This window comes from Brachypodium distachyon, chromosome 2, assembly GCF_000005505.3.
Source record: "Brachypodium distachyon strain Bd21 chromosome 2, Brachypodium_distachyon_v3.0, whole genome shotgun sequence".
NCBI classification, from domain to species: Eukaryota; Viridiplantae; Streptophyta; class Magnoliopsida; order Poales; family Poaceae; genus Brachypodium; species Brachypodium distachyon.
In genome coordinates, this window is record NC_016132.3 from 44274434 (window position 1) to 44401240 (window position 126807).

Sequence of the window (126807 nt, forward strand, 5' to 3'; positions counted from 1 at the left end):
AAGAAAGATGAACCTCGAAAGGACCACTTGTCAACACTGTATTGGTCATATGATGCCCTTAAGAGAGGCTTTCTGACAGGGTGTAGGCCTTTGATTTTCTTAGATGGATGCCACATCAAAACAAAGCACAAAGGACAACTACTTACTGCTATAGGGATTGATCCCAATGACTGCATCTACCCAATAGCATCTAGGTTAGTTGAAGTGGAGTGCACAAGCTCATGGGAATGTTTTTTGCAAACATTGAAAGATGATCTCAACGTTACAAACACATCTCCCTACACCATCATGAGTGATAGACAGAAGGTACAATTTCTTACCTTGTACTACTATTGTCTTTTTTGACTTGCATGGTTATGACTTGCTTTTGATGTGGTTATGATATAGCCTCATCAATGCTGTGGAAAAGATATTTCCAGATGCTCAACACAGACATTGTGTCAGACATTTGTATCAAAATTTCCATAAAATACACAAGGGAGAAACACTGAAGAATGATCTCTGGGCAATTGCCAGATCAACAAATGTACCAACATGGCAAAGAAACATGGACAGACTGAAAGCTGACAATGAAGAAGCTTGGGCATGGGTTGAAGAGATCCAACCCAATACATGGATCAAAGCATTTTTCAGTGAGTTCCCAAAATGTGATATGCTTCTCGATAACCATTCAGAAGTCTTCAACAGGTACATTTGTTTATCTGCTTATCTCCATATCAGCTTGTATGCTTATCTTCATATCAGCTTATCTCCATATCAGCTTATATGCTTATCTCCATATCTCCTTTTATGACAATTATATCTTTCGTGCAAGAGAAATGCCAATACTGTTAATGTTGGAGACCATATTTTACAAGCTTTTGCATAAGATTGTGACTAAGCAGAAGGAGACTGAGAAGTGAACTGGTAGAATCTACCCCAAGATCAGGAAGAAAATGAACAAACTAGAAGATTTTGCAGCTAACTGCACTGTGTTGTGTGCTGGTGGAGGTTTATTCCATGTTACATCAAGGGAGCAGGGAAGAGAGTACGCTGTTGACTTACCTGGAAGGACATGTGACTGCAGAAGATGGCAATTGGATGGGATTCCATGCCACCATGCAATTGCATGCTGCAGATCTGAAAGAATGGATCCAGAAGAGCTAGTGCATAGCTGCTACACTGTAGAGACGTACAAGGAAGTCTATGCCTTCAATATGGTTCCACTTAGAGGAAGAGAACATTGGGAGAAGGTGCAGGGAGTCTTTGTCAATCCCCCATTGTACACCAAAGTCATGGGAAGGCCTAAGAAAAATAGGAAGAAAACACCAGAGGAGAAGAAAGATAAAGGATACAAGTATATGACAAAGGCTGGAGTCACAATGTACTACTCTATATGTGGAAAACCAGATCACAATAAAAGAGGGCATCACAATTATGAAAGGGAGCAAGCCAATGATACAAGTCTCCAAGAAGATGATCAAGAAATAGATATTCCAGAGATATTGCAGGTATGCACCATTTTCATGTTTGGTCAGCACAAACATATTTCTTGATCATCATATTACACAAACTTGAACATTGCCTTCCTATATGCAGAATATCAGGCCACAAGCTACAAACCCAAGGATGGATCCAACTCATCAGGCTGACATGATGGTGTACAAGATGGGCCAGGAGGTTGTATTATTTCCTCTACCATTAACCAATTACTTGTAGTATCTGCATGCTAATCTGCTGTCACTTCTGTGCAGGAGAGAGCTCATGTCACACTTGACAGATCACATGGTCCTTTGCCAGAGGAGAGTGCTTTTGTGGCAGCTCAAAGGGATGCAATGCCATCTGCAAGGGTCACAACAGCAATGACCAGAGGAAATTTGAGAGGAGGATCTACTAGGAGAGGTAGAGGAAAAGGAAAAGGCAAGGAAAAACAATCTGTTGAGGAAGCTAGTTCATCACAAGGAAGGGGTAAGAAAAGACAGGCTACAACTGAAGCTGGGGCCTCAACAGTAACTGAAGATGGGGCTACTACAGGCACTACCACAAGAAGCAAAAGCAGTACAAGAGGAGGTAGAGGTGGAGCTGCTAAACCAAACACTAGAAGAGGAAGAGCTGCAGGCCCACTTTACAAGACAGGTCCAGAATCTTTGTCCTATTTGTTGTTTGGTGATGAAGGACAAGCTGGTCAGTCCTTGCCTGAACTGAATGAGATGGCAGCAAAAGAGTTCCAGAACACACAGAATGCCCCTACTAAAGATGTTTAGTTCTTCATGTTCCTTATGCACTGTCTTAAGCCCTTTTGTGTATTGCACTGTCATGTAATCTTGTTTCATGCACTGGCTATTAGGTGTTTCAGTCCTTTTACTGTGGTGTGACTTGAGTCATTTTAGTACAACATTATCTATGGTACCTGTTATCCTGGGATTATTCAGTGTGTATGTGTTGTGCCTGTGTTTTGCCTATTTAATCTTTAGCTTAAATTCAGTTCAAATCATTCAATCTGCTGGAATTGTGTTTCATTCATTCAAAAACACATTCAACAATCTGCTGGAATTCATTCTTTTCATTCATTCAAACAAACCCTCTAATCAACAGAGCACACAAAGGATAAATCATGCAACATACAACACAACCCAAAATCATACAAACTACAACATTTCTTTCATATCTTCTCATCTCTTCCTTGTGGATCTTCTTCTCAATCTTCCTCTCTCTCTTTAGGCTGCAAATCACCTCCTTAAGTTGTTCGTTTTCCTTTGTCAGCTTCAGATTCTCTGCTGCGAGTTGTCTCATCTGGACTGAACGAACTGAAGATGGGTTCACCTGGACCGAACGAACTGCAGAGGGGTTCACCTGGACTGTAAATTCTGGAGGAGTCGACCAATAAACTTCTGCGGTCACCTTTGCCCAGTCGTCGCCGGCGACGATGCCGCCGCCTCCGTCAGATGCCTGACTCCTCAACCCGGCCTCCTCCATCTCGTCGCCCAAGCCGTCGCAATCGCCGTCGCTCGTGCCCTAACCAGCCCTCGCCGTCTACAACGTCGTCGCCGTCGGCCTTCCCTCCGTGGACGCGGCGAGGTGGGTTAGGGATTTCTGTCAAGAAGGGGAACAGTTAGGGATTGCTGTCGAGAAGAGGAAAAGATGGACATTTGATTCGGGGGCTTTTTTGCAATTACGCGATAGTAAAAGGTTTATTTTCTAAACTTGCCATTTGCCTCAATCCCACATGGCGACTGCCCGTTCGCTGTGACCAAAAATGAATCCGCATACAAGTTAATGGACCACCTGACCCTAATTTTCAAGTTTATGTACTAAACTGCTCGCGCGATACAAGTTATGTATCGCCCGTGTTATTACCTCTTTAATAAACATACATACCGACTTTATCTCCGTGCACGATACCGGGTTGTAAGTTCTAACTATGGAGACCTACCTATACAATAATACAACTCGTATATTCTCAGCACCAGTAAGGCTCATATTCTAACACTAGTATACTCTTAGCACAAGTGCACAAGAAGACAGCTTGCAGGTTAATCAATCAATGATTCGGGAAACGTCCTTGGTCCGGAAAGCAAAATAATATGACCAGGAAGGATCGAGCTTGACCCGCACAAAAGACAGAAAGAAAAAGGTAAAGGGGAAAAATTAGCACACACACAAAAAAGAAGAAGAAGATGGAGAGCTTATCTTTTTTTCTTTGATTCTGAGAATAACGGAGAGCTTGCTATGCACTGCACCTCTGCAAGCCCCCGTTGCCTGCATTGCCCGGCCCTCGGAACACTCTAGAACAGCCCCACGGGCCTTAAAAGGCCGTTTAATCGCAGCCAGCTCAATCCAATCCCTTGGATCCCCCCACCAAATACCGTAGATCGATCTCTATTCTGTAGGTTCTCCAAAGTCGTCGTCTAGTCTTCTCAGACCTCGCCGCAGACGCAAAGTCGACATGGCCGCCGCCGCCGCGTCGGATCTGGAAAGCAAGGCGAAGGAGGCGTTTGTCGACGATGATTTCGAGCTCGCCGCCGAGCTCTACACCCAGGCCATAGAGGCCGGGCCAGCCACCGCCGAGCTGTACGCCGACCGCGCCCAGGCGCACATCAAGCTGGGCAGCTACACTGGTACGGGCTTGCCACCTTCCCCCGGTCCTTTTCTCCCCACCACGGTTCGATTCGATTGCTTGCCCGGCCCTGCGTGGTGATTTGGCGCCTGGATGCGGTTAATCGGTAGGCTTTGAAGGTTCGCCATCAGATGTTAGCACGTGGTTCTTGCTGTAGATGAGGTCGATTCGCGCTTGTTTGGTGCGTTGTCGGCGCGGTGACGTAGGTTAGGATTATAGGGTTCGACCCTCGGTTCATGCCCTAATAAGCTTAGGTTGTTTTCGTTGATATTGTTTTCTCCAATGGGGATTAAGGCTAAAAAAGTTTGATTTGTGAGGGATGACTAGATGTAATACAAGATGTGAGACAGAATAGCTTTACAGCGTTAGGATAGGCAGTACTCGAGCATGTAAACGAATACTGAGATTGTATGAGTAGGTTTTGTTGGGGTAAACCGTGGTTGCTTTCTATTCCTTGTGGCTTTAGTCTCATCTTTTAAAAGGATTGAGATCTAATGTGGTGGTATGTAATAGGTTCTATTTATATCATGCTCGGAGGCACCTAACTGCTAGTGTCAATCAGTATAAAGGGAACGAAAAACCTAGGTAGTATCATCACTGCAGTGTTATTTTGCGTCCTGTAATTCTATTATCAACAAGGATTTGTTTGCCTGCACGTTTTTTTATTCTATTCTCGTGCATTGCAGAAGTGTTGCAAAGTACAGTAAAAGGATATAATATTTTTAGGGCTGTTGTATACTCCTATCAAATCATGGATGTCTCTCTCTCTTTAATCGTTAACACTTCTGGCCAGTTGACGGTGCTGTTCCATGAAAATATATCTTGTTGTTTGTTTTTCTCATTGGAGTGCCTCTGATAAAGTAGTCAAGTTTAAGTGGTTGCAAAAAGATTTACTTTCCTGTCAAGTTGGAGGGATAAAGTAACTACGGAAGCGAACTTATCCTTCTGAAGTTAGATCTGTCAGGTGTTCTGCATAGACTAAGGTTCTGCAGCTAGGCTCATTTTTCATCCTCGCAAAAAGAACAGTCATTGGCACCCTTATTCTGGGAAATCGCAAGCGGTGCACTCTTTTCAAATATCTGGTGAGACGAGCATGGCCACGGAGGCGAGGACCTTCCTCCAGCTGAATGTGGTGAACAACACAGCTATAGCTATAGTTCCGTGTGATGAAACAATTTGGAGCCAACAATGCATTTGATTCTTGTAGCCAAAGATTTCTTACTTTTCCTATGTCAACGTGTCGGATATTCGTAAAATTAAGAACCAACAAAGCTTGTGCAAATTTGGGCTATATTGTTGTGCTATCATATTATTGTTTCCATGAAACGGAGTTATGCTGACTATGACTTGCAACCATTTTCTGCAATTTGGAGAACTTCTTAGCATTTAATTCCTCTGTATCTGTGACCTATACTAGTTTCCTCAAAGTTGCCTATTAATGAAACGCTAGTCTGGTCTTTATAATTCGGATGGAGGGAGTAGTATAAACATGTCAATTGGTGGCGCCAGTCTGTTGCCTTCGCGATGGCCCTTGTTAGGCCTTTCTGTAGGGGGTATAGACTATAGATGGTTTAATTTGATCTGGTACACATGACATTTGTAGTCATGTATTTTTTATGTTTATTTTGAATCAATAGCAATGCACATGCCTTGTGCTATCTCTAACAGCTCGTTTGGCATCCAATTTTTATAGGATTTCATTTGGTTGAATTTGAATTCCGGGTTCAAAAATCATGTTTGTCTACCATGTGGATTTGTGGAGTGAGAGACAATTCCAGAAAAATGATGGCTTTTAGAGAGGAATTGGGGTTATTTATAGTGTGATTCCATGGAATTTCAGATTGAATTCTTGTAGCCAATTCCGTGCTAAACAAGTTGGTTCCTGGAATCCAAAATAAAATTCCAGGATTCTAGGCCCAAATGATGGGTGCCAAACGAGTTGTAAAATGTTTTGAAATGATAGTGCCACAACAGGCACATGACACTATCATTTCAGTTGCATATCATGCTAGATCTTATACGCTTGATTAGTCATCCAATATATCCATAAGTATTGTGTGCTTTATTATCCTGTCAATTCCTGTTATGCCCCCATGATCATTATCATGAAAATGTCACTCTTATTCCCAATGTTCTCCTATGACAGAACACAAAACCATGTTTAGAGCACTTAGGAGCAAGAGAATGGCATGATGGTCATTGAGGCTAAGCACTTAATTTCTTTCCCAATGACTAAATTGACCTACATTTGTGAACAAATGGACTAGTTTAATCATGCTTATTTAGTTATATTATTTGTCATTATGCTCGATGGTAATTGTATGTTTCATAGTGAAACAGTATAGTGCATTGAGTGCATATTTATTTGTTGCAGAGGCTGTAGCTGATGCCAACAAAGCAATCGAACTTGATCCTTCGATGCATAAAGCGTACTATCGGAAAGGGTTAGTGGTGCATTTATCTGCTTCATTTGTTCAATAACATTTTAGAAACAAGTTATGGCCTATTAAATTTTCATTTTTATGTGACAATAAAATATTATTTGCAGAGCCGCATGCATCAAGCTGGAGGAATACCAAACTGCTAAGGCTGCTCTTGAATTGGGTTCTTCCTATGCATCTGGTGACGCGAGGTTTGCTCGTCTGATAAAGGAATGTGATGATCGCATTGCTGGTTAGTGGAACCTAGTAGATAGATCTTTTAGTTTGGGCGTGCCATTATGTGAATATTTCCTTCATTTTTGCATGCTTGTTTGCTTGCGTCTTCTGTGATAATCTTTCATAGCAGCTTTGCATACTGATACTGAACAACTACATATTAATCTTACAATGGTTTCAAACATGCTTGCATTTCTGAGAATGTCTTCCCTTGCTCTTTTAACACTCTTGTATTACTGGTGGTATGAGTTATTAACTAGTAATCTTTTCAGAGGAGGCTAGCCAGGTGCCGGCAAAGAAGGCTACTGCTGTTGTTCCAGCTGCAACTTCTGGGGCTACAACTGTGGCCACTCCTGCTGAGGACAAAGAGGATGGTGCGAACATGGAGAATTCACTGCCAAATGTGGAAGTGCCAAGCAAGCCCAAATACAGGTAATTGTGCAGAATTACTTCAGTAATGTTCCCATCACCCAAAACACATTTCTTTTCTTGTACAAGCCTGTTCCAAATTTCGAATTTAGGGAGCCATCTAGTACATTTAGTAAAATCTATATTTGATTACCACCTAAATCACATGTACATGATTGAAGGAGGAAAATAGTGTATCTGTCTTCAATAAAATGTAAATGCTATGTCCTAAACAGCAGATTGGTGCTAACATTTTCTGGTAATGCATTTTATGTTGTAGGCATGACTTCTACAATAGTACCACAGAAGTGGTACTGACAATATTTGCTAAGGGTGTTCCAGCTGACACTGTGGTTGTTGACTTTGGTGAACAGATGGTGTGTTTCTCTCCCCCTTCCAAATCGGTTGTTATTTTGCTGTGTTGACTAATCTAGTTTCACTTTCTAGTTGAGCGTCTCAATTGAACTTCCTGGTGAGGAACCATACCATTTTCAGCCTCGCCTGTTTGCAAAGGTACGTTCTCGGTTACTACACCTAATATGTGGCTATTTGTGTACAGATTGCAAACCTTGCAGATTATTACTATTCTTTTGCTTCTCTACCGCCTCCTATCTCATATTTGCTAGTGATTAATCAAGAAATACAATTTCGTATGGAATATGTATGGTAGTACATACAACTTTTAGTTTCAGAAACACAATACTTTTCCCCCTTGCGTACATTTTTTTCCCACTCCCACCTATAAGATGAGTGGCACTGTTGCATAAACTACATGCACAATAAATTGTTTCTTGGTATACTGTACAATGATGTTTAAAATGTCTATAAACAACTCTGAAAACACATGATTCTGGACTTCATCACTGCAAAGCCAGGATAAACATTAACTTTTTTGCTTGCACAGTTTTGCCGCAAGATGGCGAAATTTTTAAATGAGAACTTATTTGCAAAATAATTTTGGTTGTATTTTTAAAACAGTCATTGTGGCGCCAAGCTTCTGGCATTCTTTGTGACAAAAGAGTGCCACAAAAGCTAAAAGGCAAGTTCTATAGGACGGCGATTCGACCCGCAATATTGTATGGCGCTGAGTGTTGGCCGACTAAAAGGCGACATGTTCAACAGTTAGGTGTGGCGGAGATGCGCATGTTGAGGTGGATGTGTGGCCACACAAGGAGGGACCGCGTCCGGAATGATGATATTCGAGACAGAGTTGGGGTAGCACCGATTGCAGAGAAGCTTGTTCAGCATCGTTTAAGATGGTTTGGGCATATCCAGCGCAGGCCTCTAGATGCTCCAGTGCATAGCGGACGGCTAAAGCGTGCTGGAAATGTCAAGAGAGGTCAGGGTAGACCAAACTTGACATGGGAGGAGTCCGTAAAGAGAGATCTGAAGGGCTGGAATATCACCAAAGAACTAGCCATGAACAGGGCTGCATGGAAGCTTGCTATCCATGTGCCAGAACCATGAGTTGGTTGCGAGTTTTTATGGGTTTCACCTCTAGCCTACCCCAACTTGTTTGGGACTAAAGGCTTTGTTGTTGTTGTTGTTGTTGTTGTTGTTGTTGTTGTTTTAAAACAGTCATTAGGCACATCCTCAATTATATCATCTTGGAACAATGATCAATCTGCACTACCGTATTAATATGAAATCAGTTAATTGCTAAGAGTGTAAGATTTGATGTGATGTTGCAATAAATATAGCCCATAGTTCTTTGGCAACTGGCGACATACAATCACGCCTGATGAACACATGCATCCTTAGGTCGATTACGTAATGAAGATAATGTTTGGATCCTGGATTTGTTCTCTCCATGGCTTTGCGATTGGTCCCTTCCATGGATGTTCCTGAAATTCAATTGTGATCTGAGAGGGTGACAGTAATTGTTTTTACTTGGCTTAGTTTGTGGTTGCTAAACTATGCTGCGCTGAACTTGTTTTATTATCTGCTGTGAAAAAAAAGTCAAACACAGCCGTTAGTGGTATATTGACTAGTTTGATCTGTTACACATTAACATTAATTTGTTGTTTGTTGACTGTTGACATTCAGATTATCCCAGAGAAGTGCAAATATTTTGTATTATCCACAAAGGTTGAAATACGCCTAGCAAAAGCAGAGCCGCTTACATGGACATCGTTGGATTATAGCGGTAAACCAAAGGTCCCTCAGAAGATAAACTTACCTGGTAAATCCTCAGAAGGTTTCAGCAAGAATTCTTGGCTTGCCTAGTGAGAAAGCTAAAATTGAAATTTATCATTGATAATTTGTACTGTTGACTATCTCATGGTGTTTTTATTTAATGTAAATACTCTCACATTTTCTTCGTTACATATAAAATCTCTTTAAGTGCTTTTAATATGCTCTGATCCAAATTTTGAGCCATGATTTATGGCTACACAGAGAGGCATGTTCCTGACATTGGTTAACAAGAACATATTTATAATGAAAAATAGTCCTGATTGCTGAGTCTATAAATAAAGAAGGAAAGATATTCCTGATTGCTGAGTCTATAAATCTCCCTGACATATTTATTATTCATGTCACAGGCTGTTTTTGTGTTGTTCGAATTTGCAGAATGGTTACTTAGGTAGTTTAAACCCGTGTCAATTTAATAGAACTCTCTCCAAAAACGTCTGTTCACCAGAAGTTTATTTTCTGTCTGTAAAAAAAAGCGGTTTTATGTTTATCTTGAATTCAAGATGCACATCATACAGTCGCCCAATTTTGTACAAAATCTGTGCTCTGGGTTTGTATTGTCTTTACATTTTCGTCTTCATGTTTTGCAGCTGAATCAGCCCATAGGCCATCCTACCCATCATCGAAACCCAAAAAGGACTGGGATAAGCTGGAGGCTGAAGTGAAAAAACAGGTTTCTTTCTACAAACAATTAATCCCAACTTCCACTGCGTACAATGAAGTTTCTCATAATTTTGAGTTTGTATCAGGAGAAAGACGAAAAACTTGATGGGGATGCTGCATTGAACAAATTCTTCCGTGAAATTTACAGTGATGCTGATGAAGATATGCGAAGGGCAATGATGAAGTCTTTTGTATGTGATCTCTAGTCTCATCACTCAGCTTTTTAGTCAATCAACTCGTGTTGGCATAGCTAACAGAAGTTTGTCATGTTTAGTACTGACATATAGCGTGTGGACCTTTCTCTTGTTGCAGGTGGAGTCAAATGGAACCGTTCTCTCAACCAACTGGAAAGATGTTGGTACAAAGAAAGTTGAAGGAAGCCCTCCCGATGGAATGGAACTGAAGAAGTGGGAGTATTAATGAACTCAGATAATCCATGTTGTAAATCCTGGTCGTGTGTCATGCATGACTTAGCTGCAAACTTGCATGTCAATGTTGGTGGAATTATGTGTGTTGCTCTTCATTGTTTCCATATTGTAAGCGGTTTGGTTGACAGGATAGATTTTCAGTACTATCGTAGTTTTTGCAAGACACATCTGGTCAATTAGAGTCTTCTATACCTGTGTTTCTGCGGTATGAAGTGCAGTCTGGTATCTGGTACGGCAAAACTATAATCTGCGAATTCTTTTGCTTTTTCTAATGTAACCATCTCAATTTATTCTAATATGTTATCTTGATGGATTTTTCCGAGAAACTGACCGGTCACTGCTTAGGATAGTGCAAGTAGGCCGCTAAAAAATATTTACATGTTAATTCTTAAAAAAATACTCCAGTGTGCTTGTGTTATCCAAAATGTAACTTCCAACTTTGCGCTCTCTCCGTTCCAAAATATGTGGCGTAAAATATGTGGCGTGGGCGTGGATTTGTATGCACGTTAGTTATCCAAAATGTAACTTCCAAATATCAGTCTGTTTACCTGGTCTCAGTATTTTCTTTAGTTTCTCCTGCCGGCTGTGAGTTTTCTGCTGATCTCAAAAGGAATTGATCTCGGTGAGGTCAAATACTTGAGCTGACTCGGATGCCAGCCTTGGTGCTTCTCCAACTAAGTACACGAGTTCTCTGGTGAGGTGGCAAATAAGTTTCCATCGTCGGGTGGCCTAAGTGTCAGCATCATCAAGCTTAGTTTTTTCCCGTTCTCAAGCAAGTGATGATAAAAATGTAAATTTGGAAGTTTAACGAGGTGACTTGGTTTTCGGGATGTTTTTCCGCGCTTATGACGTGTGTCCACCCTTAGCTTGTGCGCATGCAAACTGTGAGAGAGACGTTGCTTGACACGTGGATTGATGGGGACTGACCTTGGCAGCAAGGCTCTAGATGAATTTTGTTTGTATTGTGATGAGAATGAAAAACCGTATGTGATTCGATAATGTTCTGTCCAATATATAAGCTTACAAAGAGTTGCGTCTCGTCCAGAGGGATGCGAGCAACAGCCGCGTCTGCTCGGGAGAGACACGCACGTGCAAGGCGCGCAGGCCCGACGGTTTGCACAAATGCAACCGTTCGGAGTAATTACAAGGGATGATTAACATTAATCTAACTAATCTTAACACTCCTCCTAATCATGTCTTGTCCTTACTAGTGGTTCATCATCTTGAATAGAGATCTCCTCCAAAAACCCTGTGGGAAAAATATGAGGAGAATGGCGTATGATATGTTGCTAAAACTTCTTAAAACCCAGTGGGAAAATAAAGAGAAAATGATGTAACATATAATGGTTATTGTCTTCATGATTGTCCATACGAGAAAAACCTTTGAAGGAAAAACTCATGGTGAAGTTTAGAGAACAATAAAAATGTCATGTATACATCCTTTTAAAAACCTCGGTGGGAAAAAAATGGGAGGTACGGCATTTGTACTTGTGTTGCTATTACCTCATTAAAAACCTTTGATGAGAACCAAGAGAGTAAACTCATAAAGGGAAAAAGAGTGTAATATGATGTTTGAATAAGTTATATTTCAGGAAGGTACTCCCCCTGACCCATGCAAGTCTCGAAGTCATCTCATACCAATTCCAGAAACGTATTTATCGAATGTTGAACTTGGTAGAGATTTCGTGAATAGATCTGCGAGATTATCGCATGATTTGACTTGCAAAATGTTTATTTCCCCATTCTGCTGAAGTTCACGAGGATAAAACAATTTGGGGGCAATATGCTTAGTAATGTTGCTTTTGATATAACCTGTTTGCATCTGTGCAACACAAGCTGCATTATCTTCATAGATAATGGTTGCTGATCCAATGAGACCAATACCACATGGTTGTTGTATGTGGTTTGTCATTCTGCGTAGTCACACGCATTCGCGTGATGCCTCATATAGAGATATGATTTCAGAATGATTAGTGGATGTAGCCACTAGGGTCTGTTTGGAAGACTTCCATGAGATAGCTGTTCCACCATGAAGGAACACGAAGCCGGTTTGTGATCTGGCATTGTGAGGGTCTGACAAGTATTCAGCATCAACATATCCAATCATATTAGAGTCCAGATTTCTCTGGAATTGAAAAAATAAACCAAGATCTTTGGTGCCTTGGAGATATCGAAAGATATTTTTGACTCCCGTCCAATGACGTTTGGTTGGAGCAGCGCTATGTCTAGCAAGTAGATTCACTACGAATGCGATATCAGGCCTGGTGCAGTTCGCAAGATACATAAGCGCTCCAATGGCACTGAGATAAGGAACCTCGGGTCCCAATATCTCTTCTCCATCTTCCCTTGGTCTAAATGGATCTTTCTCTACGTCTAGAAATCGAACGACCATGGGAGTTTTAGATGGATATGATTTGTCCATATTAAATTTCTCCAATATTTTCTGGATGCAAGCGGCCTGGTGAACCAAAATACCTGAGGGAAGGTGCTCAAGTTGAAGACCCAAGCAAAATTTGGTTTTACCCAAATCCTTCATCTCAAATTCCATTTTTAGGTGATTGCGTGCTTCATCAATATCTTGTGAGTTGCCGATAATGTTGATATCATTGACATACACAGAAATGATGCAAAATCCTGTTGAGGATTTCTTAATAAAAACACATGGACAATCATCATTATTGGAGTAACCCTTTTGTAAAAGGAACTCACTAAGTCGGTTGTACCACATCCGCCCCGACTGTTTTAAGCCATATAATGACTTATTCAGTTTTACACAATACATGTTGCGTTTTGCGTTAGGATTCGAGGCAGCGTTAGCCTTGCTTTGTATCTCACCACCTCATTGTTCTCATTCCGTTTCCGAACGAAAACCCATTTGAATCCCACAGGGAAAACATTGGGAGGTGTAGGTATTGCGTCATTGAATACCTTCTTTTTGTTAAGTGAGGCAATTTCTGCTTGGACTGCATCCTTCCATTGAGGCCAGTCGGAGCGTTTTTCACACTCAGCCATGGTCTTTGGATCATGATCATTTTGAAGGTTTTTTGCAATCGTAGTTGAGAAATATATGTCGACAATTGTAGACTTTCGGTCATATGATTCGCCAGAATCAATGTAGTTGGTGGAAATTTCATTTACCCTTAGTGACTGATCGTTATCTCCCAATACGATTGAGTCTGGGCATTCTGATGTCCCAGTTAATGTGTGCACCACTGAACTGGGTTGTGGAGGTTGCCCTTCCACCAGGCGAATAGTGCCCGTTTGGTGTCTATCAACGTGGACTTGACTTGCATTTACTGATTCGAAGGATTTCTTCCTCTGTTTCCTTTGTTGCTTGCGAGGAGCAGGATCCTGGGTTGCAGCCGTACTTCTCCCCCTCTTATTTTGAACGGGAGATTGAGTGGTTTTAGTTGGTACCTCCACTCTTTCAGGTGCATTTCTCGCACGATTGTAGGATTTTGTAACACCTTTATAGTCAGTAAATGAATCTGGCAGATTATTTGCAATCTGTTGCAAATTGATTATTTTCCGAACTTGGAGTTCAGTCTCTTGAGTACGTGGATCTGAGGAGGAAATGTCTTGGGCATTTCAATTGATTTCCTAGCATTTTTCCTGGTACTTGAAATTTCCTCCTAATGCCGGGAAATGGTCCTCATTAAAGATGCAATCAGCGTGAAGGGCTGTGAATAGATCCCCCGTTAGGGGCTTTAGGTACTTGATAATCGACAGCGATTTGTACCCCACATAGATACCCAATTTCCAGCGTGGGCCCATGGATGTACGCTGCGGTGGTGAGATCGGCACATATGTGGCGCATCCTAACTTACGCAGATGGGAAATATTTGGAGTATTTCCATGTACTAGTTGTAGAGGGGAAGTACTATGATATGCAGTAGGTCGCAATTGAATTAAGTTAGCAGCGTGTAATACTGCATGACCCCAACATGAAGTTGGTAAATTGCAATTCATAAGTAAGGGTCGTGCGATGAGCTTGATTCTTTTAATCAGAGATTCAGCCAAACCATTTTGCGTGTGAACGTATGGGACATAGTGCTGAACTTCAATCCCTAGTGCCATACAATAATCATTGAAGACTCTTGAGGAGAATTCTGCGTCATTGTCCATTCGAATTGATTTAATTCGATGTTCGGGATAATGGGCTTGTAACTTAATAACTTGCCTCATTATTTTAGCAAAAGCATGATTCCGTGTAGATAATAGACACACATTGGACCATCGTGTAGATGCGTCAATTAGAACCATGAAGTACCTGAAAGGTCCTGTTAACGGTTGGATGGGACCACAAATGTCGCCTTGAATGCGTTCAAGGAACTGAAGTGGTTCCGCTTGGATTTTGAGATGTGAAGGTTCCAAAATTAGCTTTCCAGTGGCACATGCAGTGCACATAAAATCTGAAGATTGTGGGAATTTAGCATCAATTAAATCATGACCGATAGAATTGCTGGTGATTTTCCGCATCATCCCTATTCCAGGGTGACCAAGGCGATCATGCCAAGTTTGGAATGTATTGACATTCTGAAAAATTATCTTATACGCAACATGTGTTACAGGTTTGATGTATGTATAGTACAACCCAGACGTTAAAGAAGGAATTTTCTCAAATATTCGTTTGCCATATCCGCTATCTTTGGTAAAGAGGAGATACTCCTCTTTATCGTTATCATTGGTCTCAATATGGAAACCATTTTTTTCGATATCTCTATAGCTTAGTAGGATACGGGTTGAATCCGGATATAATAGAGCATCCTCGATTACCAATGGAGTACCCATAGGGAGGGTAATTATGGCACGTCCAGAGCCAACAATTACCGCATCGCATCCGGCGATTGTTAAAATCTCTCCACTCTTTTTTAGTAAGAGTCTGGAAATATTTAATCTTCCTTAGTATAGAGTTTGTGGTAGCGTTGTCCACAAGACATAATTCCTCTTCCATCAGATTGACTCCCATAGAAATCTATATACCAAAATGTAGAATTAAAATCTTATTGGATATATAGAATACATACAACTTTATTTATATCAGAGTGCTGATACAATATTGTAATATACAATATAAAATGATAACGACAACAACGACTATATGTTCTATTACAATACATCAATATAAGTAATGGACTTGGTATCCACAGAGTGATGAGATAATTCAAAGTCCGCAAACAGGTCGTTTGAGGAATATTCAATCATCATGTTCTCCGTGCCCAAAGGCTGCTGTGACTGCTGGAATGCCTCGTTGTTGCTTGGTTCCGGAGGAACGGCTTGCGAACGATCAGCTTCCTTGATGCTGTCGGACTGAAGATTGAAGTGTGCTTCATATCTTTGACCTTGGGGAGGTTGCTTCTGTCCCAGGGATTGTTGATACAGATTGACCAGATATCGTGGAATTCGGCATTTTTTCGTGGTGTGCTTGTAGCATCCACATTTCTGGCAAAGATTAGTTTTTTCAAACTTAGGCTTTGCGATGCCCTTCCCGCAGTCTGAGTTCTGTGGCTTGCGCTTCTTATTGCATTTGCGATTACCTCTAAAGTTCGTTGGTTGGCTTTGAGATGAGCCATTGAACTTGGTATTCCGAAAATTTGCATGTACTTCAGGGAGAGGAGCAGCACCAATAGGTCGCTGTTGATGATTCTTCAAAAGGAGCTCATCATGTTTCTCAGCTTGGAGAAGTACATGAATTAAATCGGAATAAATTTGGTAATCCCTTGCACGATATTGTTGTTGTAGAATCCTATCAGCCGGGAGCATAGTAGACAGAGTCTTTTCTATTTTTTCCGCATCTGTAGGTTCCTTTTTGCAAAAGCGCAACTTAGAACAAATTTTATGAACTTCATGATTGTACTCTCCAACAGACTTGAAGTCCTGGAGTCGGAGTTGAGTCCATTCATGATTAGCTTCAGGCAAAATGACTGCCTTTTGCTGTTCATATCTTGTTTTAAGTGCTTACCACATGGTACTTGGAGATTCCTCCATTAAGTACTCAGCCTTGAGATCTGGATGAATATGATGCCTTATGATGTATAAGGCAGAATATTTCTGCATTTCAGTTAGTTCAGCAACTCCCTCCTGAGGAGGTTGGAGTGCAGCAGCAATCCCTCGAGATGCGAGGCTGATCCGTTGAGCGCTAGCTCAGTGAATTCTTTTGCGGTCATCTTTGCCTGCATGGAGTTAAACCAGAGATTCGATTAATTTACTTGTGAGTAAATTAAATATCGTCATGGTTATATTGTAATAGTATTTGCAAGATTTGAAAATAATAATTCAAGTGAAGACTTGAATAAAATAGTGTAAACCTCAAATTATTGATATAACACGTTGAAGATAGTCACCAAAAGTGGTGTAGATCTCTCAGTACTACGCAAATAATTCGCTGCTTTCAATAAGGTGTATGTTCCCACGGAACATTCAATGCCATTTTAGCATTTTACCGTTATTGAGAGACTATAGTACCTTGTGTTATATTCAATTTAAATATTTGGGAGCGCACGTTGAAGGTAGTCATTATGTTAATACCTTGTGTTATATTCAATTCGTGCTGATAACGTGTTTGTATTGTGATGAGAATGAAAAACCGTATGTGATTCGATGATGTTCTGCCCAATATATAGGCTTACAAAGAGTTGCGTCTCGTCCAGAGGGAGGCGAGCAACAGCCGCGTCCGCTCGGGAGAGACACGCACGTGCAAGGCGTGCAGGCCCGACGGTTTGCACAAATGCAACCGATTCGGGGTAATTACAAGGGATGATTAACATTAATCTAATTAATCTTAACAAGTTTCTCACCATCTGGGATTGGCTCCATGGTCTTCGGCAGGAGGATGGGGTAGCCGATACCCTAACTTGGCATTGGTCGACGGTGTCTACTCGACGAAGTCGGCTTACTCAAATCCCTTCATTGATCGCGTGTTCAACCTGCTCGCGGCTGTGGTGTGGAATTCGCGGGCCTCGGCAAAATGCATGTTCTTCGCTTGGCTGGTGAGAAACCAATGCTAGACGGCGGACCGACGTGAGGTCTTTCGCACCCCGACAAATGCCCCATTTGCAGACCAAGAGCAGGAGTCCATCTCCCATCTCCTTTTGGGATGTGTCATGCAAAGACAGGTGTGGAAGAACCTGTTGACGATGTGGGATCGGAGAGGGTGGATTCCGAGTGCGGACTCTAGTCTGCGTGATTGATGGTCTTCACTTCCAATTCCACATCGCGTTCGGAAGGATTTCTAGACAACGATAAACCTGGTCTTATGGACCATTTATTGTCATTGGAACGATGTGGTCTTTAACGGGGCGGACCCTTCGGTAAAGCGGATCCTTCTTACTATCGGAGAGGAGTTCACTCAATGGGAGCATGTTGGGCTCATCAGGGGTAGAGTCTCTTTTCCGGCCCTTGCGGCAAGTAGGTCGCCGGTTGGCACATAGTCATCTTTTATTTTATTGCCACTTGTTAGCGTTGTTACGTCGGTATTGGCATTGTACTGGCCTTCCGACACTTTTCTTTAATCGATGATGAACCCATTGGGCTGCATTCTTGAAAAAAAAAGTTTAACAAGGTTCATGCCCTTCCCTTTGCCATAACCAACAATCTTAAGAGAATAATAATCCAAGCACTGACAATTGTCCTTGATTGATTTTTCATTAATTAAGAAGCAAAAGTTCATGATGAAAATTCATGCATGTGATGACTTCAAAGATATAACTAGTGAAACTTGTCCTCGTGAATAATTTTAAAGAAAAATGATCATGCATGTTATTTATCGAAGGTCGAATGAAGAAAAAATGTAGCAATCAAGAGCCTCAAGTAAGTTTAAGCTGACTCAAGATAAAAACAAAATCATAGGCCCTTGACCGAAGGAAGTAGGCCGAAGGAAGTAGGGATTGTCATGCAATTTTTTGTAGAGATTTTCTCCCTTTTTCTGAAAATTGGATTCAGCCTTTGACCGTTATGATTTTGGGTAGTTTGATCAAATTAAGCTACACTAAATATACCTTCTCTTCCCCTTTGATTCCACCAACTTTATTTTCTTCCACGTGGGGTTTTGCCCACATAACGTCCAAGATGTCTTGTCTTTTTGGTGTTTACTTTTTGCAAGCTTTGGGTGGTTAAAATTTGTGCCTACAATATTTTTTAGCATTTGATGGTACCAGCCCAAAGGATAGAGAAGAGATGTATCTACCACAAGATACTCTACTTGATCAATGGAAATATTTCAACTTCGGTGAATTTTACTTGTAATGACGATTACAATTTACTTCGAATGGCATGCGCAAATCCCTGCAGTGCGTTAGAGTGACTTTGGGTCATTGTCACATGGGGCCCACGTCTGAAGGGCCCATGTGTCAATGGCCCAAAGTACCAGATAATCCGTGGCGATAGGTAGGTATGGTAGAGTAAATGTCATAACTGGAAAAAGTCGATTATCTTTTTTTAAAGAATTTGAGACCAAGATAGTTATCTTCCTTTTAAAATATTGAACATTATATCGAACAAAACGTAACAATCACCAAATTTATCGCTTTGGCGGGCTTAGCGGCGCTAATACCGTTTTTTCTAGTTAGCGTAAAAAGCAGCTTAGCTTTCGCAGGAGCCCTCTCGGGACGCTATAGCACCGCTATTTAGAAACGTTGACAAATACACACCAGAAAACCTATACACGGTTCTGTTGTAGAGATGCAAGCGAGATCTTCTTATGTCTCATTAAAAGTTTACTAGAAGAATTATAGATTGGCTAGAACTGAGACATACGCAAGATCCAGCTTGCATCCCGGCCCTATTCTCTTGCCTCCCATGTGTGACCTTCACTCTCAAATAGGTGAGTCAGAAGGGGCACAAAAATAAAAATAAAAAACGCTGGTTCACCTTCAGCTCTAGCTATAGCGAGAGTCGTCTTCCCAGGACGCCCTCCTCCTCGAAGACATGATCCAAGTCACCATCCATGGGCGCCAGTAAATCGTCCAGCGCCATGTCCATGGGCCAGAACTCGTTCTCGTCGTTCGCCATCGCTGAAGCCTCGCTGTTGTCGTCCTCCAGTTTGCACTTTGCTGCCTCGTGGGCGTTGCCGCTGCCGGCTTTATTGTTGTCTCGGCTCTTGGGCGACGCTGTCGGGTGGTCCTCGGTAGGGGTATTGGACTTGTGGCGGGTGGTTCCGGCGAGCGCGTTGATCTGCGTCGGCACGGGATGGCAGTGCTCAGCCATGTACGTGATGACGAGCACCCCGGGCTTGGCCGGGCTGCGCTCCACCATCTTCCGGGCCATGCACCCCTTCATGCTGCTGCACTTGTAGTATCCCCTGTGACACCGATAAGATGACAAAAAAGAATTTGAGTATAGGGGACTTCATGTTAGAGGCTTAATCACATACAGTGCAATCTCCATCGATCGATTGAGAAAACGGATTATGAGTGACTAGTAGACGCACTAGTACAAGTTGTCAACGATTCGCTAGCTAGTGAGTAGTGACGACACGACTGTAACGCGTGGAAATGGGAAGGTAAGGTCAAAGAGGTTCAGCTAATTAAAAAAAATTACCGGGGATAAGGCGAGCCTTTGATGGGCTTTTGGCCGTACTTGCGCCACGCCCAAAGGTCGGAGGAGACGCCGCCGTCGGCCACCGGCACCTCGCACACCACCTTCTTCAGCTGGCTCTTCTTGCTGCTCTCCAGCGAACAAGATCACAGTTAGTACTACTCCGTTTTTCTTCATAAAAAAATCCAAATTGATGGAGTAGCATAACCGAACGATCGCAAATTAATTAACTTTGTAAGTATACGAACCTTCTCTTTGGCCGGGGCGTGCTGCGTATCCCCGGCTTCCGGCCAGGCGGCACCCGCGTCTGCCCACCGGACGTGGAGGTGGAGGTGGATGCAGCCGCGGCGGGGAAAGAGATCATCACCTCACGGCGGCCTTCATCCGGATTCGCCCAAGCCTGCGGCGACGAAGACGACGTTGTGGACAGCAAGAACGGCTTGTGATCCAAATCAAGGTACTCCAGTTCGTACAGCGCCGACGCGTCCTTTGCCGCCGCCCGCGCAGATCCCCGGGCCGCCACCACCTGATCCCTTGGCCCGCACGCAGCCCGCTCCTTGACCTGATCCGCCTCCGCTTCGGCCTCCGATTTCGGCGCCGGGGCGCGGTAGTCGTGGGGGTGGGAGGAGGAGACGCCGCTGCCGCTGCAGCTCCTCACGACGGCCTGAAGGTCCCAGTCGTTGAGGTGTTCCATGCGCAGCAGCAGCAGGGGCCGCGCACACATGAACGGCGACGACTATGACTGGCCTAGCTTGGAGCTCGATGGAGGGCTAAGCTTTGACGAGTTGAGCTGAGCTAGGAGGACACGCGTGGGGTTGACTTTTGCTGCCACGCACTGGCAGGCCGGTACAGGCAAATATATATATATATACACGCGTACGTACGTCTCTGTACATGGCCGACGCGTACACCGGCCGGCCGGGAGGATTAGTTCTGGAGTGGCACGGAGGGGGGGGGGGGGGGGGGCTAATAAGCGAGGCCGACGACTCGATCCCTTTAAAGTCAAAGGCAAGTGGTGGGCACGGCGGCAGCAGAGATAAGAAGATCGCGTCGACGATCCGGATTTGAACCGATCAGCCACAACACATTGGATATATTGGCGGCAGCTCCGTTGCTCTCTGTATACACTTGTCAAAAGGGGCACTTTGGCTTCGCTTCCTAGTTATTGTTTTCCTTTGACTTTGCTCCAAATGTCAAAAGGGAGAGAGGGGCAAAGGGCGAGGAATCTTTTCCATGGAACTCTCTCGCGTCATAAAGCACGCAGCAGCAGCAGCAAAGGAGGAGAGGACCTAGCAAAGCCAGCCGCAGGGGAATTTGAACTTTACAAAACACTTGACTCTTTATACCAATCCTATATATCTACATATATTATTGGTTGCACTACTTGACTGCTTGAGCTCGTCAGGCGTCGGTTATTCTCGATCTGGATTCTGACCTTGCGGAAATGTCAAAGGGCGAGCGCGCGAGCGTATCGCGGAGACAGGCAGGGAGAGTGCGTGCATGAGCCGTGGGCACAAGATCTTGCCCACATGCGCGTCATATCCATCCTCTGAACTCTGAAGCCTTCCGGCCGCCGGTAGCTACCGCGTGGGGGCAGTAGACTAGCCAGAGCCGCGTACGTAAGGCGCCCAATCGGCGCGGAGATAAGTGCCAAAGCGACGGTGGAGAGAGTGCGCAGCCTTTTGGCCACGACAAGGACGCCAGAGAGGGCCGGGGCCGGCCTGCCTGCCTGCCTGCCTGCACGCGCCGATCGATGGGGCAACGACGGTGGACGCCGACGCGCAGATTTTGGCGTCGGGAGAAGCAGGGCTGATGGCTAATATGGCTTGTTTTGCGCGCGTGCCGAGCGGGCCAAGTGATGAGAGCGATGGATAATTTCGAGGATACGGATAAGTTGCAAGTGTGGAATGACAGGTACGGTTCGGTCTGTACACGTTAGCGCTATTATATCGCCTCTGGCTGGCCGATCGCCACTAGCTACCGCGGTTTTGTTAGGTTCGGGTGTGCGGTCGGTATGTATGCTTTCTCGTTGAGAGCCGGCCGGGCCGATCGAGTGACGCGTGAATGTGTTTTTTCTCGGTTGGGTTGCCGGTTGCAATCAGCTGCTGCTAACATTAACGTAGTTGAAGCGGCACATCCATCCGGGTGAGAGCTTTCCGGCTGTGAGGAGGAAGTGAGAGTGAGATGGTCGATCGCGACGGTAACTATCGACAAAAAAAAAGTGTGTCTATTGGCACATGTAGGTAGCAACCTTTAAAACGGATGATTAATTTGTTACGATGTTTACTTTTGCAAATTAAAAAAAAAAGAATTTCCGCGTTTAGTCTCCAGTGAAGACTGGCTAGTACCCATGCGGTGCTACCCACTGAAAAATACATGTCTTAAAAATAAAGTGTACTAGTATTATCTAAGGTCATATAATTCATATTTATTCCCGCTTCAATGATTTGTGTGACCAAATAAAATTAACTGACACAGTCTGTAAGGTGATGGATCGTCGTCACCAATTGGTTTTTTTTATAGGAGTAGAAACAATAAAGCATATTCATGTCTGCATTAATAAACTTTTGCTTTCTCTTAATTTGCGATGAAGTCCTCCACATCTAACATTTGGAGTCTAAGCTAGCCCTACCGAGCTAACAAAGCAAAGGTTGTCGCTTCTGGTCCTTGGCGCCATTGCTCCCAGCACTGACTTCTAGTCACCTCATAGCCATGACAACTAGGGTCCACTGAGACGCCAAGGTAGAGATGAGTTATGGCAGGTACAATGATAGATAAGACTCGTTTCTCTTATGTGTTCTCCACGTCATTTAGAGTGGACAATAAAACTTGACATGCAAATGAGTTATGGCTGGTACAATGCCGATGAGGCATACCGGGGAGAGTACACTATCGACCTTGCCGAAGGGGCGACAAGGGTGGATGGAGACTAGACAGAGTCAGCCGAACACAGCAAATGGGCTGAAGCCCATCGAATACCTTTACGAACTAAAAAGAATAATATTAACTGTTAATTCTTTTAAACAAAATGTCAATACTACCAAGCTGTCAAAAAAAATGTCAATACTACCCCCCAGAAATCAACGGGCAGATGTTAATATACTGCTCTTCCCTCCAAGCAGTGTAAGGGTACCGTAAAAAAACTCTAAAAAATGGTTCGAAGTTTTGAAAAAACAATACATTTTCAAATGCTTTCAAATTTCAGACCGAAGGGTTAAAAAAATCTCCTCGTCTGTCCCATACCAAAGCACAGGTCTAAAGCCGGCTTTGATCTCACGTGGTGCCGCGGTGCCGCTGTATATGGGTGGGGCATGAGGTTCGGTGATTTTTCAGACCTGTGTGAGAAGGTCTTCTTCTTTTAAACGATACCGGGTTTTTTTTTCCCCTCCACGGACCTAGTTTTTAAAAAGGCAAATTATCGGTACGAACCACGCTTGGACAGGTTAACGAAAACTAAGATCGGTGATGTTCCTGAACATACACCATCGGTAGAATTTCGAGAGAATCGCCTAATCGGGCGAGCTAAGGGCCTCGGCCTCTTGTCCGGCTCGTGGTTGCCCGCGGCGACGAGTTTCAACGAGGGACGCTGACTGCAGAGGGCATCTATATATTCCTGACTTGTGAACACATGGCCGGAGCAGAGGGCCCTTTCCCAGGGAATCTGAACGTCATTACCATCATATGGACTTCCGAGAAAGTAAGGAATAACACAAAAGGCCACTCAGAATGCATGGCTACGGAGTGCAGCGACATAATCTGCTGGAACACTATAGGACGCCATGCCCTGCTAGTCACATTGGAAATTAATTGAACAGTAAATTTCATAGTAGGCTATAGATGACAGGTTAAACCAAACGACGATTGATAATAGAGCAGTATATACAAGTCCATAGTGGCAAAATAGGAAGAATCCAGTTTATATTCCAAAAATTATTGCATCCTATACGATGCCAAATGACAAAATGACAACCTTTTGGCGGCATATACTCAACCTAAGAGAGAATATATCTGATGTATGACAGAGCATGAGCATGAAAAACGACAAAAGTGTAAATAAAGTCCGCTCGTAGTATTATGCGTTATGCACTCCGTAATCCGTATGCACTTACCCAGGCTCAATCTCTTGTATAATTAGCAATAATGGTAATGATTCTTTTATACTGCCCATGCTCTGAGTTTAGGCTGGCTCCGCCACTGCGTATACAGAGAACTTATTACGCGTATGGATGATGGATCAATCGTTCCATAATGATGGATCTTCTAATCAAAAGCGACGGTGCTTACGTTAAACTATGCCCTAGCGGCCAAGCGGCAACAAGAGTATTTATTGCCATTTCTAAGGACAGAGGATTGTTTCGATACTTCGTTCTTGAAAAAAATTGCAACTTTGATGCCAATCAATGGTTGAGATTACAAGTTGGGCTGGCCCAGACAGTAACTGCAAGGGCGGTAGTAGATAGCACTTTGGGCTGGCCCAGACAGAACAGAAGGTCGACGGGCGAGCGTGCCTGCCTGGGCACCGGCAGGTGGTAGCAGCGAGCGAGAGAGCGAGCCGCGCCCGAGAGAAAACCGAGTTCGAACTGAGTTCGAAACCGTTCCCTTCGCTTGCACGCAACGCCCTGCCCTCTGCAAGCCGATATAAGCGAGTAAATGGCAGCGCTAATCTCACATCGATCTACTTCTTTGATCCCCGGTAATCTCCCCCGCGCGTGCCGTCGCGCGCCTCCCTGCAAGTTTCGCTTCTCTTTTAGCTTCCGCGCTTCTGTAAACTGAGTTCGAAATTTTTTCCCGTGAAAGAAATGTGTTGCTGCATCGATGCCGTTCGATCTCCAATATTAAGCGTGAGTTATTTGCGTGATTGTCTTCAAATTCAGCAAAGGTTTTTTGCCAAAGGGGAGTAAATGGGCTTTAGGTTGGCAGACTGCGCACTACCTTTTCACTCACTGGGCTGCCATGCCAAACATTGGATCACTGGCAGGCCCAAGCCTATTTGTCTTCCACAAGAGCTTGAGGCTTTAGTTCTAAAAAAAAAACTTGAGGCTTTGACGTGTCTCGTGTCACAGACTCACCGTGTGTTGTGGACACTACGTCCTTTGAGCTCTGTAACGCGTGCAGCGTCGCACACATGGTAACGGGAATCCCCAGACTTTGGATCCCTCCATTTTGCTCGGTTTGTGCACAGCAGAGACAAACCTCAAGAAGCATGTGCGGGAATCGACCATCATATCAGAATCGTGCCCGTCTCCAAGGAGGCAGCCATCATCATAGTATACCACTGCTTATTACAAGGTGCCACGAAGCAAAGCAGAGCCCAGCAGCAACCTGCAAGCAACAGCGCGAACCGGCCAGCAAGTGTCGCTATTCAATCAAACTCCGTATTTCAAATGCAAACTCGGGCCATTCGGCCGTAGTACTAGTACTTGCATGGCACGGGGCACTGACAAATGGTTTGGAATCGCGAAGAGAATCGGGAATTCCTGGACACTGCCGGCGCTCCAGCGCAACGCTTCAAACATTTGGACCTTCTCGCGACAAAGTGCCAAAAACATGGGACGCATGTCTCTGGCAGTGGCAGTGGCATGATAAAATAATTAACAAAGTTCGAACCCCACTAACCTGGAAACTAATTTCGTATTTACGGTTGATGAGTTCAAAATGCAGCGTCCACACACCGGAGCGCCCGCCGAGTGCCAACTGGATGGTGTCCTCACAGGTCGCCAGTACGGATGCTTTGGGTCAAAAGAGTCCGCGGCGCATCTCACGTGTGATGAGTCTGTGACTGAGCGCCCTGGAGGTCGACCGCCACGTGCCCGTTGAGCGGTCTCCACGTATATGGGCTAATGGCTACAGTAATCACAATCATTTTAGCGGTTCCTGTTTACTCATATATTCTGTACACATGTAGTATTTCTGCAAAGTTGCTGGGAAAGATTAGGTCACGGGTCACCTATGGAAAAAAATCTACTTAGGTGAATTTACGTTTTGTTTCTCACGGTTTTTTTTAGACCAGGAACGGTTGTGCGGACGCTTGGCTCCTTAGACAGCTCAAAATTTCAAATAAAAAAAAAGATATTTGAAGTTATAAAGAAAAACCTACACATATGTATGAACACATGCTGTATATGTGTAAAATTTATTCGTTACAATAGATGAATAGCACCCCCCGCCCCCTCCAAAATAAGTGTCTCAGTTTAAACCTAGTTCAAAACTGCCACACTTATTTTAGACGGAGGTAGTACATCTATTATAGATTCACATATTCTGTGTAATCTATATATGACAGTATTTCTCAACGAAGTCTACACATGCATAGTATGTACATTAATATGCATCTCTGTATTTGTTTCAGATTTTTTTAACTTGTAATTTTGTTTCTTCAATTTTTGAAAATTTTGGCCTCTATGTAATCCTAACTCCATTAAATAATAGCTACTTGAGTATCAATCTAACAGGCAATTTCTCGTTGCTTTTCGAACTTCGAGCTCAAGTTCGAGAACTAGAACTAGGACGTTTAAATTTCATTGTATTTATGTCTTAGAGCATCTATAGTAATTGGATGGCTATTATTTGAATGGCGTCGTATCAACTGAATACCTCCATTCAATGAAAACGTGAAAACTTGTAACCCTATCCAGATCTCAAATAAAGAGATGAGATGAAAGATGGAAGCTCATGTGTTTTATGAAAAACCCATTGGACTTTTCCACCTCAGGCATGGCCTGCAACCTTCACCATTGCCATCGTTGTTGAGAGTCGCTACCTGAGTCTACCAAATTAACCATGTATGAAGAAATTGCTAGTTGTTTCGCCCTACTTGAATTTCTAGAAGCATGTAATCAAACATGATTTGTGGTTGATTTCAATCTAATTTCCTCGCACAAACTTTAAGTACTTGCAATTAATTATGATTGCATTTCCAGTCAACAACTTTCATGCTAACAAACAAACTTGAGGTAAAGAGAAGCCGAATTGGGTAAGTGATGTGGATAATATGATCATTCTACTCCACTATTTTGGGTAGTGCAGCATAGGAGTATGCAGAGTCTTCTAAAAGGAGGATTTTGTTTTCAACACTGACCGATGACAATGGTACAATTTTTCAATCTAAATATTGCAAATCCATCTACAACATGTCCTTGAAAAATTATTAACACAGTCAACTGCAGACTGAAGACGACACACACGACTAGTCGAATGTCTCTTACGACCTAACTCTCATTAGTTTCAGGAAATTGCACCCCTAAATTAACAAAGAGGAAAACGAAATGTACACCAACCAGCTTGGTGGGCCCGGTGGCGATAGGCGTTGCCTAACCAGAACCCAAAAGCTGCAAACATGGGAGAAAAAAGATCTTTTCCCTTCCTACCCATTCCCTTGATTTCCACTCCAAATTCAAATTAGAGGGCTAAACCGAAACCTCGTTCGTAGTCGAGGGTGCAAGCCGGAAAACAACCCTCTCTGAATTCTGAAACGAGAGGCCTTTCCTTTACTCCACCCTGCTACGACTCGCTCCGCCTCCCGTTGTCCCCCAGCCCTGCTCTTCTCCGCTCCCCCTTTCCTGCCTTCCTCACTCCCCAGCCCACACAGGGCAGCACCCGCCTCCGAGGCCCACCTCGCCGGCGACGATGAACGGGGGCGGGCGACGGCGCTACTCCTCGGAGCAGCTCCTCTTCGACGTCCCCGCCAATGCCGCTGCTGCTGGCGGTGTCGGCAGGTGGACCCAGGTGCGGCCACCGATTCCTCGAGATCTGCATGGAGTTCGTGATCTCCAGGGTGCTATCCCTCCGAGCTCATGAATTTATATTTGGGATGCTTTTGCGTGCAGCGAGGTGCGGTGCGGCGCGGGGACGGGGAGATCTTCGTGTCGGTGGACCCGGCGACGCCGTCGCGGTTGCGCGGAGGGGACGGGGCAGCCGTGGGGTCTCCGGGGCAGAGGCAGCAGTTCAGCCCCGGGCTGCTTGATCTCCACGCCTTTGACACGGAACTTATACCTGATGTAAGACGACAGCTGCATTTCTAGAAGAAATTGTTTCTGTTTTTTAAACCATACATCACTTCTGTTTTGATGATCTCGTGCGGATATTTTGGGTTTATGTTCTAGATTGTTTCTGATGTTGTTGATCTGACGTTTTGAATCCCAGTGTCAAGGTATGGCCGCATAAGTTGTCAGAAGTATTTACTTCTCTTTGATTGATCAGCTACCGGAAAGCAAACAAGAACTTTGTTGTTTTTTGTTTTGGTACTGATCTTCTTTTAGGCGTGTTAGGACGGGTATGCAATTTCTGAGGGTTAGGATGTTTGAGTCTTAAACAAGTACTCCCTCCAGTCCATAATAACCGTCGGGGATTTAGTACAAAGTTAAATCCCGGACACTTACTATGGATCGGAGGGAGTAATAGTTTGTTGGATTATATGTGGCATTGAGATGTGGCACTGCATCAATATTCAGTACTTGTTGTATGATCAAACATACAGTACTACATATCTGTCCTACTCACAATGAGTATTGATTTATTTAAGTTACACAGACCATTTGATGTTACAGCAAAGGAATACAGATACTATTTTCCACACTGAAGTTCCTGTATTAATGGGTACCTAATTTCTTATACAGTTTCAAGTACAAGGGATGTATGATGGTGCTCAAAAGTTTAGCTCTGCCAATGGAGTGGGCTTTGATGATTCTGATGTAAGCTTCGCTACAAATAAGCAGATAAGCAAGTCCACTGTTTTTGCCGAGAGTAACTACCTCACGGCCTTTCCTGAGAAAGAGAAGGTGGCTCCTGTTGCCAAAATCAAAGTGGTGGTAAGTTTCTTAGTTTTGCTCCATGATTGTTGACATATATTCCTTATGGCTCAGCTGAAATTATGACACCGGTTTAATTCTAATAGCTTTGTTTGTAAATGCAGGTGCGCAAAAGACCATTAAACAAGAAGGAAATATCTAAGAGGGAAGAAGATATCATAGACATTGAACAAAGTTCAAATTCTTTGACTGTCCATGAGACTAAACTTAAGGTTCATCCCAAGCTAATTATTTTCATTTGTCTAACTTTATTTTAAGCCGCTGCCCCATAGGACCTTAGTTTGCTACCGGCACTGGCAGTTTATACTTATATACTCATTGCTCATACCTGGCACATTATGCTGCAGGTTGACCTCACTGAATATGTTGAAAAGCATGGATTTGTATTTGATGCTGTTTTAGATGAGGATGTTTCAAATGACGAGGTGGTTATAAACTAAAACTGCATACTCTATAATTCAGATTATCAAGTAAATTTTATTCTTAACAACTTTGATTCATTCCTATTAACAGGTTTACCGCGAAACAGTGGAACCTGTGGTTCCTGCTATTTTTAACCGTACAAAGGCAACTTGTTTTGCGTATGGACAAACTGGTATATCCCCAGTATCCTCTAGATATATGTGATATGTGTAGCAGACTTGAAGGCAATTTGTAACATATATTTTCTACCCAGGTAGTGGGAAAACGTACACCATGAGGCCACTTCCTTTGAAGGCCTCCCAAGACATTTTGAGACTAATGAACCATACATATCGCAATCAGGGCTTTCAGTTATTTTTTAGTTTCTTTGAGATATATGGTGGGAAATTATTTGATCTTCTAAACGAAAGGAAGTAAGTTTTCCCCAAATCTGGTGTGTTTATAACTTTATATACTGTAGTGTATATTCAGAAAGCCTGTTATGTTTCCTGTTCTGAACACTGATTATCTCATGCAGTAAACTTTGCATGAGAGAGGATGGAAAGCAGAAAGTTTGCATTGTCGGTTTACAAGAGCACAGGGTATCTGATCTTGAAACTATCAAGGAGTTGATCGAAAGAGGGAATGCAACCAGAAGTACCGGTACAACTGGTGCAAACGAGGAGTCCTCTCGATCTCATGCTATTCTTCAACTTGCTATTAAAAGGCGTGTTGATGGAAATGGCTCCAAGCCACCCAGATTGGCTGGCAAGTTGTCGTTTATTGACCTGGCTGGCAGTGAGCGTGGTGCTGATACAACCGACAACGATAAACAAACAAGGTCACTTTACAAAACTATGTTCTTATATCATTGTCATGAGTATGTGAAGAAAAGAGTACATATGTATTTTACTCTACTGAACTTCATTTTTTAAATACAATGCAGAATTGAGGGCGCTGAGATCAATAAAAGTTTGCTCGCCTTAAAGGAATGTATCAGAGCGCTTGATAACGATCAGACTCATATTCCTTTCCGAGGCAGCAAACTGACTGAAGTGTTGCGAGATTCATTCATTGGAGACTCACGCACTGTCATGATATCATGCATTTCCCCCAGTTCTGGTTCTTGTGAGCATACTCTGAACACATTGAGATATGCTGATAGGTGATTGTCTATCATCATTATTTTTTTGCAGTAGCTGCTGCTGCTATGTCCATATAGGGTTTTAATGTAATCAATGCATTCTCATCTTCAGGGTGAAGAGTCTGTCAAAAGGAAGCAACAGCAAGAAAGATGTGCCTTTGGCTTCTGCACCTTTACGAGAGTCAAGTCCTTCCCCATTGCCTTCACTGGTACCCTCTTTCTCTGCAGCTGAGGTAATGAATGATATCACTGAAAGGAATAATTTTGGTTGGCCTAAGCAACAGTACGCCAAAGAACAGCCAGCGCCATCGTTTGTGGATAGAATGCCCAAGGCTAGGGAAAATATGGAGTTTAGTTTGTCAAATGGTGGTTATTTTAATGGACAAGAAACCAAAGGTGCTTCAGCAACAGGTATAGCTGTAGTACCAGACACAATGTACCAGCAGGGAAGGCAGCAGGCACGTAAGGGTAGAGATCCAGCTTCAGAGAATAACATGAGAAATTCTATTGCCTACCCAGTCAGAAGGGCTGCCGTGGATGAAGATGACCATCTGAATGATCTCCTTCAGGTATGGTATTATTGCTTCTTGCTGCATTTTCTTGGTACAATATGACCGGTGTTCATTTTGACTTTGATTAATCGGTGCAGGAAGAGGAGGATTTAGTGAGCGCTCACAGAAAGCAAGTGGAAGAGACCCTGGATATAATTAAAGAGGTTAGTTCACCAAAATGGTAAATTGTCTCCACTCTCATCGGTCGTCCTATCATTTTCCATAACCAGTGAATGACTTTGTTTTCACCAGGAGATGAACTTACTAGTTGAAGCAGATCAGCCTGGCAACCAACTCGACGACTACGTTACACGACTTAGCAGTATACTCTCACAGAAAGCTGCTGGAATCGTGGATTTGCAAGATCGTCTGGCACAGTTCCAGAGGCGCTTAAGTGAGAACAACGTGCTGCTATGTTCCGAGAGCCCTTGATCAAAAGAGTAGCCTATTTTGGTCTCTACTGCGAGGGTAATGTGGAACTTGGGGGACACAGCCAGAGTCAAATCAGCATGTGACTATGTGAGCTATGTGAGGTCTTCTGCACCCCAGCCAACGCAGATGCGCCGTTGCAGTTCTGAACCCATAAGATGTGGCAAATGGAGAACTAGACGGCTAGTTCATTGCTGTTTTCCGTGGCCAACTCCGTAACCTATTTGTACCTGAGTTGCGCCCTTGTGTTCGTGTGCTCCGTACTCCCATTCGATCCATGTGTATGTGTATATCCGTCTCTCATGAGTTGTCCTGCTATTTGTTCATCAGCAAATATGCTTTTTTTGTCCGATGTGTAGATTTCCGAGAGTCATTGTCTTCCATTTTGCAGTCCCGCATATCTCATTTCTGTGGCGACGGTACCTATGTGTATTGTACACTTGAAGCCACCTTAGGAGACAGTACTTTTGCACTCACTAGGCACCGTGCATTTTATGACCCCATATGACCACATTGAACAGGAGTTCAGGCTTCAGACCAAAGAACACAGCAGAAAACACCACATAGCCCAGCAAAAAGCAAGCAAGAAAGAAAACACCAGATAGCTCTACACACACCTGCCCCTGACTCACAAGTAGGCGACAGTTCGCACAAACTACCCAGGTTCAAAAGCAAACATATAGTGCGATTATGTGACGGACTCGACTTTGTTGTTCTGGTCCGGTTGGTGTTGAAGGCCCGCCGTCGACATCGCTTATCATGCAAGGCTGCACTCACGAATATACCAATTGGCCTCCAAGCCGGCATACCAGCTACTACGGTACTACCTGCCGGCCCAGCTGAGCGCTCGTCAACCGCAGTGCAGCGCGACTGCTGCCAGTATCCATCCAAAGTTCCACCTCCTGCACGCAGCACGCCAGGTCGCACCAGGCCGTTCCGCGAACTGTGCGCCAGAATGATCAACCAGAAATTCTGAAGACCAAAACGGTATGGTGGAGGAAGAGTCTTGTCCCAATTCCCGAATCCGATCTGAAAAGTATGCTCCCTAGCTAGGACGGGACATAGATGTGAAGGATGAAGTCCAGGGGAACATCGTGTGACTAGAAATTCCTCGTCTAGTCGTAGCCGGAGACTTCAAATCAAGAGCAAGTGATGTCACTGGAGCTGCGACCTGCAGCTCCTTCTTCTTCTGCCTGCCGCGCATTCCTGCCGCCGCGCATCTGCCTGCCGCGAGGCTGCGCGGCAGAACTCCTTCCTGCCGCGGCAGGACCAAATTAAAGGTTTGGTTAAAGCAATGAGTAGCTAAAAACACAAACATATGTAAAACCCGCCTAACCGAACAAGATTATCATTACCATATAGCACCCCAACCCACACCCTCATCATGGCTGCATAATTTAAGTACTGTCAAATTATTCGCAGCACGCAAATACTTGAATTGACCTAGTGGGTAGTTACTCATTTGCTAGTACGAAACACTAGTACTAGCTTTGATTTAAAATTATCATCTGCTACATAAAATACACATAGACTCCCGTCAGATAAGGCCTGATTGACAACTAGTGATACAAGAGGATATTTTAATTTGGACCCGGCCGATGACAACGCCCTCTACACAAAAACCTGCAAGTTCAAGCATATACTTGTTCATTGTCAGTGCAGGTACAGCTTAGGGCAATCGTCTGATTTGCTTGAGACAGTTAAATTATTACAGAATCGAGGAAATAGAAAACAGCCTCCCAGACGGCCAGACCGGATTGAAAATGTCAGATACGCACCACATTCATCTCCCGGGCAACCTATGCTTATCATGTACTCCGTATATATACAGTGTTGTATACTCGTATTTAAACCAAGACATGATATCTAGCTAGCTAGCGATAAATTAAATTAAAGCCTTGCTTCCTTGCTTGGAGGACTTGCTAAACTGATTAACCATGTATAAACACAAATTAACCATCGCCACTGGATCGATCTAAATTAGGAAACCCAAAGCAGGAGTAGTACCTGACAAATTCTACCCACCAATACCCTATCAGACTGAGCAACCTATACTAGTGTACCGAGTTGTTGCTCTAGTGCTTGTTGATAAGACCACATGGACACAAGGTGACCGGATACAGAAAAGAACATGCCCATTTGGGAAACAGAGTCAGCGAGCGAGCACCAGTTCAGCAATCCGGGGAGAGGGACCAACCAAAACGCGAGCTAGGGGGGCAGAGGCACGGCTGATCCCAATTATTCCCATCCACTCCAAAAGCCTTCAAAGGAGACAAGATATTTTCGAAGAGAGCACACCTACATGATCATAGCGTGCCACTGCTTCGTTTTTTAATCAACCTATCCCTGTAAAACAAACAGAGCAGCAGGAGAAGAGGGGCCCTCTGCCCCCACCGCCCATTTCTTTGCACAAAGCGCCTAGTCCATGTCTGTCGAGTCCTCGTTTGATCCCGCCCACTCGGAGCGCTTATAAAAATTAGCTAGTCCATCGTGTGCACCAATGGCGTCTTGTCACGACCAAACACCCGCGCCTTTCGATCCGGTGGCGTCTCGCCGGCCGCCGGTATGACACGCTCGCACGGACTGAATCCCGTCCATGAGTTCCAGCTTTACGTCACATTATTGTATTTTCTAGTAGTACTCCGTAGTAGTAATAACGAGCTAGTGTTTGAAGTTTCCCAGTGTACAGTCGATCGAGGCGACCGATCACGTTCCCAACACAGTGTTAGCTAAATTAGCACGCACAAGTGGACAACCTACTTTAGTAAATACGACAACTACAAGCTCCTGCTTGCGACCGGCCGGATCAGCCTGGTTTAACTGTAAGCTCGTTCGATTACAAGCTGGATTAGTGCTGATCTTGAGCAAGCTGATGGAGAAATGATTGCTACTACTGCCGGGGGCGGTGGTACTTGTGTTGAGAAGGCTCTCGAGTCAAGCATCATGAGGCAGTTGGGGTTAGCTCAACTTTGATGCGATTAGCACGGCGCGCGTCTCCTCTGTTTGCACTGCTAGCTGGATCACGCTTTGGTCCAAAAGGCGGCAAGGCACGGTATTATATCACCGGAAAATCTCAGGCGACGGCGACGCCTGGATTATAGTAATGTGCGCGTGAAAGATCAGGAATTCGACACTTGTCTTCCCCCCCGTTTTCAGAGCTAGCCTCCCACCAGACACGTCTATATTAACCCCCGAACAGGCAAGCTCACCACATGGGTTTCATTAGTTTAGCCGTGTCCTCCTGTCACGCACCCTGCCATAATTAGTAAGCCATGACCTTTTTCTTAAGTTATTAGTAAGCACAAACTTCATTTTGGCCCATCTGTCCGGACCCCCCCCCCAGTTTTCTACAGGCACCCACGTACGCCTGCCTTTTGAGCGATTTTGACGTCTGGGAGAGTGGGAGCGAGCGCCTAGTTACTTGGGGCGAGCGAAGGAACTCTTGCTCCAGAGTGGCAGAGTGTTGTCCGTGTTGCGGTCCGGAGATCGGGTAGAAATGGACGGCCTCCACACGGAGCTGGCGCTGGGGCTGATCGGGCAGCTCCAGACGGCGCCGTTCGTGGCCAAGACGTACCAGATGGTGTGCGAGCCCAGGACGGACGCGCTCATCCGGTGGGGCGGGGAGAACAACAGCTTCGTGGTGGCCGACGTCGCCGGCTTCTCGCAGCTCCTCCTCCCCTGCTTCTTCAAGCACGGCAACTTCTCCAGCTTCGTCCGCCAGCTCAACACATACGTACGTGAGTCGGCCTGATAAGGCAGGCCTTCCTGGCCCTGCCGCTGTCTTTTCACTTCAACGTTACTTTGGTGTTACTAGTAGAGAAGTTGTTTGGAAGTGGCTACAAACTTTGCCTTGTACGTACACTTGAGTGGAAGAAATGGCTGCTTGGTTTTCGCTGAGTCTCGAGATGTTGAAATTGTGTTGCAGGGCTTCCGGAAGGTGCACCCGGACCGATGGGAGTTCGCGCACGAGTCCTTCCTGCGCGGGCAGACGCACCTTCTGCCGCGCATCGTGCGCCGCAAGAAGCGCGGCGAGGGCGGCGGCAGCGCCTCCTGCTCCTCTGCAACAATCGACAGCGGCCACGAGCCGCAGCACGTGGCGTCGGCCAGTAGTACCGGAGACGAATTGGACTTGGACGATGACGAGGAGGAGGAAGGGAGTGAGGCGGTATTGCTGGAGGAGGTCCAGAGGCTGCGGCGGGAGCAGACGGCCATCGGGGAGCAGCTGGCGCGGATGAGCCGCCGCCTGCAGGCCACGGAGCGGAGGCCCGACCAGCTCATGTCCTTCCTCACCAGGCTCGCCGACGAGGATTCCTCCGTCCAGCTTCTCGAGCAGGCCGCCGCCGAGAAGAAGCGGCAGCGCATGCAGCAGATGCAGATGCAGTTCACCCCCTCCCGTGATTTCGCGGCTCCTTCTTCTCCCAGTCCCATCGCGCTACGTCCTCCTCCTCCGCGGCCACCGGCGGTGATCGACGACGCGGCCATGGTCGACGGGGTCTGGCGATGGGCGGAGGAGCAGAAGCCTGCGCGGAGATCGATCACGACCTCAGAGCAGCCCGCTGCCAGCTCCGGGGCGCAGCAGGTGCCGGAGTTTGAGGGCGGCGGCGGGAGCGGCGTGGGGGTGGGACTGACTGATGATGGTGGGGCCGCCGCGGAGACGCCCTTCCCGTTTTGCCTACTTGGCCAGTGTTTCTTCTAACTAATCGGTAAGACTAGTGTTAGTACTTATTACTAATTTTAGTAACCATTTGTACACATATGCAAAGGAACAATGATTTCGACTATGGACTATGTAGGGAGATGTGGTAGCCAGTATGTATATACTAATACTCTATCGGTATGATTTCATTATTCTTGCGGTACAGATTGTATCAAACTTTTACGGTACTCCTTCAGTCCCACTATAAATGGCGTATTTCATTTGCTTTTAACCAAGCCTTCGACCAAATTATTTTCGGTAACATATGACTTACGTGATCCAAATCATAACCACGAGCATGTACTTTTGCATATGAGATATCAATTTAAGCACATAATTGTATATTAAGAAGTAATTATGGTTAAAGATTTGATCAAATTAAAACAAATGAAATGAGCCCCATAGAGTGGAACGGACAGAGTAAGCATGTACACAACGGCTAACCAGCGGACCGGTCCATTGATCATACGTGCATGCAGGCCATTGGTGTACAACCTCCGTTCTTAATATAAGTACTCCTAACTTCTTAAATTTTACGTACAAAAAGTTTAGAGGAAAATTTGCCAACATCTAGAATATTGAATAATTATATTACAAAATATAAATCTAATTGATATCTCATAGATGTTATATTCATAGATGTTAAATACTCCCTCCGATTCATATTAATTGTCTGAAATTTGCCTAAATATAGATGTATCTATGTCTATAGAGCGTCTAGATACATGTAACATTTTGACAATTAATATGGATCGGAGGAAATACTATAGAGAAGAAAATTGACTCTTCTTGAAGAGTGAGACCAAGAGCCAGCTATGAATCAGTCTTTTTATCATACATTGTGTGCCCCTCACATTTAATGCTAACAAATCATTTTGATCCATTTGAAAAACACAAACTATTGTATGAGTGACTCTACCGTGTACTCTAGGTGAAATGGAGAGTCAACACTGACTCTGCTTATCTTAGCATACTACAAAGAGTAATGGTTACAAAGTCTTTTCGTTTGTTGGTTCGAAGTAGTAGCTGCGCGCGGGGTACGTGATAGGTCCGCTTGTTGTACTCCGTATGTCCTCCAAGCTTGTAAGAGTTACAGAGATTAATTTAAGTTTAGTGCACTTTGATCTAGGGAAAAACTAGCTGCAGGTCCACTTGCCGCAAACATTTTGTCCACTTCGGATTGCTGGATCATGAATTTGCCCTGCAGCTAATAATTTTACCTTAGCTATAGCCGTATATGGGTCGGTAGTTTTGACATGGGGTCATGCCGTCATGGTTATTGGTTAGTGCAAGTGGTTCGTTGCTTTGGATCTTTTACGGCCCCACAGCTCAGCCAGTGGGAACGAATGGGATGCTGAGCATTAATGATCTAGGCGTGTCGCGTAGCTCCGTTACAATACGCGCACAGTATATTTGAGCATGATGTTAATTAAAGTACTGATTTGGACGTCTATGGGAATCGACGGCAGGGAAATTAAAGACTCCTAAGCTGCACCCACGAGAAGGCGCGGTTTGATTTAGACGTGATTATTTTCCCTCCAACGCCGGCCCGCTCCCAAATCTGTTTCATTTTTTAAGTATGCGCTCTCAATTTTATATGCAGTCATCTCTGATGATCACTTAGCTGTCGAGACACATCATGCTGGATGTTTTGCACGGAGAATCACTTGTTGGTGCTACGCGACGAGGTCCACAATGGCCGTCGAGGAGGCATTGCTCATCGCGGCCGACCCTGATGAGCTAGGGTTACGAAGTCCTGGACGGCGGGTTGCATAGAATAAGATTCCTGTGTTTTTCTTCACAAAAAAATGTTGCCATGCGAGCAGACCCTCATGTGGGAGCTGCTTTGTCCACCTCAACACTAACATGCCTGGTTCACCTCGGGCTGGTCTGATTTTTGGACTTCGGGTAGTCAACAACGAAGGGCAAGCTAGATGACAAGGTTTGGAGATGTGCTAGTTTGAGGACTAAGGTGTTTCAGTGATTGTCAATGTAATTTCCTCATGCAGAATCGTTCATAAAGTCCTACACGTACGATGTTTAATTAACAACACTTCACCAATCGCCTGGTACACATTGCCATGCATGCTTTTTCCTTAGGCTTTATACGCTACCGGCTTCAACAATTGAGCCATATCATCATCATCTCTTATTCTTTAATCTTTACCTCAGATGTATGGAGCCGTGTCTAGTTATTGATCAAGTAAGAAATAGAAAAATACTAATATTAAAAGGGTCATTATGATAAAACTGTGAAAACAAGCTAAATTTCAACCAAAATACCGTGTTTGTCTAAAATTAAGGAAAAATTAAGAGTCCAGTCCCATACTTGTTGCATGGACGACATAGCATTGCTTGAAAGAACCCCACACCACATTCCACCAGAGATATTTAGCAACATGACACTAGGACATTTTGTAAAAACAAAAGATAGTATATATATTTTCTCCCATTCAACAAAAACCAAATTCCCCGAGTTGCTTCCGGCGTCTTATGCAGAAAGTTATCTCTAATTATAATATTATTTGTAACGACTAGCTAGCCGCATAAACGTCTCAATTTTGAGAGGTAACTTCAACTTCCAAAAATATTTGAAGTAAGAACCCTTGCTTGTTGTGAAATAAAATGATTTAACTGACAAAATAACCCCTATTTTCATTAAGAAGTCATCTACATCCATCATTATTTAAAAAACTTCTCGGTTTCGTCAAGCCTGATAAAAAGTTGAGTTTATTTGCTTTAGGCTCACACTGGATTAGATACTGATTCTTAAGATACTCCATTCCAATAAAATCCTGCCACAGACCATCTTCATTTTCCAACCTCCATGGCCATTTAGTGGTCAAGCAAATGTTTGACATCGACCACTCTCGAACCACCTGGTCCTTAGGCTGGCAATGGCAAATAGCTTGCCGATTAACCCACCAAATTGCATTTTTAAATGGAGTGTACGTGATTTCATTTCCAGATCACACTATTCCATTTTTAAATGGAGTGTACAAAATTTATACCAACTTAATTAGTACAAAATGAATGACACTCTTTTTATGGATAGGAGGGAGTAGGTAGGGTTGACATATACATGAGCATCGATCATGTTATACTCCACCCGTCCGTCCATGTGACATGAAATGGTGGTTTACGTGCCCTTAATAAATACCCCTACTAGCATAATCAGATCGTAGCATGATATGCTATCAAGACAGTGTCTCGATTACCAGGAGAAACGACGCTGTTCTGCATTCAAATGGAGATGCTGATGGCTGATGCCTGATGCTGATGGTCGTGGGTAAATGCTCGGGCTAATTAATGTCACTGTACGCAACAAAGAAATCAAGAAAGCTGCCTCTCTCGTCGAGGCTGTAGCTAGTCGGCAAAGTTAAACGGATACGTCCAAAACAAGACGGGCCCAGAGCCATTGGCAGGTAGGCCGCCATTCCCATTAGATGACGTATCTGTAGTGTAGTTAGTTAATGTGTCTCCATAGTCCTCGTTATTAATATATAAAAAACGCTCGGTGCATAGGAGATTTGGACCATAACAGCAGTAGGATTTGGACCATAAAAATCTCGTGCAAAATCTCCTTGTGTGTGTATTCGGTGTTGGTGGGCTTTGGTGATCGATGGAGCATGTAAAAGCACAGGGCAGCGTATATGATCAGATGCATGATGACGTGACGTGACTTGACACTGTAGGATTCCCTGCGGTCTCTTGCACGCACGCAGAACCGCAGATCGACCGATACAATGCAAGCGGATCCAACTTGCACTGTCGCGCATTCAATCGCATGTTAGCTGGTCCGGGACCCACATGTCACGTATAGAATACATTATCCCCGTGGATCTCCCTCGATGGTTTTCGTTCCGTGTATCTAGCTCGACACGACTTGATGAGGTATAAAACGACGCGCGGCAGGGCTATCCCGCCGTCAGGGCCGTGCGATGGACGCAGCTGTTCCGTTGTAATTAAGCTGACGGGTTAATTACGCGCTCACGTGGCACAGCTGGTGCATATATATATATGTGGCCCCCGGGCGTGGTTTTGGTCTTTTGGATGCGTCGATCGACAGAGAGCAATGGGAATATCATGGGATTAGATAGAGAATCTAGGGACGATACACTGTGCGCTGGATCTTGAATTCTCGATGTGCTTGCCTTGCAGCTTCGATCTGCTGCGTGAGAAGAGTTGCAGTTGAAGCCAACCAAGCCCTGTATTCTCCCCATGCGCGCCGCAAGTATGTATATGCATGCATGTGCCACCGATCGATCGATTATTCGACTACAAGCTAGGAGTAGTTCATTGGAATATATAGTATTATCCAAACCTGCATTGGACTGTTATCTGCTTTCACACTCCGTTTCTAAATACTTGTCCCTGTTTTAGTGCAAACTTACACTGAAACAGCGACAAGTATTTAGGAATGGAGTGAGCATGTTACACCAGATACACAAACAGATATAGCTGCACTGTATTGGTCGTAAACTCGTGATACCCATTACTTGTCTGTGGAAACGTCCCTTTTCGGATCAGTGATCTTCAGACGTCAGTATATTACATCTAGACAGAAGAGAAAACGACGGTGGAAAAAGGACTAATAAGTTACAGCCATGGAATAATCATCCGTGGGCATGGATGAAACGTTTCTTCTTCATTTCTTTTATGAACCATTCTTTGTAAGTTACTAGTACCGTATTAGTTTCATGCACGGACATACACTTCTGCCCGTAAACACTCTTGCTTCCCGTAAGGCCGTAACTTCTGAAAGAAAAGGAGCCCATGCATTCGTAGACCTTGCTATGGTGGGCCAACTAGACTTATTAGGCTGACCGGCCCATATGCAGCCTAAAGTTTGGTTCTCTTTTTTTTTACAGGGCCTAGAATTTGTTGAACTTGACGTCTTGACTCTTGACCCTCCAGACTTTTGGCCCATGCTAGCTGAATTTCCCCTTTCCTTCCATTTTTCAGTCAGGTTCAACAAATTCCCAACTCCACAGACTTCGTATTTTAAGGCCCACGGCAGATTTTGTTTTCCTAAATGAAAAGGTCCATTTTTCTCTCCTAAGCTTACCTGCTAAACTATCGTTCCTTGTTGACCAAATTGTTCGTAATCTCTCAATGCATGCATGTGCCGACTCAGTTTTTTAGAAGTGCCCATAGAAATAGGATGTGTGTGCGCGCGCGTTCATAGGATGAGTGTACGGGCGTGTTGTGAGCATCTGCGTTTGTACTGTGATTCTCAACAAAAAAAATTGTTCGTAATCAAGCCTAGCTGCAACAAGATTCCGAACAACTTTACTAGAAATGTGCAAACCATCCAAACAACAATATGCCAGCCAACAGTTAGATGGAAAATGAAGTCTGGCTTCTTAATTTGATTGTAGGAGTTAAAAGGAGAGCGAGATTCAGCCTAAACTCAGGAGGACGAACCCCAAACCAACATTGCCCAGTCATCTAGAAAGAGGCCACTGCCTTGCAACTCGCTGCCTTTCAGGATAGAAGTTCTTCGTGGGCACGATCACACATCTTTTGCATTGATATACTCTTAGATTGGAAAACCCTCTGATTTCGTTCAAGCCAAATATGCCACCAAGTAACTTTGTTCTCCTATTTTAAGACATGAAAAGTAGCGCTGCTGCATTTTCATAAAAAAAGAAAGGTTGTAGGATTTTTGCCAAAAAGAATGGAGGATTTGAGTCGAGTCTTTTTTTCATAACTCTTTGGACTATAGGATTGGGGGACAGATTCTCTTATGGTTGAAATAGTTTCTATGGTTATATCATATAGAAATCTACTCGATCCTCATTTTATTTTTCCTTTGAGAACTGAAATGCTGCATCTCTTTGCATGTTGGCTCAATCTTACGTGCTCGCGCGAATGGCCGCCGTGGTTTTCGCGAATACTGCACAAGCATGCCATATGGAATCGCGGAACATGGATCGCGCTATAAGCAATATAGCTACACAATCTGTGCGAAAAGAACACGCCGGCGTCGGCGAGTAACGCGCTACTAGCTGCCGTGCGCGCAAGCCGCGGCTCCGTCGGGAAACGAAGCCACACGTACGGGCAAGTGCAAAATCGAGGCGATGGAAGAAATTTCCCATCGAAGCAGCCTCGCGCTCTTTGCGGCGGTCCGGGCCACGAATCCCAAACCTGCTCGCCGCGTGCGGACAAGCATTGCACGCCGGCGCCATCGTCCCTGTTCGCTGTGCGCTGGGACGGCGAGCTAGGATTCCGTGCGTGCTTAAGAAACTTGTGCTGTTAGGCTGACACGATATGCCAAAACATGTCTGCTGATGATATTACTGTTTGTTACTAGCGATGACTTGTGGTGAAAAAGTTCCGATGGGATTATCGGGGAGGAATTTGATCACTTTGCTAGTCGTCTCGATCTTCTTGTTTGCGCATGGTTGGAAAGCATGTGCCGTGTTCCGTGGATTCGTGCATCGTCTAGTACTCCTACGTCACTATGACGCGAGCGACCACCCCAATCGAGGAATCTCGAGTTCATTTCAAACCGGTCTGTTTTTATATGGCTAGACGGCTAGCTAGTGCTTGTCACGAGCTAGCCGCATACGGAACATGATGATGTCATATATACCAGACGTCGACGGCCAACGAGTAGCAATGGCGGGCATGCACATATTTGGAGCCATTCAAATCGAGCATCGTCGACATTGAAAACTTGCTGACACGAAAACTAACTCGAAAAAATGTTCATAAAATTCAGAGCGCTCAACTAGAGGCAAGCCAAGGCGCAGTATGAGCACCCCAACATTTTGATGGCAGTATGGCACAAGCAGGGCCACCAATTTTGCACTCGCATGCGGAAAGTAGGACGAATTGAAAACCAGAACACAGTACCCAGCGCGCGATCGCTGCATATCTACGTAACAAGTCACAACGAACATTCTATAGCTTGGCGTAAAGCAGACAGGGTCTCCGATCTCACGGCTCGCCGAAGAGGGCCTCCCAGACGTCCTCGAAGGCGGCGAGAATCGACGGGTGGTGCTCCGACGAGTTGAGCGAGAGGTACGACAAGAGGAGCTCCTCCATCTTGCCCACGCTGGCGATGCGCCGCTCCACGACCATCTCCACCATCGAGCTCCGGAAGTCCGCGTACGGGTTGCTCGACCGCTTCACCACCGCCTGACCTCCGTGCCCGAGCCCGTCGCTGGCCTCCTTCTTCCCGCTGTAGTAGTACATTTGGTGCTTCGCCGCCACGGGAACCCCCGGCCGGAAGGCCTCGGGGACCAATGCGCGCGGCGGAGCACGGCGACGCGCGTTCTTGTGACTTCGGCTCTTCCTGGAGACGGTGCTGCTGCTGTTGGTGTGGTAGAACTCGGAGGTGGAGTCGTTGGAGGAGAAGCTGAGGGATGAGAAGAGCGTCCTCGTCTCGGCCTCCTCCTCCTCGCCGCTCTCGTCTTCCCCGCTGAACGGCGCGAGCTCATCGTCGGTCCAAGAGAAGCTGTACCTCCGCGGCAGCCGTGCCCGCGCCCGCGCCCGCTTAAAGGAGGAGGAGCAGGAAGAGCAATAATGGCGCCTCGACGCCGACGGAGAGCGCCGCGACTTGCCTCCGCTCCTGCTCTGTTTCTTGGCATCGTTCCTTGGCCACGGTGATGACAAGAGAGGAGCGTCGGAGTTGACAGAGCGGCGGTCGGAGGAAGCCGCGGCCCCGCCGGTGCATTCGATGGAGACGTGGACGACTGATGCGCGGCTGCGGCGGGAACGGCTGCTGCTGTGTCCCTCCAGCTTGGGACTCTGGTGCTGGTGGTGGTGAGTGCAGGGGACGCAGAAGTCAGGGGAATGTCGTGGTGAGTGCTCTTGGTGATGGGGGTTGGCGTTGGCCTTATCGAGGCTCACGAAGGCCGTGGCCGAGGTGGTTGTGTTAGGCTTGGTTGTGTTGGTGGTGCAAGAGGAACGCACGAGGAGCTGCGTCAGTCTCTGCTTCAGCCGGCCTCCGGCGCCAACGCCGGCGCCGGCGCGGCGGTGGGAGAGTTTGTCCATGAACGGTGTATGCATGGTGTGTGACTGATCTCGGGGACCGGATAGAAATGAAGTCAAGGAGAAGAGTTGGCTGGCCAGAGGAGTGACTAGTTTTCGGGCCCTGGTCCTTTGGTTTATATTCTTGAACCGCAGGTTTGTTTTCCGAGTATCAAGTGAGGGGGTTAAGGGAAGTGACTAGAACGGGCTTATTCTTGAACCTGGGGTGTAGGGAGGGATTGCACAGGCTTAACACATGCATACTCTGCCATATCATTTGTGGGTGGAAAGGCATCATCAAAGTCGGGTAGATTTCTAACTTCAATTTTTACATTTGCTTCAGTACACTCTTTCTAAACAGAGAGTTGAGAGGTGTTTTCTAACCGGTTTTAAAGTTTAGGGTTACGGTGGAATATATACTCAGTCCATAGACGAGGGTTCAGTTGAGAGGCAGCGCCTCGTGGATCTGGGCATGTTTGGCCCGTGATCTACGGGCATGCGTCGACCATCGGGTCAGCGTCCTACAACACCAGAGTGGCAATGTGATCGATGTGCCGCTGACCGGATGCCCATCTTCGTGCAACAGAGGATGGGGCGGTGTGGCGGACTGCTCAGTTTCAGCCGGTAATTCTTTCATGGCCACGGTGGCGATCGTGGTGTGGGATGGAACGGTGGCTTCGCAGAAAGAGGCGAAGGAAGCTACATCGGTGGTGGTGGTACCATCTTCCTTGAAAGGTTTGGTGGTGCCGCCCAGACGATTGTCCAGCAACGAGTTGATTGCGGAGGTCCTCAAACTTGGAGGTGGAACCACGGTTGTCGATACTTCAAGGGACGAGGCGGCAACCGGTGTGGTGGCGCCAAATGTTTCCTACTACTGTGAAGAATGATGATGTAGGTAGCTCAGGCATGCGACCTAAGAAGCATGATGATCCGAAGACTGTCAAAGCTGCTTCAAGGTGTCTCTTCGATGAGCTCCAAGTTGACACCGGGATGGAGTATGTTCTAATTTCTTGACTTGTGGTCTTTTAGTTGCAATAACTATAATCTGATCGCTATTTGCGACTGCAATAATATAATGACTCTGTGCATCAATGGCCGGGGGAACACCCCCCTTTTCAAAATAAATAAATGGAGAGAGCGAATAGAGAAATAGAAACCAAATGAATTATGCTTCTCGAAGAGAAAAAAGAACGAGCTTTTAGACTTGTTAGAATTTGGGAGTGTCTATTAGAACAACAAAATTGTTCTACGAAATTAAGACCAAAGGAATGCATTTGACGGTATTTTGGCGACTCCATTTCTATGATCCAGACTTCTAAGAAAAAATTCCAAGGTTTAAGGATTAAAATCCTTTAAACTAGCATGGTGTCCCACGCAATTGCTCGGAAAACATTTATTAGTATTTTTATTCTGAGAGATATGTATCGATGTATTTATTTTAAAATCACCAAATAAATTATAGGTGTATGTCACTTGTATGTGCTAATAGACCAATATATAATTAAGAAATGAAAACTTGTGTCACGGATCATGAGCATGATTAGTTGCTACAAACACAAAATTAACAAACATCGGTACACATATACATTGAAACAAAGTTTGAAGATTAGTCGGTCGCTATAAAGACAGATTAACTAAAAAGATGCAAATCTAGAAAAGTAGATTTAACTAATATCTAGAAGTAGATTTATGAAAAATATCATAACCCACAACTTTAAGTTTACAATTGCAAGCCCGATTGGTTGACCAATGTTCGTGTCAAACTAATTGATTGTTTGAGATGATATTTAGTTGTGCATCTAGAAAATGTCTAGATCAACCGTGAGATGAAGGTCCCTACCTGAGACGACTGATCACGTATGGTATATAACTCATATATGTACAAAAGTTTAAAGTTGAAGCTGAATTGGTCATTCACTTGTTTGCACTTATAGGTCATGTGCACTCCAAGCTGTATTAGTAGGTAGTATTTTTTTTTAATAATAAATCATCTTGTGAGTTTTCAGTTTTTATGTGATTATTCTACCCATACTTGGCTCAAAGTTTAAATAGCTAGCTAGTCGTTGTTTTTGACTTCGTGGTAATATTTGATTATTATGTGTTTTTATTCGATATCTGGTAAGTCGATTGTATATGATGTTAATTAGTATCCATAGTTTAATTTAGGGTCACATTTTAGCATGTAGATTTATAGTTCTCCAAGTACCCGTTAATAACTCATTTTTGCAAACATATAAAAATATATAAATTATAAAGAGTAGAGGTGAGAATACTTTTAAATATTTCTCGCAATCCATAAAAAACAATGAAAAAGTGGTCATCTCGTAACTATTGGCGGAGCTAACCTAAGGCTATAGCCTGGGCACTCAGGCTTAATTAAGCTTCAGATTTATGTTACATGACGTCATTAGGGCTGTTACTTCCATTTGGATGTGTCGTGAGGAAACCCAAGCACGTGCCCGTTGTGCCCCCATGGCGGACTCGCCCATGGTCGTAATATTTTTACTACGTATCATTAACGTAGTGTATGCTGCTCACGTGTTAATTAGGATGTAGAGTTATAATTCTTTAAATGCATATTAGTAACTAATCTTTGCAAAAAAATATAGATTATGACGAATTGTGATGAGATTACTAAATATTGCATCGTACTGTGTTAGGCAATAAATAATATTTCATAATGGCCTATGTGGGCCTCAATGCCTGTTGATATTTCGTCCCTAACTCATGAGATATACCCACCTAATTAAATCTTAGCAATCAAACATGAGATCTAACAATCTAAATAATTCAGATGATGTGGATCAGCATGGTGCTTCCCTCGGTACCACTCTCATTGTGCTTTTAGTATGTTATTATGATCATGTGTTAGGATGTAGAGTTATAATTTTTTAAATATCTGTTGATAACTAATTCATGCAAAAATATAGATTATGATGGATTGAGGCGTGGCGAGATTATTACGACAAATTAAGGTGAGATTATTACTTAGTGTTGCACCTACTATGTTAGCCCTCAAACTACTTTGATGTTTCGTCCCTGGCCCGGGTATATCCACCTAGTTAAATCTTATCTAGCCATCAAATATGAGATCGAACCGTCTAAATAATTCAGATGATTTGAATCATTGTTTTGTTTCCTGTTGGTACGCATTACTTGTACTGCTTTTAATCTGCAGGAGAATTTACGTTCGTGGTTAATCGACCTATTGTTGAACATGCGTGGATAGCATATAGAGTCATGTTAATCGATATCTGCCGACGAACTTACGTCAGGGTTAATCGATCTGCTGTTGAAGGTGTGTGCACAACGCATATGAAGGCAAGAGTTCGGATTTTTTTCCCTCAATTTTTTATAAATAAATTCCCTCAAAAGAGAGTTCGGATTTTCTTAGGGAAAATTGTATGGGATCCGGTTTTGTGTGAGACTTGAAGTCACACTAATTAACATGACATGTTTAACGTGACATGTCCTTTTTAAGGGAATTTTCATGTTTTCTTTAAGGAAAATCGTGTGGGACTTTAGGATTCGCTAGCGGCCATGTTCTTTTAAGGAAAATCTTGCGGGGCTCGTCAGCGTAACACATGTTTGAAAAAAGTTTTTTTTGACTCTTAGATCTCAGATCCATGGATACCCATCGGTACCATGAAACCTCCCATCGGCCAACGGTTAAAATAATTGGAGTGACGTGTATCAACATGAAGCCTTATTGGTACTCTTCGTTTTGCTTTTAGTACAGCTCAGCATGCTTATGCTAGCGAGCAAGCCATTGTATATGCACGTAGAGTACATGTATAGCTGGTTGACGATAGTTGTACACACATTTTGGGGACATCGATCAATCAGCCGGCAGTAACAGGATGATCCTTTTTAATGCTATTATATATACGTACTGAGCCGTCCAGAAAGTGGATGGTCGTTGCACTCCATGGATAACAATCCCTATAAGATCTATCGTGACGTGATTGATCTGAAATTTAGAGGCCAAAGACCGGTTGGGAGTCATCAGCTCGATTCTAGCCCGACCGACGCATCGGTCTCTGGTTCGACCGAGGCACGCGGAGCCGAGCTAACAAAAAGATATAATTTTCGGATTCCATCCTGATATAGCTGGACCTCCGGTTGGTAACAAGTATCCTGAGTCTATATCGAATCTATTTCCCTCGTTAGATCTTGATCATAAAACTTGGAATCTAATGGTCCAAATAATATTGATTATGTGGATCAACGTGGTGATGGTGACTCTCCTCGGTACTCCTCGTATTGCTTTTAGTATATAATAGATTTCCTTTCGAAATCCTACGATAAGAAAAAGCCCAAATCCATTGTCGTTCCTACCTCAGCCTCAGCTTTGCCACTCCACAACTTTGTTACAGCCAGGTTGTGGTCACAACCCACAACAATGAGTGGTGCATGCGTGTACGGTGTCTGTGTCATCGTGGTGGAGCAACGCATGCACCATGCCTCGACCGTCCGTACGGCCATACCATGTGCGTAATGCGTACAGACGAGCTTGCATGCTCGATCTCCTTGCTAGGTGCCTAGGTGGTCTCTCGCCACATCCAGGGACGTCACAGCGCCTGCGCCCACTGTGCAGTCGTGTTGGCGCAGACTGCAGAGAATAATCACAGAAAACCAGAGAGACTGCAGCGGGGCTAGCTGATGTCAAGCGGCAACGTGTCGTCTGGGACTTCCGGTACAAGTTCTGCGCAACGGCGCAGGAGCCGGACGGACCCAAGGACGAAGAAGAGGTGCATGACTCACGAGACCGCGGCGGGCAAGCCGCGCGTGAGCAAAGCGCGGCGCGGCCACTTCCGATGAGATTCCTTTCACAGGAATCCTTTATACATGCGTCCTCCTCAAGGACTTTTTCACGAGGTACCATGCTGCCAAAAGGCTAGGCATGTCTTTCAAACATAAATCCATATATGTAATCTCATACAGGTACTACCGTACAAAGCTAGGTCCAAGGAAGAGAGAAACATGCAACTAAATTAGGCAATTAGCCTGCGGTTCCTGAGAGTCTTGACCTCCATCGCCTGCAAAAATGAAATTAAATGCCTCCGTGCAGGCAATTGAAATGGCATTTGGACTTGATGTGTTAAGGGCCAAGAACAAATGGACAGGTTACGCTGCAACTTGCAAGCAGGCACCATGTGCTACCTTTGCAGAGTTAAACTCTTGCTGGCGCGCTAGTTACGGCCTTAGCACATGATAACTGTAAGAAGCTTGTGATGGTCTCGAATCATGTATGTGCAGAGAGGAACAGCACTCTTGGATAGGGACATTAGCATTGTTTTTTTTTCTGAAAGGACGACTATCATCGTGTTTTTAAAAAGTTAGGATTAAAATCCTTGTTGCTTTCTGGCTTGTCCTGTTATGTCACAGGATGAATTTAGGTGCACTGATGGTAGAGATACCTTTCTGGAGAGTATCTGAACGTGCAACCAACCCATTCTCTTATTTTCAACCTGCCATCACGCGATGTTTAACTTCTGACATGGCACGTGGATGTAACAATTGTGAGGAGAAGACTTTACCATGATTGTGAGCAAGCAAACGTGAACGCACGCTCTCAATTTCCGCCCCGACCTTATAAGACCATGTACAAGACCATGTACAATGGTTGATAAAGACGTTCTTTTTTATGTGTTTCATGTCATTTATATAAGATCATAAGAAAAGAAAACAATTTGAACAATAGATCATCTTTTAGTGTCATATATTTACAATTAATGCATAGATGAATAAAAATAATCAAATAAATGTTAAGAAAAGATGAAATCTAATACAATGAGAAATTTGTCTTTTCTTTGACTTATCCTTGTTGTAGAAAGATCACATCTTAGCTAAGATAAGGCTCAAGCCATGAGCGGATCCATAATATTAGTTGAGAGGGGCAAAATATGTAACCATATGAAAATATAGGCCAAAATTAAAGAAATGGGGGCAAATACGGGGGCAATCTCATATTTCATGAACAAAATACAAGGAGATTAGAAAGTTAAGTGGGGGCCGCTGCCCCCACAAGCATGAACATGGGTCCGCCCATGGCTCATGCCTTTCTTCACTCATGTTTCTTCCACGTCAGCAATTATCTTACGTGACAATCTTAAGAAAAGGCTGATGTCACCCCATTGTACAGCCCTAACAACCCAAAGGTTCTTTCCGCACTATTACATTTGCGTTACATTTGACAATAGCGTTTACTCTGGAAAAAAAAAGAGTATTTACAAAGACGTCTTTTGTTCTAACACCTGAGCTCCAAATGGCAATCAACATATGATCCAATTGGGCAATTTCAGACACTGGCACCGTGCACGTGGAATTAAAACAGCACAGTAGTAGCGCTCAGTGCATGCACACACATGCATGCTTGCTTGCTTGGTGGTCACTGCAGGGAGAGCCCAGCTTAGCTAGTAGCGTGTGTCGTTTAACGTCTTGATCCAGCACCAGATGCGTTCCTGCCAGCCCATATGGTGGGCACACACACGCAGATCAGATGCACGTACGAGGCGCCAAGCGAATCCGACCGATCAAGCTAGGAGCAGGGGGCGGCGAGAAAGAAAAGCTTATCCAGATACAGCGCATACACAGGTCTGATCAGCTGATCGAGAGGGGAAGGTTCAACGAATAACCCAGCCCCAGGGGAACAGAATGAACCATCCTAGGACGTGCACGCCGTGCGTACCTGCCGCGGCCCGGGCCTCACCTCCTTTGGATCCTATACTGGCCGGCGTATATATGTAGACGTGGGCCGGCGTTGGTGTCCAGCAAACAGTATGATGCCGTACTACACCTGCCTCTGCACTCTTTGTCCGGTGACGTGCGGCGGTGCGGGCGGGTCCTGCCATAGACCCATAGTGCCATAGCACATTTCTCACGGTACAATTGTTGCAAAAAAAATGTCGTCATGTGGCGCCACGGTTCTTATCATCTTATGTAGCTCCAAATTAATCAAGTTGGGAGTATCGTCTTGGGCGTTCCCACCGTCGGTGGTTTCTACAATGCGTCTTCTAAGCCGTCCTTTTGCTAATACAAAATGGGAGTACTGATTTTGACGTGTTGGAGAAAAAAATGTAGCTCCATACTCCTACTGCATTTTGCGTCCAAATCCAATAGCGGTACGTGAACCAACCTATGTGGGGACTAGAGATGAATTTTTGGGATATGGTCTAATGGATGGATTCAGGTGCAGCAAAGAGGTGCCCTGCAACGGTCATAGCGAAAAACAATCGACAACCATCACATGTAACTATGCGTCACATATTCCAATATCCATGTAGAGAATTGAGCACTTGATCAGCATTACCTCTTAAATCTTTTGGGTAGCCTCAGCTAACTTCCTGAAAAACAAAACTTGATCAGCATTACCTCTTAAATCTTTTGGGTAGCCTCAGCTAACTTCCTGAAAAACAAAACACGTGTTCAATAAGTTTTGCCTCGTACAAAGCCCGAAGTTGCCAACCAAGAAGTAGGGAAAACTTTGTGAACTGTGGAAGAATCTATAGGACTATCTACTCCGGAAAGATTTTGTTATGTTACAAAAATTCACAATGACATTTGTAAATAATTACATTTGAAAACTAATAATTCACAATTACTGTAGCCCACAGGATGGTCACTCGTACTAGTACAAAACAAGGTGCTTAATCAGACGCTAAGCATAAAACTAGTAACTCTGAAAGCATTGTGGACACGGCAATCTCACATTCTCACTCCAGACGATTAACGGAACCAAGCAATGTGCAATATCCAGTAAGCCCTACAAGATTGTACATAATTGAACAAGAGAAACAGATGAAACTCATCCATTCAACGGACTTTCACCTAGATTCAACATCACACGCTATCACTTTAGTTGGGTTATATATATGGTGATTTAGGTGAATAAAGAAGGGTCTTCTCTCTGAGTTCCCCCCCTTGAAAACTTCAAACCATTGCACCAACAGTGTCAGCACAGTACATGACACCAGCTGTTAAACATACAACGAACAGACTCCACTCGAGGCATAAATTTTTAGTTCAGACTATTCACAGTGTTGAACCACACAACAGACATTAGTTTCTAATGAGTTATTTTGTAAGAGCATACATCCAGAGCACATCTATCGTGTTCTTTCAAACCTCCTGATGAGCAGACATGCTACTGCAGGAAAAATGGAAGGAAAGTCGGTTTTCGGCCAATTTTCCTTATAAGCTACCGGTCAATTCTTTTTCTACTTAATGACAAGGCAGAGCTCGTGACGGTTGCTCAGAGAAAAAACTGGAAGGAAAATGACAAAATTGTGCCGCACATCTTTGATTGTTTATCGTCATTAGGAACAGAGAAAGCAAACGGAAGTGAAAAGGAACAATAATTGGTCAAAGAAAAGATAATGGTAAATCCACCTATCATTGATTCAAGAATCATGGTCAATTCTTTTTCTACTTAATGACAAGGCAGAGCTCGTGCCGGTTGCTCAGAGAAAAAACTAGCAGGAAAATGACAAAACTGTGCCGCACATCTTTGATTGTTTGTCATCATTAGGAACAAAGAAAGCAAACGGAAGTGAAAAGGAACAATAATTGGTCAAAGAAAAGATAATGGTAAGCCACCTATCATTGATTCAAGGATCATTATTTTTTGGACTTACAGCTGTTCTTTTCAGTCATGCCATTGTCCTCACTCCTCAGAATTAGAAGATTTGCCGTTTTTATCATAGGATCCTGTATATGGAGAAAATAAATAAACAAGTACGATATGCAGTGATGCATTCAAGAGAAAAAAAATGCAGTGCTGCGGTATCATTAGCAGAGTTGGGGATGGTAACAGTAATGCATAAGGAAATAGTGCTTGCTGACAGTCTTTATTTTCTAAAACTAACAAAAAATTACAGCGCAACATTCAAACCTTATGTCTGAGCAGGAAGTTCTTTTTAAGAAATGCAGCTCAATCCGAATATCTGCTACCTAATTGTTCATCATGCTCAACAAGAAGCAGTTACCATCCATTTTCTAACTAGAATACCTCAAGATGTCATTCAGTGTTAAGTTCCTGCCTAGAACATACAAATTGATCTACATGCCACCAGAGGTCCAGAGCCACAGTCTTTGCCGGAGCCCAGTGCAATTCTGGGTGACTCCATGACAGGCAGGTAGCACAACTGCACAAGTACACCTGCCAATGTTCTATAACCTGTATACTTGGCAGCTAAATACAGACCAAACTTTTAAATGATACAACTACACTTGCAGATATATTGTGAACTACAGAAGTTGCACTAGTATATAGTATGATTTTTGCTACTAGTTCTTCATGATTATCTATAACTAATTTACCTGATCCAGCCTCCATCTTGGAGCTCAAAAAAAAAGCATCAGCCACAAAACTATCCACTGCAGTGTAATTAGTTGGCTTCTAAAAAGAAACGGTCCATGCTAAACACTAAAAGTCAGGCAACTGCACTCATAATTGCATACCATTAATGTTAGTTCAAATGGCAGAAATGCCAAAAACATGATAAAAGCTCAAACACACCGAATTCTTAACATTGCATGCTTGTTATTTGAAACCCGCCTCGTTTGCACTGCCAAGCACCCATAAATCCTGAGAAATAAAATACTCTAAAGAACAAAAAAAAAATCTGACAGTAATTTCGTAGAATCTTCTTGGTATATTGAAAATGAGTATCCCCAGTTCACAAATAAGTGACGTTGTGGAGATAACTTCGGTCAAACTTTTGAAACTTTGACTAGCAATGTTATTTCAAATATTTAGATTGAAAAATTGAAAATCATCTGTATATATTTGTCTCAAAAAATATTTTCATAATAATATAATTTATTTAGTTTTGTATATACACTCCAATAGAAACTAGTAGTTAAAGGTACGTCTTGAAGACCGTGTCAATATCCAAAGTGTTACTTATTTGTGAACTGGGGCGAGTACTTTATTCTGCTCTAGATCGCTTTCTGAATAGTCTTGTGGAAGACATGAACTTCTAATCTTGGAACTCACTCCTCAATTGTTACCAGTCCCATTTCTCAGATAATCTGCTTTAGTAAAGTCAATACTCTTCTATGTCAGAGCCAGGTCATTATTTGCACAAGTGACTCTGCTGATACCGATAGTAATTACTTATGCAAAAGAACATGGTGGCTAAGCATCCCACTTGTTTTGATTTCCAAACAGATCACTGGCGAGTAGGATTAAACGGTATACAACGAATTCATAACGATGTGATTAATGAATATAGTACTAACTGTTTGATGGTCGGTCTAAAGAAGCTTCTACAAAGTTAAAACGAATAAGTTGGCATATATTACATAAAAACCTGCAAAGATATCTTTGCTCCTAGGCAGCACAACTTTATCGTATAATGAAGGAAATCTATACATGTTTAATAAAGTAGTATAAACAAAGAAAGTATTGGATGGTATCATTATGGTAGTAGTCAAACCTTATTTAGTTATTTACATTGAAGTCACATTCGTAGAAGTTTGAGCTGGTAGCTTGTGTAAACTTTCTGACAGAACACCGGGCTCCAGGTTCTCTAAAGATCTGAAGTTTCTCTCCTGACAAGCCAACTTAAACCGTCAGCTTTCAAATCAATTAGTGATGTACATGTTCTTTGTCAATCCGAGAGTCAGTAACATGCCAGACAGATTGAGTTAAAGGAGTTGTAACGTGGTATGGGAAGTTGCTGCACTCACTGTGAAGCATCTCATGATCAGATTTCCATGGAATTCAAACTGAGGATGGCATGAGCGGCCTCTATGTATATGATCCTTTTCATCAAGCAAAGCGTCAAAACTGCAATGTTTATTGCTAATTTGCTATGCGTTCCATCTAGTATCCAGTTCAGGAATATATAACTGAAAATCAAGAACAACCTTAGGAAAGATCAAATAATGAATCAAGATGCAGCCAATGCTATCACCAAACCGAAAAGTACAGGCCGAGAGATCGCGGTAGCATCATCTAACAATACACCGGACAACCGAAGAAATTGATTAGAACAACTACAATAGAATTCCGAACTTCGACAGTGAAAGACTCTATTCGCAGATAAACGGCCCGTACGTGATGCAAAACACAAAGTCCAATCAATTATCCACGGACACAGAAAAGAAGCTAGCTACCGAAGATACACAAATCGTTTACATTTTGTAATTATATTGATCGATATCGATACAGCTAACAGGAGTTGCACAAATGTTGGGGGGCAAAAATAGGAGCGGGGAAGCATCAGAATAGGGTTCTTGATTTGGGTGCTCACCAGTGACGAAGAAATCAAGGACGAAGCCGAACACGAGGAATCGGGTCCTCCTCTGCTCTTAAAACGAAGGGCCAGTCCTCCTCTGCTCTTACAGAAGCTGCCGCTCAGTGTTGCCCTGCCTCAGCGGCGCGCCGGCGCGTCGCCCATCCGGATATTCGGTCGCCCAGCGGCGGTGTCGACGGACGACGGGAGAGTTCGCTTCGCGGGGGCCGTTTTTCCTGAATACGTAAACAATGCGGGAAGACGTATTACGGTGGACGGACCACTTGTCAGTGTCTTAGACTTTTCCCAGTCCAGATCCAACTTCCCACCAGACGGACCTGGATTCAGTGACGTAACTTCACTGAATCCTTCTCCCCAGCGGACAAAGCCACCAGTTTGCAGTCGTCTTCCTGACGCGCACCGGACCAGATCCAAGCCCTCCGCCGTTGCCGACCACTGCCATGGCTCCCACGGCGCCATCGCCGGCGAAGTCTGCCTCCCCGTCCCAGCCATCCGGGTACGACACTTTCCTTCTCTGGCTCCCAAAATCTCCCGCCTCCCGAATCCTAGCTAACCAATTGGGGCAATTTGCGTTCGGGTGCGCAGGAAGAGCGAGGTGTCGGATCTGAAGCAACAGCTGCGGCAGCTGGCGGGGAGCCGCGCGCCCGACGCCGATGACCAGCGCCGGGACGTCTTCAAGCGAGTGATCTCCTGCATGACCGCAGGTATCGACGTGTCAGCGGCGTTCGGGGAGATGGTGCTCTGTTCCGCCACCTCCGACGTCGTGCTTAAGAAGATGTGCTATCTGTACGTCGGTGTTCACGCGCGCGCCCACCCGGACCTCGCCCTCCTTACCATCAACTTCCTCCAGCGCGATTGCCGGGACCAGGACCCCACCATCCGTGGCCTGGCGCTCCGTAGCCTTTGCTCCCTCCGCGTTCCGAATCTTGTCGAGTACCTGGTTGCGCCGCTCACCACAGGGCTCAAGGACCCTAGTGCCTATGTTCGGATGGTCGCCTCTGTTGGTGCTGCAAAGCTATATCACATATCTACCACCACCTGCCTCGACGCTGACCTGCCTGCTGCACTCAAGGCGCTCATGCTCTCAGACTCTGATGCTCAGGTGAGCTGCTCCGCCACAGGCTGTTTGATGAAACCATTAATTTCTTATCCAGCGATCAGCCATTATCAGTTGCAATGATTGAGCTGTGATCCCATCAAAAAATCTCACAATACATGAAAATGGAAGTTAATTCTATCCAGAATTCAATTTTGAAGATGCACTCCAATGTGAGTTGTTACGCGGAACTGAGCTAAGCATGCAGTTGCTACACGGAGTACATTATATTCTCGCTGAGAAATGGTTTGGTTTTGATCTTATTTGTTTGATCATATCATAATATGATACCACATTTTGTGCCTTGTTGGTTGAATTGGCTACGCTAACCTATTTAGTAAACATGAGTTTATTGCTAGGATGTCTTTTAGATCCATCACACAGGAAATTCCAACCACTTGATATAACCAGGGTTATTAACTTTATTATAATGGATTACAAGTCACTGGTTATTGTAATAGCTTTCTTTGTAATGTAAAGCACAATGATTGGCAGAACCAGCTATGGTAGCTTGTAGCAAATTAACAGTTCTATTTAATACAATTACATGGTTACAGGTAGCTTCTTGACCTAGATACACCCTATTGTTCTGGGTATGCAAACATATTAAAATATCAAAAATATCCAGCTGATCCGATGCTGAATCTGTGTTGATTCAACTCAAGAATAGGTAATGTGATCATCTGGGGTTGAATTTAGATGTACTTTGGATAGTGCATACAATTGCGGACTCGATGAAGAGACACTGTCAGTTTCAAACAATATTTTTTATGTATCGGTATTACCTAGGAAAACATGACATATATTTTTATTAGAAAAAGATAAGACAGATGAGAAACTCGTAGAATTTTCCAGCTCATACCTGTTTATGTTTACAGCAGCAAGCATCCCCAGTGTGCATTAGTTTGCCGTTCCAGCACTTGCTTTAAGACACCTTATAGTCACATTCATATCTGTCACATCCAGCTAAAGTCTTACAGAACAGGTTGGAAGGCTTGACCCTTTTGATGGGATAAGTTGATTTAACTTGGTTTGGTTGAACTGGCTATTGCTTAATTGTTTATCTCGCAGAGATGTCAGTTCTTTTTTAGGTGGCATGATTACATTGCTGATTTTTTCAGGTGGTTGCCAATTGCCTGCATTCGCTGCTGGAGATATGGACCCTAGAAGCTGCCAATTCAGAGGCAGCAGCCAGGGAGATCGAGACACTGTATAGCAAACCGGTGGTATTTTACCTGCTAAATAGGTGAGTTTCCTCTTTGCTTGGAAGTTTTGTTAGCAATACTCCTTTGTGCATTTATTTGAACTTCTTTATTTTGAATTGCAGAATCAAAGAGTTCAGTGAGTGGGCACAGTGCCATGTCCTTGAATTGGCGTCAAAGTTCCTACCATCTGATAATAACGAAATTTTTGACATAATGAACCTGCTTGAGGATAGACTTCAGCATGCAAATGGAGCTGTTGTTTTAGCAACAATCAAAGTTTTTCTCCACTTGACAATGTCAATGACTGATGTTCACCAACAGGTGCACAGTTTGTTACACCATTATACTCCTACATGTGTGCAATCTTAGTCTGGCAGCACACTATGCTACTTATATTAAATGTCCGAAAGTCTTACTAATTTTATATTAGTGTTATACAATCAAATATACTGAAAATATCAATTTGACATAACCATTAACTCTATTCTATGCAAGTTTGTAAAGACATAATTCTATGCAAGTTTGTAAAGACATATTTCATGCTTATATGTAGGTAAAATAGTAGATGCTCCATGGTGCCCGGGTTGCTTGTTTTTAAATGCACAAATTCATAGAAAATCTGAAAAAAAATGAAACTTATATTTTTCGGATACATACCTTTGCATATATAGCTAAATGGAAAACATAGCTTTGAAAAAAACATTTGGATTCAAATTATTTTGGGTATATTCGAATCACATACCCTGAAATCTGGGTATCTGATGTTCGTACCCTAAATTCTGGGTATGTGATTTCAATATAACTTAAAGTCATCAAAAAAAGTTTGCAATTTTATTGGAGGCATGCATTTCATTTGAATTGTTAGTCAGATTTATACCCAAAAAATGAATGTTTGAAAAAATATACCAAAATGTGGCCCAAATTGGTGTTTTTAAAAACCTGGAGCCTGGGTGGTGCCCATTTGGGCCAAAATAATGTATATATTATCCTTTTCGTGTCACTACCACACACTTATTAAGGAAAATGAGATTTGATTGAGAATCTTTATAATAACTATCCGCACCCTCCATTGTAGGTTTATGAGCGCATAAAGGCACCTTTGCTTACTCTAGTAGGTGCTGGGAGCCCCGAACAATCCTACTCTGTGCTATGTCACCTGCATCTTTTGGTGATGCGTGCTCCCATGTTATTTTCCTCCGACTACAAAAGTTTCTACTGCCAGTTTAGTGATCCTTCATATGTGAAGAAGTTGAAACTTGAGATGTTGACTGCTATAGCAAATGAGAGCAACACCTATGAAATTGGTATACCAGATAACCAACTCCCACTGACTATATGATGTCATCTCTTTCAATATATTCAATAAATTGTTAGTTCAGTTGTCGTTCTTTTTCTAAAAATGGCTCATGTTTTGTTTCCTGCTAGTAACTGAGCTGTGTGAATACGCTGGAAATGTTGATGTACCGATTGCAAGAGAGTCTATCAGGGCAGTTGGAAAAATAGCTCTGCAGCAGTATGATGTGAATGCTATTGTGGACAGGCTTCTACAATTTCTTGAAATGGACAAGGATTATGTGACTGCTGAGACTCTTGTAAGTCTATTAATGCTAGTTATTGATCCTTACAAAGGGTAAAATCTTGTAGGATACATTTAAACTCCGGATCTTTCCGTGCCTGAGTAAAAACTAAATGCAGGTCTTGGTGAAAGATCTTTTGAGGAAATATCCTCAATGGAGCCATGATTGTATAGCTGTTGTCGGAAATATCAGCAGCCAAAATATTCAGGAGCCGAAAGGCAAGGCAGCTCTTATATGGATGTTGGGAGAATATTCACAAGACATGCATGATGCTCCATACATTCTTGAAAGTCTCGTTGATAACTGGGATGAAGAGCAATCACCTGAGGTACTAATTTTTTTTCTTAAGATGCATTAGGCTGTATTTTGTGTCAAGGTAGGTTTCAGTATTGATTTTCTTTCTCAAGTTCTGTATGTATTAACTGACTGTCGGAAGTTATCTTCCGTTGCAAAATAAGTCACTCTTGTGCATGTCCTACATGTATGCCATAGTTCTCGCTGTAATCGTATGATCATATCATGCAGTAACAACTTTGTGTCTTGTAGTATCTAATAGTTTGGTAGTTATCATACATGTCTAAAGATAACAGCTAAAGTATTAAATGGGTTAGAACTGTAAATGGTGATAGCTGGAAACTTCTCGATTTGTGAGGCTGTAAAGTTGAATGCCCCATTGAGTAACTTGACTAAGTGTGATGAATACTTGAATATTGTTGCTTCATGAGTAAAATTTTACATCCTATTGCGTATTACTCCCTCCGTTCCATAATTCTTGTCTCAAATTTGTCCAAAACTGGATGTATCTATTCCTAAAAAGCGTCTAGATACATGTAATATTTCGACAAGAATTATGGAACGGAGGGAATAGATAGCAAGACCAATGACGATTCTCTTTCCTTTTCTTTTTAAATCATCATCTTGAACCTAGTAGGCCATTGGATAAGATTGTATAATCATATTCTGTTTTTAGAACTCGTTGTATGACACTGCTCATATTTAATGGCCCTAGCCAGTAGCTCCTTGATGTTGAACTCCACCTCATTCTTCCTGGGATATCTTATTTTTCAGGTCCGGCTACACCTTCTGACTGCGGTGATGAAATGTTTCTTTAAGAGACCACCGGAAACACAAAAGGCATTGGGGGCTACATTAGCTGCTGGTCTAGCTGATACTCACCAGGTTGGGTCATTTCATATGATATAATACGTTTGAATGTTCATATCATCTCTATGAAATGGTGAAAAGGGTGTTGCTCCTGCTAAATTGCTACTGTGTTGCAGGATGTTCATGACCGAGCACTTTTCTACTACAGGCTTTTACAACATGATCCTGCTGTAGCAGAACGTGTAGTAAACCCTCCCAAGCAAGCTGTGTCTGTATTTGCAGATACTCAGAGCAGTGAAATCAAAGACCGGATATTTGATGAATTTAACAGCCTATCAGTTGTATATCAAAAGGTACATAATTTAGTATGACAGTGTGACTTTCAATCATCATTAAACTTTTAAACGCTGATAACTCCTTTTGCTGATATATTTTTTCTGAAGTTTGGCTGTTACTGTTATGAATCCTGCCAGATGTCAAATTTAGTTCCTGATGGTGCATGTTGCAACATTGGGTAAATCTGTGGTTTCTGTATGTTCCGAACATCCGACAGTTTGTTTGGGAACTGCTCCTTATGTCAGTAATGAAGCTGCCATGTCTACTTTCTTGGCATAGCAAAACATGAATCACAAATAATGCAGCTGCTCCACTAGATTGTCATCTGCTTTACCCAATGGCCAATTGCTCCAACTGGAGGCGTCTGAAAGCAGTAATTTGATAATACTACCTCCTTTCCTAAATATAAGATGTTGTAGTTTTGTCCTAAGTCAAACTTCTTAAAGTTTGACCAATCTTATAGAAAAACGTAATAATATTTATAATATCAAATAAGTATATTATGAAGATATATTTATGAAGTATTTAATAAACTAATTTTTGTGTTGTAGATGTTGGTATATTTTTCTATAAAGTTGGATAAACTTTAAGAATTTTGACTTAGGACAAAGTTAGAACATCTTATGTTTAGGAACGGAGGGAGTAATAGTCTAGTAGGGGTGTTGAAGCACGGTTTTTTTAACTTGTGTCAAACTGGGACATAAACTATTAAAAACATTAAAGTGAATCTCTAATGCAATTCCTAATACTAAAACGATCCATTTCTGGTTTCTCCAACCTGGCTAAAACCGCTGGGAGCATTACTTATAACTAAAAGGCAGTTAATGTGTTATGTCCGATGAGGCTTTAATCAGTCGTGTTTCCAGTTGGCAAGTTTAAAGGAAAACCAACTTGTGTCCCACATTGCTTCAGTTTTAAAACAAAATACTGTGAAGTAATTAGTTCATAGAGTACTCTTAGTTCATATATAGAAGCATCTGGAACCTTGTTGATTGCAAATTCATCATCTCTCAGCATATATGAGATATTAAGCATCATCATTTAATCAAAGGCTTTGCTGGGAAGCATTGTTCAATTGTAAAACAGTTAGAAACAGTAGGGAGGAGTTGTATCTTAACCGTTGCTTGATACAAGTAGATTTTGTGGCGCAAAAAAGAGTTCATGCCATTGTTATGTGTTGATTTTATGTTTGTTGATCCTCAAGAGTTTTATTCTTGATATCCATGATGATAAATGCAACACTTTTATGGCGAAGATGAGAACTTTATATCGCCTTGATGTGCACTTATTATAATTTACAAACGTTTGATAGAACTAGAGCATGTTTTTGTAGCAAATCATCTACTCACCTGTAATGATCTGTATCATTAGTTAAAATGTACACAAGGAGTTTTGACACCTTCGATGCACTTGCAGCCATCTTACATGTTTACAGATAAGGAGCATCGTGGAACATTTGAGTACTCAGAAGATCTTACAAACTTGACTGTTGGGGTTGAGGCTCCAGAAACTGTCATTTCTGCTCAAAGGTATCAAGAAAATGATAATGATCTCCTGCTAAGTACTTCAGATAAAGAGGATAACGTTACAAGAGCCAGCAATGGATCTTCCACCTCTACATACAATGCTCCTCCTGACCTGACTGGCCCTTCATCATTGCTAAGTTCGCAAACACCAACTGAGACTGCATTAATCAATCCTGGTGGTCCAACATATTCAGCACAAACAAACTTTAGTCTCGATGACCTTCTTGGACTTGGTGTTCCTGATACCCCAGCCCCTCCATCACCTCCTGCACTGACTCTCAACTCAAAGCCTGTTCTAGATCCTGGGACATTCCAGAAGAAATGGGGCCAACTGGCATTATCCTTATCTCAGGTATGTTGTTGTCAAGTTTTCGTCCCTGCTATAATTCCTGATTATCAGCAGCACAACATACTCGCATAGCCTTTTTTCATTGCCTATCGAGTTTCATATGATTTTTTAGCAAATCAGTTTACTGTGTGAAAATCCTGTGTGCTGCAGTTGCCTAATATGTGTCTTCCCTAGTTCATCTCAGATGAGGAGTTCGAACATATCAGCTCTGATGTTCTATGTTCTGATCTTGCTTTGGGTTTGCGATTGTTATGATTTTGCTTAAGTGGTACAACACATGAAAGTTCTGGTGCGGCACTGCCGCTGCGTACTTGTGTAGTGTATGGGGCCTCTCCTGAAATTCATTTCACATTGGGAAGTTTGGAATAAACCGTTCTTTGTTCTGTAGCAATAATTTCATCCTCCTGATCTTTTGCAAATTACAAGCATTCTTCTCTTATATATGGTTTGCTGTGTTTGACAGGAATGCTCTTTAAGTCCACAAGGTGCAGCATCTTTAATGAATCCCCAATCGCTTATTCGTCATATGCAAAGCAACTACATTCAATGCATTGCTTCAGGTGGCCAACCTCCAAATTACAAGTTCTTTTTCTACGGTCAGAAAGATGGGGCTACTGCTTTCTACCTTGTAGAATGTATTGTTAACACAGCATCAGCGAAGGCCCAGCTCAAAATTAAGGCTGATGATGGGACTACGGCTCAGTCATTTTCTACTTTATTCCAATCAGCCTTGTCCAAATTTGGGCTTTCTTGATCATGAAAGCATTTTCTGTCATGGTGCTGATCCTGCCTCGTCCTGGCTCATCAAAAGATATCTGCAATCCACTGTTGTTGGACTTCAAGCAAAGCTTTTATGGTAAAATTTTATTCAGAATCTTGGAGCAGATGAAATTTCCCGTTGAACTTTCAGCGGCATGGGCATACTATCAGATTCTGCAAGGAGAAAATGCTGGAATTTTGTCAGGGTATGTCTTTTTTTGTGTGTATGTGTGGATGAAAAGTAACATTGTACATTTCATTCATCATCTGGTGAAGCGGCTGGTTTGTTCAGGGATATGGTTGTTTAGATGGGTGCGTAACCTTGTTACTGGACACGAGGTGAATATCACCTTCTGTTGAGATGTGGAGAAATAGATATACTACTTCTGTATGCTATTGTTTGCCTGCGGAGAGCAATAAAGAGTACATTTGACCATTTACCAGTACTACAAACTGAGTATATACTGCGGCTCTGGCTCTCGGCAGAAAACATAGAAACATATTCATTCTCTCTCCGTTTCATAATTCTTGTCGAAATCTTACATGTATCTAGACATCTTTTAGAAACATTTTTTAGAAATAGATACATCTATTAATTTGAGACAAGAATTATGAAACAGAGTAGCCAAATAATTCATGAATTCATGCGGCCCTGCCCTGCTGCAGTAAGCTTCTGCTAGCATTGTCAAAGGCACAACGCAGTCGCAGAATCTCGCAAAAGCACCAAATTCGGAGCTAAAATTCGCTTCCGTTGTATGCTGAAACAATTCATATTACACCACAACAATAACGCTTAGTTGCCTTCGAACTTGAACCAAAATACGAAGCACAAGCAAGCAACAGGCAGAAAAGACATTGCAAATTACTGCTAGCATGGTCAAAGGCACAACGCAATCTCCGAATCTCGCAAAAGTACCAAGTTCAGAGTTAAAATTCGCTCCAGTTGTATGCTGAAACAATTCGTATTGCAAACTTAATTGTCTTAGAAGTTGAACCAGAATACGAAGCACAAGCAAGCAACAGGCAGAAAAAAAATTGCGAATTACAAAAATAACAGAGTAAGTTCGACAGAATATGAAACTAGAAGCAGATCCATACAGCCTGAGGTAACAATATTCGGTCGAATCCTTCGATTGATCCGCCCATATAACGTTATTACAGCAAAACGCAAGATCCCCCACAAGGGGATCAAGAACTCACCAACCACGATCCAAGAAACAATCTACCAGACATAAGCTACTAAAAGGATCCAATCTATGAATCCCTCCGCGGGGATCGGATCAGACGGGGGAGAGGAGCTGGGTCCAGGAGAGCTTGGAGTCTCCCGAGTTCATGCCGACGACGATGATGAGGGGGATGAAGCCCCAGTGCGCCGCCACCTTCGCCTTCTTCATCGTCCACGTGCTCCACTCCTTGGCGAGCCGCACCGCCACCGCCGCGGTGGTCTGCTCGTCCTCTGCCGCGGACGATCCCTTCTTCCCTCCCTTGCCCTTCGGCTTCGGCTTGAGCGACGGTCGCGACGCCATGGGGACTTCTCTTGATTCTTCGATTCGTTCGGCGAAAACCCTAGGTGTGGGGATGTGTTTGCTCTGTGGTTTGATCTGGCTTCGGGTTAATATTGGTTTCTTAGTGGGCCAGTCCTCACGTGGTTGGGTCAAGGAGTCCTCTCTCGGGAAGGACTCAAAGGCCATTGTGCTGTTGGGCTAGATTTTCATGGAACTTTGGCCCAAGATTTGTGTAGATTTGGCCTGAACATTCTTGTCTTTCTTGACCCCCTAAAAAAATTTCGCTAAAAAAAAAACTTGTCTTTCTTGACAATAACGGACGAAAGAAGTCCAATCTTTTTCCACCCAAAATGGATCTGTAGCTAATGACCGCGCTGCATTTTGATTTCCAGCTGCTAAAGGAAAAAAAACTAATTTGAGACTGTTTTGCAACAACCCCTTGGAAGGAAACTCTTCCAAGAACATCATTTTGCATTAGGCGCACGTAAAATGCTATGCCAATCGTCATCGTAGTTTTAGCACTTCATTTGTCACATCATCGCGTGAGTTAGCTTCTCCTCCAAGTTGTGAGCTTTTTTCACCAAAGTAATCAATTCTGCTCTATCTACAACATCATAACCTCGGTCGCCTCTCCTGAGTCTGGCCATGCTCTGATGTCGCCCGACCTCCTTACCCAACATGGTTGTGGCCTCTATACCTCCTTTTTTAGCTCTCTAGGGGTATTCTTCAACCATTGAACGTATCCTTAAACCTATGTGAGCTCCCAATTAACCATCCTCACGTTATTTGTGTGTCTAGTCATCGCCCATCGTATGTGATATGGTCGCCTCATCAGCCTTATGCTCCTCTGAACTCAGATGATCATCACATCACGTTGCTGATGAGATGTTGGTATGAGCCCATCTATTTCCATTCCAGCCCCCCCGGCATTTTCATTTCCACTCGTCGCCGGTGAGATTCCGATGACCATAGGGTCACCCACCACCCACGAACATGCACGTCACCCTCTCTCTACCAAACCTACACACTGGATTAACATATTTCCCCAATTATTGTGAAAGGCATTAAAATGACCAGGGTCGTGCTAAAGCACAATTTTTATGCCTCCAACGAACACATGGCGAATTTTGACCACGTCATAGCAAAAAATGCCTCAAATCAACCAAAAACCGCCCAAGGGGATTCACCCAGGTTTTTGGGTTCTGAGGGTGTAAATCAGACCAAAACATAAAGTTTAGGAGGGTAATTGGCGACCAATCTATGTTTAGGCCTGGGTAAAAAAGTGAAGCTTTTTCATAACATATAGAACAACTTGTGTGTGTCTCTCTTTCAAACAAAAAGTAAGGCCGGACACCATCCCCAGTCCCATGTCTTCCACGAAGTTACATTAAGAGGTACTATTTTGTAGAAGTTTTGACATTTTATTTGAAATCTAAACATCTAAATGCCACAACATTCAGGAAATACCTCTCATCCAAATAGACCTTACAATGTTTGGTATGCAGGGAGACACACCATCTCCAGCAGGTAAGAGTGAGTCTACTACTTAATTAAGCGTGGTGCAAGCCTGCAAGGGATGGACTGAACTGAACACCTCTCTCTCTCTCTCTCTCTCTAGAAAAAAGGATGGACCTAACATTCTCATCCTCCAGGAAAAGGTACATTACATGGATTTTGAATTAGCGTGTTTCTGTTGGTAACGTTGGCAATTGAAATTAGAAGTAAACACGAAAACTTATTAGAAAACTAGCACAATACCACGCATTGCTGCAGGCTAAGTTGTACTGTCATCCATAGTTATGTTGGATCATGAGTATTATTCATATACACCTTTTTTTCGCGCGGATAATTCATACACTATCTTTAATTTTGTTGAGAAACCTTCATACACTATCTGTACGTTATCATTGTGCAAGTTATTATTAAATCCCCGTACCAGTGATGCAGCCTAGATGAAGAAACCCCGGCCCAGCGAAAGCCTGGTACACTGGTGAACTTGGATTTCAACTCAAGCACAGCACACCGTACTAACGCTGTGACGTGCCAGACCAGATGCACGCACCTGAACCATGCACGCCCAGTTTTTAGCTCAGTGGGCGCACAGACATATTCACTCACTCAGCCCGCACCTTTGAGAAGGAACCATGCATACTCACCATCCCCGTCCACGTCAAGGCCCAACCACTGTGTCCTCGGTAGAACCGACAAGCCATCGACACACCGGGCCCGGCACACCCAAAAAATATTAGCGCACGCGCACGGAACCTCACGCCGCCACCACGTACGTGCTACTTCTACCGCATCGCATGGCATCGGCACACCGGTCCGGTTCTTTTCTCGCAAATCTGCCGACGCCCACCCACCCACCGCCCCGCGCGTGCACAAAACGAAATTAAAGCAGACGCGGAGGAGAACCATCGTATTCCACCAAATCCGCCGCGGATCGACCCCCCACCTTCGCGCGCGCACCCTGCCGGTACGGTACGACCGCGGCGCCCTGCCGTTCACACTCCACGATGGCCCCGCACGCCGGTGAGACGTACTACTACGTACTGATGGATTGATTCCCCACGAGCCGTGTACGTGCTCCACTGGGTTGCACCGCATCTGGGTTTAATTGGACGGGCGTGCGGGTCATTAAAAGAAAAGGAGGGTGGATTTGGGCTTGTGCGAGAGGGAAAGCGGTAGGGTATCGATCGATCGGGAGCGGGAATGTTTGACCGGCGCCATCGACGTCGAGGCTGAGACGTGTGCGTTGCGCGGTGGGCCTTTGCTTGACCGCCCGCTCGTGACGCCGTGACGGGACAAATGCGCGGCCAGGCCACGCCCACGGCCGCTTGTGCTTAAAGCTCCACCGACCGGGCGCCGCTCGTGCTGTGACGGGTCACCGTCGGTCTACAATACGTGCTGCTCTCGCCGGCAGGTTGTGGGCTCGCTGTTTGGCGAGTCGTAGTTGAGAACTCCTCCAGCTACGTATATAGGTGGGCCGCGACGCCGGCCGGTTTTTAGAATTGGTTTTACTCGTTTCCTTTACGGAGGATCAGTCTTTTCGATCTTATGGGCCCGGGAGAAGGAACGCAAGGAGCAAATGGAAAACTGGAAAGATAAAAATAATATAAATGAAATACTACTTCGAGGTGCAACAAAGGAAGCTTGTAGGCCAATGCGAGGACAAGAGTCAAGTAAGTTGAATTAGTGATACTCACCGAGGAAAAGGCACCGATCATGACGGCCGGCTCTAGCATCCTAGACCCTGCGCAGCCAGCTTGGTTCGAGAGCAAGCGGAAGATGACAAAAGATCGAGATGCCGGTGACCCATGTTGATCGCCTTATATTGGTCCTATTTTGGTGGTCCTTTTTGTGTATGCATCATGCTTTATGTGCGCCGGTGAGGGATATATAAAACATACTTCCTTCGTCCAACAAAAAATGTTTCAATTTTGACTAAATTTGAATGCATCTATACACTAAGTCATGTCTAGATACATTCAAATTTTGACAAACTTGAGATTTTTTTGTTGGACGAAAAAAATATCTATGATAATTTGTTTGCTAATTGACGGCTTGTACAATGGCCTTATTGTTTGCTAATATGGCCACAGTGGCTTGGCGGACAACAGGGAAAACAATATATATCCGGTCATATGGGTTGCCTCGAAACGGGTAGCAGCGCCGAGGACACTGAGCGACCCAAACGGACATAGACCGGACAACGTGGCACCAGTTGCGTCTGCTCCGCGACCGAACGGACCAAAACGGACTCATGCGTGTCGGCCGCTGGAGTCACCCTTTGGTGTCTAAACGATTTTTTTTAATTCTCATGCACGCACACCTGGATTTAACTCCTGTAGTTGACACGCCGTGATTATTTTTTGAACTGAATAATAAGTTATTGAACTGAACACGCCTTGATTCTTGATGCATGTTATGCGAGACATCACTTCCTCGTGCTAATTACGTGGAGCTAATACGTGTTCTTTTAATTAGTATTTTTCCTAGCTTGTCTACATAACTCGTGTTCAGTGTCCTGCGTGTATGCACATGTGAATATATATGATGGTGTCGATCGATGTGCTATGCATGTTGGCCTGTAGATATGCATGTGCGTCTGCTTATGCTTAGAAATTTAATTAACAACATTGCATGCATGTGCCTGCCGTTCAGCAGATAACAGAATGATAATATAATAAATCACAACAATTGGCATTTAATAAATCATAGTACTGAATTTGAACAGGGATGCAGTGGCGGTCCATAATTTATTATAAACATAAGGTACGATAAACCATGGCATATAGACATATAGTTTGGCAGCTGTACAGTACGTACACGGACGTGGTAACGTGAATACCGTACGTACCCATCTACACACCAGCTATACACGTAACTATGGACGCGACCATATTTCAAAACGGTACTTGCATATCTTTCACGTGGAAATATAGAAAGAGAGTGTTCCACTGCACTGCACTGCACCAAGCCACATGTTGGGACGTTAAACTCTTGCTAGCTGCAGGACCAGAGTTAGTTGTTCAAACCATTGACTTAGACGAGCTTAATTAATAATTAAACCACTCAATTTTTAAGCACACTAAAAATGCATGTCCATGAAGCTGGAAATTAACCAGCCAGTATCTCGATCATTTAACAGTATAGTCTGCGCTGCGATATGGACTACTAGTAATAAAAATCAAGTGCGTATAGTCCAAGGATTTGTTCTGACCGGTAGGAACAACCACATGAACACATGCAAAAAGAATCTAAAAGAAGGCGATTGATTTCGCTAATAGACACATTAAGAATTGACTGATTCTATATAATACGATCCAATACGGAGTAGTACTAGCTAGCTAGATAGATCGATCGCCGGACCCCCGCACCCACACAAAATTATATATTCCCATCCGGAAAAAGTCGTATCTTGCGCCTATCATCGTCGTTGCACGCTTTTGCAATAAAAAATGAAAACAAATCAAGAGGGGGAAGGCTAAGGTAGAGCCAAGAAACGAGACCAGTTGAAATCCCAAACCCTCCTCCCTTCCAAGCTTCGCCTCTCCCTAGCTTCCCTTTACACACTTGGCTAGCTAGCTGCTCCCACTCTCTATCTCCCTCATGTCTTCTGGTGGTGGCGGAGGAGGAGGAGATCGGCATGGTCATGGACTCTATCACCAGCAGCAGCACGGCCACGGCCACCTGGGGGCGGACTACGAGTTCAGCAGCAACGACATGGAGAGCTTCTTCTTCAGCCAGCCGGCCGCGGGCGACGTCGGCGGTGGAGAGATCGCGCCCTACGCGAGCATCACGGACTACCTGCAGGGGATCTTGGACCCCAGTACTGGGATAGCTCGGCACCTCGACGTGCCGTGCTCGTCTCCAGTCAAGCACGAGCTGTCGGTGGACGCCAGGAGCCACGATCTCGACAGCCAGGGCGCAGCTGGGGCGCTGCTCACGCCCAACTCGTCTCTGTCTTTCTCGACTAGCGGCGGGGACGATGGAGAGGGAAAGTCTCGCCGGTGTAAGAAGCAGGTCCTGGCCAAGGATAATGAGGAGGAGGAGGAAGAGGAGGGTGTGAAAGATCTGCAGGACGATGGGGAAAATTCCAAGAAAGGGTAGGTTTTATTCGATGCTACTCTCCTTCCGTGTGAATCTATCGTCTTGATTTCTTGCTTAATTGATTCCTTGCGAGAATCTGATTGGATGCCTTGCTATGGCGCTAGATCTGGCCCCATACTGTTGCTTAGTTACTCCCATTGTTTATCCCTTTGTCTGAAGTACTACGTGATGTGCGCGAATATTAGGGTTCATGCTACGATTTCGTCTTAATTTAGGGTTCTTTGTAGTTCATTGCGAATTAAGATCCGGTTAGCCCCAACCCAACCCTGATCGATGCATATATACTTTCCTCTGCTCTCTTTTATTGTTCTTATTTTGTTTTGGTCCAAGATGACTTTATAGATCATGTGGTGCTATTCAATTTAAAAGACGATCTACGTACACACTCTAGAAGATAAGATCTTCCTTATAATTAATCAATTTTGCTGCGCGTGTGCCGTATATATAGTAATTAAGCTTCAATCTTTGACCAAGTAGATAGCTTCGGCTTTGAAGATCCTATTAAAGATTTCCCCCTTTTAGAAAAGATCCAAAGATGTAGGTTATCGTATACGTCTCTAACCAGAGCATCAAGGTTACCCACTTTGGTTTTACATTACCTTTTGCCAAGAACGATATGATGATCTTGCCATGACATGGGAACTCCAGACCATGTACGTAGTCGCTGCTACTGCAGTCTAGCTATAATAGCTGGAGTACGTAAGAGTTCATACCCACACTATCAGCAAAACTTTCCATGAAAAAGCTACGCATGCACACACCCATGCATGACACATGTGTGATCCGCGCGCCTGATCTGTTTCCTAATTAACCGAGATGCATCGACTTAATTTGCCGTTGCAGGAACAACAAAGGCAAGAAGCAGAAAGCTGAGAAGAGGCAGCGGCTGCCTCGTGTCTCCTTCCTCACCAAGAGCGAGGTCGACCACCTCGAGGACGGCTACCGCTGGCGCAAGTACGGCCAGAAGGCCGTCAAGAACAGCCCATACCCAAGGTCTTGCTCTTGCATGCATGCATATATGATCGACATATGCAACCTGATCTATATATCTAGCTACTCTTGCAGCATGCATGATCGACATATGCAACCTGATCTATATATCTAGCTACTCTTGCAGCATGCATGGTGTGTTCGATCCAATTAAGTACTCTTTCCGTTTCATAATTCTTATCAGAATCTCACATGTATCTAATATTTTTTAGGAATAGATACATCCATTTTTGTACAAATTTGAGACAAGAATTGTGAAACGGAGGGATATATACCAAAACTGATATATATGTAAAATGGCCGGCAATGCGCAGGAGCTACTACCGGTGCACGACGCCCAAGTGCGGGGTGAAGAAGCGGGTGGAGCGGTCGTACCAGGACCCGTCGACGGTGATCACCACGTACGAAGGGCAGCACACCCACCACAGCCCCGCCAGCCTCCGGGGAAGCGCCGCGCACCTCTTCATGCCGCCGCCGCAACACCTCGGCCTCATGGCGCCGCCGCTGTTCCGCACGGACCTGATGAGCATGATGCAGCACATGCAGTACCCCAACCCTAACATGTACATGCCGACAAGTATACCTCCTCCTCCTCATCCAACGGCAACCCCTCCTCCTCCTCTTCAGCAGCACCACTTTACTGACTACGCGCTATTGCAAGACCTCTTCCCTTCCACAATGCCCAACAACCCTTGACTAACTGACTTCTCTCTGCATATATTTACTTAATTAATTAATTAGCTAGCTAGCTAGCCCCTCTAGCAGAGATGATATATGCTGTTTCTGAAAACTTGGAGTTGCGCCAAATGTGATCGATCGCCAAGGCCCAAGGGGTGATGATGTGAGGGTATTGCTGACATTAATCAATTTGCTGCAAACTTAATTAATTTCATCTTGAAGTTGTGCATGCTTGCATTACTTCATTCTCTTCCATTTGCCAACTTCTACGGACGAATTGTACAAGTTGATGAAAGCTAGTAGTAGAACGGAGCTCCATGCAACTTAATTTAGCTCTTATTGTTCTACAGCTATAGACATATTGTACATGTACTAGTGCATCTCATGTGTGTACCTCATTGACTCATTCGAAGAGAGGAAAATATTTCATTCCCCTTCCGTTGCTAGCGAGGAATTAACTACACACATCAGATATACTTCTGCTTGTTCATGGGATAATATATATGCTTCTATATATAACTAATATAAGGGTGCGTGCTATATACAGCTGCTTCTTAGGAGGCCGACCGCCGGTGCCAGCTGTTTCTTTTGTGCACGTGTAAAACTGGAGTGGATAATGATGGTGCAAAACTGTTTGATTGCTTTAGACGTTGATCGATACACTATATATATGGTTTCTTGTGGGAGTGAGCATGATATGTGTTGCCTTATCGTGACTTGCCTTGTTGTTGGTAGAAGAACATTTGGAACTTAAGGAGAGAAATTAATAAGTTCTAGCGCGCTGTGACTACCCAGTGTGGCTATCCGTGTGAATTTGCCCATGATGATCTATTTTGAACTTTTGATGAATGAAAATACAAGTGTGTTTTCTCATTCTTATATGTATTTAATTGAAGCCTGGTTATTGTAAAGTGGCCTGTACTACGTGCGGTGGTATGGTGAACAACAGTTCTGCCGCAGGGGATAAAATTTCAAAAGTGCTGGTCAGTTTTATTTTGTTTTGCAATCCTTTTTTATTCTCTAGTATAAAGCTCAGTTTGTCATTACGGTGTGGACTGTGGTAATCTTGTCAGGTTGAACATTTTTTTTGCATGTGCCTTGTTGTTTGGTTATCTGACATTTGTCATGCATGACTAGTACTCTCTCCATTCCAAAACACAACTCATATAGATTTTTCTCACTTGTTTCACAATACATCCCATTTTTCTTTTGAAATCCGCACTCGGCAAATAACTACTTACATGCATTTACTATTAATCCAATATGAATGGTCAGGCACTAAAAACGAGAGCTGACTTGGTCCAAGTGCACAAATCTATATGAATTGTGTTTTGGAATGAAGGGAGTATAAGAAAAAGAGATCTATGTATATCCTTACAGGCTAAGTGTAATGTTTCTATTTTTAGAAGTTAGTTGGGTTAATTATCATTTGGTTTGACACAAACAACACACTAACTTTGGTTTAAAAACATTTATAGATAAAAAAGGAGATATCTCTGCCAGGTCTGCATCCTATATAGGATGCACAAGATCTCCGTAGAACTATTTCTATATGACAACATATTAAGTAACTTCAGTGCCCTGTGATCCAAGCACCCACAAAAGTGGACCTAATAATCTTTATACTTTTTCAAACACTATCAGTATTGGGGTTCAGACCTAATTGGGGGTCCTGGTACGTAGTATGGAGCATGAACCAAGCATTTCTTCGATGATCTTTTTTACAATGGTGCGAGACGTACATACTGATCATCAATAGCAAGATGCATGTGGTGACTTCATCGGTCCTAAGTTCCGTGACTTTAAAATAGCCGTATGTTAGTTCGTGTTGTAATAGTACAAGCGTGCACGTGATCATCTTGTTTTTTACCTTACAAGAAACTACCTTATTCTCTATAGGTTATGGTACATGTTCTTTTTAATAAATAGAAGATTTACTACCCAAGCCTCATCCATGATGCATATAGCATGGGAAATGTCTATCACATCATTTATTAAAATCATAAAAAAAACAACTAACTAAAAAGTGTGACGGGCCACAAAAAACACCGCACTATAAGCTAAGAAGCCTATTACTAGCACTGTAGCACACCAATAAAACTGGGGCATAAGCTCCCCGGTAAGCCACTTAGGCCTCTCTTGGCACCAAGCTCCATTAACTCCTTATGCTGCGATTATTATACTCCATCCGTCCCATAATATGAGGCACGCACGCATCCTTAGATTCTCAATTTGATTAATTAAATATGTATGTTTCTTAAAAAAAGTACACCATTATATTCGTTATCGAAAGAACTTTCTAATGGTATAATTTTTCAATTATTTAATTTCTATTTAGTTAGGTAAATTAACGATCTAGGATGCGTGCGTGCCTCATATTATGGGACGGATCGAGTATATAGGAAAGTTCATAAATCAGTACGTACACGAGAGAAACACATGCATACATGAGTGAAATTTTTTCTTGTCAAACACAAATATATTCATTTCGGCATAACTAAATGGACGAACAACCGCAGCTGCCCCAACCAAATAAGTGAGCGGACGTTTTTATCCACTCTCTATAACTAAATAAATGAATGCCTCTTCTTAGTAACCAGACGAACAACTTAACTTTTATTTAATCGCTGGAGTAGTTTCATATAACCTGTGTATCCATCCAGGCTAATATATATATAGAGTGTTGGGAAATATCTTTGCACGTCTGCTCTGGGCGAATGAGAGGATTTTTCGGTGTTGCTGTCGTGACATGGCATATGTTTGCGCGGCTATTTTAGGCAGTACCGACTTATATGTCCGAAAGAGGCTACAGGTGGAATCTCCTAGATCGAATTGAGTTGGTCAACAGGAGACATGCTAGAGTGTTGTGGTGGCTGCATGGCTGCGGGCTGCATCGCGGACTAAAGAGGAAAGGTGCAAAGGTGGCATGCAGAACTCGTGACCAGGTGACTCCTACAGTTGGTTCAGGTGGTCGGCGGCATGGACGCATGGTGACATGCCAGACATCTACTAGCCTATATATGTAGGCACATCCTGTTCTGGTGCGACCTTCACTCGTAGTGGTATGGACTCTGAGGAAGAGCTAGCAGCGGCCATGACATCCACAATTATAGGATAAATTGGGGATTCGGCTAAGGTTATGGTCATCGGGCGTCCAAGAATATTTGAGCTTCGGGGTTAAACCCTCAATTTGTCCTTAGCTACCTAGATGCATGGATCTAGAAACAACACCTCATGAGTGTCATTCTTTCTTGAAGACATTGCTTAAGTGGCTGTATTGGTTATTGGAGTAGAATTATGTCGTGTTGGCAACTTGGCACCGGTCGGTTTCTCGATGGCCTCATAGTTGCATTTGTTGCCATTTTGTAAGATGATTTTTGCATTGGCACTAGTTAGTCACTTCAATAAAATATGACGTTGCGCATCGGATCATACAAACTGGCCGAAAATTATATCATCCTTCTATTATCATAATCTTAGAAAAGCTAGCTGAATTCCTCAGGATTTTCTTTTCAGGTACTCCTACTTGAGTTCCCTAGTCTAGTTTTTCTTTCCAGTCAATTATGTGCCACTCCTTGATTCCCGCTGCCGACATCTTTGACCAAACTCCTTTTCAATCCCGTTGTATACATACGGAGTACTGTATGCTTTAAGGCACACGAATTGATTAGTTCTCCCTTTCCATCCACACATATAGAGTAGTATTGACCAAGTGCAGAAATTAAAAGGAATTGGTTGGTAGACCCAGAAAAAAAAAGGAGTCAATTAAAATCAACGTGTTCGATGAATTGTTTGTTTTTGAAATTACACCATTGCGAGCAAGTAGGATACTATTTAAATAAAAAACAAAAAGAGTAAAATACATCACTAGTACATGAACTCGGCAAAAATGAACAATTTAGTCCACGAGGTCCAAAAACGCACACTTAAACCCTTAAATTGGGACTATTGTGTCACTTTAGTCCAAAAATGGTTCGGCGGGGCTTAAACACGCCACGTGGCCGCCATATCAGCTTCGGCCAGGACCGCGTGCAGCTACTTGATTTTCTTAGGATTTTTTTTTTGCAAAATCACCATGCCCGAACCACCCACGAGGGGCAAGGGGGCCGCGCCCAGACGGGGAACCTGGGGCTCTGAGAACCACGCCGTTGCCGCCGCTGCCTCGTCTAAGTTGCTATCAAGCCCACAACGCTCAATGGAGCTAAACTGTTTGTCGGTTTGTTTGTGCAGGAGAAGAGCTCGATGAGCTGCGCGGCGGCTTCCCAGCCTATGAGCAGGAGAATCAGGGAAGAAGAACCCTCCTCACCGGCCTCCGACGACAACACTGTGATGTCGGCTAAGAGCCGTTGTTGGCTGCTCGCATGCCGATGCCGAGGAAGCTAAACACGCTCGGCAAGGTAGCAGCCCTCGGTGACCCACCAGTGTGGTGATTTTGCAAAAAAAATCCTGAAAAAATTGAGTAGCAGCCCGCAGTCCTGGCCGAAGATGACGTGGCGGTCATGTGGCATGTTTAAGCCTCACCTTAGGCCCTGTTTGGTTGGGCTGTGGCTTATCTAAAAGCAACTGTGGGCTGTCTGTTGTGAGAAAGCAGCTGTGAGTTTTCTGTTGTGGGAAACCTGTAAATCTATTTGGCAAACTAGATGTGCAGTTGTGGCTGTGGAGTAAAATGTCTGAATTATCCTTGGGAACCCGAGAGCCTGATAATGTGTGCTAATCCTGAATTATCCTCGTCGTCTTCCTCCTGTGGTCGACGCTGGCGACCTTGCAGACAGGAACGAGGCGACCAAGGAGGGGGTTGACCGGGAGGAGGCGGAGATGGGAGGAGGCGGAAAGGGAAGGAGGTCCGGGAAGGCACTCCGGCCATTTCCTACCGGCGGCCGGCAACAAGGCGGGAGGGAGAAGGGGCTCAGGCCAGGAACCCCAGTGCTGCCACTCCTGTCGAGTGGAGGGGAATGGGAAGAGATGACTGGTTCGGGAGGAACATGACGGGTGGCAGTTTTCTTGTAATTTTGTTTAAGTGGCAGGGGTACGAGGGGCGTGGGATTTTTTCAAAGCCACAAAAGCACCTCCTGAGGTGCTTTGCCTTCCCAATACAAAAAAGCCACTGTTCTTTCTGAAAGCCTAAGAGAAAGCCATCTGTTTGGTTGGGCTGTTGGCTTAAAAGCCAAGAAAGTCAGAAGAAAGCCCAAACAAACAGGGCCTAAAGTGACACGGTAGTTTCAGTTTAAGAGTTTAAGTGTGTGTTTTCCGAATTCATGGACTAACGTGTTCTTTTTTGTCGAGTTCATGGATTATTGATGTATTTTACTCAAACAAAAATGAAAGCAACCATCATTTAAAATATACAGCCTTCCAAAAAATATATAAAAAGAGAAACTTTTTTTCTTGATAAAAAGAAAAGGAGAGAAAGTTGATTGACAAAAAAGAAACCCACGGAGTAGGGTAGCTATTTTGCGCGCGGGTGTGTGCAGAGTGCAGACACATACGGCACATAAGCACGCACATAAAGGTAACAATTATAACTTCACCTACCCTCTAAATTAAATCTTCGAGCCCGATTAGACATGATCACATATTAATTCGTCCTTAGAGCATGCGTGATGTAAGAGCAGCTGCTGACTTCCGTATGCTGTGACCATCTGAAAGATCGCCGACTTTGACTGCACCAACACCCATTAACACACGTACGGTCAGTCAGGTAGCAATTTAGTATCCTCTAATCCTAAGTTCTTGACTCAAATTTGCTCAAATGGATGTATCTATTCTTAAAAAGCATCTAGATAAATGTAATATTTTGACAACAATTTAGGATCGGAGGGAGTAATTTCTACCGACGATGGTAAATATTCAAGATGTGATCATCTGTATATCAATTGTAGGCCACTTTAATTTAGCAATAATATTGGTTTGCAGGGTGATAATTCATTCAAATATTTGTTAAACTCATCCTTGTAAAACTATACGAATAAAAAAAATAGATCCAAAGGGTTGTACAGTACCGATCGCCCAACTGATTTTGTTATGTTCTCCGCGTCATACAAAAACATATTGGTCCACTAAGTATCATATTGGAGCTATGTGTACATTAGACCATTTTAATGTTTCACTACTACTGCTCCACTCCATAAAGATTGGCACAGTTTTGAACTTGTTCAAAGCTACAGCCAATTTTTATGGAACGAAGCTCTAATTTAAAATCGTGTCAATTTTTATGTAACGGAGAGAGTAACATATTGGGCCTCAAACTACTTTGACATACATTTCACCGTTTGCCCATAAAAAATATCTTCCTTATTAAATCTAGAACGCTAAATGTAAAGTTCTACCGAGTATTCATCTAAATAATCCAAATGACGTGGAATAATATGACGTCATGCCTACTTCGAGGTTCGTGGTTGAAGTACATCAAGGATTCAAGGAAATGTCTTGTTAGCGGCCAGTTGAATTGCTTTCAATGTATACAGCTAACAATAGGTGATTGAACCACGTCGTCCCGCAATTATGCTTAACCTTCCCACACCAGGCATGCTTTTTGTCCATTGGAAAGGTTTCCTGTTCAATGCTAGCGCTAGCTACCACCCGATCTGCGTGTATGCGTGCATGCGTGCGTGTGACAAGGCTATCTAGTCGAGAAAGCGAAAGCATATCGAGACCAGCAGAGCCGGAGTCAATTTTTGACTCAGGGACCCCGGACTGGAGGAGTCAGCTAGCTGGCTTGGGCATACAGATTGGGAGCTGGGTAGATGACAATATAGTGGCATCCACTGCACCCTGCAATCTGCAGGCTGCAGCAGCGATCAACATGCGACGCGATCTCGCAACACCCAAATTCCGCTGAGGATTTGGCGACGACTTCGTTGCCCACTACAGGCCAGGGAAGGAGGAAATCGGTCAGAGACAAGAGGAGATGGGCGGCCGGGCGTAGGACAAGTGGGCGGCGTCTCACGTTCAGGCATGCATCAATCCGTCCATCCATCGATGTCCATCAATCGATCACGTTGCGCCGAGAAGGGCGGTTCTTCGAACCACAAAATTGAAGTCGCGGGGCGGCCACCGTTGGAGGATTCTCATTTTTAGATCATTCGAAACCTAAAATGCAAGAAAAAATGTTAAGAAAACAAACTGAAAGCAGCGCTGCCTGCGCCCATGCGTCGCGTTTGCACGCCTGTACAGCCGTCCGCCGGCGCTGGACGCCGATCGTTCCCGGAAGCAGCCGACCGGTCGAGCTGGCTGGGGATTTTGGGGGCTTTGGCGACTTCTATTTCCTTCGGATTTTTTTTAACTGTGTTCCTTCGGAATTAGTCGGGCGGCCTTTGTTTCGTGGTTATCAGTCGGCGATCGCGGGAGGCAGATCGATTATATCGATCGATTCGCAGGAGAGGATGGTAGCAGATTAAGTGATTTGGACCAATGGTGTTGGGCGTGGGTTGTAGGGACGTTTGAGGAGCTGGGCTGGCAGGCTGGGCCTGTGGAGCCTGAGAGGCTGAGGTGCTAGAATCCACTACGCCTGGTGGACGACCTGACGGTTCGGGCGGGGCAACAAAATCACAGCCACTGGAAGTCGTTGGAGGAATCCCTGGCTAACGGACACCAGTGGCGGTGGAGTGCCACGGTCACTAGTGGTCTAACACCCGTGACGATGGATGTGGTGACACGAAAGTCACCACCATTAGTGCTCTAAGACCAGTGGCCGTGCTCGTCCACGGCCACTATTGTTTCGTTGGGATGTCCCTCGCCATTACCAATGGCGGCCCACCTAAGAGAGTAACCACTGATAAGTTATCTATAAAATCAAGTGACTGTAGCCGCATCTGGTCCAGCTCGGGCGTCTCTGAGACCAACTGCGGCTCATCCACACCGGCGGTGGCGAAGCCCTGCCAAACTTGGATGGCGCCACCGGCAGAAAGGTTCCTCCATTTCCCTCTCCTTTTTCCTCCTCTCCCTCTCCTTCCTCCTCTCCTTTGTCTCGACCCCCCTCCTCAATTTGTCTCCAAATAATGGCGCCAGCGGCCGGGAGTAGCTCGAGCTCTCTCCAGTAGCTCTCCTGGCCGGCCCCCTTGCTCAGGAGCTCCCCCACTCTTCCTCTCTCTGCGCTCCCCCCCCCTTCTCCCTTTCTCTGCTCCCCTCTCTCTCCCCCTCCCATGAGCTCTCTCTCTCACTTTGTAATGGATAATCCTCTCTCTCTCTCTCCCTCCGTGAGCTCTCTCTCTCACTCCCTCTGTAATGGCTAATTAAGCTAGCCGAACTAAACCCCTGGTGGTTAAGCTCCCGCATTAAAATATTTGTTGATTGTGCATGTTGCCCGGCCATCTCGCTGCAAATGTCATGCCATATTTGTGTTTTACTATGTAACTTATTGATTCTTGTTGTTTATCATGTTTTAGGAGAGGTGCATTAGGATTATCATAGTGCGATAATTTCTCAGAACTTTTATGAGATTTTGCTTTAGATCTAACCTCGTCAAATAGTAATTGATTTTTCATAACTATTTTTGTTACCCCTATAAAATTCAATTTACCAGATATTACTAATATGTTTGGTGCATGGCTTGGAGATTGGACAAACCATTTAAATCGCTTATGCTTGTTCGAGCCTGTGCGATTCGTCCGTCGATTTGCAATTGCATGAAAGGTATAGTTTTCACAAGAAAAAGGCTTCCAATATCTTGCAGGTTATTCTTCGGACTGAGCACTGGATCTATACTTGGTTTCGGACGGATGCAGTAGAGTCTTTGTAGTCTTGCTGCAGCCAGTTGAAGACGGTCGTGCATTCTTCAACCGGTTCGGATGGCGAGCCTGCGGCAGGCTATGACGGGCGTGATACCTTTTCTGGCTTGTTGTTGCTTTTGAGTTGTAATAACTTTAATATATACGTTTGTTCGAGACTTCAATAATATAAAGGCAGTGTGCATCGGTTGATGCAGAGGCCGAAGACATAGCTCATTTTCAATAATAATAATAAATTCATCTAGTTCACTCTCAATACGAGATTCATTTCTCTTGCTTGTGTCTCCTCCTGCTGGGAGATATAAGTTTTCGTTTTTCTTTTTTCTTTTTCATCTCAGAATTCATATAAGATCGGATACCTAGAGTGGTGTATCACTACATCACAACAACAAAATGAGTAGCACCTCTATGTGTTTTTTTTAGGGATTTACCAGTGTCCAGTTATATGCAGCACCGAAAGTGAGAGCAAGGTCATTGAAAGTCTGATGCAAGTGAGTTGCAGTCTTACATGCCTTTAAAACCAAGCCCTTCGAAATTACGACCAGTGACACAAAATAGGCATATCCCATTAGTCGCTATGGACTAGACGGTACTACAGTACCGGAACACCATATAGAAGAAAGTCTAGCGTCACAGTATTTGAAAAGCGACAATATATATGGGCTGATAAATAGGTCCGCCAAGTCCCAAGTTTCTCTCAGGACTTCATTGACCTCTTGAAAAATACTAAAATCTACAAAATGCTCCATCTGTTTCTAATTATAAGATGTTTAAGCTTTGTGTTAAATCAAATTTTCTAAAATTTGATCAAGTTTACAATCTATCAACCCATGTTTACAACTCTAAGTTAGTTTATTAAATTCGGTCAAAAAAAGTTAGTTTATTAAATTTGCCATAACATATACTCCCTCTATTCTTCAAATTAAGGCCTATATTGTTTCTTTTGACCGAGCGTTTGACCAAAGATTATTCTATCAACGTGTGATTTATGTGATATAAATCATAATCATAAACAAGTACTTTTGAATACAAATCCAATGATATCATTTTATTTCAAAAAAACATGTATTAATAACTAAATCGGTCAAAGGCTCGGTAAAAAAAAAAAGAATATACGTCCTAATTTAAGAAACGGAGGAGTATCATGGTATACTTAAATAGTGTTTTCAAGCGTCTAGCTTCCAACTTCCCGAAACTCCATTGGAGCAGTGCCAAACGCTTTGACTTCACAAAACCAAACTCAAGCGGTCCAATTCATTGTACAAAAATAAGAGCACTCTTCCAGAGATCCGTAGAATTAAAAAAAGTGGAGCATAGCGAATTTACCATAATTTTGCAACTGCCAAGTGAAAAACGGTTCAATGCGAGTCTATTTTTCTCCCCATCCCGATTCCTTCGCTCCCGTTCCACTCCCTATCCCCTTCTTCGGCCCACCTCGCCCGATGCCAGTACCCTAGCCGCTAGTGGCAGGGCCTTCCCTGCCGTCAGTCATCCTCCGTTAGCCACCCTACCCTCACCCTATCCACTCCGACGCCACCAAAGCCGCCGGGTCCCTACGACGGAAGCACCTGCCGGGATGACGGACCCAAGCGCCGTCCGCTTCCCCCGAGTTGGCCTCCTCCAGGCTCCAGATCGACAAGCCAGGTCCGGCGGCCTCCTCCTGCCCCGTTCTCCGGCGCAGGCGGCAGCATCAGAAAAATCTGCTTAGTACGTCCTCGTTCTGTTCCCCGGTCGCTGTACTATCAAAATCCATCGATTAAAAACAACGAAGGGGCAAACCGGCTGGGCTCATCTAATCTCTCTCAGCGACCTTCACATGCGCCTGCTCCCAGGCCGATGCATCTTCGGCTTATGGGCTTTCAGCCCAACAACAAAGCTGGAGCAGCACCGAACGTTAACTACTCCAACTCAGACGCTAGAATCGAGACGGGAAACTGGATCTGAGTTTTGGTGGAACAGGCTGCTCCGAACGCACCCTTAGAGGGAGAGCAAAGTTGGTCAACCGGCACAGCTAAGGTCCTCCACAATGTATGCCAAATAAAAGTGCCAAATAACTATTATCATTTGGCATCGTTTTTCACCGTTGTGAGGCCGGTGCTAAAGCCAAAATATTTAGAACCGGAGCATGTAGCTGTTCCGGTGCCAAATGCTTACTCGCAATAGAATAATACTTTTGGTTGTCTCTAATCTGCAGCGCCATGACCCAAAGAAACTTGAGTTGAATGGATGTTGCCGCTCCCTGCTCTTCAGTTATCATGCCGTTGCAATGACTAAAGAAAAATCCATGCAAAGAGAGGCAAGAAACAGAGGAGATTAGACGGAGGTGGATGTGCAGCTGACGCGAGCCTCTCTCGTAGCTCATCAGGCTTTTCTTTCTCCAACTGCTTGAGCTTTCTTTGGGCCGGATCTGCCTTGAGATTGAATGCATGTTCATGAAACTTTGGTGGACTGAGAGCTTGTCAAATGGAAAATCTATTTTTATGACATGCATGTGGTGATTTTGTATGCTTCGAACTGATTTGAAGGAGGGATTGGAAAGAAAAGTCATCTGTAGAGAACCACGGAGAAATGAGAAGTTGGGGAGTGACGGGAGAGAAGGGAGAAGAGATAGAACAGTGATTTTAAAACCATATTTTTACCACGGCGGGTCCCATCTAACTAGATAGTTGGCTTTAGAGAGTGAAAATAGCAATTTGGCACTACTGCCAAATACTGCCTTGTTGCCATATTTGGCTTTGGGAAGAAGTAATACAGCACTGCTTCTATACAGTGCTAACTAAAAAATGTTTTGAGGAATCGATTCTAGTACTTGCTCGGCTTGTAACTTGTGTTGATTTTGATGGGCCCAGCAAGAGAGACACAGAAAGTTGGATGAAGGTTACATGACTCTATTTTTTTATTCGGTTGGTGGGCTCCACAAGTGAGTCTAGTATGTTGGAGCAGCTTTTCTTCCTTAGCACCCATTGTCTGAAAATTTTCTAGCGAAGCCCACGTTGATCATGCTCTTAGTTGATGTTGCACTCGAATAGATGTTAGTACAATAGTACTCTTTATGTTTTTATATAAATTAGTCAAACTTTAAAAGATTTAACTTGAAAGAAAACTAAAACATCCGTAAAAACGAAAGTAGTAACAATCATAAGGAGTACGCAATGAGCTCAGGATAGAATATGTAGATTTTTGGACTGCATAGTTTTACCATTGGGAAAAAAATCAGTTTGAAACAATCGTTAGGGTGAAACTGCGCGGCATACTATGTTACCGTACATACACGTGCGGTGACCACGAAATTCTCATTGTAAGAATGTTTCCATCTGATATTTTTCCCTTACCTTCAGCTATTGTGTCCCACACGATATCAAGAAGAAGAAGAGGTAACAAATATACCAGGTTTTTATATAACGAAAATCAAGACTGAAGAATGCAAAAAATAATCAGAAAATCAACATTTTTTTTATGAATCACAAATAATTCAAAATATCAGGAACTATGAACAAGAGTTGCAAGCACCACATTAATACTTGATGTTCCTTTTATTTTACATGACTAGATATACGAAAATGGATACACAATAGTTATATATTTTTTGAATTTCCTACTCCCTCCGATCCATATTACTTATCGAAATATTACATGTATCTGGACACTTTTTAAACATAGATACATTTATATTTGGGCAAATTTGAGACAAATAATATGGGTCGGAGGGAGTATTTCTTTCTACGATATTCAGAAATTATTTGTGTGCGCATCTTAGTTTCCAAATTTTCAATCCCGATGTATGTTCAAAGTTCATAACTTGTCGTCCTATAACTTAGATCAATGTATTTTGTGTTTTGTGTATTTTTCGCTTGATTTTAAGAATATTTTTGCTTGATTTACATTTTCTATTTTTCTTATTTTTATTGATAAAGGCTGTTAAGAATATTAAAATATTTTGATCCAAGCAAATGGATACATAACCGATTAGTACGGACATATGCAATTTACAATTCAAGTAGGAGTTACATCCAAACAGAAATTGGAATTGGCTCTTCTCTTTGATTCCAACTATCAATTCCATGGGCATACAAACAGTAGTATTGAATTGGAAGCTCAATTCCATTTCCCCTCAGATTTGATATTGAATGCCCAATTTAATTTCTTGGTTGAATATCTATATCCAAACAAAGCCTTATGGAAATCTTTACTTGGACAATATCTGTCTGGTGAAAAATGGACTTCTTCCTACAAATGGTGACTGCAAAGAAGCTACATAGCCGCCCCCCCACCCCAGGGACCAGGCCAGCCCCCGGCCCACCCTAAGAATTGGAATTTTTACCTAAATCACTGCATAGCCTTTGCAATTTAACCATAAAAGCTTCATATTTTTACGTTTCGCCCCCCTTAATAAATCATCTCTTTTATTATGGCCCTACCTATACTCTTTTCCTGGCTCTGCACCTGTATATCAGAACACCATGCCCATGCCAAATTCGCTTTCATAGCTTTTAGAAAAAGCACAGCGAATAAACAGGGCACAAATGTCATACCACACCTTGGACACCATCATCACAAATACACAATCCATCTCTATACTAAACTGAAGGTGAGAAGCATCGTCATGATTACACATTTCCAAAGCACATGAAGCGCGATACATTCCTCTTGGCACACTAAGCCAAAGATCATCATTTCACAAGGTAGTATACAATGATAAGATCTTGCTCTGTACCACACAATAACAACGCAAGCATGTACATTATTTAAGCAGTGCACAAAGGTAAGGGCAAACAGAAGTGATCTTGAGCAAAGTCCAGTGATCTAGGACGTGCCCACCACATGATGCTCGATCACACGAAAAGTGGACTGCTATGTCACAAACGGCAAAAGCAAGGCAGGCAACAAAATGCATCATCGAAAGCTTCCTCCCACGATTCAACCACACCGTGCTACCAGAAATTAAGCATCAGAATCCCACGAAACATATCCTTTTGGCGCCTGCACAAAAAGGCAAAAGCAGGATACCTTCCTTGCCTTCCACACCCACACAAAGCCAATCCAGTAACAATGATGACAAATTGGCAGCAGCTTGCTTAAGGCCATAGATATACGTGATGCCTTCAGAATTTACTATTTTTGTATGGATTTACTGTCACCACCGCATCATTGGCCAGCTCTAATTATCCAAGTCATCTACGCCAAGTTTCTTTGCCTCCATCTTGAGGAACTTCAGGTATCTAACAGCTTCCTCCAAGACAGCAGGAGTATCCAATTGGTCTGCACCAGGGATTACTCCCCTAAGAACTGTGATCATCTTTCTCATACTCTCATGAGTAACATCTTCCATTGATCCATGGATGCCTGAACTCTTTTCGGAAGAATACCTCATTTTCTTAGAGTTGAGTGTTGAAGATGAATCAAGGGAAACACTCTCGAAGGCGTAAGGAGTGCGTCCCGTACTCACAACATCATCGTTGTCACTTTCTTCACTGGAGCTGAGCAGAGCGTCGATTTCTCTTGTGTCCTCCTTGAAAGACGATGAATTTTCTTCCAGGTTGCCATTGTCTTGGCCACAACTTCTGCAAACGGCTTGGTCATATGAAGGGAAAGCGTTGATGTTTGCAGCGTTGAGCTTGTTCGCCAAGGTCGGATGATACATGATGCGCCCTTTGTCCTCATTGTGATCAAATATGATGAAATTTCTTGGGAACACCTTAGAAGGTTGAAACTCAAATCCACCAAGTGGGTTTGGGAGTTGAGGAACTGTCATGCCTGCAGGAACACCAAAGGCAGGTGAAACAGAAGCCCTGGAGCTGCATTGACCACCCAAAGGTCCGTTTTTCATACAACCGTTTGCTTCATCTCCATAAGCAAAGGAGGGGTTACCAGTGAAAGCTGTCGGATCCCTCTGCATGGGTCAATAGCGGATACTGGACAATGATGCAGTTAAGTACGGACTCCTACCCGATTTGATGCAGTAGCTACACTGCACCAAAACAATGAAAATTCTACACTAGGTTTGCAGCTCACAACAACGCGAAGGCTTAGTATGTCCTACCACAGGTAGTTGTCATCACGACTCAACTGCTTTTGTTGCTGCAGCTTTATAACAAACGAAAGCTAGAGTAGCAGATATGAGAGCTAAACGTGTTCCTCTGGTTAGACTACGTGACAGGCTTAAGCAGTTGACGGAAGTACTCAGCCTGCAATGTTACAAGAAATTGTCAAAATACAAACAACAGACATAAAAAAATAGGTGTAAGAAATGTGCAAAACTGACTACACGGATAATTTCAAAAAGGTCATGCAAAACAAACTACTGTAGTAAAATGTGAGGAACTGATGACGAGATAGATAAAAATATATTACCAGATAAATTGCTTATGGTTTATCAGTAACAATGTTGTACCTCGAGCAAAAGCAATTAAATAGATTGATGAAAGACATCTTCCTGTATTACTCTAGTATATCACGGTTTTAACCTTCAGTATTTTATAAACACATCTCAAAACCCAACTATTTTAGCTATTAATTCCATAACGGGAATATCTCTCGTTGATATTTACAAATGAGACCTTTTGCTACTGCATCAAGGTTGCTGTGAAATCTCAAATGAATTACCATAAACTTGTAGCTACGAAAATCAGATCTGATTATATTGTTTCTCTTATATAGGAGTATAATATATATATATGACTATGTTTCGTATCAGAAATAGTATTCTCTGTGAGAATAAACAAAGATCTCACCTGGCACACTTGCATCAACTGATAGCAAGCAAAGATTCTCACGCTCATTACTATTGTTCCAACTTCCTTCACAACGCGGAATCTCCTAAGCTCTGTCTTAACATACATTCTCAACCTTTTCACACCCAGTGAATCAATTACAGAGAACCACCAAAAGGGAAAACCAGTGTTCTGTAAATGCAGCAGCTTACCTGAAAATCAATACCAAATTAACAAATCAGATTGCATTCAATAGTAAGAAATTATCTGACGAGTGACACAGAGAGTCCTGAGATTCCAAAGTAGCATACACAATCACTCGGAAAAATGCAGCAAGGTGAACACACTTTCGGCTACTGTATTTCGTCGAATACATGGGAGTCCACGGCATACTGCTGCTCAATGATGAAGTTCTGTTATATTCCTTTTGACTGCAGATCTGTTATCAGTAATGAGAATTAGCACTAACAAAGAGACAGGAGAGGTTGTCCTGACATGAAACTGTAAGAATACATTTACTCAGACATGAATTTGACTGTGCACCCTATTCATCGATGCTACCACTAACCATGCTATTAATCATAATTACCAAAAATCCATTTGAATTCTTGTGAGAAAACCAAATAATCAATATAAATTTCCCAAGGGCAGGATACTGTAGACACTTTTTTTAAAGGGAGAGTACACTTATCTAATACAACACCTAGTGTGTTCAGTTACCTGGATAATCACACCATGTTCAGCAAAAAAAAGTAAAGGCTATAATTCATCGAAGATCAGACTCCTATTTTCTCCTTGACAGTTAAAAGCACTGTTAGCGGCCATATTCGCCACCGTAAGAAGACACTATTCATCCAAAGATTCAAACTTCACAGTTCTTGCACGACCAAGCCCCACGATGTACAACCGCCAGGACGAGAACAACAGGACTACAGGAGCAAGAGAGGTCCAGGAAGCCAAGTATCAGAATCAGAGAACTTACAAACAGATCAAGAGCAATAGGGCGATCGCGAGGCGGGTTTTGACGAGGATGGGCTAAATTATTCGCCGCGGAGATCAGAGCCGGATCTTGGAGGCGATCCCGAGGTGGCGACCTGGAGAGGTTCGTGCAGCCGCACCAAGGAAAGGAGAGGGTTTTGGGGGTGAAGACTCGTGAGACCGAAGAGGAGAGGACAATAGCAGACAAAAAATGGACTCTAGAAGGCACAGCACAATGTCACAAAGCAGGAGAGATCGGGGGCTTGCAGCTCATGGCTCTCGAGTTTATAGGCCCAAGGCGGATCTTTAACCCCCCCCCCCCCCCCCCCCACCCTTTCCCCTCCCATCCGAAGTGCTATTGCTTTTGTAGCTTTGCCCTCCTTTCCTGGTGTCTGTTTCGTGGGGGTGTGTGTGATCATGAGCCTCACGCCGTAACCTCTGATTTATGACTCATGTAAACTTGTAAAGCAAAATGCGTGTACGGTCAAAAAGAATGTGAAGATAATGCACCAGCAGGTGGAAGGAGAACCCATTCATATAGATCCATCTGGAATATAAAGAATATAAAGCTGAAAGGGAAGATGGAGTAACAACACTCTCGTTGGTATCGGCCAGCTGCTAGTATCTACTATCTCTATATCAGCTAGTGTTTGACGCGACTTCCTCTAAAGAAACACTATCCATCCATCCATACATATACGTACACCGCTCGTTGGTCCAATCCAAGTCCAAGGCCCTTTTTATTAATGGGGGGCTGATCGGCGTGCGAGGGTCGGGTCAGTTGTTTCCGGGAGGCAGAGCATTCGTTTCCTCGCCGAGAGCGACATGGCGCCTAACTTTTATCTCCGTTGGTGATCCGGTGTTGACTCTCTCGGCTCGACCTGAACCTTCTCCACCTCGATTGCCGGCAGGTCGTCGGCTGTGTGTGAGCGATGGGCGTTTCTGCAGTCGGCACCTGCATATATCTATCTGCCCAGGTACTGCAAACATTCCACCTGAGGGTTGCTGTCGGCAGCAGGAACACATGTGCATCGCAAATTGAGAAAACAGAGCATGCCTTGGAGGTGATACAGTCGATCGACAGGACTGGAGTCCAGAGGCATCCATCACTCTGGACTTGTTTTCTCGGGCTATCAGTCTGGAACTTGATTAGGTTCATTTGGACGCCTGGCAACTACAAGTGCTCTGGCTGTCTAATCGTGTGATAAGATATTGAGACGGGGATGGCCTGGATTGGTCTGTCTGCTTAGTGTAATTTTAGTGTTGACATTCAGGGGCTAATTAATCTGAGGCCTTTTTTTAGGAAAATTAATCTGAGGCCTTTGTTTCACAACCTTGTGACTAAAGCGCCTATATGCATAATGGTATGCATAAACACTGAGGGGTTATTTGGCGGCCTTTTATGATAAAGTTCTGATATGTTTTTTTTTTTGAGCTCAGAGTTCTGATATGTCAACCTCCTTGTCCCGGCTTGGGGATACTGGGCCCTAATATTACAGAAATGTTATGAAAAAAAGGGTTTGCTTTTTAACCTCCTCGTTCGGGCCGGGGGATACTGGGCCATTATAGTATGGGCTATCTGCCTGCTCCAAGTCACCCTTCTGTTTTCCTCGTACGATAGGCCTTGGACGAGCGCGCGGCCCATCTCTTTCCTTCGCTGTCTGTCGTCTTTCCTTTTACCCCAAGTCCCAACTTCTCCGCCGCCCTTCTGCTGTCCTGCGTGGCTGCTTATGCGCAACGGCACGGCACGGGCGGCGATATGATCCGCATCCGCGCGCCGGCGCCGACGCCGAGTCGCCGACGGCCAGAACACGCGCATACCGCATACAAGGTACGCACGCACGCGCTTGCCTCATACTCCAGTGTCGTGTTCGCCCGTGCCGCCGCCCTCGGTCGGTTCCGTCATCTCCCCCGGTGGCGAAAGCGATTAGTAATTAGTTAACGGAAAATAGCGTGTCTAGTCTGTAAAATGTGTAAGCGGGGTTGGCGAGCTTCGTATTTTAAAAGGTCTTTACAACAATTATTATTGACCAATCAGTTTCAATTTTTATTTTATTTTTTGAAAGGGAAGAATCCTCTTTCATTTGAATAAGCATGGATCAATGGATGATGACCTTGGATAGCACTACTACTGTCTACTATCAATATTTAATCGGATAGCCACCTCCGTTCAAAGCAGTTATTGATTGGGTAGGTATACCTGCAATACTGTCCTCACTAGCGACTGACGGATTGAGCGAGCGAGCCGAGGACAAAGCAATGGGCGGTGGCACTAGCGCCGCCGGGGTGGCGTTGCTCCGCGATGCCTCGCCGTGGACCCTGCTCGCTGGTGCCGCCGCAGTGGCCATCTTGTGCTGCGCCGTCCAGATACTGGAGTGGGCCTGGTGGGCTCCGAGGCGCATGGACCGGTCCCTGAGGGCCCAGGGCCTCAGGGGCACCCAGTACCGATTCTTCAGAGGCGACCTTAAGGAGGAACAGCGGCTCATGGCGGCAGCCTTGTCCAGGCCCGTACCCATGGACCGGGCCCACGACATCGTCTCGCGCGTCGCCCCTCTCCTCCACCGTGTCATGGAAGAGCATGGTATATTACAGCCTGCTTTGTGCCTCTGTGTATATCAAACTTCAAGAACTATCTTCTGCTTTTCTTCTAAGTATAAGCCCAAATGATCCGCGGAAGTTGTCCTTAACTTGTTGTGCAGTATAGCGGTTCATATCCTATCCTACAATTCTCTGATTCTGTCAGATCATTTTGGTCATACTAGTACAAAACCGATATGATTATTACCTAGGATCCATGACTTTGAGGCTAGCTCCTCGTGGTTAAATCTTAAATGGACTCCTTGTGCTATGATTGAGTTTTGATATAGATATTAAATTGGATTTACATAATTGTTGGAATTATGGTTCGTGTATTCTTATCCAGTGATGGTTGATGAAAATGCAGGTAAACTTTCATTCACATGGTTTGGGCCATGCCCGAGAATTATAATTACTGATCCTGAGCTGGTCCGAGAAGTTTTGTCAAATAAATTTGGCCACTTTGAGAAAACGAAGCTAGCTCGACTTTCGAAGTTGCTTGTCGGGGGACTGGCAGTTCTTGATGGTGAAAAATGGATCAAACATAGAAGGATCATGAATCCGGCCTTTCATGCAGAAAAGCTAAAGGTATTGCTATTATGTACGAAAGGAACTCACGCATAAACAATGTGACTTTGTTGTATTCAGTTTTTGAATTGCATAAGTTAAATGAGGTTTGCTTCGGTATACACCCCTTAAAAGGATTACGACTTTTGATGCAGATTAATGGTTGAGATTACAACTTAACCCTTTGGTTAAGAGGGTTACACTCTTTTTCCTGCACTAGAACTACTTCCAGTTAGAACCTAAGCCTATTCCATTCCCTAAAAAAAGTAATCATCTGTTATGTTTAGATCAATTTGATCATCTCGTTTCCCCTCAAAACTTTCTTCCCCTGATCAATCACTGCATTATAAAAAGTGCCCTGCCGACGGTCATTGCCTTCGGAACAATTTATAATTTCTCGCTCGAATAAGCAATGCACATCGATTTTATCTGCATGCGTTCACATGATTACATTTAGTAGAGAGAGAGAGAGGGACGGAGGGATAAGAGGCAGTTGGTAGCCCCCAATTACTCATCTAATCTTGATAATATTTAAACAATTAACCATATCGAAACTACACTTTTAAAGTGATTAAGGGGGGTGTGCCGAAGCACAGCTCAAGTTAAATTAGTCATACCGATGTTTCTGTTGCTTACCATCATCTTCTGTAATTATTCTGTAAACAGGTCGAGCTAATTTAGCGTTAAAGATCTATTTGGTTGAGTTGAAAATTTCGAAATTCTTTTTCCTGACTTGCTGACCATTCTCTTCAAACTGATTGCAGCGGATGCTGCCAGCATTCTCCGCATCTTGCAGTGAACTAATTGGTAAATGGGAAAACTTGTTTGCAGTTTCCCATGGAGGAATCCAGCTAGATGTTTGGTCTGAGTTCCAAAATTTATCTGGAGATGTCATTTCAAGAGCTGCATTCGGTGTTAGCCACCAAGAGGGCTGTAGAATTTTCCTACTCCAAGCCGAGCAAGCTGAACGCCTTGTTCAATCATTCTGGACTTGTTACATCCCTGGCTACTCGTATGACTGCCCTCTTATTACTGTCCCAATATTTTCTCTAGTTTCAGTACTTCTTGCTTATCAAAACTCCTATCTATTATTTATCCATTTTCATCCCTAAAGCTGATATTTAGTTGCAAAATGCTCAGTCTTTTGCCAACAGAAAACAACAGAAGGATGAAAGCTATAAATAAAGAAATCAAGGCGATTCTAAGGGGCATAATAGAGAAGAGACAGAAGTCTATGCAGAGTGGAGAAACTAACGAAGATGATCTTCTTGGCTTGCTACTAGAGTCAAATATGGATTATAGTGATTCTGATGGCAAATTGAGCAAGGGGATGACTGTTGAAGATGTGATTGGTGAATGTAAACTGTTCTACTTCGCAGGAATGGAGACAACCGCGGTACTGCTCACATGGACAGTGGTTGTACTAAGCATGCACCCGGAGTGGCAGGATCGTGCCAGGGAGGAGGTTCTGCACGTCTTTGGGCAGAGCAAACCAGATTTAAATGGCCTTAACCGCCTAAAAGTTGTGAGTAGTAATTAGTTTTCTTACCAGATCAGTTACACTTCTGCATAAAAACCTTTCTGTTTGATTGTGACATTCTTTGGCCAAATTGTAACAGGTTACCATGATACTTAATGAGGTGCTGCGTCTGTACCCACCGGTTGTGCAGATAAACCGCCGAACGAACAAGAAGATAGAGCTCAGAGGCGTCATGTACCCTCAGGGCGTGATGCTTGCTCTACCCCTCATTTGCATCCACCGTGATCCCAGCGTCTGGGGGAATGATGCTGACAAGTTCAACCCTGGGAGGTTCTCTGAGGGCGTGCCCAAGGCCTGCAGGGAAACTGGGGCCTTCTTCCCCTTCAGCTGGGGGCCACGGACCTGCATCGGCCAGAACTTTGCGCTGCTTGAGGCCAAGGTGGCTATCAGCATGATCCTTCAGCGCTACGTTTTTGAACTCATGCCAACTTATGTGCATGCACCCTACACCGTCCTGGCACTGCACCCGCAGCACACTGTTCCTGTTAGGCTGCACCGGCGATGATTGATAATCACATCTATTTTAGATGCATCAGTCTGGTACCAAAGAAAGTAAATTTGCTGCACAGAGGTGACAGGATAGAGGGTTATTAGTGAACTAGTCTTTATTTACCCAATGCAGTGTATCTTGTAGGATCATCTACAACATAAATGCATACTCTGCTTATTTGAGTTCAAAGTAAATATTTTGAACTGGATACATTTTGACTAGATATTGCACGCTTCTCTCTGGCCAGTATGAGTGGCAATGTGGCATGGTCAGAGTTTCTTTAGCTTAATTTGAGAACCGTGTTGTGGTTGGAGGCTTAACACAGTGCGCGGTGCATGCGCGTAGGATGGCGAGAGCTCAAAGTAGAAGTTCTGAAGGATCGTGACTAAAGCAATCTTGGCTTCAAGTAATGCAAAGTTCTGGCCAATGCAGATCCGAGGACCCATTCCAAATGGAAAGAAGGTACCCTGTTCCTTTGATGCCTTGGAGACACCTTCAGAAAATCTCTCTGGGTTGAATTTGCTCGCATCATTTCCCCAAATATCTGGATCATGTTGAATGAAGATAGTGGGCAATAAAAGGTCCACTCCTGCTGGATATTTGATGCCCCCGAGCTCAACTTCCTTGTATGTTCTTCGGGTAAGTAAGCTGACCGGTGGATACAGCCGAAGAACCTCGTATAGAATCATTTTTACCTGCAAAAACAAAAGAAAAAAAATCAAGATTAGAACAAAATGTACTCCATACATAATGATCAGAATGTTCAAAATCATAGTTGTTTTCAAAAATCGAGATTAAGTCTAGCTGTTCGTCACCAATCAAAATCACTTTTTACATAATGATTAGAATATTTCTTTCACAAAAATGTGCAGTGCAATGCCTCAACCAAGCGTAAGATGAAAATAGTATGATTGCTTTAGCATCAAAGAACATTTTCCAGAGTTTCAGCATGTTGCTGTCGTATATTTGGCATTTGTACTCAGGGTACTGAGCCATGAATTCAATTTTAATGGTATAAAGGGATCAACTTTATGAAACTCAAACCGTCAAATCATATTTGGAAGTAGAAGAAAACCAAGTAAAAGAAAAGAAAACAATAAGTAAAGAAAAGAAAGCATTTTGGAAATACCTGCATCCTCACTCATGTCTTTATGCATATGAACAAGTTTCAGAAATAGAAATGCTTCTGAGCTTCTGATTTTCATTCCTAAATGTATTTTTGTTAGGCAATGAAGCTAGTGTATTAGTTCTTGATCAGTTCTCACACAATTTCCAGAGCACTTCTATCACTAAAAGCAACAAATGGTGCATTTAGAGTTTGTTGCTTGGTTACAAACAACTGCTTGCGATTGGCTACAATCCCTGTTCGTTTAAGTTCTTCTGTAAGGGTATTAGTGTTTTTTCCTTTTCTTTTCTGTACCGCTCTTTGTGGGATCTCCTGGGTACCCTTCAATATAAAAATCTGCACACTGTAGCCTGTAGGTACATATCCTACAGTATTAGGGTTAAAAAATGGTTCATTTGATGATAGCATAGAACCTTAATTTTTATACTTACAATCTTCAGATGGCTCAAGCTACCAAAATCTGGCGCGGTTCTTCCCAGGTGATGAAAAACTTCTTCTCTTGCCAACTCTTGCCAGTCTTGGTGCATGCTTAACACGATTATTGTCCAAGTGAGCAAGATTGATGTTGTTTCCATACCTGCTACGTGAAATACCTTGCATTCCTCAATTATATCTTCTGTAGTCATCCCTAGGTTAGCTTTCCCATTTGATTGCCTCATATTTGACTCCACCAATAAGCTGAGCAAGTCACCATCGCCAGTTTCACATGTTCTACCATTTCTGTCCCTCTTTCTAACCATTCGATGCAGAATTTGGGAAATCTCTCGGTTAATTTCTTTCATCCTTCTGTTGTTTTTGGTTGGCAAGAGCCTGCACATTTTGCACAAATGTTATCATGTGTTCTTGTTGGCTACATTGCAACTAAGAACATAGGAAATAGAATAATTGCATTCTTTTTTTTTTTGAGGGAAAGGACGGCCGATTATTATTGCATTCTTGTTTCTGTTTGATTTATTTTGTCAACTTCTTTAGTTCCCTGCTCCACTTGAGCAGTGCATTTTAGCACCTCAAAGTCATAATTAAAGTTATGATGAACATATTCCTCAAACACGAAAGATCCTTTCTGAACTTGTAACTTTCCTAAAAGTGCTGTAAGCTTAACACAAGCATCTGTATAAGAGCAATAACTATTATATTGATATGTAGAAACATGGATGTGTTTGTCTTTGTCAAATGCCTTGCAGTACTATTCTAAAGAAATATAAATTTGCTGTTATGCCAGAAGAGAACAGACCAATAGCCTGGGATGAAAACCGTTTGAAAAGCTATCATTATACATTTGATTTGCTCTTCTTGTAGCTGAAAAATTCTCTTCCCTTGCTAATAGCTGCTACCGAAAGCAGTTCTTGAGATGACGTCTCCTGTAAGGTTTCGGAACTCTGGCCCAACGTCTAACTCTGAGAATCCTTCAGAGGTCACTGAATTCTGCCATCTAGCAATCATTTCTTTGCAACAGGTGGAAAATACTGGCAGCATCCTCTATGAGTGAAAAGCCACTATTAGAGAGTTCATTGTGGAATGTGTGACATGTCATAAGTCCTAATTAAGAATGAAGTACTTCATGGAAAATAAACTTCAGTTCACGGAGTACCTTGATTTTCTCCTGGTGAAAGGCAGGATTGAGAATTTTCCGACGCTTTGCCCATTCCTCACCTTCTTTCGTTATAATGCCATCCGCTAACAACCTTGAGACACGTGGAAACTTTTTTGGGGCGAACTTACTAGACTTGCTAGATAGAACCTGTCTTACTAATTCCGGGTCTTGGATCATCACCCTTGGCGTGGGGCCAGACCAAGTGAACGACATTTTCCCTGCAGTTAGTTGAGTTATGTAAATCCACAAAGGGCACTAGACACTAGTGGAAGAACCGAGTTTAGGAGGTCATCTTGCCTAAATGCATTGCAATGTGATATTCCTAATGTCAAGCAGTCAGGCACAAAATGTCGCAGTTGTAAGCGCCGTGACACCACATGTTTCCTTTACAAAATGTGTTGTGTATTTGATTGTATGGAGAGAAAACAATTGTCATGTCGCTCTTGCATGAAGCATTTCCATCTTTTCGTTGCTCCTACGTGCCAAGTGTGTCATCCTGGACGTAGAATCAGTGATTTTGTTCTCTTCAAGTGCATCATAGATTGTCGTACACTCAAGATAATTTCCAGTGTCATATTCAGGCTATGTCATATATATGTGTTCCCATTTCTTCATTTGCTGTGAACCCGTAATGTTAAGAAGGCAAGGGGCCGGGGTGCTTTTATTCTGTCCGAATGCATTTTATATTACTGTACTCTAACTCAGGATAATTTATAATGCAATGTTCAGGTTAACTCTAATGCAATGTGTTAGCTTGGCTTTCGGCCCGCCAAAAGAATTGGGCAGCTGCTGCTGCGGACCTGCACTGGGTGCAAACGTGTCCGGGTAGAAGAAGCAACGGCTTTCAAGAGCAGTAGCAGCAGCAGTTTGGAGAGAAGGATAAATTAGTAGGTGAGCAAAACACTCTGCTGGAAGTGGATGTATGGTCGATCGAGTTTATTGGGAAGATCGATTTTATGCTTTCTGAAATCCTTGGGTACACAGGCTGGGGAAGATGTTGTTTTCCATTATCTAAAAGTATAGTTTACTTTATGTTTTTACCGCAAAAAAAAAGTATAGTTTACTGAATTTAGTATATAAAAGGCCGCATAGGCGGTTGCTCGATACCCGTTTCTTATGCAAAAAATCTGGGTAGGTGATTCAGAAGTGCAAAATCCATGTGTTCAACACTCTAAGCCGTTTTATGTTTTGAAACCAGTACTTCGATCCAAATAATTTGGTAGATACTCCCTCCATTCTTAAATATAAGAAGTCATGTTTTTGTCCTAAGTCGAACTCGTTAAACTTTCACCAAACTTATAGAAAAATAGTCCAAATTCATTTGATAAGATCCATCGTGATACATATTCTTACAATTATTTATTTCATATTATAGGTGTTCGTGTGTAGGCCTAGCTGCATTAGTAGATTTTTTTCATATATAATAAAGGTGTTCGTGTGTAGGCCTAGCTGCATTAGTAGATTTTTTTCATATATAATAAATTAATGTGTGACACGACCTATCATTGCAAACAAGTGATTGACCGGTTCAGCTTTATGGTTTTTTTTATATAAATATGTGATCTGTATACCACGCATGAGTTGTCTCAGATAGGGCCATGGTCTCGCAGGTGACTTGGCCTGACCATGCAAAATAAAATATCAGCTCAAACAATCAAGTTTGATGCAAATACGCATCGACCAATCGGGCTCACGTTGTTAACTTAAAATTGTGTAGTACCATCTAAAATCACATAAAAAAAGCTGTGACATATTCAAAACACGATATAATTTTATACTTAGTGTTTGATAACTTAATTCTACTTTCTAGATGTACGTTTTTAGCTAATCTACCTTTATAAAGACCAATCTCCAATCTTTAACTGATTGTATATGTGTAGTCAGGTTTATTAATTATGTGTTCCAATCGTGCTCATGATCCGCTGTGATGCAAGTCTTTTTTTTTTTGAGAACTAAGGTTTAGCAAGTTTTAATTTCTTGTGTTTATATACTTGCCTAACAACACATAGAAATGGCACACACACCTATCATTAATTTGATGCTCTTAAAATAATATAACAACAATACCGTGAGTTAAAATATTTCCTCCGATTCATATTAATTGTCTCAAATTTGTCTAAAAATGAATGTATTTATGCTTAAAAAGTGTCTAGATACATGTAATATTTCGAGAACTAATATGAATCCAAGGAATTACTGAAGTTGTTAAAAATGTTTTGGGCAATCGCGATAGTCATGGCAAAGGTGACAGTGGAACAGAGCAATAAAAAGGAAAACAATAACATCGTCCATGTTGTTACTTTACCGTGCTCCTTCATGGTGTGGTGGAGGATGGGCAAGACGCGGGGCCCGATGTCGTGGGAGCCGATGGGCAGCGGCCTCGACCAGGCCTCCCGGTTCGCCCGCCAAGAGGCGGTACCGCGTGCCCCTGATCCCCTGCGACCGCAGGATCCGGCCCAGCCTCCACGGCCTCCACCAGGCCCATTCCAGCGTCCAGGCCGCCAGCAACAGCACCGCCACGGCAGCCACCGCGCCGGCCAGGCTCCAAGGGAAAGGTCTCGCCCATCATAGTAAGCACAGCTCTACAACGTGACCCCTCAAAAAAGAAAAAAAAAAGCTCTACAACTTGAAATCTTCTATTTTTCCTCCAAAAATCATAAGATCGAAAGAGGGTCTTAATATAGGAGACGTTATGCCGGAGGAAATGTCTAGTACGGAGTACTCCGTGCACAGGCATTTTTCAGTCTCCTCTCAAGTCAAGTCTTGCCTCGAGTGGCCGGCGCGGCACGGCGCTGTGAAGCCTGTGAGGCATCGGCTCTACTTGCCCGTTGTTTGTTTGCTATCCACATATCTATGAGGAATTTTGTGCAAAACGAAGCTGTACTACTGTAGTAGCTGGAAAAAGCTCGTCGCGCTGCAGTCGGTCCCTTCCCCCCGTCGACTGTTCGCTGCGCAAATGCGGCATTGGCCGTTGGCCAGCCTTCCCGGGCAAAGGGCTAAATCGCGGAGTTGGAGGCGTTTGAGAACGAATGGCAACGTGTACATGGGCTGAACAATAAACACGGTAATTCTTGTTTAGTTGTTTGGACTTGGGGAAACAAAACATCTGCATGCTGACATTTTGTCCTAAAAATAGAGCTATACCAGACATTTTTTGAAAATCGGTGCCGCTGTTAGGAGGATGCAGAAGCTATGTAGTCACAGAATTTCCAGTGCTATCTTCTCTTTTCTGCGGCGTTATGAAAGGAGTTCCTTTGAATGACAGTTGCAATAGTATCATGAACTGAACCAAACGACCGGTTCAACTGAAACAACTCTTTGCATTCATTTACTTCTTACAAAAAAAAAGACATAACATGTAAACAGGGTGCTCTGTTTATTCAGCTCAAACTTTAAATATACATGGCGTGTAAGTAAAATTCGCTATAGTGTCGATGGCCAAGATGTGAAGCATGATCATATTTTCTTCATCCTGATTGGAGCACCATGCTGCGGGTGGAGGGTTATCACGGTGTAAGGCGCATGTGTATAGGACGGCGAGAGCTCGAAGGAGAAGCGCTGGAGGATGGTGCTCAGAGCCATCTTGGCTTCCAACAATGCAAAGTTCTGGCCGATGCAGATCCGAGGACCTCCTCCAAACGGGAAGAACGCGCCTGGATGCTTCGCCGCATTTGAGATACCGTCAGAAAACCTCTTTGGATTGAATTCGCCCGCGTCTTTTCCCCATAGATTGGGATCGTGGTGGATAAACAGAAGGGGCAACATAAGGTTCACTCCTGCCGGATATTTGATGCCGCCCAGCTCCATTTCCTTGTATGTTCTTCTGGTAAGAAAGACTACCGGTGGATACAACCTAAGAACCTCGTATAGAATCATTGTTACCTACAAAACAATACAAAAGATCAAGATTATCGCTCCGATCATTCTAGATTTAAAAACATCACATGTTACTGTTTTGCTCCATTGAAATCCCTTTGATGCCACAATCAGAGATTCATGTGTAGAATTTTCAATGGTACGCAAATCTGATTTTATATTCTTGGTTCCTTGTTTTGTCACTTTGATGAAGTGGGGATTAATTTTATTTTATGTTTATCCTGCAGCCTATGCATTCGGTAAACATAGAATATCAATTTCATACTTACGATCTTCAGGCGACCCAAGTTCTCAAAATCTGGTGTGGTTCTTCCAAAGTGGTGCAACACTTCCTCCCTTGCCTGATCTTGCCACTCTGGGTGCATGCTTAGCAGAATTAGTGTCCATGTGAGCAACACTGATGTTGTCTCCATTCCTGCAAAGTAAAATAGCTTGCACTCCTCAATTATATCTTCAGTACTCATTCCTAGAGCTGCTTTCCCATTTGATTCCCGCATATTTGACTCCACCAGTAATCCTAGCAAGTCATCGCTGCTAGCTTCACCATTTTTAATAGCTCTGTCTTTTTTTCCAATTATTCCTCGCAGAATTGTGCGGATCTCACGATCAATTGCTCTCATCCTTCTGTTGTTTTTAGTTGGTAAGAACCTGCAAATTTTCTGATTTGTCATGACAGAGAAAAATATATATCTTAATTGCTACTGTTTAAATGCAAAGAGAAGACAGCAGTTGCTTTCATTAGTCTACTATTTTCTTTCCTGGTTCCATTTGAGCAATGTAACTTAGCACCTCTACCGGGATTTAAACTGTATGTGCCTAGAATACCCATTTTTCGTCCAAAATCGGAGATCATATATACACTACTGACTACTCCATTTGGTAGAAGTGATCTGAGCTTGTTATGTAGTATGATACGGAGTATTTTTTTTTTCTAAAATGAGGAAGACCCTGGCCTCATGTAGGTGTGTTTGCCAAATCGCTGAAAGTACAAGTCCAAAGAAAAAAACCTGTTGTGCAAGAAGGAAAGAACATACCAATAGCCTGGGATAAATAGCGTCTGAAAAGCTTGTATTAGGCGTTCAGCTAGCTCTTCTTGCAACTGGAATATTTTCATCCCCTCCTGGTAATTGCTACCGAATGCTGTTCTTGAGATGACATCTCCAGTAAGATTCTGGAACTCAGGCCAGACGTCAATCTCAGATAATCCTTTGGAGGACAATGAATTCTCCCATCTCGCAATCATTTCTTCGCAACAGATAGAAAAAACTGGCAGCATCCTCTGTGAATGAAACAATACTATTAGTCCATGTAGAGTGTGCATTATCATGCCGCGATTTAAAATGAGAAAATAGTGAAAGCCACAAGAAAACTTCATTGAACAACCACCTTTATCTTCTCATGGTGGAAGGCGGGATTGAGGATTCTGCGGTGCTTTGCCCACTTCTCGCCTTCATGATTTACAACCCCGTCGGCTAGCAGCTTCCCGATGCGGCTACTCTTTGGTTTGCCATAGTGTCCAAACTTGTTGGACAAAATTTCTCTCACTAATTCGGGGTCTGGAATCATCACCCTTGGTGTTGGGCCAAACCAAGTGAATGATACTTTCCCTGCATTTGTAAATCGATCCTTTTGTTACATACATGGCAGACAAATATCACGTTTAGAGTTCGCGATTTACTCCTGTGCACTAATTGCCCACAGATATCCCACGTATAATATGCTGCTTCTTTGCCGAACACCCAAGAAAAAAGTTCAGAGCACCCGTGTTTCTTTCAATAGAAGTTCAGAACCTATGCGTTTCAGAACAAGTTCAGATATATTGTGAACTGTAAAAGACAGCAACGCAAGTTAATTTCTAGCCTAATGCATGCTCTGCTCTTACAACCTCACGATTAGCCCAGGCGTCACAAAAAATATCTCACCACCCATTCTGCACCACAAAAATGAAAGGGAAGAATATCTGGATGGGGGCGCAGCGAGAGAGAAATTACCGTTCTCCTTAACGGTTTTGCAGAACATGGGCTGCACGCGAGGGATGATGTCGTGGGAGCCGAGCGGCAGGGGCTTGGACCGGGCCTCTTTGTTCAGCCGGACGTTCTCCGTCACGTCGCCGGTGAAGAGGCGGTACCGGGTGCCCCGTAGGCCCTGGGCCTGCAGGGCCCGGCCCAGCCGCCGGGGGGTCCACCATGCCCACTCCAGAATACAGGCGGCCAGCGATAGAAGCACCACGGCCGCCGCCGCACCCGCAAGGCTCCACGGGGATGCCTCGCTCAGCATCAGCAGAGCTTGGGTCGCCATCGGCGCAGGGTATGAGAGGAGAGGAAAGGCTTAGGTGCTGTAGGAGCCGTGAGATCGTACCACGGACTAATATAGGCCGGATGACTTGACACGTATGCTGCTTGCTCACTGCTCAATGCCTTCCCTTTTCTTCTTGCGGGTAACATTCTCTTTCGGTCTTTCCTTGGCGAAGAAGGGCACTGCAGAAGAAACGCGTATCTCCATTTGAGTGCACTCAGATCTCATATAGTCGGATATCAATATTTTTCCCGTTCTAAAATCATCTGAACATTCATTTTCGTCGGAAGGTTCTTTCAAAAACAAAAGGTCATCATATATAATATTCCCTCCGCTTTTAAATTCTTGTCATGACTTTTGTATTAGAACCACGACAAATAGAGGGAGTATTTGACAAGTATCCATTGTGTAAAGTTTGGTATTCTTTATAAAAAAACATTGCCATCCAGACATTAAAAATTGTTTTTTTCTACTCATGATAGTTGTGGTCGTATTTTTACTAAGTATTACTGTACCAACATATTTCACGGTCACGGCTCAAGGCTCAAGTGACTGTCTTCATTTTTTGAAATACCAAACATCAGAGTATACTAAGCACCCGTTACATAACAATTCCTCCGTTCAACAAAAGATGTTTCAACTTTGACGAAATTTAAATGCATCTGTACACTAAGTCATGTCTAGATACTGTTAGACATTTTGCATCAATAGGATTAACATGTCGATTCACCGGTCAGCACTAGAGTACAAATACAGTAAAGATTAGAGGTAGATTCATACAGGAAGATGCCATGGTCATAGTTGCAGTAGATCTTGCCGTCTGACAGAGATGGCGGCATCCCTCTGGACTGTACTGGAGTGGACGTAGTGGTCGTCGGCGGCGGGGGGCCCGAAACCAGAGTTGTTAGTGCCCCCGATTAGGGCACGATTACTGCAGGGTTAAGGCCATAAACGTCGGTTTATGACCCTCCCCTCATCTAATCCCTAAATCAACGTCTTTCTAATTGAAGGCGTGATCTATGGCATTTATTCCACCTAAGTCAACGTCCCTCTAATTGAGGGCGTGATCTATGGCATTTGTTGTTGTTCTAAAAAACAACAAGAGTAAGAGGTGTCAATGTTCGATGGCACAAGTGCGAGAATTGTATTTAGGGTGTGTACGCTGGCCTTATAGCGAAGGTCGCCGTACACTTGGATAAGTTGACACGTCGATATTTTTGAATAGGTTCAGTCGACCCTGCGGGCATGACTTAGTCCTATGTTAGGAGAGGCTTCGAGGGGGTCGTTAGCCGGGTGTTTGTGCCGAACTCGTCTTCCCAAATCACCTATGGCGAGAAATCTCTAGGGGCTGCCTCGGACTTGGGTCGAACTTGTCTTCCCAAGTAGCGAGGTTGGGATACCCTCGTGACTCTAACCCGATCTCTCTACTTCGAGTCGAGGCTGTACTAGACGGTCCGGAACCTCGAAACTAGGCTTCCTAAGTCGCGTCCCCGAGGTCGAGTCGAGACTAGGCTCGACCCAAGCACTCGAGAGCGGGTTCCTTAGGTTGCTCTAGCCCTCTCCCTTTTGATCTTATTCCAATGGAGAGTGAATGTTACATGCCCCCATGGGGGGTATTTATCGCCTAGGGGTCCATGACAAAAGACCATGGTTACCCTTGGGGGAGAGGAAAAGTGAGGGCAAAGTGGTAAACTCATCCCTACACCTTTCTTGGCCCTACTCAAGCTCCTCTTCTCCTTTGACCATGGCATGAGAGGTTTGACTTGTTGACTCCTTTGACCGGCGCCTAGTTGGCATGGCTATGCTTTGTTGGCAATTTGACCGGTCTTTGGGGTTTGTTGACTTGGTCGTCGCCACGTAGGATTACGGCCCGGCCCATGTAAGGATTTTATTATATTACAATAATAGCCCCCTTGAACCGGAGGCATTGGGAATGCCTTCGGGTCAACTTCAACATTGATGGCGTGCCGAGATTCTTCTTCCGACACCTGGAGCGTAGGTCTCCTTGGGGTGAGCCACCGGCTAGGTAGGTTTCACGAGGAAACCGGGCCTAGGTGGGCTGCCTTGTGAGATACTCGTAGTTTCGGGAGTGACCTTCGAGATGTTGCGTTGGGGGAACCACCGGCTAGGTAACCTTCCTCGAGGAGAAAGATAGACCTATGTGGGCTTGTTACACAAAATTTGTGGCTTTGTGAGTTTTGGCACATCTCAAGGGCTCCTAGGAATTTTTCCTGCGGAAAATTAGGACCTTAGAATCTTCGGCGCGGAGAACCACCGGCTAGGTTAGTTTCTCGATGAGAAACCAAGCCTAGGTGGGTTCCTTTGCGGGGTTTCGCCGGTCGTGAGGTCTATTTCCGAAGAAACGGACACTTCTTGAGGTCTTCCTGGTGACAAACCATGGCCATGAAGGCTTTTCTTGCAAAATTTTGAGGTCGGGGGACTCCTTTTGCAAGATAATGAAGCTGCAAGGGTGTACTTGTGAATTTCGAATTTTCCGAGGGTCTTTGCATAAATTTTCGAGCCGCCAAGGGGTAGTTTGCGATTTTCCGTGTCCTGGGGGGCGTTTCTGAAAAAAGCCCTGACTCTAGGCTGCCCATTGTGCCCGGGCGTGCTCCTGGGCCGTGCTTGGCCTCATGGGCCTCCCGGGCGTGCGGGCTGTGCCCGACCGGGCCTGGGAGGCTTCTTCTCTTCATTTTTTTTGTTTGTGCTCGTTACTGGGCCAAGGATTGGGCTGAGGCCCATCTGGCCCAACTGGCTGGCGTACCAGTTGGATTTTAAGTGGGTGGATCGGACGGTCCGAGGCGCCCCGTAAACCTAGATCCGACGGTGTTGGTTCATCTCCTACCTTCGTACGAGAGGGAAGAAAGGAGCTTGTCCTCCTTTCCTCTTCTGTGGGCGGCTCCGTCACCGGGATGACGCCAGCGGCCGTGCGGTGCGGCCAGAACGGCTAGGGAACGGGTCCCTCGGCCTGGGCCGCCTCCTTTTTCCCTTTTCCTCCTCTCTTTTCTCTTTTGCCCTGCGCCCTTTGTCCCTTGGTCGGCTTTGACCTTTGTCTTGTTGCTGTGAGCAAGCCGACTGGCAAGGAGTTGGGCCCGGACGTCGAGGGGAGCTTCGGCTTATAAAAACGGAGCCATGGAGCACAAGAGAAGCACAATTGAAAGATCGAGTATGTCACAGAGGGGGGTGGGGGGTGAATGTGACCAGTTTTAATTCTTTCTTCAAAATGAAGACTGAAGACTAAAGACAGTCATAGTACTTCAACAATTTTAGAGTAACAACGGAAAAAAAGATGAACAGGTTTAGTAGCAGCAACAAGACAGAACACACTGAATCAGTTATACTTCACAAAGTAAAGTTGAGGAACGAAATCACCAAGACTGAAGACACAGAGATTTGTTTCCGAAGTTCAGATTGTTGGCACAATCCTACGTCTCCGTTGAGGGGGCTGAGTCACACAAGACTCGTGGACACACAAGTCCACCCAATCCTCCTGAGCTAAGACCGAAGTCTCGCCTAGTTACTCGTGGTAGATCTTGAGGTGATCTCCGGACCTTCACAGACTGGTTGATGGCAAATCACAATTTTCGATTGCTCTTCAACACTGACTCCTAGCCGTCTAGGTGATGCCAATCACCAAGAGTAACAAGCTTCAAGTTCTCGGCTAGAGAGGGGATCCCATTCTTCACGCTCAGTTCAGTTCTAAGGGTTTTATCAGGTATTCTTCAAAACAACTCACTCGGGATCACCGCCGAATTCTTCGGTGTGGGTCGTCTTATATAGCCTTGGCCACGGCTGATCTAGCCGTTGTGACCCATTGGATAAAGTGAATTTGAGCCTCCAGCTCACACTTTATCACTTCGTCTCACAACGGTTAGATTAGGTAGTTAAGCACGAAAGCGACAGATTTTCAAACACATTTGAACCCAGAGTGAAGACTTCACGCGGAAGTTTCTGTGAAGCCTGAAATGCTTCATTCTTCACTCCGACGGAAAACACACACAGAAAATGGTTTTCGCCTAAACTGAACATGAAGAATAAGATTTCACCTAAACCAGCTCCACACTTCAAACCCCCCTTAATAGTACGGCGTTCCTACACTCAAGTGAAGAAAAAGTTACGAAAAGATCTATGAAGAATGCTATGCTTCACGTTCTTCACTGAGTTCTTCATACTTCACGCCAGTACCTGTATTTCAATTTTTAGGACTCATCGATGCTGGTTAAACCAACTCTTCTGAGGAACTAAAACCTGAAACACTCAGTGTACCTCATTAGTTCCTCAACCATGTTGTCATCATTCATCAAAACTCATACAGGGGCAAGGTTTCCCTTTCAACAACCCACTCTCGTTTTCCTCCCCTTCGGTGCCAAAGGCGCGCTTCGGCCGCACCCGAGGATGGAGACGAGACCGGTGGCTCCTAGGTGCTCCTTGGGGGCGTGTAGCTACTCCAACGGGTTGGCTAGCCCACTGCCGGTGTTGAAGATCATCGATTCCTCGTGGGGGTCAAGATTCCGCCAGGCGTCGGGCTTCGAGCGTTGTCGGCGTTGCTTGCAGTTTGAGCCGCATCGTGGTGGTGCTCGGGTGCTTTCGTGTCCCTGCCGAGGTTAGCCACGGCTATGGATCCCTTCTCGCCACCTTTGGGTGCCGCCAATGTGGGGCTTGGCGTGTCACGGGTTGAGCCGTTGGAGGTCGACGGCCTCGGTCGTTTCGTCGAGCACGTGGCGGGCGCGATCCTGCGTCGAGGGGGTCGCGAGCAATGCGCCGATTCATGCTCCAGGAGCCAGAGGCGTTAGGCGTGGGCGCGAGGCGCGTGCGAAGGATGGTATGGGCGCGGCTTTGACGAGCGCAGAACGAGGTGATGCTGCAACCGGCACGGGCAGGGCCAGGACGCGTGTAGCGAGGGGTGACCGCGAGCACGGCGTGCGGGGTGCGACACGGGCGTGGTCGGGGCGTGTGCGGCGCGCGTCAGGCAGAGTGCCGAGGGCGCCGTGGGCGCAAGGCCGTGTCGGCACTTGAGGAGCGGGACGAGCCCAGGGTGTCGGTCATTTGGCCGAACACCTTGTGGGTCTCTCCCAGGCGGCCTCCCTTTTCTTGCCCTCCTTCTTTCTCTTTTTTTTGCTTTGGGCTAGACCGGCGGCCGGGTAGTGGGCCTTTAGACAGCTTCGGGGGGAGCTGGGCTCCCATTTTGTCTACGCGCTTTGGGCCGGCGGCTGTGCGCGCGAGGCTTCTGGGCCCTTTCCCCGTGGGCTGAAGCGGACTGGAGGTCGACGGGCTGTGGGCCGCGGGGGTAGCCAGGCTCCCTCCTTTTTTTTCTGCTTTGTCGTTGGGGTAGGTCTGGCCGGCTGGGCCGTACTCGGGCTTTGGACTTCGGGGGGATTCTTCTTTTTTAACGGTGATTGTGCGTGACCTTGCGATGTAGATTTTCCCTAGTTGCTTTCCTTAGGAATTTTTTGCAACTTGTACTAATCTCTTGGCGTCTTCTTGTTGGTGAGATGGCAGGATCCGACGTGGAGCGTCATGACGGCGCCGGCGGGAGCGTCGAGAGGGAGGCCTCCCACAGGAGCGGTGTCGAGGCACGAGCTTCGGGGGGAAAGCCACGAAGAGCGAATAAGGTCACACGCGCAGAGAGAGGACCTCGGCCTGAGCCGTATCTAGCCGCGTCGGGAAGGATTCCTGACATTCTTCCGGCGTCGGTGACGACCGAGAAGGACTTGTCGGACCTTGTGGAGGTGGGCTACTTCCGCAAGGGCCTTGCCTCGCTTCTTGACGAGGGTGAGCTTCGTCTGGAGCCGCAGAGGCGTCGAGGGCACATCGTCGTGTTCACCAGATAGTTTCACGCCGGACTGTGCCTGCCTGTACACCCGTTCCTGCTGGAGTTCCTGGATACCTATGTTATCGAGTTGGCGCAGTTGCTTCCTTCGACGATCCTGCGTCTGAACGTGTTCAGGTGGCTTTGTGAGACCGCCTTGCGGGAGCCTCCGACCATGAGGTTGTTCTTGTTGTTGTTCACTGTCCACGTGGAGGAGCGCCGCAGCCCTGACGAGAGTACTTGGAGTGCCTTTGGGTCGGTCGCCATGAGGCGCCGTCCTGGCTTCCACGACGAGTTCCCCTTGATGCCGGCCAACAGCGCGGTGCGTTTGTTCGACGGGTGGGACTCGCAGTGGTTCTTCCTCGACGTTTCTGAGACGAGCTTGCGTCACTCCGGTAGGCTCTCTCGACACTCTAGGCCTGGGGGGCTTCGGGATGTCGTCCGTCCCATGGGCACGTCCTTGGTCGAGGAGTGGGAGCTTGCCGGGATCAAGTCGGCTCGTTCGGACCGTAGCTTCCGCGACCTTCTCGAGGAGATGGTCATGGCGGGCCGCTTCATGATGAGGGCGCGACCACAGGCGGAGTTGGGGATCCCCTTGGCTTTTCGTCACCCACTCCGTGCGGCTAAGCGTGAGTTTCGTGACACTTGAATTGTTGCTTCAAGTATTTTTGTTTGCTTGACACTAACCCTGGTTAGTGCTTGTGCTTGTTTTTTAGCGGCTTTCTCTCGAGAGAAGGCGGCCGAGTGGGCTTCCCAGATGGTTGGGCCATACAACTCGGTGGAGCATCGGGCCTACGTCGATACCATCAGCGAGGGAGGTTGCCACAACGTCGTGGCGGCGTGCTTCGACAACTCGGTACCGATGCACCCGGGTCCCAAGTTCGGGAAGCTCATCAAGGCCGGCGAGCGGTACTCTCATCTTGCGACTCCATCGATCGCCGTTGGTTCTCACCTTAGAGATACTTGTGGGAAGGTGAAGCCTCCGGTTGTGCTTGGGTTGGGTGTGCCGGCGGCCCCAATGCCCAAGATCCCTCGTCCTCTGAGTTCACGCAAGAGGAAGGCTCCTTCTCCTGACCTTGCCGACGTGGCTGAGTCGAGGTCTCCCTTGAGAGAGTCCATGGACATGCACCTAGCTGGGAAGATCGACATTGAGAAGATCCTGCCTCCGTCGCCTCACGAGCATGCGGTTTTCTCCCAGAGGACCGGGCTTCAGTTTGTGGTGGATACCTCCTCGGAAGGCAGTGGCGCAGGTGTTTCGGTGTTCTCTTTGGCTCGTGGGCCTGTCGAGGAGGAGCTTCCTGCCACCGGTGAGTGCGCGCATGTTGAGCGTTTTAATTCCCTTTCGGGAATGTTCTCACGGAGTTTTCTTGTCTTGTTTCAGGTACAGGGCCTGCGGCGCCTGATGCTCCCGAGGCCGAGCCCCTGATTCCGGAGGAGGGAGAGGTGCTTCCGAGGACCGAGGGAGGAGTGAGAGACCCGCCCGAGGCGTTGGAGCTTGTGAGTCTGCTCTCCTCGTCTCCCTTCTTGCTGGGTCCCTTTTGTCGGTCAGCGCTCATGATTTCTCTTCCTTTGCTAGGTGAGAGGCTTGGTCGAGGCCATGGGCACTCTTTCCGCTCTCAAGGCTCAGGTTGGGGTGCTTTCGGCGGCCTTGGACGCCGAGACCTCGAAGGCTACCCTTGCCCTGAGTGAGTTGGCTTCAGAGAGGGCGCGGCGGGAGGCCGTCGAGACTGAGCTTTCTCGGGTGTCGGCGGAGCTTGCGGCCATGGAGGCGAGGGTTCATCTTGCCGTGGAGGGCCAGAAGGATGCGATCGCGAAGACCCGTCGTGCCGAGGAGGACTTGGTGGTGACCAGCCTCAATGTGGAGCACGCTCGAGCGGAGGTCGCCTCCCTCAAGGCAGAATCAGAGGACGCCGGGTTTGGACCGGTGTTCGCCCCTCGTGCTCGCGTCCCCTCGGAAAGCCGTCCGGAGGTGGTCTCGCTCCTGCTCGCCCAGGCTTTGGAGATTCGAGAGATGATACTCTGTTTGAAGGGCTCCTCTCAGCCGGATCTTCCCCCGTGTCGTACGACGAACGAGGCGAGTAGGGTGCTTACTTCACAGGTGGAGCTCCTTGAGCCCGCGGTGAAGAGGTGCCTTCTGAGTACGGGTGCTCGACTTGTTTTGTCGGCAGTCGCAGCTGTCCTGGACGGCGGTGCCAGGACGAGTGGACTTGAGGGTGAGATGACTCACGGGGCGAAGAAGTTTCTGGCGGACCAGGGAGCTCCTCTTCGCGCTCTGGCTTGACGCTTCGTGCGTTGCCTTGAGCCCGCTCTTCAGGAGAGCGACGGTGGGGCTTGAGTCTTGTTGCCTTTCGAGGTGACAAGGCTTACTTATGCGATGTTGCATAACCACTTATGACATAGCCTCATGACTTGCATGTTCTAGGCTTAGACATAGAGGTTGTAAGGCAGCTTTTTTTATGTGTTTCATGCTTTGCTATGTAGTCAACATTGTCGAAAATATCAACTTAGCTCGGCATGTATTTTCTTATGTTTTCACCATGTAGTCAACATTATCAGAAATGTTAACTTGGCTCAACATGTGTTCTTTGGAGTACTATATTTCCTCAGTTTATACAGCTCGTGATCGTTCGCTATGATCACACTTTTGCGTAATCAATTGCTATCGCCGTTGGGATACGACTTGGGTTTGGTGCCTTAGGCCATGGTTATGAGCCATGGATCCTAGTACTCTTGTGGGGGTCGCTATCGATACGCCGGTAGTGATCCAGACGTTTCGACCTGCCGTTCAGGGAAATTTATGCGGAATTTCCCATCTTCGGACTTCAGGAAGCTATGCTTTCCCGTGATTATTATGGAGCCTTAACTTGGTTACTATCATGCAGGCCCGTGCGCGACGTCTCGCACGAGGGTAGCATGGTTCTCCGAGGTAAGTAAGCTCATGCATAACTCGCTTATTTGCGGTTCTCCTTAAATGCGTTTTAAGGAGCTTCCGGCCCTCGGGGGACTTGGTTCTACTTGGCGGATGTCCTCGAGGCATGCTAGGATCCACCAAGGAATATGTCCGAAGATATTTTTAGGTGATTCCTGGGCCAACGTAGGCCTTTCGGCGTCCCTTGGTGAGCGGCATTGGGGCAGCGACTCGGTTTTGGGGATCGTCCCTTCACGACATTGCTGCTCGACGGGGTTCCCTTTACGACGGTGGGTCGTATGAGTGTCTTGTGTCACTCTTATCAAGGACTCATTTTTATTGATCCCTCGCTTGCTTGTCTTAAGGTATGGCCCGATGGACACTTACAAGCCTTATGTAGACGTGGCCTCGTTGGCGCTTACGATCCTCCAAAGTTTCGTAGGGAAGTGGCCGGTTGGGCGCTGATAGTCTTTGAAAGATCGAGTATGTCATAGAGGGGGGGGGGGTTGAATGTGACCAGTTTAAAACTTTCTTCAAAATGAAGACTGAAGACTGAGGACAGTCACAGTACTTTAACAATAGGGATTACACTTAGCAATTTGAGAGTTGCAGCGAAAAGAAGAAAGATGAACAAGTTTATAACAGTAGCAATGAAGACAGAACACAATGAATCAGTTATACTTCAACAGAGAGTAAAAGTTGAGGAACGAAATCACCAGGACTGAAGACACATGGATTTGTTTTCTGAAGTTCAGATTGTTGGCACAATCCTACATCTCCGTTGAGGGGGCTGAGTCATACAAGACTCGCGGACACACAAGTCCACCCAATCCTCCTGAGCCAGGACCAGAGTCTCGCCCAGTTACTCGTGGTAGATCTTGAGTTGATCTCCAGACCTTCACAGACTGGTTGATGGTAAATCACAATCTTTGATTGCTCTTCAACACTGACTCCTAGCCGTCTAGGTGATGCCAATCACCAAGAGTAAAGACTTCACGCTGAAGTTTCTGTGAAGCCTGAAATGCTTCATTCTTCACTCCGACGAAAAACACTCACACAGAAAATGGTTTTCGCCTAAGCTGAACATGAAGAATAGGTTTCACCTGAACCAGCTCCACACTTCAAACCCCCCCGTAATAGTACGGCATTCCTATACTCAAGTGAAGAAAACAACTATGGAAAGACCTATGAAGAATGCTACGCTTCATGTTTTTCACCGTTCTTCACTGAGTTCTTCATCCTTCAAGCCAGTACCTGTACTTCAATTTTAGGGGTCATCGATGCTGGTTAGACTAACTCTTCTAAGGAACTAAAACCTGAAACACTCCGTGTAACTCATTAGTTTCTTAACCATGTTGTCATTATTCATAAAAACCCATACAGGGGCAAGGTTTCCCTTTCAATCTCCCCCTTTTTGGTGTTTGATGACAACACTGGTTAAAGCTTCAAAGATGGGAACAATTAAGTGTGAAGGTTTTAGCTTCTGAGTTCTATGAAGACTCCCCCTGAAGATATGCACTATTTAGATTGCGTTTGAATGCAAGTGCAAAGAGCTTTAGGAGTGTGAGGAAATCTTCATATTCTTCAGAAGCAAGGGTGCGCATCCTGTGCAAGGTTAGAGCAGAAATAATAAGAATGCATACATACTCATAAATTGAAGTAAACAGATGCAGCCCCAGCAAGTATTGAAGTAAACATGCATGCATGAGGAACGAAAATGCATGAAGATTAAATTTATTACAGGCATTGCAGAATCCTCTGACAACTGCAAGATTAATTGTACTTTAACACAACCAAGAAAAAGTTTTCAACCACGAACGATAGGACTAAAGTTTTAAGACGACGAAGAACCAGATAAAAGCAAAACTTCCCCTGCAACAAATAAAGCGAACCCCACCCCCCCCCCCCCCGACTCCTTCTCCCCCTTTGGCATCAAGACGCGAAAAAGATTGAAGACTACTGGATTGGAGTAGTGTCGCTGTCTTCAGGCTTCAGAACGTCGGGGTAGTGCCTGGTGAGGAAATCTTGAATTAAGCCACTGGTCTTCTCCTCGCGGGACACCAGCTTCTTGAGTAGTACTTGCTGATTCTTCAAAAGAGCGGCCTGCTTCTCAAGGAGATCCTGCTGATCGTCAATCTTGCGGGAGAGCTTCACAACAAGATTCTTCAAGGAACCATCCGTGCTGGAGCTGGTCTCATACTGAGAATCAGACGGACGAAGTGCTTGCTTTAGCTGCGGTTGCAATGGAATGGGCTGTGAAGACTCCTTTGACGGGCGATCAGACACCGAAGTAGGAGGAAGCACAGACGGCTCAAGGTCTTGAGGCTTTAGCGAGAAGTACTTGTGTTGATGCTTCAACTCAAAACGCTTCTCTGACAACTGCAAGATTATCTTCATGATCTAAGGTGCATAGGGCAGAGCACGCACACGGTTGGCTGAGGCATGGGTTATGGTCTGAAGAACCATGTAGACTGCAAGCAGCAGATTATGGTGAAGACCGGCAATTTCACTGGAGCTGCCTTTCTTGGGAGAGAGAGTGAAATGGAAAATATCATTGAGGATCTTCACTTTAGGCTTTAACCCAGACAGTCCTCCAAAGGCGCCAGAGAACCCTTCTTCATAAAGAATAGCGATTTCTTCATCTAAGGTAGCCTGTTCTTCATGGATCTTGGGCTGGCCATCGAACTCAGCGAGACCAAGAAACTCCTTGAAGTGCCTGGAGGTGCAACTGTGCCCGTCACCATCAGTCATCCAGTAGATGTTGTAGCCCTTTGAGTTGTCTTCAAATTTGCAGACCTTTGTGCCGAAAGTAGCATCGAACTGAAGAATCAGCTCATCATTCCAGTTCTGGTAGGTCTCTACAAACTTCAGCAGATGCAGATCATTGAGAGCATTTGTTGCAGGCATGACACCACTTTGACGATTGTAGGCGAACCAATCATCATTGAGATACTTCATCTTAGCGAAGTGGGTCCTTGGCAGAAGAATCTGCGCATAGTAATCTTGCTGCTCAAAAGACCAAAACCTCCAGTCTTCAGCTGATCTCTCCTCTTTGTACTTTAGCCCGTTGTTCAGCCTCACGAGGCGAAGCTCAACGTTCTTCAGGGCTTTGAAGTAAACCTTCTCTCGGTCAGAGGATATAGGCATCATGGGCTTGGGAGACAATAGCTCACGGTTGTCTTCAGACATAGCTCGAGATCTCACAAGCATCCGTGAGAGTCTCCTGTCTTCACGATCCTTAATAATTCCGGATCGTTTCTTTTTCGGCGCAGTCTTCAACAGATCTTCCGGCGGACGATCAATCTCCATCAGATCATCAGACTCTTGCGCGGGTTCTTTCTCTTCTTCCTTCTTCTCTTCTTCTTCCTCCTCATCACTCGAGGAACTTGGGTCGGACGGTTCGGACGGGTCGGACGGTGCAACACTCTTCTGCTCAACAACTTTCTTCATACGGACTTCCGGTGTGGGCACTGGGGCATCTTCATCAGTTTCAGCGTCATTGACATTCAAATCACGAGTGGCTTCAGCTTCGCAGTCACAAGTCCTTCCTTCTTCAGCAGAGGCATCAACTGATTCAGTGCGAGGCAATGAGCTGCTGGTGGGGGGTTCTTCAGAACAGGTAAGGTCTTCTTGGTTCTTCCCCAGCACCTCATTTCCTTCTTCCTGCTGAGCGGTGTGCTCAGAAAGAACTGTGGGAGATGAAGCAGCTTGTTCCTGTTCCTCAAAAGTGAAGTAAGGTTGACATTGGATGTATCTAGCACAAGGGTGTCAATAGCTTTCTTCTTCTGAGGAACTACCACAGATGATGAAGTGAAGGTACTTCTTCCAGCAGGAACTTTGATCCTCAGACCAAACTCCTTGGCAGTTTTCTTCACTTCAACAATCTCAGACGCCTGGCGAGTCACTATGATCTTCTTTGATGGAATAGTCTAAGGTAAATCCTGACTTTCTTCAGTGTCAGAGGGGGCAGCTGGATCATTTCTGGTCTTGAGACCAATCTCACGACGGATCTCATGAGCTGCATCCCTCGTCTTCTCATATTCAATCTTCTCCCGATCGACTTTTTCATTTCCGCCCTGTACTCCAGGCGATTTTCCGGCGGCTTTTTTCCAAGCATCACTTTTAGCCTGATCAGCCTTCATGCTTTCGGCTGCTTGTTTCATCTGCTCAGCGAGCAGAGCTTTCTTTTTCTTCTTCTCAAGCTCAGCTTGAGTCTTCAAGGCAATTTCCTTTTATTTCTTCAGGGCGATGAGGTCAGCCCCTTCTTCTCCTCTGCTTCCTTCTCAGCCTTGTTCTTCTGCAGTTCAGCAGTTTTCTTCTCTTCCTTTTCTTTCAAGGCAGCTTCGGCCTTCTCCTTCTCAACACGTTTCTTTTCTGCACGATCTTCTTCTTCCAATCTCTTGGCAACACACAAACTGCGGTTCTGCTCCCATTCTTCAACGATCAGACCTTCAACATGGCTCATGAGGGAATCATCGAGCGTTCCTTCATTGAATGCAGCAAGAAGAACTGGATCAATGTGAACGACTTGAGGAGGATACGAAATTTATCCAGAAGCCATTGCGGCAGCATCCTTCGATGAGGAACTGGGTCCGACAGCAGAGGCTCTCTTAGCTTTCTTCAGATCTTTCTTGAACTGTTTCTCTGCGTCTTCAGAGCTTTTCCGTTTCTCAGGCATCTTTGCCTTGCCCTTATTGTCTTCACTGGGTTTGTTACGAGGCACAGAAGGAGGCAGTGAAGAACCTCTGAGCCTGGATGCTCTTGCAAGACCTCGCAGTTCAAGACAGGAACACGTCACTGTCTTCAGCATCTGAAGCTTTCTTGGACTTAGGCTTTTTTGAGATGTCAACATAGTTAATATCTCTGATGATCTTCAGAGCTCTTCTGTTGAATTCCTCACGGTGAGGTCCGCCTTCCTTGCGGGCAATCTTGAAGTTTTCCAGTTTGGGAGCCGGAAAATACATGTTAGCATTATCCGCTTCTTTGGTCCTTCTCCGAATCTCAGCTGCGAGCACATGGGAGTGCTTGCGGATGATATGCTGGAGACGGTGTTTCCTCTTCATCCCGGTCTCCCCTTCCACATCGTCTTCTGAAGAATAGAAAACGAAGATCTCTTCAACAGTGGGAGCAAGCACATGCTTAAACTTCTTGACTTTCTCTTTCTTCTCTGCCTTGGGCTTCGACGCCACTTTCTTTCCACGACTGGGCAATACTTCACCAGGCTGTGGGGAGTTGATAGCATACTTCAGGCGCACACCGGAAGAGGGTGTCACTTTCGGAGACACAGGTTCTTCAACCTCTTCATCTGAGTCCTCAATGTTAACGTTGGGGGAAACTGTCGGTGAGGGCTCAGGCATTGAGTCAAACAGGTACTGTCCCTCTCTCTCTGAATCATTGCTGGAGCGGGTAGAGTCAGACATGGTGACACCTGTGAAATAGAGGATACGAAGAATAGGCAAGAAGTACACAAATTCTCAGCAACAAAGCGATTTTGACAAAGTTTTTAGTTGAAGCAAATTGACTACGTTTGTGAAGAATGACAACTCAGTTCTTCAACGAGGACAGCTACATAGATTTAAACTGAAATTCTACTAGAGAGCTTCGACCTAGATCTGTTTTAGCTAGAACTTCGGAAATACAGAGTAAATCAATCTACGCAAACATAGCAATCTACAGGAGTGAGGATTCATCTAATGAAGATTTGAAGTGTACCTAGGAGGAGCTTCGTGAAGAACAGCGGAATCACCAAAACCCTAACCGCAAAGCCCTAACTCGGCAAGAGCGGTCAATCTACTGCAGCAAACGAGGATATTTAGATGAGTTTGCTACGCAGAATCGATCTAAGAAGGGAAAAACGATGCTTGCCTGGAATTCCCGACTTGAATTGACGAAGATCAGCGGTGGCGCTGAAGATCCGGGCTTGAGGAATGCGTCCGAGCGTTCGTGGCGAAGAGAAGAGATCGCGAGAGCTTCTGGGCGCGAGAGCGGTGAATTTTGGGGTAGAGGTGATTTTTCCAAGGAGGGGTAGCTGTCCTTATATAGGGAGGTGAAAAAGGTGGATCTTACCGGTATCTTTTTATCCCAAAATTTCCGTTCCCGTACGGTTTAAATTTCCTTAGGGATAAGATTTTACTGTTCGAAAAGATTCGTGAAGACTAGGCTAAAATGGAGATTCCGTTAAAGTTGTATTTTTCGGAACTTTGAAGACTGACTGTTTTACCGAAAACAAAACTCAGTTTTGAAGAATGAAAATTCTTGCATCACCGACAAAGATTTCGATGATACCTGAATTACGATGAACATACTTTGTGTATAGACAAGAAAAAGATAAGATAGATAGGTTGTAAGGTGTCCTTAAGTTTCATTTTCACCTGGCAGTAAGAGGCAACAACAGTGAAGAACAACTGCGCAGATGAATTTGAAGAAACAGCCGAACAACAGGCTTCTAAACCTACTGAAGACAAACGAAAACGAAGAACATATAACACAAACTGAGGAATAGAGAAACTGAAGACAATGCAGGTGAAGTAAGTATGAATGCAAGAGTATTCACAAGTATGCAAGTCTTCAAGAGACATTCCGGGAATCCAAGATGTTTAATTCACTTCTCAGCTCACAGAATCTGATTTTGTTGAGTGGTTTGGTGAAGATATCTGTGAGTTGTTTGTCTGTCCTCACATGCTTTAGGCAAATTTCTCCTTTGGACACATGATCTCTGAGGAAATGGTGTCGAATATCAATGTGCTTCGTGCGAGAATGTTGGACGGGATTGTTGGCAATCTTTGTGGCACTCTAATTGTCACACAGAAGAGAAACGACATCCACTGAGATACCGAAGTCTTTGAGAGTTTGTCTCATCCAAAGAAGTTGGGCACAACAGCTGCCTGCTGAAACATATTCTGCTTCAGCCGTCGACAAAGCAACAGAGTTCTGCTTCTTTGAAGACCAACTCACTAACGACCTTCCGAGGAATTGGCAATTGCCGGAAGTGAATTTTCTATCAACCTTGCAACCGGCATAATCTGAGTCAAAATAGCCAACAAGATCAATAGAAGCTCCTTTTGGATACCAGAGACCAAAGAATGGGGTGTGAACTAAATATCTGAGGATTCTTTTCATAGCCATTAGATGATACTCTCGGGGATCTGCTTGAAACCTTGTACACATGCAAAAACTCAACATGATATCTGGCCTAGATGCACAAAGATAAAGCAATGAGCTAATCATGGAACGAAAAACTTTTTGATCTACAGGTTTACCGGTTGTGTTGAGGTCTAGATGACCATTTGTGAGCATTGGAGTTTCAATTTCCTTAACAGATTCCATCCCAAATTTCTTCCGCATGTCCCTGATGTACTTCGTTTGAGAGATGAAGATTCCATTCTTCATTTGCTTGATTTGAAGACCGAGGAAAAACTTCAATTCTCCCATCATAGACATCTCAAATTTCTCCGTCATCATCTTTCCAAATTCTTCGCTGAAATTAGGCTTAGTGGAACCAAACACAATATCGTCCACATATATTTGACACACAAAGAGATCATCATTCATTTTCTTTGTAAAAAGTGTTGGATCATCGTCCATTGCTAACAGGCCGGCATACCAAGGATATGCCGGCATATCTATCTTGTCTTATGTGGTTCTAGGATAAACACAAGCAGTCTGATCTCGGCCAGCGTCGAGATGCGTCAACGATCTTATCCTGAGCACATGGCGCAAAGTAAAGCAGCACCCCCTTTATCAAAGGAAAGCAGTCGTTGCTCACGTCGCGGTGCTAGGTGGCTGCATAGTAAAGCGCCGAAGAAGGACCGATGACGGAAGCCGGTGCATGGCTACAGTGTGTGTCGCCTGACACCAGGAAAAGTAAAGCTGTTTTGTTCCCTGCCGTGCCACCCGAAGGGAACTGAGGGGCGTGCCCAGCGGGGCCCGTAGAGGATAAGGTTAGCCAATGGTTCACATGTCAATGTGACATTGGCGGTCCATAAATAGGAGCACCACCCTTGCCAGGAGAGGGGTCCTTCACTTAGACATCTAGGGTTTTCCCCTTCTTCTTCTTCTTCTTGAAACAACTCAAGGAGCTTCGTTGTAACCGCCGATATCTCGGGAAATACCACAAAGCAGGAGTAGGAATTTTACCTCATCTAGAGGGCTCTGAACCTGGGTAAAGCTGTGTGTGTTCTTGTGTTGTGCGTGATTCTAATCGCGTCCTCCCTCCTCCGGTTCCTCCTTCATCCATCAGCCCCAACATAAGCCATCCTATGGCATCTGCCGTGACACCACCATGACAAGAATGCGTCGAACACCCATGGCCTTAGCCCAAACGGAGTCCGAGAAGAAGTGCTTCGTACTCCGCCATGTTGTTAGTTGCGTTGAAGTCGAGGTGGGCGGCGTACTCCAAGATCTTCCCTTCGGGGCTGATGAGTACGACACCAGCCCCAGCACCGTTGAGGCGCTTGGAGCCATCGAACCTCATTATCCAATGTGGTTTGGGGGCCCGGCCTTGGGTGATGTCTCTTCGGGCAGGGCTAGCGGCACATGCCACTCGGCCACGAAGTTAGTGAGGACCTAGCATTTTATAGCTGTTCTCGTGGTGAGCTCCAGCGAGAAGGGAGCCAGTTCCGTTGCCCATTTGGCGATTCTCCCGGTGGCTTCCTTGTTGCCGAAGACTTCTTTGAGTGGGAACGCCGTTGGCACCATGATGGTGTGGCCCATGAATTAATGACGGAGCTTTCGAGAGGCCATGAAGAGGGCGTATGCGATCTTTTTGATCTGGGTGTATCGACCGTTTGCTCCTCCCAAAGCTTCGCTCACGTAATACACCGGGCGTTGCGACCCATCTTCTTGCTTCACGAGGGATGCACTTACGGAGACCGGAGTCGCGGCGAGGTACAGGAGCAAAGGTTCTCCCTGCTTTGAGTTCCTCGAAGGCCCTTTGAGCTTCGTCGGTCCACTCAAAGTTGTTGAGGCTCTTCAGGACTTTAAAAAAAGGAAGACCCTTCTTGGTTGATCGGGCAACGAATCGTCCTAATGCCACAATCCTCCCTGCAAGGCGTTGCACATCTTTGACGGAGCGAGGAGGCTCCATCTCTAGGATGGCCCGGATTTTTTTCGGGTTGGCCTCAATCCCCCGTTGGGAGACGAGGAAACCCAAGACTTTTCCTACTCGAACTCCGAACGCGCACTTCTCGGGATTGAGCTTCACGCCATATTTCCGGAGGTTGTTGAAGGTTTCTTGCAAGTCTTCGGGCTGGGTATTCGCCACTTGACTTTTGATGACGGCGGCATCAACATAGACTTTGGCGTTTCTCCCCAATTGCTCTTTGAGGATGAGGCTGACGAGGCGTTGGAATGTCGCACCGGCGTTTCTCAAACCAAAAGGCATTCTGCCATAGCAGAAGGTGCCAGTGGGAGTGATGATGCTGGTCTTCTCCTTGACTTCTTTGGCCATGTGGACTTGGTGATACCCTGAATAGGCGTCCAAGAAGCTCAACCTCTCGCATCCTACCGTGGAGTCGACTAGCTGGTCGATCCGTGGGAGAGGGTAGTCATCCTTGGGACATGCCTTGTATAAGTCGGTGAAGTCGACACGCATCCGCCACTTGCTGTTGGCTTTCTTCACCAAGACCGGATTGGCCAACCACTCGGGGTGCCAAACTTCTCGGATGAGTCCGGCCTCGGAGAGCTTCGCAATTTCTTGCTTGATGACCTCGCTTCGCTCCGTGGAGAGTTTCCGGAGTTTTTGCTTCACGGGCGCCTTGTCGGGCCTCACGGCGAGTCGATGTTTCATGACGTCGCGTGAGACTCCTCCCTTGTCGGAGGGAGACCAAGCAAAAAGGTCGGAGTTCTCCCGGAGCTGGTCGATGAGCTTCTTCTCGAGTTCGCTCGAGAGGTCAGTCCCGATCTTCACGATGCGTGTGGCGTCATTGCCGGAGAGGCGTATCTCCTTAAGTTATCCCTCAGGAAGGGGCTTAGGGCTGTAGCGCTCCGGGTGCTCGGTCTTGGACTCCCACGTGCCCGAGAGCACGTGGACACTTTTGGAGACCTCTCCCTTCTCGGCCCACTTAGTCTCGTGGCGATATAGCGTCTTCCTATCGGAGGATTGCTCACCACAGACCGTGTTCACGCCTTTCGGGCCCGGGATCTTCATGCACATGAAGTTGTGGTGGACGGCAGCACAGAGGCGGTTCTAGGTCGTTCTGCCAAGGATGGCGTTGAAAGACGCCTCCATGTCCACCACGTTGAAGCGCACGAGCTTGGTCCGGTGATTAGTTGCATCTCCGAAGTTCGTGAGGAGCTCAATTTGGCCGAGTGACTGGATGGACTTGCCTGGGACAAAGCCGGTTAGGGGGTAAAGCGACGGTTGCAAGGAACCGTTCTTGTATACTCCTTGTGGCTCCATCAACTTCTTTAGCGTGCTCAGGTACAAGATGTTGGCGGAGCTTCCGCCATCCACAAGTATTTTCTTAAGCTCGCAATTTGATAAGATGGCCGTCACGAAGAGGGCGTCGTCATGTAGGAAGCGTATCCCCTTAGCGTCTTCTTCGGTGAAGAAAATGGGTACACTCGCCCACTTGGGTGGTGGTGTTGGGGTGAAGGTTCCAACGACGTTGATTTCGCGCGCGTACTCCTTGCGTTGCCTCTTTGACCCTCGGCCTGTGGCGGAGCTCCCGAGTATCACCCCGACATGGTGAGCGGGTTCTTGAAACGGGAGGTTCCCTTCCTTGGGCGCAGGGTCGGCAAGGAGGACGTTGGCAGCGCGCGGAGCCTCGGGCGCCTTCTCGTCCCTGCATCGGGCTTGCATTCGTGCTTGGAACTCTTCACGAGCTGCGATGAGGGTATTACACTCTTCGGTGCTGTGGCTCGCTGATTTGTGGATGAGGCATCTTCCGGCGCCTCCCTCGGCGGGGCGAGGAGGCTTCTTGGGCTGCCAAGTCTTTTGGGACGAGGTTTGCCCTTTGACGGCGAAGATCTTTCGAGCTTGATCGCCGGGCGCCTTCTTCCCCCGCCTCCTCTTCCTCTTGGAAGATGGTGCGGATGCCTGGGGCTGATCTGATGATGGAGACCCTTCGGGTGCGCCGCATGGTGCGTCTTTCTTGGCGATGTCTCCATTTTCGCCCCGAGCGTATTCTTGCAAGATTCGGTAGAGCTCTTCGGTCGTCTTTGGAGGGTTGCGACTTAGAGCGCGATTCACTTCTCCTTGGAGAAGGCCTTGAATGCAAGCGTCGATCACGGTCGTCGACGGCGGGTTGGCGATTTGGCTTCAGACCTTCGCAAAGAGATGAAAGAAGCTTCGGAGAGACTCCCCGGCCTTTGTTTCACGGCGTAAAGCTCGTGAGCTTGCACGGGTTCTTTGAAATTTCTCTGGAAGTTGGCGATGAAGACCTCTTGGAGGCGCTCCCACGAATGCACGGAATTTTTTCGCAGGTTATAAAACCAAGTTTGCGCCATCCTGGTGAGCGCGAGCGGGAAAAGGTTGCACATCTCGGTGGGACCTCCACCCGCTGCTCGTATGCCAGTGGAGTAAACGTCCAGGAATTGAAGAGGGTTGGACTCTCCGTCATATGGCCGTATCGTCGTCGGCTTGAACCTTGGCGGGAAAGCCGCGTCTTGGATCTCCCGCGTGAGCGGGTTACAAGATGGTCGGCCCCTCCGGTTTCTTCGGCAGCAAGATCCTCCTTCGTCGAAGTCGCTTTCGTCGCTGGAAGGGTCACTTGGAGAGTGATCTCGGCGTCTTCTTGGAGGGTCGGCGAGGATTTCTTTCACCATCGGCGAGGGCGCCGGACTCCGCCACTTGCTCGTTTTTGTGCACGCTGGGATCTCGTTCTCCGCGGGGCGCATCTTGAGGCGGTGCTTGGTTGCCACCTTGTTCGGCCCCGGCGGGGGGAGCAAGGGGCGCTTGCGGGGCGCTCGCGAAGCGAGGCTGGTTCGGAGCATGGGTGACTTGGAGAGCACCATGCGGCGGAAGTCCTCAATATGGGTGGTACCAAGGAGCTCCATGGGCGATCGCGGCGCGCTAATGGAGGTAGTCCCGGGTTGGAGGGGTCATAAGCCGGGACTCCTTAGTTTTCCGGTGCGGATCCTCCTGAAGCCACATTGTTTCCCTTTGTAGGCTCCAAAGGCAAGGTTACTGCCGGTTGTAGGGGAGGTGGGGCGAAGCCCATCAAACGAGGCATACCGAGTTCCGCGTCCCTTGCGGGGGCGGTAACCGCAGGTAGCTCGCCGATCCTTGCCACCACGTCGGTGAGGACCGAAGGACCGCCTATGACGGTTCCGAGTGCTTCGGCTCCTTCGGGGACGGCCGGGAGCGGAGGTGCGGCCATGACTTCCGTCGTAGCGCCCATGCTTGTGGCGACGTCCGGATTGGTGAGAATTTCTCCTTCCTCGGGAGCCCCCGAGGCGTTTGCTTTCTTCGTTTGTAACCTTGTAGACTTCGCGGCAAGTTGGGCACCCGATGAAGTAGGCTTCGTTGAAATCTTCAATTGCGGCGAGGGTTTCTCACGGTCGGCGCCACTATTGTTGTTCTAGAAAACAACAGGAGTAAGGGGTGCCAATGCTCGATGGCACAAGTGCGAGAATTGTATTTAGGGTGTGTACGCCGGCCTTATAGCAAAGGTCGCCGTACACTTGGACAAGTTGATACTTCAATATTTTTTGAATAGGTTCAGTCGATCCTGCGGGCACGACTTAGTCCTATGTTAGAAGAGACTTCGAGGGGGTCGTTAGCTGGGTGTTTGGGCCGAACTCGTCTTCCCAAATCACCTATGGCGAGAGATCTCTAAGGGCCACCTCGGACTTGGGCCGAACTTGTCTTCCCAAGTAGCGAGGTTGGGATACCCTTGAGACTCTAACCCGATCCCTCTACTTCGAGTCGAGGCCGTACTAGACGGCCCGGAACCTCGAAACTAGGCTTCCTAAGTCGCGTCCCCGAGATCGAGTCGAGGCTAGGCTCGACCCACGCACTCGAGAACGGGCTCCTTAGGTTGCTTTAACTCTCTCCCCTTTGATCTTATTTCAATGAAGAGTGAATGTTACATGCCCACATGGGGGGGTATTTATAGCGTAGGGGTCCATGACAAAACATCATGACTACCCTTGGGGGAGAGGGAAAGTGAGGGCAAAGTGGTAAACTCATCCCTACACCTTTTTTGGCCCTGTCTTTGGGGTTTGTTGACTTGGTCGTCGCCCGTAGGATTACAGCCCGGCCCATGTAAGGATTTTATTATATTACAACATCATTTATTCCGGTGGTTAAACCAAATCAACCAACAGATACATCTAAATTTTTGACAAACTTGAAACATCTTTTGTTGGACGGAGGGAGTACAAGACTTCTGCGCAACTTGAGCTTCAATTTTAACCAACTATTAGAGCAATGATGTAGGTTATGTCCTATAAAAATTATGCCATTGGATTAGTATTGTAAATAATCAATAGTATAATTTTATAACAAATAATTAACTTTTATTTATCCAATTGATATTTAAAGCTATACTTGTGTTTTACAGAACGAGGGAGCATTATTCAGTAGATTGTGTCCATCGTCAAAGTAGCTTGGTGAGTCCGCGTTGCAGGGAGAGAATTCTCGACCTTGAGCTTGACCATGACAGATGATAAGCAAAACTAATACTTCCTCTCCAACAAAGGATGTCTTAACTTTGATTAAATTTAAATGCATCTATACACTGTCTATATGCATCCAAATTTTGACAAATTGGAGGCATCTTTTGTTGGACGGAAGGAGTGTATACTTTTTTAAAAATAGAAGATTTTATTGATTGCAATGCTATATCAAATAATACAACACAAAGTATCAAATTCTCAGCCTCTGCGACCAACAAAAACGAACATGGAATTTATTACATCAAAAGAAAAGAAAAAACAACTTTAAGCAACATAAATCTGAGGACTAGACCGCCACCCATGTTGGTAAGGAGGTCCCTGACCACTTCCTTTAGCTTTTCAGCTCGAGAAGAGTAGACCAAGTGTGGAGCCAAAATGTGCAAAAATAATTATTTTAGAAAAGTTAATTGGCTGGGTGCATCGGTCGATGCAGAGGTCAGTGATTATTCTCTTTTTTGAGAAAAACATTCAAAAATATTTTTATTTTATTAAAAATGCATCATTCCAATGTAGCCTGTCCAACATAAATAGCTGCAGCTCTTAAATATAGAAGCGCGGTCAATCTTTTATTAACCCCGGGTGACCAAAACCTAGACAAATGAGAAACATTTTGAGGGTATAAATATTTGATGTTATAAAAGACATGACACCAGAATAAAAGGTGTACAATATTGTCATCATATTTTGGCTTCTAGGGTACAGGGAGAATTTCTTTGAGGCTTTCCCAGTGATTCATGCACATTTCCGTCTAAAGATACCTTGATTTGTACTCCGGGTAAAAATCATAAATTGTAGATCTACAATAGTAAAGTGCTGGTCTAATTGAAATCTATAAATTTGTGATTTTTGCACAGGTCACACATAATTTACCGGTACGCAAAATATATCAAGATTTACAACTCAGAATATGATTTTTTTTTTAAATGAAGCGCTCCAACGAGCCCAAACTCCAAAAAAGCCATTTTTCATTTAGGACTGCTTTTCTAGTTTCAGATACAGTATACTACTCCCTCCGTTTCTTGTGCAGTACTCTTGTGCAGTATGGCATACCTACTGTAGGGTCTGCCGGCGGGCGAGCGCGTTCTAGAAGCCAAAGCTGTACAATACCACAGGAAGAAACAGACAGCGGCTGGCCGGCATAGACCGAGGGACCCATGTGATGGTGGCCGGAGCAACTTGCGAACCACACTACTGAATCCTTGTGATCTTTGATTTCAAGCAAATGAAACAATAGCGATCTTTCTTTCCTTAACTATCGTACCATTAAAAATCTATTTATAGTTCCGAGGCAGTTCTAAGAGAAACCATTTTCTTGATAGATGGAGTACTTCGTCGATGCTGCCTGCGCGGGTCCCCTGCCCCAGGCACGGCGGGCCGGCAAGTGGCTACTGTGTGATCTCACGAGTTGTTTTTAAACAATGAGGCAATGAGCTCAGCTCAGCTTAACAATAGTCCTGCGCTGTGTGCTCCGGGTCAATCAATCAATTTACAATAATTCGGCATCGGCTAACGATGCTACTAGTATCATGCTGTCAGGCATGACGTCACGGCAAGCGCCGAGCCAACTGGAGGTTTCGCTCTGGCCTGCCGTCCCTCTCTACCCGTAAATGGAGTCGAGATGACCGAAGCACTTGCGTAAGAGTTCTTGTCCTACTCTCTGACTGCATCTCTTCCGTTGACATCTTGTGCAGAGACAAAGACGTACGGCACAAGAGTCACGGTATGGAATGGTCGAGGCAGATCTACATAACCTGACTCTTAGAAAGATCCAAGTATCCCTGGAGTGGTATTTTCCGTGAAGTTTACTGTCACCTTACGAGTGGAGAGGAAGTTGTATCATTGCCTAATTAGGATATGTTTGGTTCTCTAAACTGTCTCAAAGTCTCCCTCCATCTCATACTAAGTGTCAAAATATTACATATATCTAGACCTTTTTTATCTATAAATACATTCATGTTTGGAAAAATTCGAGACATTTAATATGGAACGGGAGAGTATCAT

General features: G+C 44.9%; 11 protein-coding genes, 2 long non-coding RNA genes and 1 pseudogene across 20 annotated transcripts; 7 read left to right on the top strand and 7 right to left on the bottom strand.

Moving 5' to 3' along the window:
• The first annotated feature begins 3701 nt into the window (after positions 1-3701).
• LOC100838478 (protein SGT1 homolog) lies at positions 3702-10754 on the top strand. Its single transcript, XM_003569346.4, has 10 exons — positions 3702-4097; positions 6471-6540; positions 6645-6769; positions 7026-7185; positions 7442-7538; positions 7609-7674; positions 9208-9343; positions 9945-10027; positions 10104-10208; positions 10330-10754. Exons 1-10 carry the CDS (start codon positions 3926-3928, stop codon positions 10435-10437), a joined length of 1122 nt encoding a protein of 373 aa, XP_003569394.1. The 5' UTR covers positions 3702-3925; the 3' UTR covers positions 10438-10754.
• An 8156-nt stretch (positions 10755-18910) lies between these two features.
• LOC100824490 (WRKY transcription factor 22) lies at positions 18911-20925 on the bottom strand. Its single transcript, XM_003566853.4, has 3 exons — positions 20228-20925; positions 19983-20105; positions 18911-19743 (listed from the first exon to the last, which is right to left on the bottom strand). The coding sequence occupies exons 1-3, from the start codon at positions 20701-20703 to the stop codon at positions 19326-19328; spliced, it is 1017 nt and encodes a 338-aa protein (XP_003566901.1). The 5' UTR covers positions 20704-20925; the 3' UTR covers positions 18911-19325.
• A 6534-nt stretch (positions 20926-27459) lies between these two features.
• On the top strand, positions 27460-31681 carry LOC100838180 (kinesin-like protein KIN-13B). Its single transcript, XM_003569345.4, has 12 exons — positions 27460-27704; positions 27806-27976; positions 28595-28786; positions 28891-28998; positions 29134-29211; positions 29300-29381; positions 29463-29622; positions 29727-30029; positions 30135-30353; positions 30445-30901; positions 30982-31047; positions 31136-31681. Exons 1-12 carry the CDS (start codon positions 27606-27608, stop codon positions 31313-31315), a joined length of 2115 nt encoding a protein of 704 aa, XP_003569393.1. The 5' UTR covers positions 27460-27605; the 3' UTR covers positions 31316-31681.
• A 2835-nt stretch (positions 31682-34516) lies between these two features.
• On the top strand, positions 34517-38025 carry LOC100824797 (heat stress transcription factor C-1a). 2 transcript variants are annotated; one of them, XM_024458408.1, is made up of 3 exons: positions 34517-35045; positions 35238-36015; positions 37612-38025. In XM_024458408.1, the coding sequence occupies exons 1-2, from the start codon at positions 34809-34811 to the stop codon at positions 36006-36008; spliced, it is 1008 nt and encodes a 335-aa protein (XP_024314176.1). In that variant the 5' UTR covers positions 34517-34808; the 3' UTR covers positions 36009-36015; positions 37612-38025. The 2 variants fall into 2 exon arrangements, with proteins under 2 accessions (XP_024314176.1, XP_003566902.1); XM_003566854.4 differs by lacking the exon at positions 37612-38025 and having other exon boundaries at positions 35238-36244.
• A 4676-nt stretch (positions 38026-42701) lies between these two features.
• LOC100825099 (transcription repressor OFP8) lies at positions 42702-44181 on the bottom strand. Its single transcript, XM_003566855.4, has one exon. The coding sequence runs from the start codon at positions 44025-44027 to the stop codon at positions 42954-42956; it is 1074 nt and encodes a 357-aa protein (XP_003566903.1). The 5' UTR covers positions 44028-44181; the 3' UTR covers positions 42702-42953.
• A 5751-nt stretch (positions 44182-49932) lies between these two features.
• LOC104582814 lies at positions 49933-55500 on the bottom strand. Of its 7 annotated transcripts, XR_730841.2 has the most exons (4): positions 54684-55500; positions 54431-54545; positions 52625-52697; positions 49933-51396 (listed from the first exon to the last, which is right to left on the bottom strand). It is a non-coding gene; the product is annotated as an uncharacterized LOC104582814 (long non-coding RNA). The 7 variants fall into 7 exon arrangements; XR_002962910.1 differs by having other exon boundaries at positions 49933-51198; positions 51301-51396; positions 52625-55500; XR_002962911.1 differs by having other exon boundaries at positions 52625-54545; positions 55250-55498.
• A 93-nt stretch (positions 55501-55593) lies between these two features.
• Positions 55594-63644, top strand: LOC100825405 (beta-adaptin-like protein A). The gene is made up of 11 exons (XM_010233744.3): positions 55594-55748; positions 55838-56354; positions 57470-57594; positions 57676-57874; positions 58629-58857; positions 58979-59145; positions 59249-59458; positions 60199-60309; positions 60411-60587; positions 61987-62448; positions 62909-63644. The coding sequence occupies exons 1-11, from the start codon at positions 55693-55695 to the stop codon at positions 63197-63199; spliced, it is 2544 nt and encodes an 847-aa protein (XP_010232046.2). The 5' UTR covers positions 55594-55692; the 3' UTR covers positions 63200-63644.
• A 582-nt stretch (positions 63645-64226) lies between these two features.
• Positions 64227-64803, bottom strand: LOC100838788 (mitochondrial import receptor subunit TOM7-1). Its single transcript, XM_003569347.4, has one exon. The coding sequence runs from the start codon at positions 64728-64730 to the stop codon at positions 64485-64487; it is 246 nt and encodes an 81-aa protein (XP_003569395.1). The 5' UTR covers positions 64731-64803; the 3' UTR covers positions 64227-64484.
• Positions 64804-69596: 4793 nt separating this feature from the next.
• Positions 69597-72440, top strand: LOC100825711 (probable WRKY transcription factor 71). The gene is made up of 3 exons (XM_003566857.4): positions 69597-70318; positions 71166-71315; positions 71627-72440. Exons 1-3 carry the CDS (start codon positions 69822-69824, stop codon positions 72006-72008), a joined length of 1029 nt encoding a protein of 342 aa, XP_003566905.1. The 5' UTR covers positions 69597-69821; the 3' UTR covers positions 72009-72440.
• A 12859-nt stretch (positions 72441-85299) lies between these two features.
• On the bottom strand, positions 85300-88713 carry LOC100839093 (transcription factor bHLH144). Its single transcript, XM_003569348.4, has 4 exons — positions 88409-88713; positions 87738-87865; positions 87448-87638; positions 85300-86901 (listed from the first exon to the last, which is right to left on the bottom strand). Exon 4 carries the CDS (start codon positions 86610-86612, stop codon positions 85875-85877), a length of 738 nt encoding a protein of 245 aa, XP_003569396.1. The 5' UTR covers positions 86613-86901; positions 87448-87638; positions 87738-87865; positions 88409-88713; the 3' UTR covers positions 85300-85874.
• Positions 88714-90102: 1389 nt separating this feature from the next.
• On the top strand, positions 90103-93786 carry LOC100826339 (cytochrome P450 72A13). The gene is made up of 6 exons (XM_003566859.4): positions 90103-90235; positions 90599-90985; positions 91349-91569; positions 92313-92560; positions 92689-93073; positions 93168-93786. Exons 2-6 carry the CDS (start codon positions 90664-90666, stop codon positions 93591-93593), a joined length of 1602 nt encoding a protein of 533 aa, XP_003566907.1. The 5' UTR covers positions 90103-90235; positions 90599-90663; the 3' UTR covers positions 93594-93786.
• LOC100826651 lies at positions 93733-99052 on the bottom strand (annotated as a pseudogene).
• On the top strand, positions 94078-97424 carry LOC112270786. The gene is made up of 3 exons (XR_002963138.1): positions 94078-94217; positions 95145-95183; positions 97028-97424. It is a non-coding gene; the product is annotated as an uncharacterized LOC112270786 (long non-coding RNA).
• A 522-nt stretch (positions 99053-99574) lies between the features above and the next one.
• On the bottom strand, positions 99575-102534 carry LOC100839399 (cytochrome P450 72A15). Its single transcript, XM_003569349.4, has 5 exons — positions 102166-102534; positions 101561-101781; positions 101209-101453; positions 100444-100822; positions 99575-100180 (listed from the first exon to the last, which is right to left on the bottom strand). The coding sequence occupies exons 1-5, from the start codon at positions 102470-102472 to the stop codon at positions 99755-99757; spliced, it is 1578 nt and encodes a 525-aa protein (XP_003569397.1). The 5' UTR covers positions 102473-102534; the 3' UTR covers positions 99575-99754.
• Between the last annotated feature and the right edge of the window lie 24273 nt (positions 102535-126807).

What these genes read in the sequence shown, in the direction of transcription:
- LOC100825099 (XM_003566855.4), bottom strand. Translation starts at nt 44,027, where the DNA reads ATGCATACACCGTTCATGGACAAACTCTCCCACCGCCGCGCCGGCGCC.
- LOC100839399 (XM_003569349.4), bottom strand. Translation starts at nt 102,472, where the DNA reads ATGGCGACCCAAGCTCTGCTGATGCTGAGCGAGGCATCCCCGTGGAGC. An exon ending in CTATTTATCCCAGGCTATTG is followed by an intron (nt 100,823 to 101,208) that starts GTATGTTCTTTC and finishes GAAAATTTGCAG; the next exon opens with GTTCTTACCAACTAAAAACA. An exon ending in ACTTGGGTCGCCTGAAGATC is followed by an intron (nt 100,181 to 100,443) that starts GTAAGTATGAAA and finishes ATTGTTTTGTAG; the next exon opens with GTAACAATGATTCTATACGA.
- LOC100825405 (XM_010233744.3), top strand. Translation starts at nt 55,693, where the DNA reads ATGGCTCCCACGGCGCCATCGCCGGCGAAGTCTGCCTCCCCGTCCCAG. An exon ending in TCTCAGACTCTGATGCTCAG is followed by an intron (nt 56,355 to 57,469) that starts GTGAGCTGCTCC and finishes TGATTTTTTCAG; the next exon opens with GTGGTTGCCAATTGCCTGCA. An exon ending in TATCAGTTGTATATCAAAAG is followed by an intron (nt 60,588 to 61,986) that starts GTACATAATTTA and finishes ATGCACTTGCAG; the next exon opens with CCATCTTACATGTTTACAGA.
- LOC100824797 (XM_024458408.1), top strand. Translation starts at nt 34,809, where the DNA reads ATGGACGGCCTCCACACGGAGCTGGCGCTGGGGCTGATCGGGCAGCTC. An exon ending in TCCGCCAGCTCAACACATAC is followed by an intron (nt 35,046 to 35,237) that starts GTACGTGAGTCG and finishes ATTGTGTTGCAG; the next exon opens with GGCTTCCGGAAGGTGCACCC.
- LOC100838180 (XM_003569345.4), top strand. Translation starts at nt 27,606, where the DNA reads ATGAACGGGGGCGGGCGACGGCGCTACTCCTCGGAGCAGCTCCTCTTC. An exon ending in TTTTGCGTATGGACAAACTG is followed by an intron (nt 29,382 to 29,462) that starts GTATATCCCCAG and finishes TTTTCTACCCAG; the next exon opens with GTAGTGGGAAAACGTACACC. An exon ending in CCCTGGATATAATTAAAGAG is followed by an intron (nt 31,048 to 31,135) that starts GTTAGTTCACCA and finishes TGTTTTCACCAG; the next exon opens with GAGATGAACTTACTAGTTGA.
- LOC100838788 (XM_003569347.4), bottom strand. Translation starts at nt 64,730, where the DNA reads ATGGCGTCGCGACCGTCGCTCAAGCCGAAGCCGAAGGGCAAGGGAGGG.
- LOC100826339 (XM_003566859.4), top strand. Translation starts at nt 90,664, where the DNA reads ATGGGCGGTGGCACTAGCGCCGCCGGGGTGGCGTTGCTCCGCGATGCC. An exon ending in CCGTGTCATGGAAGAGCATG is followed by an intron (nt 90,986 to 91,348) that starts GTATATTACAGC and finishes ATGAAAATGCAG; the next exon opens with GTAAACTTTCATTCACATGG. An exon ending in TGTTACATCCCTGGCTACTC is followed by an intron (nt 92,561 to 92,688) that starts GTATGACTGCCC and finishes CAAAATGCTCAG; the next exon opens with TCTTTTGCCAACAGAAAACA.
- LOC100824490 (XM_003566853.4), bottom strand. Translation starts at nt 20,703, where the DNA reads ATGTGTGCGCGGCCCCTGCTGCTGCTGCGCATGGAACACCTCAACGAC. An exon ending in ACGCCCCGGCCAAAGAGAAG is followed by an intron (nt 20,106 to 20,227) that starts GTTCGTATACTT and finishes GCTGGAGAGCAG; the next exon opens with CAAGAAGAGCCAGCTGAAGA. An exon ending in AAAGGCTCGCCTTATCCCCG is followed by an intron (nt 19,744 to 19,982) that starts GTAATTTTTTTT and finishes TCGGTGTCACAG; the next exon opens with GGGATACTACAAGTGCAGCA.
- LOC100838478 (XM_003569346.4), top strand. Translation starts at nt 3,926, where the DNA reads ATGGCCGCCGCCGCCGCGTCGGATCTGGAAAGCAAGGCGAAGGAGGCG. An exon ending in ATGTGATGATCGCATTGCTG is followed by an intron (nt 6,770 to 7,025) that starts GTTAGTGGAACC and finishes TAATCTTTTCAG; the next exon opens with AGGAGGCTAGCCAGGTGCCG. An exon ending in AGGCTGAAGTGAAAAAACAG is followed by an intron (nt 10,028 to 10,103) that starts GTTTCTTTCTAC and finishes AGTTTGTATCAG; the next exon opens with GAGAAAGACGAAAAACTTGA.
- LOC100825711 (XM_003566857.4), top strand. Translation starts at nt 69,822, where the DNA reads ATGTCTTCTGGTGGTGGCGGAGGAGGAGGAGATCGGCATGGTCATGGA. An exon ending in GGGGAAAATTCCAAGAAAGG is followed by an intron (nt 70,319 to 71,165) that starts GTAGGTTTTATT and finishes TTGCCGTTGCAG; the next exon opens with GAACAACAAAGGCAAGAAGC. An exon ending in AAGAACAGCCCATACCCAAG is followed by an intron (nt 71,316 to 71,626) that starts GTCTTGCTCTTG and finishes GGCAATGCGCAG; the next exon opens with GAGCTACTACCGGTGCACGA.
- LOC100839093 (XM_003569348.4), bottom strand. Translation starts at nt 86,612, where the DNA reads ATGCAGAGGGATCCGACAGCTTTCACTGGTAACCCCTCCTTTGCTTAT.